The 144,179-nt window shown below is 42.5% G+C and overlaps 1 protein-coding gene across 4 annotated transcripts; it reads right to left on the bottom strand.

Moving 5' to 3' along the window:
• Positions 1-23,293: 23,293 nt before the first annotated feature.
• LOC117408557 (bifunctional UDP-N-acetylglucosamine 2-epimerase/N-acetylmannosamine kinase-like) lies at positions 23,294-82,890 on the bottom strand. Of its 4 annotated transcripts, none has more exons than XM_034013646.3 (13): positions 82,735-82,888; positions 69,925-70,009; positions 67,439-67,644; positions 55,064-55,518; positions 48,363-48,515; positions 46,108-46,320; positions 45,606-45,693; positions 45,129-45,339; positions 43,080-43,209; positions 28,668-28,889; positions 28,201-28,383; positions 25,137-25,253; positions 23,294-24,885 (listed from the first exon to the last, which is right to left on the bottom strand). In XM_034013646.3, the coding sequence occupies exons 3-13, from the start codon at positions 67,630-67,632 to the stop codon at positions 24,653-24,655; spliced, it is 2,199 nt and encodes a 732-aa protein (XP_033869537.3). In that variant the 5' UTR covers positions 67,633-67,644; positions 69,925-70,009; positions 82,735-82,888; the 3' UTR covers positions 23,294-24,652. The 4 variants fall into 4 exon arrangements, with proteins under 4 accessions (XP_033869537.3, XP_058852614.1, XP_033869535.3 ...); XM_058996631.1 differs by having other exon boundaries at positions 82,740-82,888; XM_034013644.3 differs by lacking the exon at positions 69,925-70,009 and having other exon boundaries at positions 82,735-82,890.
• Between the last annotated feature and the right edge of the window lie 61,289 nt (positions 82,891-144,179).

Genomic DNA, 144,179 nt, shown 5'->3' with positions numbered 1-144,179 from the left:
GGAGGCCGCACTGTGGTTGATCCCTGGAGCCAGCACTACAGCCGTTATGTGTGCTGATGCACCAGGGATGCAAAATAGGCGGATCCCTGGAGCCAGTATTACACTAAAGCCATCAACACCAGACAGAAGGATATCTACATCAGATGGAAGGAAATGCAGATGTTTTAACACCTACGCTCATGTAATGGAAATCATTATAAAAGTTTAAATTATGATACTGGCTCTTTAACAGTAATTATTTAACTTTCACAATGAAAAATAGAAGAAAAAAAATACTTTGGGGTAAAAATAGCTTAAAAAAACCAATATAATTGATTTAATATTTCTAGCTATATTTGATGCATCTCAGCATTCAGTTCATTCATGGTGAAAAAAAACAATGGCATACTTTCCATGAACAAATCTCCAAGTACATTTTTAAAAGCAGACATGCTGTTCTGAATGTAGGGAGTACAGTAGCTACAGTACAGCCTTCTTAGCCAGGGCTTAAGCATGCTTATATCCCCTCAAAGGAAAATCAAAACCATGAGCAAGCCACCCCATAGATTCAGTTCTGTATGTACAGTAAGGTCACATTTTAACATTAATCTGTTCGCTTGTTTTTTTTTACATATCTTGCATATTGGAACAATGTGTTTTTTTCAGGTCAACTGGATAAGAAAGTAAGCAGATAACTAGAGCCCAGTGTTTTTCGCAAATACAAAATAACACAAATTGTAACATAAAACAAAATGCAAATATAAAACTAAATGGAAATATAAAAATAAATAACACGAAAAATGATTATGGTGGGTTGTTTGTTTTGTGTTCCTGCCTGAGAACCTCTGGGGCTTATCTACAATAAGACCGGAATAGAATAACTGGAATCAGTGTCGGATAACGTGGTGGTCCTTTGCGTCTCCAATTCCCTGTTCTCTACAGGGGCTACGAGGAACGGCCTGCCCGCTGCTGGGATCCATAAAAGACTGGACTGCAGAGTAAGGGTAGAAGAAGCCAAGCAAGCTGGAAAAAACCCAAACCCCAGGTCGAATGACCTATTCACCAACTGGACGTGGTTATTGGTCCAGTTGGTTTACATCGGCATTTTTGTTTTGGTGGTTTTTGTTTTGTTTGAAATCGGGTTTGAACTGTTTACTTTCGTTATGGACATGGCTCGATAACGCAGCGGACATTGCAGTATAAGAGCAAGCCTTATAAAATACTGAAATAAAATGTGCTTTGTTTTGGAAACTCCTGTCTGTTTTCTTTGTGTGCACCCACCCGCTCACAATATATATATATATATATATATATATATATATATATATATATATATATATTATCTTATTGTAAGGCATGGGCAGAAATTTACTGTAAATAGGCAATTGATTAAAAAGAGTGGGTGACTGTATGTTACCGTTACTGCCGCTAATGAGAAATTATGTTAACTGTGGTAGGGTGAGGAGCCCTGCACATGAAAAGGGGGCGGGGCAAAACCCTGCTGTAAATGTATTGTTTATTTTAGAACGGGGTACCCCTCCGCTCCTGTGCAATTTATTATTTTGTGTTTGTTTTGTTGTATTATTATTATTGTTGTTGTTGTTTATTGTTATGATTTATTTATTTATAAATATGACGGCGTAGCCATGTTGTTTTGATATTGTTTTATTAAATGTGATGGTGAAGAGCCGTAGGTTTTGTTTGGCAGCGTGGATGGGAAGCCCCATCCACAATTTAAAAAACCTTGTGTAGAAGGTGGCCATCTCCCGAATTAATTAAGTGATTAATTTATTGCTAATCGGGAGATGGTCACCTGCATATAAGCCTGCAGTTCTCCCTGCTCTGGGTGTGGGATGTTCAGAGGAGAGAACGGAGAAAGAGAAAGAGGAGAAAGAAACAACAAAACAAAACAAGGTAAAGTAAAAATAATCTAGGAACAGTGAAGGCGATTTGCCCAGCCTGACCTGGATAATTTGTTTGGTGTTTTGTGTTTATGATTTTTGTTTTTGTTAAAACCTTTATTTTGCTCTGTGAGCAGTGTTTTTGTTTAAATATTTATTTTATTTTTGTTATTTTAATAAACGGTGCACGCTGCTTCTTTTGCCCTGCAGTACTACCTGTGTGTTTTCTTCTTGCATCTGGCTTGACATCACCACTTAGCCATCCTGTCACAGTAACTAATAGGGGTGAGACGATACACCAAGGTCACAATACGATACGTATCACGATACACAAGCCACAATACGATACATATCATGATACACAAGCCACGATACGATACGTATCATGATGCACAAGCCACGATACGATACGTATCACGATACACAAGCCACGATACGATATGTATCACGATACACAAGCCACGATACGATACATATCACGATACACAAGCCACGATACGATACGTATCACGATACACAAGCCACGATACGATACGTATCACGATACACAAGCCACGATACGATACGTATCACGATACACAAGCCACGATACGATACGTATCACGATGCACAAGCCACGATACGATACATATCACGATACTCAAGCCACGATACGATACGTATCACGATACACAAGCCACGATACGATACGTATCACGATACACAAGCCACTATACAATACGTATCACGATGCATAAGCCACGATACGATATGTATCACGATACACAAGCCACGATATGATACGTATCACGATACACAAGCCACGATACGATACGTATCACGATACACAAGCCAAGATACGATACGTATCACGATACACAAGCCACGATACGATACGTATCACGATACACAAGCCACGATACGATACGTATCACGATACACAAGCCACGATACAATACGTATCACGATACACAAGCCACGATACGATACGTATCACGATACACAAGCCACGATACGATACGTATCACGAAACACAAGCCACGATACGATATGTATCACGATACACAAGCCACGATACGATACGATACGTATCACAATACACAAGCCACGATACGATACGTATCACGATAAACAAGCCACGATACGATACGATATGTATCACGATACACAAGCCACGATACGATACGTATCACGATACACAAGCCACGATACAATACGTATCACGATACACAAGCCACGATACGATACGTATCACGATACACAAGCCACGATACGAAACACAAGCCACGATACGATATGTATCACGATACACAAGCCACGATACGATACGTATCACGATACACAAGCCACTATACGATACGTATCATGATGCACAAACCACGATACGATACATATCACGATACACAAGCCACGATACGATACGTATCACGATACACAAGCCACGATACGATACGTATCACGATACACAAGCCACGATACGATACGTATCACGATACACAAGCCACGATACGATACGTATCACGATACACAAGCCACGATACGATACGATACGTATCACAATACACAAGCCACGATACGATACGATACGTATCACGATACACAAGCCACGATACGATACGATATGTATCACGATACACAAGCCACGATACTATACGTATCACGATACACAAGCCACGATACAATACGTATCACGATACAGAAGCCACGATACGATATGTATCACGATACACAAGCCACGATACGAAACACAAGCCACGATACGATATGTATCACGATACACAAGCCACGATACGATACGTATCACGATACACAAGCCACTATACAATACGTATCATGATGCACAAGCCACGATACGATACGTATCACGATACACAAGCCACGATACGATACGTATCACGATACACAAGCCACGATACGTATCACGATACACAAGCCAAGATACGATACGTATCACGATACACAAGCCACGATACGATACGTATCACGATACACAAGCCACGATACGATACGTATCATGATGCACAAGCCACGATACGATACGTATCACGATACACAAGCCACGATACGATACGTATCACGATACACAAGCCTTGATACAATTTCAATTCTATAGACACAGATTCAGTTCAAAATAAATTATATTTATTTCCCACAAAGTAGTAAACCACTAGTTTGAAGATAAAGCAGTATGTCAACTAGAGTTCCTGGGATATCCATTTTAGCTGAATTAACCAAATCTCCTTCCCACATTTCTGAGAAAGGAAAAAAATACTTAGCAATGTGTGTGATAACTATTAAAGTACAAGCTTAGTCCATGTGTTTCTTTAGAAAAATCTAAATACCAGTATTAAGTTTTTCAGCATTAAGTTGTGATGTCTAATCAATAACAATTTACATATTTTTAAGAAGTACATCAGCATTTTTGCTTGCATCATACTCAACGTTAACTCAATAGATTATTATAAGACTTTTATTATTAATAATAATAATAATAATAATAATAATAATAATAATAATAATAATAATAATAATAATAATGGTATACCATACATTTTATCACTAAGTATTTGTATTTTAGTATTTTATTTTGTATACTATTCTACACTGTGCTGTTTTTAAATGTGGTTAGAAATAATTATTAGATTAAAATTTGTATTAAATAAGTAATTGTCATCAGGATTAACACATTTCTTTAAGAAAGTAACATATTCAACTAAATCAAAGTTTAAGGGTTATCAACCAAATAAAAACATGAGGGTGTACTGAAAGGTGAGCAAATATAAAACTCGTAAGAAATGTGATATGTTTTGTCATCTACAATAAATAGCTTTATAGGAAACAGGAAACGTTCTTTCTGCAAAAAAAAAAGTAACTTCTTGTAGCCTATCCTGCATCGCAAATGACAGACTTTCCTCATCCCTCTCTCTCTCTCTCTCTCTCTCTCTCTCTCTCTCTCTCTCTCTCTCTCTCTCTCTCTCTCTCTCTCTCTCTCGTGGAGGATTGTGGGAAGGGCTTGCAGAGAGGTGGAACGCCGGTGCGGTAGGACCAGGAAATTTAAAACTTTATTTATTTATTTATTTATTTATTTATTTATTTATTTATTTATTTTGTTTTGATAGTTACTTAGTTGTTCTTTTTGGGTGTTTGTTTGTTCGTAGGTTAGTGGTGTGTGTGTGTGTTTGTTTGTTTGTTTGTAGGGTGGTGGTGTGTGTTTGGAGATCCCATAATGGGGTCTCATTCAGGAGGGCTGGGGGCTCTCACCCGCCGACATGGGGTCCGTTGCCTGCCTGACCCCGGGGTTTTGGTGGAGGAGTGTCTGCTGGCAGTAGGAGAGGTGGTGGGGTTTGAGAATATTATGTCAGCGTCAAGGAGGTGTCTCTGGTAAACAAGCTGGTAGAGGAAGGCTTTACAGTAAAAGGAGAATTTGTTCAGGTTTCCCCTCTAGTAACCCCGGTAACGAAAGTTATTATTTCTAACGTGCCTCCGTTTTTAAAAAATGAGCCATTAGAAAAGAATTTAGCTCGTTTTGGTAAACTGGTGTCCCCGATTAAGGGAATCCCGCTGGGGTGCAAAAATAACAGTGTTAGGCACGTCATGTCGTTTAGAAGGCAGGCATTTGTCTTACTAAATTATCCTAATCAAGTTATTAATGTAGCCTGGAATTTTAATGTGGAAGGGATGAATTGTGTGGTGTTTGTCAGTTCTGAAATGATGAGGTGTTTTTACTGTGGAGAACAGGGACACCAGAGGAAAGCCTGCCCAAGAAAGGAGGCAAGAGCAGAAACAGGGCAGGATCAGGGTGATGCTGGCGGGGAGGAAGTCGGGGGTGTTGGGGGTGAGCGGGAGGAAAAGTTGGCTCCTGCACCGCAGCCGCAGAGCGATCCCGTGCTGACCGAGGAGGCAGCGATCCAGAAGGAAACCGGAGCAGAACCACCAACACCACAGCCTCGCACAAAGAGACCCAGCCGTAGTCTGTCACTGACGGGTTCGGAGGATAATACAGCTACTACTGAGAATGGTGAAGAACCATTCAAGGTAGTAGCTAAAAAGAAACAATTTCAACAGAAGGCTGCAGAGCTGCCGGATGGCAGAGCTCAGCCAGTGCAGAACTCCGAACCCGTGCAGACAGGGAGACTGCGGGCTCCAGACGGGGAGTCAGTCCCTCCCAATGAGGAGGAAGAGAACACAGCGGAGGTTGTGCCGGGCACGGTGCAAGATTCTCCGCTGGCTGAATCTCAGCCGCCTGAAACAGTGACGGCTGAGGCAGAGACCGGTGTCGAGGAGTCGGAAGGAGCTGCGGATGAGCGGATTCTCAGGGGCGAGCGAGAGGACAGCGCAGAAGAGATGGAGGGGGAGCACTCTGACTCCTCACTTATCTCAGACAGCCCTGACAGCCAACCCTTCAGTAAGAAAAAGTTATACACGCTTGAGCAGGTAAATGATTTTATGACAGAAACAAAAGGGAAAAGGGGAGTAGAAATAGAGAGTTTTTTCCCTGATTTAAGGTTATTTCTCCACTCCGCTCACGTTATTACAAGGAAAGCAACAATAGAAGAATTTGATCAGCCAAAACGTTATAGATTAAAAAAAATTGTTCAGAAAATTAACAGTGGTTCAAAATCTCTTGTTTAAAAATGGCTGTGTTTTATGAAACTTCTTTTATTACTTGTTTTAGTCTGTTAGTTTTTTTAGCTATGATGGAAAGGTGCGTTTTTGTTTCTTTTAATCTAAACGGCTGCAGACAGTCCAGTACTCCAGTCAGTACTCCAGAGATTTGGCTGCATTGTTAGAGTCCAGTGACCTGGTTGACATATGGAGATGCTTGCACCCCAGTTCAAGACAATACACCTGGTCTCAGTATCACACAAACTGTGTATATAGAGCGAGACTAGACCGGTTTTATACTTCTAAAAATTATTTAAATAAATTTATCAAAGCAAGAATCATCCCCAGTAGTCTCTCTGACCACCACTGTCTATTAATTACAGTAATAATTCAATCAGAACCCCACAGAACATCTTACTGGCATTTCAATGTAAAATTATTACAAGATGTAAAATTCAAGCAACAATTCAAACTTTTTTGGATAATTTGGAAAAAAGAAAAAGCACAGTATAAAGATTTAAGACAGTGTTGGGACATTGGCAAAATACAAATTAAATGTTTTTGTCAACAATATACTATAAATGCAACCTGGTCACTGAACACAGCCGTGAGAGAGCTGGAGTCAAAAATCCTCCTCCTAGAGGAAAGTTTAAATTCAGAATTTAAAGAACAAACCCTGGAGAACCTAAAAGAGCAGAAACTCGCGCTGGGGAGCTTGCTGAAGGAAAGAGTGAAGGGGGCGATTGTGCGTTCCAGATTCATGGAGTTGAGAGACATGGATATCCCCACCAGTTTCTTCTTCAACCTGGAAAGGAAGAGAGCTGACAGTAGACAGCTGTGCTGTATCAGGACTCCTGGTGGGAAAGAACTGCACACCCGGGAGGAAATCAGCAGAGAGGCGGTGCGTTTTTACAAGGAACTTTATAATAAAGAACTGTGCAACCTAGAGGACACTGAGCGGCTGCTCCAGGGGTTACCCAGCCTCAGTGAGGAGGAGCAGATTCAGCTGGACGCACCGCTGACCCACCAGGAGATGACCGCCGCTGTCAAGCAGCTCTCCAGTGGAAAGGTTCCCGGGATCGATGGACTGCCAGCAGAATTTTATAATATTTTCAGGGATATAATGGGGGAGGATTTGCTCCAGGTTCTGAGAGAGAGCCTCAGCCACAAGGAACTGCCTCTTAGCTCCCGTAGGGCAGTGGTTACACTGCTGCCCAAGAAGGGAGACCTTTGCCAGCTTAAGAATTGGAGACCTGTGTCACTTTTATGTTCTGATTTAAAGATTTTATCCAAAACAATCGCTAATAGATTAAAAACAGTTATTGGAACTGTGGTACATATGGATCAGAAATATTGCATACCGGGTCGCTCTATTTTTGATAACTTATTTTTTATTAGAGATTTTTTAACTGTAAGTGATATTTGTGATTTGAATGTAGGAATGGTCTCCCTGGATCAAGAGAAGGCTTTCGATAGAGTCGACCACACCTACCTACCTAAGACTGGAGGCCTTCGGGTTCGGCCCTGGTTTTATCTCTTATATTCGGCTTTTATATTCCAACATTTTTAGTATTTTAAAGATCAACAATGGGCTGAGTCAGCCCTTCCCAGTGTGCAGGGGTATAAGGCAGGGCTGCGCCCTGTCTGGTATGCTGTATTCGCTGGTTATAGAGCCCCTGTTGCACCTGCTCAGGGTCAGGTTAGCTGGATGGACAGTGCCCTCTTCGCCCTCCACACCCTCCTCTGCCACAGTGAAGATGTCTGCCTACGCAGACGATGTGACTGTGTTTGTGAATGGGGATGCAGATGTCAAAGCACTGCAGCAGACTCTAAATGAGTTCCAGAGAGCATCTTCTGCCAAAGTAAACTGGGCAAAATGTGACACCTTCCTGTCAGGCAGCTGGGATGAGGGCACTCCTCCTGTCCTGCCTGAGGGCTGGAATGGAACAGAACAGGCATTAAAATGCTGGGGGTGCACCTCGGAACGGAGAACTACATGAAAAAGAACTGGGAGGGTTTGTTGGACAGGGTGAGGGGGCGGCTGCAGAGGTGGAAGGGACTGCTGGCCCAACTGTCCTTCAAGGGCCGGGTGTTGTTATTAATAATCTGGTGGCCTCTAGCATGTGGCAGAAGCTGGTATGCCTGGACCCACCCCAGGGCCTGGTGAAGGAGATCCAGAGAGTGCTGCTGGAGTTCTTTTGGAGCGGGAGTGTCACAAAGACGGCCGGAGTGGGTGGCGTCAGACCAGAAGCAGGAAATAAACAGACAGAGACTTGTGGTTTGGTGGAGCTGAGCGAATGCTTTCGCTCGGCATTTAATAAACAGAACAGAAAATAAAAGGTTTGAAACAAAAAACAGGACACGGCACTTGAGGCCAAAATAAAAGGACAAACAAAATGTACTAACACACAAACGGTGGATGCACAGACAAACAAACAAACAAACGCGGTGAGTGAAAACACTATTTTTACGTTACGTTATTTTGCGTTATTTTACTTTATTTCTCCTCCTCCTCTCTCCCGTTCTCCACTCACCGAACACCCAACCCCGACTGAATGCTACGTGTCTCTATATATACTGTTGTGCTGGGATTCAATTACTAATTAATTATTCACTTGAATCCCAGCACGTGAATTAATTCTGTGCAACCCCGTGCTCACATATTACATTTAACCAGCACGTGAAGTGATTTGTGCCCTCCTCGTGCCTAAATACAAATCTACACTTTTTTAAATACACGTGAAACACAGACCCGTTTATATCCCGTGTACCAATGACTATACACCAACATTAACACACGCACGCAACATACAACACATAAGACACACACAGGGGCGGGGCACATTGCCACATATACCCCCCCCCCCCTGTGCAAAGCACACATGGCCTCAACGGCCACCTCCCCCCTTAAAAATCCAGCAGTCCAGGACAAAGTCTCGGGCTGGGAAGGGAGGCTTCAGTAGGCCCATGGCTGGCCATGCTGTCAGCACCCTTGCCGGTAGTGGCACGGCTGCCAGCATGCTGGTCCATTCCTGCAGCGAAACTGCTGCTGGGGAAAGTGGTCTCCTGACCTCTCCCCCGTCTTTGTAGCCGGTAGCTCCCTTTGGTGGGGCTCCGACCACAGTACTTCCAGCAGCAGAGAAGCTGCAGTGGGAGCAGGTCTCCTGACCTCCCCCACAATCTCTGGCAGCGAAACTGCTGCAGTGGGAGCAGGTCTCCGGACCTCCCCCACGATCTCCGGCAGCGAAACTGCTGCTGGGGTTGGTGGTCTCCAGACCTCCTCCCCCTTCTTTGTGGCCGACAGCTCCCCTTTCTGGGGCTCCGGCCACCGTACTCTCTGTGGTGGAGGTACGGGAACCAGAGACAGCTCCTGCTGTTCTGCTTCTGGCGGTGGTGGAGGCAGCTCCTGCTCCTCTGCTCCTGGCGGTGGTGGTGGCGGAGGCAGAGGCAGCTCCTGCTCCTCTGCTCCTGGAGGTGGTGGAAGCAGAGGCAGCTCCTGCTCCTCTGCTCCTGGCGGTGGTGGTGGCGGAGGCAGAGGCAACTCCTGCTCCTCTGCTCCTGGCGGTGGTGGAGGCAGAGGCAGCTCCTGCTCCTCTGCTCCTGACGGTGGTGGAGGCAGCTCCTGCTGCTCTGCTCCTTGCGGTGGAGGCAGAGGCCATGGGGCTGATGCTGGCCACTCAGAGGGAGGCAGTGGCGGTGCTGGCTCCCTCTGCTGTGGCGGCTGGGCTGGTGTGCGCTATGCTCCCTTCAGCAGCATAAATAGAGGCTGCTGGGGGACACCAGCATCCTGCCCTTCTCCCCCCCAGAAAAATTCAGGGGGTTGAGCCTGTACTTCCTCCCCTTCTGGCTCTTGGGACGGCAGCGATGGCTCCTCCCCCTTTAGCTCTCGGGATGGCAGCAGCAGGTGCACCAACAGGCATGCTTCCTCTGCTGGTGTAGATGGGGACAGCAGGCATTGTTCTTCTGCTGGTGGAGGTGGAACCAGCAGGTATTCTCCCTCTGCTGGCAGCTTGGGTCCTAGGGCTGTGGAAGCCCCGACTTCTCTCTCTTCGGGCTGTGGACGCACCGACTCCTCCCTTTTGGGCTGTGGACGCACCGACTCCTCCCTTTTGGGCTGTGGACGCACCGACTCCTCCCTTTTGGGCTGTGGACGCACCGACTCCCCCCTCTTGGGCTGTGGACGTTCGGGCTCCCCCCACTCAGGCGTAGGACGTTCGGGCTCCTCCCGCTTGGGCTGTGGACGCTCAGGCTCCTCCCGCTTGGGCTGTGGACGCTCAGGCTCCTCCCGCTTGGGCTGTGGACGCTCAGGATCCTCCCGCTTGGGCTGTGGACGCTCAGGCTCCTCCCGCTTGGGCTGTGGACACTCAGGCTCCTCCCGCTCGGGCTGTGGACGCTCTAGCTCCTCCCGCTCGGGCTGTGGACGCAAAACCAGCAAGCATTCTTCCTCTGCTGGTGGGGACGGGGACAGCAGGCATTCTTCCTCTGCTGGTGGACCTGCTACCTGGGCTGCTGTTCCACTTATAATTGCCTCCAGGTAGCTGAGGACCAACCCCACACCTTCCTCCCAGGTGCTTAGGGTCTGTTCCCTTGCATATGCCTCCCATCGCTCTCTGTCCATAAACCGCAGGAACCGGACGGCTACTGGGATAGACTGGGTCTCCAGCCCAGCATTCTCCAGGATCCAGTCCCGCAGTTTGATGGCGTCTTCTGCCATTTTTTTTTTTTTTTTTTTTTTATCCAAATATGCGTTTCCTGCTCTGGCCTGAGTCCTGGAGGCGCTGTAGATCCCACGCAGGACACCACGTCTCACAAAGACGGCCGGAGTGGGTGGCGTCAGACCAGAAGCAGGAAATGAACAGACAGAGACTTGTGGTTTGGTGGAGCTGAGCGAATGCTTTCGCTCAGCATTTAATAAACAGAACAGAAAATAAAAGGTTTGAAACAAAAAACAGGACACGGCACTTGAGGCCAAAATAAAAGGACAAACAAAACGTACTAACACACAAACGGTGGATGCACAGACAAACAAACAAACAAACACGGTGAGTGAAAACACTATTTTTACGTTACATTATTTTACGTTATTTTACTTTATTTCTCCTCCTCCTCTCTCCCGTTCTCCACTCACCGAACACCCAACCCCGACTGAATGCTACGTGTCTCTATATATACTGTTGTGCTGGGATTCAATTACTAATTAATTATTCACTTGAATCCCAGCACGTGAATTAATTCTGTGCAACCCCGTGCTCACATATTACATTTAACCAGCACGTGAAGTGATTTGTGCCCTCCTCGTGCCTAAATACAAATCTACACTTTTTTAAATACACGTGAAACACAGACCCGTTTATATCCCGTGTACCAATGACTATACACCAACATTAACACACGCACGCAACATACAACACATAACACACACACAGGGGCGGGGCACATTGCCACAGGGAGACACAGTTTGAGGCCGGCAGTCCTCTACCTCCCTAGTGATGAGGGGGGGCAGGGGCTAGTCAGCATTTTCAGCAGGGTGGCAGCCTTCAGACTGCAGACGGTTCAGAGACTCCTGTACACTGAGGAGGAGGCTCATTGGAAGAGGCTGGCCTGTTTCCTTCTCAATAGTTGTGGGGCTGGGGTTAGGAAAACACCTGTTTTTAATTGAGAACACCAATTTTAGTAAAGCAGGACTTCCTCCTTTGTATCAAAGTATTTTAAATGCTTGGCAGCTGGTGAGGGTGGAAAGGGATGTGGAGTCCTTGACAGGGCAGGGCCTGTTTGAGGAGCCCCTATTTTTTAATCCACTCTTTCCAGTTAAGTTCCTCCAGTCAATGATGCTCTGTGCCAGTTTTTTAAAAGCAGGTGTAACCAGGTTGGTCCACCTGTTAAATCTTGAGCTCTCCTGCTGGCTAACTGTCTTCCAGTTAACTGCACAGCTAGGCTGGCACTCAGAGAGGCTTGCAGAAAGTCTAATGGGTGAGTTGAGGGGCTGCCTCTCCTCGCGGCTCAGGGCAGTCCTGAGGGAGGAGCTGTCCAGAGGCACAGAGCAGAGACAGCTTTCCTTATTTCCATGGATGATTGTGTCACCAGCAGTAGGTGAGGAAGGAGAGGGGGGTGGAGAGAATGGAGGGACTTTGCTTAAATTGCAGAATGAGGAGGAAATTGTCTTTCACACAATGAATAGCAAACATATATACAAATTGTGTGTTAAAGCCACAGAGTATAGTAGGCTAAGGGGTCTCCAAGTGGAGAGCTTACTTGGCTGTAGAGTAGGGGCACAGGCCGGTGTGGAGGGTGCTGTACAAGCCGCCTCTCACCAAGAGAGTGGGGGACCTGCAGTGGAAGATTCTACACTGCATTGTGTCCACAGGCAGGTTTCTCCATAGAGTGGACCCCAGTATCAGTGAGCAGTGCGTTTTTTGCTCAGCAGAGGAAACTCTCTTTCATGCCTACAGTGAGTGTGAGAGGCTGCGGCCACTTTTTAATTTACTGCAAGGAATCCTGAATAATTTAGGGGTTGTTTTTAGGAGGGAGCTTTTTATTTTTGGGGTTCTGTACAGTTTTAAAATGAAAAACAGGTGTGTTCTTATTAATTTTTTAATTGGACAGGCAAAATTGGCTATTTTAAAGACAAGGAAAAATCAACTCTCTGGTTCTGGACTGACCAGTTTAGTGGTTCAGTTCGAGTGCTCGTGGTCAGCCAGAACAGAGTAGAGTTTGAGTATTTTAAACTGGTCAGTAACCTGGAGGACTTCCAGGAGAGGTGGTGTGTGGGAGACGCCTTGTGTGCTGTGAGTGAGGAGGGAGAGCTCCAGTTTTTGTTCTAATTTTATTTATTTTTTTGTTTTACAGTGTTTTTTATTTTGGCTTTAATCTGTTTTCAACAAGGAAAAAACACTGTTTTTATATTGATTTTTTATGATCCTTTTATTTTGTTTAAAATCTGTTTTTAAGGAGAACATGATGTATTTTAGGATTTTTTTAATTCTGCTGAGGCAGTAGGAATCTTAACTTTTGTTGTGTTTTACCTTTATTTGAATTTTAATGGATTTTATTTGGAATATTTAAATAAAGGATCTTAAAAGTCAAAATCTCTCTCTCTCCCTCTCCCTCTCTCTCTCTCTCTCTCTCTCTCTCTCTCTCTCTCTCTCTCTCTCTCTCTCTCTCTCTCTATATATATATATATATATATATATATTAGAAATAATCATTTACACCAGATTGTGAGTAGGATGCATTAAAAGGAGAGCAATACATTAAAACTGGTAAAACGAATAGCTATATATTTATATGAAATAAAATGCTATCTCATAAAATCAGTCAAATAAATATATAGCATTTGAATATAAAAAATAATGTGATATCTTGTAACAATTGTAAGTGTGCTAAGAAATAAAAAATAAATAATAAAAGCTAGTAACTTTCGTAAAATTACAGTCATAGCAGCGAGTTTCTACAGACACTGGCCAAGCAGCGTTTCTGCAGCCTGTTCTGAAGCCTTTAGTACAGTGTCAGTATTCACTGCTTGCTAGCAATGGAATACAGAAAAAACAATCTTGTTATTTGGGCCTATTATTATTATTATTATTATTATTATTATTATTATTATTATTATTATTATTATTGTTTTTATCATTTCGTTTTTTTCTTAAATTTCGTTTCAATTTTTGTTATTGTTAAGTAATTTATTTCACGTTTTTGTCCGTTTTGTAAGCTGCTTATTTCAAACTTGTATCGTGATACACAAAGGTGTATCATATCGTGTTGTAAAGTATCGCGATGCATCACTACACGATGAATCGATAACGTTCAATAAATATGTATGTAGTTAAAACATGATGTAAACTTACTATTATTGATATACATCTATTTGAGTTTTTTTAATGTGTAATTGTGACGGAAATATAATGAGTTCGGGTGGTAAATCTCCCTCTCGACCTGTGAGGATACAAAGTAGCGAAAGGGAAAGGCTTTGGACAGGTTGTCCTGACAGTTCATTCCCTGGGTCGGGAAGTCAATCAGTCTAGAAAAAGACGAGACTCCAGTGCGAGAATGTATTGACCTGGAAGGTAAACGAGGTAGCAGCTGCAGGCAATAGAATCAGCTGCAATCGTTTACCAAGGGGTCATGCATAATCGCATAAAAGGGGCTGGAGTATTGTAAATATTTTCCTTTGCTTGGGTTTTGCTACAATGAAACTGGAAGGACCGGGAGATTGCCCAAAATAATTAAAGAAAAGAGTTTGTGAGTGTTTTGTTTGGTTTCCCCCAGCTTTAGTGAATTAAATATTGAGCCTGACAGGTTTAACCTGTAGCTGCAAAGGGATACTGACCTATGGCAATGGAAACAGAAGATTAAAACACACTCATGCTAATTAAAAGGTTGTCCCTTGGATTTAACCACTTGTAATCCTATTTGGAATGTCAATTAAATAAAGGTTTACAAAATAAAAGTATATTTGACTGTCAGTGAGGTGTGTTAAATGTACGTAGTGATTTTGTTTCTCAGAAAACACCACCTAAATTGCAAACAAGTCATTCATCAACTGGCTATATTCTAAAAGAACAAAAGGAACTGAAAGGAGTACTGTACATACATCAAGACTTTGTCGGCTGAAAGAAAAAGCATTTTGGGCCTGTATAGTTTTACAGTGTGGTAACCTATTCTGCACACACAGTACAGTAGGTTTACATGGCTGATAATTAGCCACATGTATAAAATAAATCAAAACCTTGAAGTCTCAAATCAACTACTGTACTGTAGCCCAGTGGTCATCAGTCTTTCCCAGGGTGATAACCACCAGAATCATGGAACAAATAACTTGCATATTAATAACAAACTATGCTATAATAGAAGGCTTATAAAAATCCTACAACAAAGTTTTCTGGACAATATCATAGTGTATAATTAATTAATTCTAACAGAAGAAAGAGCATTTCATAAGAGTACAGTAAAAACTGGATTGTTTGGTGGTGCTTGCTGTTCAGCACACAACTGTTGTAGTAGTACTTCAGCTGCACCACATGCTAAAATCAGCTCGTCACAAATGCTGCTAACTGGGGGTGCTGCATTGTGGAGCAATACTAAAAACACACGAACACAGTGACATGCAGGACATGTTAGTTGTCCATTACCTCATGAAAAAAAATCATCATCATGACACCGCAAGACCACCTGTGGAGCCTTCACTGTCCTGGTCTACAATGACTTCTTGAATTAAATATAAGTGTTCTACCTGTTTTACAAATAAGCAAGACATTTCTAAATTGCAGTATTTAAGTGGATCATAACAGTATACTTTTGATTTGTTTGCGCTAAACATTTTATGGGATGCACGGTGTAAATATTGTAGCAAGGACTGATGTTATTATTAGTTTTTTTTGTATTATTTAAATAGATAAACTGGTGTTGATACTTGCATCCTGTTATTAACATAATAGCAACTGAATCAATGGCTTCCATCATATACATGGGTTGCAGTTTTGTTCAATGGCTTTCAGCACCCACACTATAAAAATTGAGTAAGATGTTACAGCCCAGCTGGCCCGGGTCCTCATCAGGAGTAGCATTTCCACTGTCCTTTTCTCCGAGCTGTACCGGAGCCAAGCCAGAGATCATTGTGAGCGAGCAGTCCACTGCCAGCTGGCATGATTCTTCAGCGAGCACTCTCTGCTTGACCTTCTCCAATCCGGGTTGCGTCCTGCACATTCCATACTATGAATTACATACTTTTAAATAAAATATATTCAGTTATTATGAAGCAAGCTAGTTAGTTAACACTAGAACCGATGCGGTTATACTCATACCTAAAACCGCCACCAGCAGTCATTATAGTTACGGTTACATTTTAAACAACATCAATATTAAAATAAACAAACTATCGGATACAACTCAAAAGTTTTATTCAAGCACATCTTATCAAAAATATGCACAGCTGAAATGCTGTATTTAAATGAACAATTAAAAATAAACATTTCAAAAGAAACTAGTGTGTAAACAGGTATATGTACATACAAAACTGTAGAAACGAAAGTTTTTAATTTAAAACGAAAGTAACATATGTTTTCTCTTGTGTGTGCGTGTGTGTTATTTGGTGCAGCACAGAATCCAGGTTGAGCTGCTGAGATAGTGGCAGCCCCATGTTCACCCAAGGTAAAAGTCTCCTTCACCTGGTTTCGGTTGCAGTTTACAGGGAAACCAGGATGCAGAGGGAATATGGAATGGTGGGGTTCTAGGAAGAAAGGTTTTGTGTCTCTTACCAAGAAAACTGCTGAAATAATTGTGCTGTTGGTCTGCCTTTATTTTGAAGTGACCCGCCAGCTGTGGGATTATGGTCACCCTCTCCTCTGTGAGAAATGTTTCCTGAGATTGTATTGAATTGGGCTCTGAGGAAGACTAGAGACTGTGCTGAGGAGAGAGATGATTTTTCACTGATGACCAATTGTCCCAGCTCTTGAAAGAGGTGAAGAATTTTGTCCCTGTGTTCCAAGGATTTTTACATGGAATGAGCATGCACTAACCGTTGTCTATGTGGTGGACTAACCGTTGTCTATGAGATGGAAGTCCTGGTTGGACTAACTTGATGATGGTGGAGAGGGATACCATCTTGAACCTTTCTGAAAGGATGTGTTCGTTCAGACCCGTGAGGTCTAGAATAGGTCTGAACTTCAAGTTTTTTTTTTCTGAACTGTAAAATACCTTGAGTAGTGGCCCTGCCTTTGCAAAGTTGAGGGAACCTGTTCTATGGCATAGATATGGAGCATGGACTTGATCTCTTCTAGTAAGATTACTCCCTGTGGTTGTGATCAGTTCATCAGTTTGCAGATTATGCCTGTTGTTGTTGTTGTTGTTGTTAGTTGAAGCAGGAATGGTATTCTGTAGCTGTGCTGTATTAGTTCCAGGACCAAGGGATCTGATTTTATATTCTGCCAGAAAACTGGAAACCCAGCCCCGTACTGGCACTGGTGAGAGGTGGGGGCACGGGTTGGTGACTGAAGTCTCTGCAGTAGCTGTGGCTGCAGTTGGTTTCTCAAGCGCATCTCTCTCCCTGCTACAGCAGGAATGTGTGGACTTGCAAGACCGCTTCCTTGGGGGAGACATGGCAGAGCACCACTATTCCTTAGGTCTGCTGGGTCTTTTTGTTGTCCTCGAAGAGGATGATGAGTGGGCATGTCTGGCCACTGAGCTGGGGTCGATGGAGCCCGTCCCCTTTGTGTCGTCATGTCCGACATTAAGCAAGATGGTAAAAGAAGGGAACCACACAAAGTACAAACAGACGACATGTGGAAGAAACAAATTGGAAAGGGAAACCCAGAAATTAGCTGAAAGCTAGATAGGAGGAGAGATAGAAAGATAAAGATATATATTCATATTGTTTGTGGGTTTTAGTATATAGAGGGAGTCTCAGAGAAAAAATGACACAAAAGTTTGGTGCTTCTTTCATTTGTTTGGTGTGCAAGGTAATCAAACATGCAATCAAACATGCAAAGTTTGGGACAGTAGTGAATCTTCCCAGGAGTGGCCGTCCTGCCAAAATCTCTCCAAGAGCAAGGCATAAAATTGTCCAGGAAGTCACAAAGAACCATAGAACAACATCCAGGGATCTGTAGGCATCTCTCGCCTCGACAAGGTCAGTGTTCATGACTCCACCAAGTGGGCAAAAATGGAATTCATGGTAAAGTAGCATGAATGCCCGTCTCAAGTTTGCCAAAAAGCACCTGGATGATCCTCAAGAGTTCTGGAACAACGTTCTATGGACAGATGAGTCAGAAGTGGAACTTTCTGGCTGACATAGGCCCCGTTATGTCTGGCGAAAACCAAACACTGCATTCCACAGTAAGAACCTCATAGCAACGGTCAAGCATGGTGGTAGTGTCATGGTTTGGGGATACTTTGCTGCATCAGGACCTGAACGCCTTGCCATCATTGAAGGAACCATGAATTCTGCTCTGTATCAGAGAATTCTACAGGAGAATGTCAGGCCATCCGTCCGTGAGCTGAAGCTGAAGCGCAAGCAAGTCTACATCAGAATGGTTGAATAACAAGAAATTTAATGTTTTGGAATGGTCTAGTAAAAGTCCAGACCTAAACTCCATGGAGATGTCCAGACCTAAACCCCATTGTGGCAGGACCTGAAACGAGCAGTTCATGCTTGAAAACCCCCAAATGTCACTGAGTTGAAGCAGTTCTGCATGGAGGAGTGGGCCAACATTCCTCCATGGCGCTGTGAGAGACTAATCAATAACTACAGGAAAGCATTTGGTTGCAGTTATTGCTGCTAACGGTGGCATAACCAGTTATTGAGTCTAAGGGGGCGATTACTTTTTCACACAGGGGCATTGGGTGTTGCATAACTTTCTTTAATAAATAAATTAAATATGTATCACATTTATGTGTTATTTGTTCACTCAGGGTCCCTTTTATCTAATACTAGGTTTTGGTTGAAGATCTAATAACATTCAGTGTCAAAAATATGCAAAAATGCAGAAAATCAGACAGGGGGCAAATACTTTTTCACGGCACTGTATATATATATATATATATATATATATATATATATATATATATGTATTACAAACCTAAGAGGTTAAAATTAACTTTTATTATTATTAAAACATTTTTTAATAAGAACAAACAAACAAAAAGTGCAGAAACGCCAACTATTATACTGAGTCCGTAATCAAGCAAACGCAATATGGACAACGAATCTGTTTTTTTGGGGGTTAGGGACACTGACTTTTGTGCTAAATAGGATTATATCACAATGATCTCTGGGTAAGAGATTGATTTGTTCTGCTGACCCAAGCAAGATGAAGACCGGGAGTTTACTTTGTGTGTAGAGTTCATCATATAAGCTAAGCTTTTTTTTTGTTATTTTCACTACACAAGATGTAAAAAGCTGCTTTTAACATTACCTTTATAATGCAGCAAAGTTGGAATGTGTGCATATTTTGGTACATTACTACTATGAGAAGGCATAGACATTTCCCCTGCTACATAGCAATAAAATGCATACTAATTGAATTACTAAATAGGCTCATTTACATTAAATCCAAAATTATAGAATTCAGTAGGCATTGATTTATCCATATCTGAGGCTGGTTTCACAGATGCACTTTAGCACTGATCAGACTGTAACCTAAATTAACAGGTAGTCCAAGACTAATGCTAATCAGGGACTCTGAAACCTGCAGTTAGTAGAACCTTTGTGTATTTCGGGGGGGCTGGAGCCGGGACTCCTCCCCTGAGTCATCCCGCTAAAATATCTGTCAGTCATCCTATTTAAACCGTAGTCAGCTTCCTAATTCTTGTCTTGCTTTTCAGTTTGCGGTTACCACACAGACTTGCAGACCCAATCTTAAAACAAACCTTTTTTTCAACTGGTTTAAAAAAGACTACTCACCCAGGCAGCTTTCGTTTTCATCTGACTCAGACTTTTTCTCTGCCTCTGGCTGTCTTCCTTCAACAAATAATCCACTGGAAAAACTTTCAAAGAAATCTGCCCATCCTGCTTCTCCTCCATTTGACAATGCTCCTGCTTCAACCTCTGCTTATACAGCTGTGCCCGCTGCCATTACTCTTCACGGCTCTAAATGCATTAGACCTCAGGGGGATTCTCCAGCCCAACTTTTTTTGGCCCATTGACAAACTTGTGAAAGTTCTTTTCAAAAAGGATTGTCCACTGAAACAGGGAGCGATCGGGCTGCTTTATTTGTTTCAGCCTGTCTTTCCTCCTCAAAAGTCTAAGCAGAGATCCAAACTAGTAAGTTCACGCTCCGCCCCTGCTACATTGCAAGCTTCTTTCACCTCTGATTCAGCGAATACAACCCCTCAGTTTTCAATTTCATCTGATCCTTCCTCTGATTTGCGTTATCAGATTTTTAATGATATCAAGGTTGGGGAGGGTGATGGGTGGGTGGTGGTTTGTGGGGGGGGAGACCCCTGGCCCTCTTTATGTGTTTATTTCTCCATGCGGCCTCGGAGTGTCAGCCGAGTCTGACCTGTCTAGACTAGATAACTCAGTAAGTCAGGGAGACCTTGGTTCGTCCTCCTATCCTTCCTTAGTTTCCCGCTGGGGGAAGTCCTTGCTTCCTGGCTTTGGAGGTCGATCGGTTTGGCCTCACCTCAGCGAAGGTGGTTCACTGAGTAGTCAAGGGGAAACTCCTATTCTGTTACTAAGTCACAAGCACTTTGTCTTTATTCAGTAGTCCCTTATGCAGGCCTGGCTCCTGCCTCGTGAAGTGACTTTAAAAGACAAGTGATCATCAGCTTATTTAAAAAACAAAAACAATGCTCAGGTACAGAATGTGATCCACTCACTCAAGTGAAATCCTCAGTGCTGGACTTCATTTACAGTGGCTGGTGCAGGAGCATGGTCAGTTCAACAGCAACAACACTCTATACATAGTCATCTCAAACCTTACACACAGAATGTAGATGAATTACTTAGGAATCATGTATGATAAGTCTCAGGAGAAAGAAGACAAACAAATGAAAATTGAGTTGAACTAGCTCCCACCTAAACACTGTGGAATACACAATGTGGTGTATTAATAAATTCTGTGGTAAAAATATAAGAAACTAAGTCAAGTAATCAAACGTTTCAGTTAGTGCCTTAATAGGTGTTTAAAAATGCTGTTGCAGACATTAGTCAAAACCATTGTCTTTTTTACTTGAATTTAGAGGTAAAAATATAAGAAATTATTATTTCAGAGTTTGAAGTTCTGGGTGAATTACCATATTCATAAAGCAGTCCAACTTATAAGGATTTACCAGCATTCTTATATTATGTTTAAGCTATAAAACTGCCAGCCCCCTAACCCATTTAATTTAGACAGTCACTTCACCTCCTTGTGCTCTGTCTTTCGGGTGAGACGTAATTGTAAGTGACTCTGCAGCTGATGCATAGTTCACACACCCTAGTCTCTGTAAGTCACCTTGGATAAAGGCGTCTGCTAAAATAATTAAAGGAAGTATTGCTTATTTGACATTATGGTAAGATATATTAAATATAAATTATTTAAATTAGTAAATATAAATTATGTCAAAACAGTTTGGGACTGACAAACTGCTTGTTTAGGACAGAATACCAAACAGTAATTCTTAAAAAAGTTTAAGTCTTTGTATGCACAGAATCAAAAGACAGTATTTGGAAATCTCTTCGGAAAAACACAAGTATTTGCTTACTATTCAGCAAAATCATTATAAATAATCCAAAATAGTCTGCACTGTAAATGTTTATGTTACCATTTACTTCCCATCTCAGCATAATTATGTGTGCCATTTAAAATGTTTACAACATCAAAAACATTAACCTCAAGATAAAATTAAAATAACTAACAATGATAAACATTTTTATTAAAGCCAATTTAAAAATTATTCAAAAGGGACTCGCTTTAACTTTGTTGCTTTGTACTTTCTGTAGACTCTGTTTTATTCTTTCACAAGTAAGAAATATATCCACTCAAGAAACTGTACACAGGATAATCTGGATGCACTCATCGAAAACAAATTCAACCAGCTTCTATTGCTGTTACTAAAATGCAGCCGCACCTAATGAATAAAAGTGATTATTATTTATGTTTACCAGAGTATTTATAGTTCAGAAATGCAGAAAGATTGAGCTTTACTGATTTAGTTTTCAATTATACCACAATTTTAAAACTTAGAGCCTGCTTCAGCACCCTAATATCAGTGGAGATCCACTCAACCCTAATATCAGTGGAGATCCACTCAACCCTAATATCAGTGGAGATCTACTCAACTCTAATATCAGTGGATATCCACTGAACCCTAATATCAGTGGAGATCTACTCAACTCTAATATCAGTGGATATCCACTGAACCCTAATATCAGTGGAGATCTAAACTCTAATATCAGTGGAGATATACTCAACCCTAATGTCAGTGGAGATCTACTCAACCCGACTATCAGTGGAGCTCTACTCAACTCTAATATCAGTGGAAATCTACTCAACTCAAATATCAGTGGAGATCTACTCAACTCTAATATCAGTGGATATCCACTCAATGCTAATATCAGTGGAGATCTACTCAACTCTAATATCAGTGGATCATAACTTTGAAACTATATTATACTAACTTTTTGAGCTGCTAAACAAAAATGCCATATTTGTGCACAGTGGTTTAAGATAATATATAATACTGTTTTAAAAAAATGAAGATTATTATTTTCTTTCACTTTCATTTTTGCAATTCTTAGTCGCCCTGCGTACACCCTATGACCCTTAGAGGTATCCCTGGTTGAAAACCCCTGCCCTAATCTATTCTGAATAAAGCAAGCAGGAATGTATGCCCCCAAGTGGACTGCTGCAGTATTACAGGTTCAAACACTCCATCAGAAAATCTGGAGTTCACCAGCCCCAGTTAAAAATGGGGGAATAAATAACCCTGTTGACCTATTTGAGGCAACAATCAAAACATGAGGTAGTTCTTTAAAATAATGGCAACACAGCTGGATTGTCTAGCAATGGCTAAAGAGCTTTAACACTAGAAGGACCGGAGATATACTCAATACCTAGATGCCCTGCAGCCATCTTTCTGACGGCTGTATTCAAAACACTGTAAATAGTATAACGAAAGGAGAAACAGTCGGATGTAATTAGTTTTTTTTGAGTACGTCACAAGTAGATAAGCACCAACTAAGACGAGGAATTACAGTAAACTCGTGTCTCCATCCATTTGCGTTTCCTTCCATATGATGATGTAGATATCCTTCTTCCTGGTGTTGATGGCTGAATTGAATTGCTGGCTCCAGGGATCAGCTTATTTTGCCTCCCTAGCGCATCAGTTCACACAATGGCTGCGATGCTGGCTCCATATATATGAACATTTATTTTACAAATCAAAACAAGGAAATGTAAATAAGTAAACATCTGAACAGACATCGGTTTACAACATACATATTTATAAAACTGAAACGATAGCAATACATTTTTTACTTTTCAGCAATCGGTTTATTATCAGATGACCAAAAGCAACTGAACAGATGAACAGAGAATAAACTTAGATAAAAAAAACATTTTACAGAAGCGCACAGCACAAGAAGTTATAAAAAAATGTCATTTATTTTTCTTTTTTTCGACAAAAGGGTATTCCTTTACCTTGAGTCTAAGGCTGCTCACAATCAACACAGATAATGCGCTTCTCCACGCTGCCTTTCTGCACAGGGTACAGCTGTCCAAAGTTTTATTTTTATTACACTTGCCAAGCTGGCATTGGCAGCTCTCAGTGGGGTTGCCAGCTTCAGCAGTCTCCCTCTGTTCCATGCTTCTTGTGAAGTTGCTGTGCTAACTGTAAAATATATTCTCTCCTTGGTAAATTCTTCTCCGTGCATTCTTTGTAAAGTACCCAGGAGTTGATGGCTGCTAGGTCCAATACATTGTAAAACACCTGAACAGACCACCGTTGGGAGCCAGCTTTCACAGAATACTTCTGTGCCATCTGATCCAAAACATCAACTCCATATTTTGTTGCGTTGTAAAACTCCACAGTCTCTGGTATTTATTTTCACTAGTCCCGATGCTAATTGACTGACCAAAGCAGCGGAGCTGGCAAGCAGGCGCCAACATTCAAAAGACAGATTGAAAACAATAGACTGTCAGTCATTCACTCAGGTAGATTACAGCTAAACACACTGCAGACTGGTAAATAAAAATAACAAAGTAAAATACTGTTCTGTATAATCAAAATACAATTGTTTTCTGTGTGGCCGTCAATGTGACTGCTCCCGGGGCTTTTAGGTATAATGTGATATATCTCCTTTATTTCTGCACTCCTGTGTTTCATGCTTTGTGAGAATATTTAATACATACGGACAGAAAGGTACACGACTGGAGAAAATTACATTTTAAAACCCAAAACCGCCAAAATGACTGCCGTGGGGATTCTAGCGTTAAAATGAATTTGCTCAAGAAATGTAGTATACTGTACCATAAATACCCTTACAGTAAGTGTATTTGACGAGTGAGATTGCATAATTATTATTATTATTATTATTATTATTATTATTATTATTATTTATTTCTTAGCAGACGCCCTAATCCAGGGCGATTTACAATCGTAAGCAAATACATTTCAAGTGTTAATCTGTTTAAAATTGAGAATATTTTTAGAACTGCAATGGAAAATGCAAAGTTTACTTCTGGGTTGAGTAGGTTTTAGCACTATGTCTATTATATCCTTCGTGTTGTGTAGTCGAGCACCATGCTCGCAGCCCCTAGGAGGGCGGGCTCCTCCAGTTCTGAAGTGACCACATTGACTCCCTGGGCGGACGTCAGAGCTCTTTGGCTGACCACATGCTTGACAATGTTCTCGTAGTGGGGGGCTAGCACGCCTGATAGGATCACCAAGGATGGGTTGACAGTGTGTAGGATGTTCACAATCCCTACAGCCAGAGCCGCACCAGCTGCATAAGTAAAACAGGGCAAGGGGTTAAGTGTCTGCAAATCAAAAGTGAATATTATACTGCAAGTCTTGGGTTATTTAAACCAGCCCCACATTTATTCTAACTCTGACCTGGTAGACTGCTGAATAAAAAAGGCTTTCAAAACAGAAATTAAGGTTTAAAATCCCATACACACCACAAACAAAGAAACATTTTCATTATAAAACAACCATAACTTAAGACATAAATTATGGGATAAAACTTTGACTCACCTGTTCTTAAGATGTTATCTGCTTTTGAATTGCCCAGCTTGGCTGCCTGAATGAGATGAACAGCACTAACAGGTTCTTCATTCTTCACCGACATTCCTTCAACCAGAAGCATATCCTCTGAGGACAAAAATAATGGAAAAAGAATTACTGACCCGACAAAGACCCCAGCTAGTGACCCGACCAAAGACACCCCAGCTACTGACCCGACCAAAGACATCCCAGCATTCACTTGTTTTTTATTATTTATTTTTAACCACGATTATATACTGTATATTGTTGAAAGCCTTTTCCCCTGATCAGTAATTAAGTAATATAATTATACTTGTTATCAGGGTTTACTTGGCAACAAGATCAATAGGGGATTATTATCAAAGCATCTTAATATGTAATTTACTCCTATATTTAAAAGCATAAAGTACCTGTTAATTTTATAAAACTACATTTAAATTATTAAGGGACAAATCATGGTATGAAGATTGAGAATTTACCCTTAATGTGCCTTCAAAAAACTACTGTTGCCTAGTGACAAATTTTACTCTGCCTGGCAGCCCTTCCTAGCTCACTTTGAAGAGCTCAAGTTTCCCCGTCTGGGTGTAAAGCGTGACATGTCTGCTTCTGTCTCCTTTCTGTTTTTCTTTCTCTTTTTTCTTTATCTTTAGGTTTTTTTTCCCTTCACATTTTATCCTTCAATGGGTTCTCTGTGATTACTGCATATTTCTTTATGTTGTTCATTTGATTCTGTGCATTTGATTCTGCATACAGTTGCTCTCAAAAGTATTCACCCCCCTTGGACTTTTCCACATTTTATTGTGTTACAACATGGAATCAAAATGGATTTAATTAGGAGTTTTTGCCACTGATCAACACAAAAAAAGTCCATAATGCCAAAGTGAAAAATAAAATCTACAAATTGTTCTAAATTAATTACAAATATAAAACAGAAAACAATTGATTGCATAAGTATTCACCCCCTTTGCTATGCCACACCTAAATTAGCTCTGGTGCAACCAACCAACATAATTAGTTGAATGGAGTCCACCTGTGTGCAATTAAGGTGTTTCACATGATTTCAGGTTAAATACACCTGTCTCTGGGAGGTCCCACAGTTGGTTAGTACACTTCCTAACAAAAACTACATCATGAAGACGAAGGAACATTCAAAGCAAATCTGGAATAAGGTTCTTCAAAAGCACCAATCAGGGGTAGGATATAAGAACATTTCCAAGGCATTGAATATCCCCCGGAGCACAGTAAAGTCCATTATTAAGAAATGGAGAGAATATGGCACAACTGTGAATCTGTCTAGAACAGGCCGTCCTCAAAAACTGAGTATCCGGGCGAGAAGGACACTAGTCAGGGAGGCCACCAAGAGGCCTATGGCAGCTCTAAAGGAGTTACAGTCTTCCACGGCTGAGCTATGAGACACTGTGCATACGGCAACAATAGCAAGGGTGCTTCACAAAACCGGCCTTTATGGGAGAGTGGCAAAAAGAAAGCCATTGTTGAAAAAAACTCACATCAAATCTTGGCTAGAGTTTGCCAGAAGGCATGTGGGAGACTCTGAGACCAAGTAGAAGAAGATTCTATGGTCTGATGAGACCAAAATAGAGCTTTTTGGCCTCAATGGTAAGCGCTATGTTTGGCGCAAGCCTAACACCGCACATCATCGTGAGAACACCATCCCTACCGTGAAGCATGGTGGTGGCAGCATCATGCTATGGGGATGCTTCTCTGCGTCAGGGCCTGGAAAGCTTGTGAAGATAGAGGGCAAAATGGATGCAGCAAAGTACAGAGAAATCCTGGAGGAAAACCTGCTGAAGTCTGCAAGAGACCTGGGACTTGGGAGAAGATTCATCTTCCAGCAGGACAATGACCCCAAACATACAGCCAAAGGCCACACTGGAGTGGCTTAAAAACAAAAAGGTCAATGTCCTGGAGTGGCCCAGTCAAAGCCCGGAGCTCAATCCAATTGAGAATATGTGGATAGAGTTGAAAATTGCTGTTTACCAAAGGTCCCCATCCAACTTGACGGAGCTTGAGAAATTTTGCAAAGAAGAATGGGCAAAAACTGCAGTGTCCAGATGTGCAAGAGACGAAATAGACTCATAGCTGTAATTGCTGCCAAAGGTGCCTCTAACAAATATTGACTCAAGGGGGTGAATACTTATGCAATCAATTATTTTCTGTTTTGATTTGTAATTAATTTAGAACAATTTGTAGATTTTATTTTTATTAGTATTATTATTATTTGTTTATTTAGCAGACGCCTTTATCCAGAGACTCGGGTGTGTGAACTATGCATCAGCTGCAGAGTCACTTACAATTACGTCTCACCCGAAAGAGCACAAGGAGGTTAAGTGACTTGCTCAGGGTCACACAATGAGTCAGTGGCTGAGCCGGGATTTGAACTAGGGACCTTCTGGTTACAAGCCCTTTTCTTTAACCACTGGACCACACAGCCTCGCTTTGACATTATGGACTTTTTTTGTGTTGATCAGCGGCAAAAACTCCTAATTAAATCCATTTTGATTCCAGGTTGTAACACAATAAAATGTGGAAAAATCCAAGGGGGGTGAATACTTTTGAGAGCAACTGTATCTGTAAAAACCTCAAAATGAATAAACAGAATTAAAAAAAAGTCTGAAAGCCGTAATAAAAGCAAAAGCAAGGGTGCCAATAATTTTCTGATGAATGAATACTTTAAATGAAATAAGTTTGTTTTTTGACAAAGATTATTTTTTTAATTACTCAAAATTGTGTATTTTGCTTTTTGTTTCATTAAAAAGTGGTGAAAGTTAAAAAACAAACAAAAAAAAAAACTACTGTTGCTAACTTGTCTGAGAACTATTCACCCCCTCTAAACATACATCTATTTCATAAAAGCACCAAGATGAAACAGTTTAGATTGAGGACAGTAGTATTTGCAAAGAAAACTGGCTTTAAGAACTGGAGATAAAATGATGATGCTGTCAACACCAAACATCCCCTTAGCTGTTCCTCCAGTAAACATTGACAGGCAGAACACACTTGCTGAAAGTACAGAACACATTTTTTGAGTACTGACCATCTTGCAGCTTCTTCGCCTCTCTCTGCAGCGCCATCCCTGACGCATATGCCTCAATGCAGCCTCTGCTCCCGCACAAACACTCGGGTCCATCCAGGGAAACCATGATGTGACCCAGCTCAGCTGCGCAGAAAGTGCTGCCATGAATCAGCTCATTGTGGTGGATGATTCCTCCTCCGATACCTAGGAAAGAATGGACCCAGTTTGTTGTGAGTTTATGCTGCGTGGATGTGGGATTTCTCTTTGTAGAAAGAATTGGATAAAAAAAGGTCAAAAACTGCATCACTTTATTGGGTAAAATAAAAGATATATTTTAAAAGCAGTCAGCTTGGGTGGTCTTATTGATTATAGACTTCTAATAATCAATTATCTGAATAATTGTTCAAGGAGCTTGACTAGATATATGTAAAACTGTAAAGTGTGACACACATACGTGTACATACACCAGGGATTTTCATCCACACTACCTGTGCCAGTAATAACAGTTACAAAGTTTTCCACTCCTTTCCCGTGTCCAAACTTCTTTTCTGCCAAGGCAGCGCAGTTGCCATCATTGTCCACCCACACAGGCAGGTGAAGGGCGTCTGAAATAGGGGTCCTCAGATCGACAGAGTTCCACTCCTGGATCAGCTTTGTAGAGTGGAGTACCACTCCCTCGTGTGGGTTCACACGGCCTCCAGTGGAGATACCTGAGCCAAAGAACAGGAATAATAAAAACTAGAGAAATACTGCTATTTCAGTACTAATATTCCAATCAATTCTGTAGCGTACCACAGTTTATATTTTACCTGGAGTGAGCCAAATGATGAGCCATCTTGTTTGTACTGTGAACTTTAAATTGTTTAATTCAACACACGGTTTAACGGTTTTAATGCAATCACATCTATATTTTGAAACTGGTGATCTCTGGAAATCAGACTAGTGCCCCAAAACATTTTCTTATAGTATTTTTGTCACAGTTACAATATTTGCAGGTTTCTGAATTCTGCTAGGTAGTTCATATATCAGTGTCTTACATAACAAAAAATTACAACAGTAGATCAAAGGGCAATGAATACAAGATTGCATAAGATTGAATCTAAATAAGCCCAGCTTTTGTTTTCTATTTTTTTGTTTTTGTTAGCAGATGATTTTTTGTTTTTGTTAGCAGTTGATTGATTCTCCACACCTATAAATTACTGTAAATCCTGAATGTCATACATATAGTGCTGGGACAAATATCAGAATATTCGAACAAATATTTTTTGACATGTATTCGAATGTTCTTATTCGCTACAAATGACAAAAATACCTTGCACTTATTTATCGCCTGCACCAGAAGTTGCGCAACAGTTTCAAAAATGGCAAAGGAAAAAGAGCTCTGTGATATTTGAGATTTATATATATATATATATATATATATATATATATATATATATATATATATATATAAACACAGGATCAACACAGCAGCTTTGAGCCTCTATTTGTGTAGTGATTTTTATATAGATTTTATATATTTTTTGTTGCGACTTTGTTATGTGGAATGTAATAAACAAGAACCAAAGCGGTGAGTTCTTTCCCCTTCAATTTACAACACCATTTCCATGTTTGTTTTGAAAGTTAAATTTCAGTTTTCGTTTGCTTCTTCAGCTACAAAAAGGCACCTCATGTTATTACTTTATGAAAATGTGTCTTTGGCCACTGTTTACTCCGAAGAAATGGCAAAGGCAAGGAATGAAAAAAAAAGTAAAAAATAAATAAAATGTGGTGTCAACTTTATGTAATATTTATTTTGGGAATAAATAAAACAACGTTGAGCTGCTATTTGGCATCCTTTGTTTTGGTAATTAATTCACAGTGTATGTAAGGCCTACACAACGTATTCTTTACTCCTGGGATATGTTTCTACTTTAACATGTTACATATTGTAAGGGCTTGCTGTAAAATAAAGGCACACACACAGGGGCCACGCACCCCCTGTCCCTGCTGCTATGCTGTCTCTGACTGTGCTCTGATCAATATAATGGCTTTTATTACATGTATTAATTGAAGTGTACATGTATATCCATTGCTACAGCACCAGTGAACCATGATGATGGATGTCTCTTGCGTCATCTGGAAAGAGTTGCATGTTCTATGTCTTACCTGATGAAGGCAGTCTGTGGTTGCTTGTGTTGTCTGGTTCCTTTGGCTGCTTGTGTGGGAGTGGGAATGGCGTGTTAGTGTTAAAAATACTAACACCACATTTCCTTGCTTTTGTGGCAATTAGTTCAACCCTAACTGCTGCATTAACATAGTTTTTTGCAATGGCTTTCCTTGCTTTTTGAGGAGACTGTTTTTATTTTATTATATAGGGCAGCAGTGTGGAGTAGTGGTTAGGGCTTTGGACTCTTGACTGGAGGGTTGTGGGTTCAATCCCAGGTGGAGGACACTGCTGCTGTACCCTTGAGCAAGGTACTTTAGTTAGATTGCTCCAGTAAAAACCGAACTGTATAAATGGGTAATTGTATGTAAAAATAATGTGTAAAAAAGAATGTAATTGTATGTAAAAATAATGTGATATCTTGTAACAATTGTAAGTCGCCCTGGATAAGGGCGTCTGCTAAGAAATAAATAATAATAAATAATAATAATAGTCCCTTCACCACAGACATAACATGGACATAAACAAACAAGATAGCTGCTTCCGCATCCAGCGCTCAAAGAATATCACAGTTTGGTGATAAAACGAGTGGTCAGGAGATGATTTATCAGTATGCACTACTGTGAAGAGATGTGATAAATACAGCGAACAAGGAGTGGGGCAGGGTTGGAGATGCAGTACTGAGTGTCCTGTTGATGCAGTGCCTTTTAAACCTGTTTTACTATGAATAAAATTACTTTTAAACAGTGTGTGTGAAAATAAATTGGACCTGACGCGCCTGACAGACGGTGAATAAATGGACCACATAGGGTTAAAGTTTGCAAAACGGCATTTGAATGATGGATATGAGTTCTGGTCAAAGGTTTTGTGGAGTGATGAAACAAAAATCAAGCTATTTGGTCACTCTGTTAGTCGTTACATTTGGAGAAAGTCTGGTGAGGCATACCAAGAAAATAACACCATACCTACTGTAAAGCATGGCGGTGGTAATATCCTTCTATGGGGCTGTTTTTCCTCTAATGGCACAGGAAACTTAGTTCCTATACATGGTAAAATTGATTCCATAGCATACCAAAAGATATTGGCCAATCATCTGAAACCCTCCGCTACAAAACTTGGTTAAAGCGCAATTAGACGTTCCAACACAACAACGATCCAAAGCACACGTCAAAATCTACTTCAGAAGGGTTAAAGAAGAATAAAAATCAAAGTTCTGGAATGGTCTAGTTAAAGTACCGATCTAAATCCGATTGAGAATCTTTGGTATGAGCTGAAGAAGAGCACACAAGAAGTACTCAGAATTTGAATGAACTGGAACAATTTTGTGTTAAAGAATGGTCAAAAAATCACTAACAAATCATGCCAAAAGCTCATTTACAAATATCCTAATTGTTTAAAAGAGGTTATTATTGCTAAAGGTGCCTCAACTAGCTAATACTTTCATTTTCCTTGTCAGGGTATGAATACTTTTGAATGAGCATTTTTGGAGTTTTGCAAAAAAAATTGCTGAAATAAATAATTGTAGATATCTATTTCTTGTAACTTTTTTTCCTCATCCACAAAAGCAAAACTTTTGCTACATAAGATTTGTCCTGTAGTTATTTGTTTTTGAGCAATTTCTAGAAATTATACATTTCCTTTGGGTTTGTAAACTTTTGACTACAACTGTATGACGAAGATTACCTGTAATATGTTTTTTTCGTAGTAGGATGAACTCCATACACAAGCTGAACTCCCAGTCTCCATATTGCTTGGTCTGGAGAAAACAAACCTGATGTGTTTCCCTGGGGGTCTTAGGTAGTAGCCCCATCACACACTCTAACTACCCTAGGGTGTGACCTACAGAGTGATCTTTCTGGTCAGGTATCCTGATGAAGATTGCAGCAATGTGAACATTGTTGGCCTGTTGTCAGGGACGAATATGCCTATCTGTGCCAGTCGACAAAGAAATGGATTGGAGTGTGTGCCATGGCTGCTTCTCGCTGAAACTGGAGCAAATAAAGTGGTAGCTGATATTCCTCTGTTGTGAGAAAAAAAGACTACTCTTGTAAACTAGTAGTTGAATACCCCTGTAGCACCTCTGTGGGATCTATACTCCTGGGGCCGGTTGTACTAAAGGGATCTGATCCCGGATCTCGGTTCAGGTGTTGATCTTGATCCTAGTTGTGTTGTACTAAACGGATCAGTGCTCAATCTGAGCTCAAACCTGATCTTGCTTTTGAGCAGGATCAGAACTTGATCCCACTTTTGAAAAATTGAGGAACTAAACATAATTGGTTTTATTCGAAACTGTCAGACACGTATAGGTCGGGTTTTTAAAGATAGGCAAAACCCTCTTGAAGTTTTCGGCGAGGAAGAAGTAAGAATACGGCCCAACTATCGGACCAAAAATTTTTTAAATGGACCATTCATCATCAACATACATTACTGAAACCTTTTTAAAATTGCTAAAATAATATTTAAATAAGCACTATAATGAATTTGGATAATTGTAACAATAACTTAATAAACATTAAAACCTGCTTGCAGGGATATCCAAAAATATTATTATTATTATTTGTTTATTTAGCAGACGCCTTTATCCAAGGCGGCTTACAGAGACTAGGGTGTGTGAACTATGCATCAGCTGCAGAGTCACTTACAATTACATCTCACCCGAAAGACGGAGCCCAAGGAGGTTAAGTGACTTGCTCAGGGTCACACATTGAGTCAGTGGCTGAGTTGGGATTTGAACCGGGGACCTCCTGGTTACAAGCCCTTTTCTTTAACCACTGGACCACACAGCCTCCAAAAATATTTCCTTCAGATTGAAATGGAGATCATTTAACGTTTTAGAAAACATTAAGCAACAATGCATTTAAAAGTAGCTGTAACAGTACTGTATTAAGATAATATCAATTAGAAAAAAAAAATAATAACTTTGTACAATATTAGTTTGTGTTTAGCTATATCTGACATTTCTGTTTTCGCCGTATAGCTACAGAAAAAAATATACCTGACTGCGTAATGAGGTTTCATAAATTATATTTCTACGTTTTCTGTGTTGACAAAGTCATACTGGCGTTGTCATGTTATCGATTATAATTAAATCATTGATTTAATTAGATTTAACGTTTTGGTTTTTTTAATGCATATCATTTTTTTCCCCAATTCCTTTTTTCTCAATATCTTAATAACAGCCTCAATCTCCCTCTGTCCGCGACATTTTCCAGTTGCAACTGTCTGTCAGCACTTGATTACATTTGCTCAAAATGTGTTGATAATTTGCCCTGAACCGACGCTTCAGCTAGATGTTTGTGTGTATGGTGGCTAAAATATCATTGGCTGCGTTCACAATACTTTTTTGATGGCTAGATTGCAGACGGGAGTCTGCTTCTGTGTAGCCGGAGCTTGGACACGATTTGGAGGTTAGCTGCAAAGCACAGAGAACAAGCATGGAAGCCGATTTAGTTGTGATTTGTATTGCAGAAGAGGTGGATGCGATAGAAGTTCCGTAACCTTAAGTTAACTAATAATTTATACAATTGTATACTTAACTTGAAACCCCAACTGTTTAAAATGATTTTAAGGCTCTGATTAGGCAAATTATTAGTTAAAGGTTGAATGAAGTAATTGAGAGCAGCTCGGTTGGAAGAAAAAACCAGCAGAGGCACAGAGTACATTGGGTACTCCAAGACCAGTGTTCAAAACCACTGAGTTATATAATAGTGGTAACTTATACAAGCTCCTTTTCTGTGTTATTCACACCTCCTGCCTAGGTGGCAGTAGCACGTAGAGTGAGGATCGGGTTTGCTTGCAGACACACTTCTTTGTCATCTACCGCTCCTCTGTTGTTTGAAGCCTTGGCTGCTCCAGCGCAGTACCTGTCAGGAGATGCGCGATCTGCGCAGAATCTGCGCTCGGGAGATGCATGACCTGGTGACGTCTTTTCCGGATGAGTTCATGCAGATGGCGAACTTGGAAAGGTTTTGCACAAAATCTGCACAGCATTAGGAAAATATGCGTATGTGAACGCAGCCTGTGTGTCCATCAGAAAATATACACGGCCGTGATTACGGTAACATTTATTAAAAAAATTTTAGAAGTTAAAAAAACAAAACAAAACCAGATACCGGTATTAATATACTCAATCTGTTTTTATAGAATCGCTGGAGTTTTAAATTATACATGTACAGTAATTGCTTCTGATTTATGTTGTTTACATTAAATGCACTTCATTTTCTTACATTCAGAATCTTCAATCTCTGCGCCACGCATACTCGCTTCTCATTGGTCAGTTTCCTTAGTTACGGCTGCGCAGCTCCAGGATCGGATCAAGATTTCGGATCAGTGGAGCTTGATCCTGATCCGCTTAGTACAATGCCTTTTCATGATCCGGCTCCAGTGAGCCCGGATCCGATCCTGTTTTTTGATCTCGTTAGTACAACTGGCCCCTGGGGTACCCTCTCTGCCGAGTATATAGATATATACAATGCTCTTGTTAAGTCCAGCGCGTATGTTGTCTGGATTGTGATGTCCTTTGACTATTGATTGAATTATGCCCTTGTTTTAACTGGGCAAATGGTTTTCAGTGCTGAAAGTTAGGATGATATTTAGAGAAGATGTTAGTTGTATTAACCATTCCTCTGATAAGTCTGCTACCTGAACGTTTCCACCTTGTGGTTCTTATTGTAGCTCCCAAAGAAGGCTTGATGCAGAGGGAAACTGGGAAGATATAGTTACAAATAAAACAAGGACACCCCCTGTAGTTTTTCTTCTTACCAAGGGTATTACTGCTGCCAATGCCCATAAACTGGTGTTGGCTTGGCACCCATCTAGAAGAGACTTTACAGTTGATGGTTTTTAACCATCTTCTCCTATACAAAATACATTCCACGATACACTCTACTTAAGTGTATAGGATTGGCTTCCCAGAATGCCGTGGAGAGAGGTGATCCAAAAAACCTCACTGTACCTTGTCTATGAATACTTCATATATAGAGATCCCCAAGAAAAGCATCTCGACCTGGTATTGGCAGCTCCTGATGGAGAACAGACCCCAACTGATAAATCGATTGAAATTATGCCTTTTGTTTTTTGTGCGTAACCAGTTATCAGTGTGCGGCTAGATCCGTCACAGGTCTAAACTGTTCTCAATGTTGTTGGCTATTTTTCTCGTGTGATAGCCGGTCAATTTAAGTTCCAGGACTGTAGGGAGCGAATGCATAATTTGCCCGCTTTTCCAGAAAGTGGGGTAGAGGCAGGAATATGAGTAAGTAACTTAGCTATTTCCTTATTACGGCCACAGAAGGATCCCTGGCCATGCAGGGGGTCCAAGCGGCTTGCCAAACGACACCAGGCACCTTCCTGGCGCATGCACGGACCCCAGCGATCCCGCGCCGCGTCCCAGGCACTTTTTTACACAGAGAATTGTGAGGGTCTGGAACCAACTCCCCAGTAATGTTGTTGAAGCTGACACCCTGGGATCATTCAAGAAGCTGCTTGATGAGATTCTGGGATCAATAAGCTACTAACAACCAAACGAGTAAGATGGGCTGAATGGCCTCCTCTCGTTTTTAAACTTTCTTATGTTCTTATGTTCTTATAATTTGTCTTGATTACATAACTAATTTCTTGCTAGGTATCTAGCTGGTACATAACCCCAACACATTTTTAAAGCAATCAGATCCATATAAGAGATTTTGATACAGTCAGTTGACATTAGAATGTTACTGAAAAGGCTACAAGTTGGGTTTAGAATTCAGTGAAGTTAGTAAATACATGTTTTGCAATGACATTGAGAAAGATTGCATTAGGAATTGAATTATAGCAATTATGTTAAGAAAAAAAAACATTCCTGTGACGCTAATCAGCAATGAATGGTCCTCCTTGTCTGTCCGGTTGGAAAACCTGTACAGCCACTTTATTCTGCTCTGGGCTGATGTATCTTAACAGCAATGTTTGGGTCCTGGCTCTCTAAAGAACAATATTCTTGCCTCATATGATGAACCATCAAAGCCAATGCTCCACAACCTATTCAAAAGAATTGAATGATCTACAGTATCAGAAGTCTTAGCCAGACCAATAAAAATAGCCGCACAACTCTGATTTTTGTCTAGGCCCATAGTAATATAATTCAAAACTTTTAAGGCTGCTGTAACACACCCATGTCGAGCACGAAAGCCTGACTGTGTATCAGATCAAATATTGTTACTTTCTAAAAAGAAGCTTAACTGTCCTATTGTAAGTGACTCTGCATATAACGCACAGTTCACAGCCTACCTCTGTAAAGCGCTTTGTGATGGTGGTCCACTATGAAAGGCGCTATGTAACAGGGCGAGCAGCCCCCCTCCGCCCCTGTGTTATTTTGTATTGTTTATTTGTTTTATTGTATTTAAATGTATGACGGCGAAAGTCGTGCTTGTATGTTTATGTATTTATTATTTATGACGGCGAGGCGCCGTGTGGATTTGTATTTATTTAAAAATGTATTTACGCCGTAGCCGTGTTTTGGTTTAAAAAACCTTGTGGGAATGCGTGACTGTCAGCTGGTGATTATTGAATTAGCTGGCAGTCACGCATAGTAATGCTACCTGTGCAGACTGTGGCCGAGGGGTAATGAGAGAACTGATAGCCAGTTAACCCCTCGGCCAGGATATAAAAGACCTGCTGTTTTAGCTGCGTGGTGGATGTACGAGAGGAGCATAGAGAGTGAGGAGAGAGAAAAACGAAACTTAAAAAGAAAACATACAGGAACAGTGAAGGCTATTGCCTAGCCTGACCTGTGTGGATTTTGTGTTCGTGACTTGTTTTTGTTTAACTGTTTTATTTCGCTCTGTGAGCAAGTTTCTTTTTTTTAAAACCTTTTATTTATTTTTGTATTATTTAAAATAAAATGGCGCGCTGCGTCTTAATATTATTTTGAAACTGCAGTGTCAGTATTTTCAGTTCCTGCTTCTGTCTGACATCACCGCCCAGCCACCCTGTCACACACTATATAAAAATAAAGACATTATATTATTATTGTAATGAATTCCATGATTTTAGAAAGACAAGGCAAAATAGATATAGGCCTATAAGATCTGTCTCTTCACCCCCTTTAAAGAGAGGTGTGACCAGGGAAGACTTCCATGGGATTTCTGCTGTTTTAAAGGAAAGGTTAAATAAATAAGTCAAAGGTGAAGATAATAAATGAGCAGCTAATTTAAAGAAAAATGGGTCAATACCATCAGATCCCGCAGACTTTTTGGGGTCAATTTTGCATAACTCATCTAGAACTTTCAATTCAGTAATCGGCTGTAGTGAGTAGCTGAAAGGATTCAAGACTTGAATCCAGGGCCGAATTAACGCATAGGCAAACTAGGTATGTGCCGAACTCAAGGGGGGCCAAAACGGTTATGTGTTTTTTTTTTGTTTTTTTTTTACATATACAGATTGGCACCTAAACTGGAAAAAAAAAACCACTGACATTCGAACCGAGGCATGTATCTCAAAATCAAATTGTTCTGACAGGTGTTACATATATTTCTGTACCCCATAGAATTCTGTATCCCCGCATGATTCCATGCCTGTGCAGATGCAGTTTTTCAAAGCTGGATGTGGATGCGTGATATTCCTGTGCCCGAGTCATGTAAATGTACAAAGATGCCTACACACAAAAATCCTAGAAGAATGTGCCCATGACCATAAGGATTTCATTGAGGAAGACAGCAAAGAAGGTACAACCTAAGTGTGCAAGTACTGTCGAGTTACTACTATACAGTATATCAAAACCAAAACCACCGAAAAAAAAAACAATTTACATAAAACAAGAAAATAGCTAAAAATAAGCACCGAAAAATACAATTAATAAAACCCGAAAAACAGAAGCCCTATCTATATATTACCTTTATGAACTTCATATGGTGTTCCTTGTTTGTTTGAACTGCTCCCTTTTTATTCAGTAAATCAGGAAAGTTCGCTACATGATTTAACACAAGCTTCAGTTTTTTCCCATTTTATTCTGAAATGTATTTAGCACATCCCCTACAGTTTAATTTTCTGTCAGATTCATTCAGTTGTTCATAATAACTTCAAACTGGGAATGCTACCTGTTGTAAAAGGGTGGACCGCTAGTTATAAAGGCTATAATGTATATAGAGGTGTGTGTGTGTGTGTATATGTATGTTTGTATGTATATGTATGTGATGGGGTAGGGGGCCCGCGCGTGTATGTTTGCCTTGGGTTAATCCGACCCTGCTTGAATCCCATCCTCATCTGAATCAGAACTAGCAAGAAGACCTGTCAAAGACATGTCCAGTTTTAATAAAATTATCATTAAATTAATCTACCATGTGCTGTTTTTCTGTTACAGTATCATAAATGATTGAAACAGGTAAATGAGAGTAAAGGGAATTATTCTCCAACATACTAACTGACTTCCAAAATTTCTTAGGGTTGTTATTAAGATTAGAAAATTGAAAGTTATAATAATCCACTTTAGTGCTTCTAATAGCTTGTGTACATTTGTTGTTTCTAATTTGTCTGAAGGAAAGACAGTCAGTGAGCTCCTTAGAAGCTCTAGCATTCAGCCAAGCGAGATTCTTTTGCTCAGGACTAAACCAAGGGATGTTACGATGTTTAATCCTGAATCTCTTCAGCGGTGCATGCTTATTAATAACAGTGAACAAACTGTCTTTAAAAAAGGCCCATGAATCTTCAACAGTCGGCATCAGAGTTATTCTGTTCCAGTTAATTAATGTTCGTTAAAATTCCTTAAGCTTCTTTTAGACAGAATAAGAGGAGGAAGCTTCTCTTTCAAACCACTACAAATGCATGATACAAAGCAATGATCACTAAGGTCCTCACAAAAAACAGCTGCCTCATATTTATTGGACCTATTTGTAAGAATAATATCAAACAGAGTTGACTTCTCATGAGACTTGAGGTCAATTGTAGTAGATTCAGTTATAATTTGCAAAAGATTTAAGCAATCAAATTGGCATTTAACCGTATCATTAGGTTTTAACATATCCCAATTTAAATCGCCTAATAAAATAAACTCAGAACTTAAATAAGGAGCAAGAAGTTCACTCAGTATAGTTGAGGTCAAATTTAGGAAGGAGGCTACGTATGTTTATATGCAGAAATCTTAACTTTTACAAGTACAGAAGTCAGTAAAAGACAAAGATGCTTTAGGAATATCGTTACCAATCAGAGGACCCAGACTGGGATGAATATTACCAGAGGAGATAATCAAAATAATCAAACTTCTCAACAAGCATGCACCTGAAGTAGAGCATTTTTTGGTATTAGGGTTTTTTTCTATCAGATGGTAAACTAATAATGGCTTGAATATGTTTCAATATAAAACACAAGTACAAAGCTGTAAAGTTGTTCCTCCTGTGACGGGGGACTGCCCCGTCTTTATGAACATGGTTGGGACTGGCAGGGAGGGGGTTAAAATTCCTCCCTGCCAGGAAAACATGTGAGAATGTGGCTGGAGCCCTAATTGAATACTTAGCAATTATTGATTAATTGGGCTCCAGCCACAGGGGATAAAAGCCAGGGGAGAGGTCCTGGCTAGGAGGAGAGTTCTGGAAGGAGAAGAAGAGTGTTTTGTTTGTGCTGTGTTTTCTGTTTTGAATCCAGTGAAGGCAACGCCCAGCCTGGAAAGCTTATTTTGTAAGTTTGGCTTTGTGTTTATTTTATGTTTAAAAACTTTTTGTTTGGCCCTCGTGCCGGTTTATTTTGTATTTTTTTGTTTATTAAAACTTTATTTTTGAACTTTAAAACTGTCTCCGAGTCTCAAACCTCGGTCAATCCTGTCACAGCTGGTGTCAGAAGTTGGATAGCGCCACCTGGAGGCTCAGAGCAGTAATTTCTTTTTTTTTTCTTTTTTGGGAGTTTTTTTTTTTGGAAACTTTATTTAAATGGGGAAGAAGAGCAGACAGTGGCAAAGGCAGGAGATGCAGCCGAAGAAATGTAGGCTGCTGCAACAACAGCCACCCCAGCTGGAGGACCCAGCCAGCCTTTTCCCCTGGTGCTCATGGTGCGGGATGCTGGACCATCAATGGAGATCCTGCCCAGAAGTGCCACCAGCGGACTGGTGTGGGCGCTGTGAAGTCTACGGCCACAACTGGGCAGGATGCCCCTACGCCCTGGCCCAGGAGGAGGCAGATGACGACGGAGAATTGTTTTTAAAAAGTCTCGCGGCAGAGTTGTGCACTGGCTGTGGGGCATATGGGCACACAGTGGCCATCTGCCCCACGCAAACAGAGGGGAGAAGAAGGAGGCAGAGAGGAAGGAAGACATGGGAGGAAGAGGAGTGGTGCACCCAGTGCATGCAGTACGGGCATGAGGAGCACCACTGCCCGGAGGTGTTACCAGACACAGACCTAGAGTGGGAGGAGCCCGAACGTCCTGCGCCTGAGTGGGAGGAGCCCGAATGTCCTGCGCCTGAGTGGGAGGAGCCCGAACGTCCAGCGCCCAAGAGGGGGGAGTCGGTGCGTCCAGAGCCCAAGAGGGGGAAGGCCCAACGTCCACAGTCCAGGTGTCCACCAGCAGAGGGAGAATTCCTGCTGGTTTTGCCTCCATCACCGTCACCAGCAGAAGGAGCATGCCTGCTGGTTCCCCTGCTGCTGCCGTCCCGAGAGCCAGAGGGGGTGGAGCTGCCGTCCCGAGAGCCAGAGGGGGTGGAGCTGCCGTCCCGAGAGCCAGAGGGGGTGGAGCTGCCGTCCCGAGAGCCAGAGGGGGTGGAGCTGCTGTCCCGAGAGCCAGAGGGGGTAGAGCCACAGACCCGAGAGCCAGAAGGGGAGGAGCCACGGACCCGAGAGCCAGAAGGGGAGAAGGCTGAAGCCCCTCATCTGCCTTTACACATGCTGCTGAGTGGAGTTCAGGGGAGGCGCACCCGACTGCGACGGCAGGAGGTGCCGGCCCGACTTCAGAGGCTGCTAGAATGGCCACAGCCACCACCGCCAATGCCAGAGTGTCTGGAACCGTTGCCGCTGGAGGAGCTGGAACTGCCTTGCCGGAGTGGCTGTTGTCTCCGCCTGTTGTTCCTGAGGATCCATCGTCTCCACCTGTTGTCCCAGAGGGAGACGAGCTGCTGTTCCCGCCTCCGCCAGCAGAGGGAGACGAGCTGCTGTTCCCGCCTCCGCCAGCAGAGGGAGACGAGCTGCCGTTCCCGCCTCCGCCAGCAGAGGGAGACGAGCTGCCGTTCCCGCCTCCGCCAGCAGAGGGAGACGAGTTGCCGTTCCCGTCTCTGCCACCAGAGGGAGCCGGGCCGCCGTTCCCGTCTCTGCCACCAGAGGGAGCCGGGCCGCCGTTCCCGTCTCCGCCTCCCGAGGGTCCGCTGCTGCTGCTGCCGTCACCTCCCGAGGGTCCGCTGCTGCTGCTGCCGTCGCCTCCCGAGGGTCCGCTGCCGGGCCGCCGTTCCCGTCTCCGCCACCAGAGGGAGCCGGGCCGCCGTTCCCGTCTCCGCCACCAGAGGGAGCCGGGCCGCCGTTCCCGTCTCCGCCACCAGAGGGAGCCGGGCCGCCGTTCCCGTCTCCGCCTCCCGAGGGTCCGCTGCTGCTGCTGCCGTCGCCTCCCGAGGGTCCGCTGCTGCTGCTGCCGTCGCCTCCCGAGGGTCCGCTGCTGCTGCCGTCGCCTCCTGAGGGTCCGCTGCTGCTGCCGTCGCCTCCCGAGGGTCCGCTGCTGCTGCCGTCGCTTGGGGTCTTCGGGAATCCTGCTTCGCCTGTGGTTGCAAGGGATCCTGCTTCGCCTGGGGTCGCTACACTATGGCCGGAGCCCCACGGAGGGGAGGTGCCGGCCATGAAGAGGGGGAGGGAGGTCAGGAGACCAGCTCCCCCAGCGGCACTTTCGTGGCAAGATAGTGTGTGGCCGGAGCCCCGGAAGAGGGAGCTGCCGGCCATGAAGAATTGGGTGGTGCCGGACGTCCCACCATGGCCACCCCCATGGACACTGTGCTTCCCCCTCTTCCGGGACTGAGACTGAGGGGGGAGGTGGCCATTTAGGCCATGTTGTGCTTGGCACAAGGGGGGGGATATGTGACGGGGGACTGCCCCGTCTTTATGAACATGGTTGGGACTGGCAGGGAGGGGGTTAAAATTCCTCCCTGCCAGGAAAACATGTGAGAATGTGGCTGGAGCCCTAATTGAATACTTAGCAATTATTGATTAATTGGGCTCCAGCCACAGGGGATAAAAGCCAGGGGAGAGGTCCTGGCTAGGAGGAGAGTTCTGGAAGGAGAAGAAGAGTGTTTTGTTTGTGCTGTGTTTTCTGTTTTGAATCCAGTGAAGGCAACGCCCAGCCTGGAAAGCTTATTTTGTAAGTTTGGCTTTGTGTTTATTTTATGTTTAAAACCTTTTTGTTTGGCCCTCGTGCCAGTTTATTTTGTATTTTTTGTTTATTAAAACTTTATTTTTGAACTTTAAAACTGTCTCTGAGTCTCAAACCTCGGTCAATCCTGTCACACTCCTTAATAAGAGATTCCTTGTATGTTTAAAAATGAAATACGAATCAGCGTCCTGTGAAAATTGGAATGAGACAGCAGTAGAACTAGTGGGAATGATAACAGGTGTAGAGGAGCAAACACAGTCTTTACAGTCAGGACAAGCCAAAAAACAAAACGTATATTGACAACAAGAGAGGAAGCCCCCGAAGTTCTATAAAGTTCATTGCATGTGATAATTAAAAATTCAGTACGGTGCTACGGTAAAACTTGGGTAATAAATGATGTTTGCATGTTCTGTTGCTTGAGGGTAAAGGAAAAAGCAGACATGCTCCAGCTCACCAACTCCAAGAATCCTGCAGTTAAAGCGCACTGCTTCAGTAGCAGCCTCTACACACATCTTCAGAATCAGATCAATCCTTTCTTCATAAGTTTTCGGGTTGGACTGGCTGTATTTCTTCACTATCTCCCCCTGTAATGATAAAAGGAAGTACAGCAGGCTACACTCCGGTCACTGGCAGCAATAAAAAAATGTGTTTAACACTACCACAGAGTTTGCGAGAGATGTATTTTAGGTGCACTAGTTCCTGAGTATTAAAACACCCTCACACAGAGATCAGAAACACATCAATAAAATCGGGAAGAACAATCCTTAACATCAATTCCCCTTCGCCCTTTTGTCTGCTCCAGGAAATCTTTAATACTCTGAACACTATACACTCCCCGGGGTTTGTGCAAGCCCAGCAATTGTGATGTTGGAGAGGAATTGGTAAGACTGCCTTCATCGTCAATGTCAACAGCAGGATTGTCTGTCACTGCACTGACAGTGTGCGCGCTGCACGGCTCCGCAGAGCTCCCAGCCTCCCCACTGCCACTCCTGCCGTCTGCTGTGTTTTTTAGCGACAGCATTGTCCACTGATTTATTAGCCCTTTTCATACCCAGCAATCTAAAAACTTCACTGTCCTCTGCGGACTTCTTCTACCTTATATCTGCACCTCACCCCATACACTAGCCATTGTCTGTTTCTATTTGCTCCCTCTCTCCCTTCGCTCTCTCATTGTCAATAAGTTCATTGTTTGTCACAGTCTGTGCTTCCCACACGCCCACACCACTCTCAGAAATAATTTGTTTTACTGTCTCCGTAGCTTAGCTATTTCCGTTTGGCTGTCCGCCCCCCGACATGGAGTCACTACCTGCTGGAGCTTGGCTGCCCCACCGTCGATAGCCTGCTCCCCCGCTCCACTGCACGCAGGTACTGGTCTGCCAGCGAGACCAGCACTGGCCAGTCCTGGCTGCTGTTTATCACTATCGGTACTCTCATCCCCTCATACTCCCTACTTTCTTATTCGGGACAGTTTTTTACAATGTGACCTTCAGTCCAACATCTGAAACACTTCATCGAGTTGCATAAATGACATAATCACTCGCATCCACCTTGAACTTGAATGTAATGTTAAAATCCTCATCAATGCTTTTTAAAATCATAAACAACTGCCTTCTGAATGAAATTACATGTTTCAGATGTGGTGACTTGCAGTCTAAAGGGATTCTCTTCAGCCCTGACACGAGCTGCACCGTATCTGGCTAGCTCCCTCTCTATCACCTCATTTTTCAGGAAAGGGGGAACATTAGTGAGAGTGATTTTCCTAGCAGGTACAGCCAAAGGAATTATTGGGAGAAAATTGTTCTTTACAACAATCCCTTTTTCCACAATCATAGAGATTAGCTTGACTGAACACATTAAAGTTTAACATTCGTTTAAGGGTATTGGGAAGTGTTAACTTGCATTCATATTAGCACTGTATTTTAATGCTGTTTTGGGACTACTGATCCTATTATGAATTTTGAGTTGCCATAGTGCTCATGCATCAATGTCATTGTCATGAAGCAAAGAAATCAGTGACCAGCACAAAAAACGTGCATTATCCTTGCAAACAAAGGTGGAGGTGTTGAAAGCGGTGGATAACATACCACCGTACAAGAAAAAGAAAGATGCTTCTGCAGATTTCAATATTTGCACTTTCTATAATAATACAGGCCTATGAACAGCAAAACTGCAGATGCAAGTCGTCAGTATTTCTGATTTGCTCAATACCCTGATGTTGAGTATGCCTTAGCTTTTGTGGTTTAAAAATGCCTGTGATCAGAATGGGACATGCCGATTTCAAGCTGCAATGCACACTTTTTAAAAATTGACTTAGAACCATATTTTCAATAAAATTCATAGTACTTTTAAATGTATAATACTTTTCATTGTACTGTAACTGACATTTGATTCCAGTGTTACTGTAACTTCAACAAAAACTGACAGCATGGATTTGGCTTAGATTCCTGATGACACATTTGTTTGCTGGTCCTTTGAAATTCATATTAATGAGTATTCTCTCTACCTTCATGCTGATGAGTGCCACTCGGAGGTTGGTCCCTCCCAGGTCCACAGCCAGTGCGCTCTGTGTCTCCAAGATGCAGTCGATGTCCTGAGAAAAGCATTCCTTCACAGGCGGGAAACGGAACTTCTTCTGCATTGGCTCGTCCAGATCAATAGATTTGAGGAACTTCAAGATTCGGGGGACAGCATTCCCATCTCCGTATATCTTTGAACTGTGGGACAAAGGGAGAAAGCATCAGCTATTCATTTGATGCCTTACTGATCAATTTGGGGAAATGTGAGAACAATTCTTTGAATTACACCAAAACGGACAAGATTATAATTTTTTTTGGAAGCTAACATATTGAACTTTATTCTATTAAAACATCCTGTTTCAGGGGTAGAAATTACAGGCTATATTCTCAAAGAGGCCATCAACAGTTAAGACCAGTTTCATGAAAACAAACCTGACATTATTTACCATTGAGAGGACACTCACCAGGGGTACCTTTTACCAAACTGAAGCTCCAGTGCATGAAATATTTTATTCTGGGTATCTGCATCCCGTACATGGAGAACATTTTCACCTAAACAGCAACACAAAAATGTGAGATGGCTCGATAATGTAGAAAACAAAGACTGATTACACATCTACTACATGCTGGGTGTGCATAATAAAATAAATAGGTTTTAATGGAGTACGTGTTAAGAACTAACTGAAAAGTTGTCAAATACAGCACAGGCACCAGCAGCAGTTAATTTTATGTACCTACTGTATATATTTTATTATCTAAAGTGTTGAAATGTTTCCTAATATCCTAAATTTAAGTAACAAAAAACAAACAAGAAAAAACAAGAACCAGAAAAAGCTTTTCATCACAACGAAAGGGAGATACACTAAAGTAATTATGCTAATGAGTCACAATAATGGATTTCAGAGGCACTGTACCTGTCTCTCTACCACAGGCACTGTACCCGTCTCTCTATCAGAGGCACTGTACCTGTCTCTCTACCAGTCTGCCGAGTTCCGAGGTTGATGACAGGGGTCCCGAAGGCCCCGGCTTCCCGAACTCCGCAGCTGCTGTTACCGATCATGCAGCCTGCGTGTGCCATTATCTGAACGAACTGTTCGAAGGGCACGTGTTTTACTGCCCGGAAATTGGGGTGATGCTCAATGCCTTTCTTCCTCATCACTCTTACCATCTCCTTACTGCCTGTAAATCAGTTGTTAGGATGATAATACAATAGTATTGTTTATATATATATATATATATATATATATATATATATATATATATATATATATATATATATATATATATACACACACACACACACAGTGAAAAAGTATTTGCCCCTGTCTGATTTTCTGCATTTCTGCACATTTTTCACATTGTACTTGGTCAGATTTTTTTGTGGGTGTGCAAGGTAATCAAACATGCAATCTTCAGGTGTGAAAAAGTTATTGCCCCCCCTAGTTAACTCAACCCAATTAAACGGATAATTAGGGTCAGCTGTTTGAGTACTTTGGTTAACAACCAGGCCTGATTTGGGCCAGCCCTGCCCAATATAAATCTGACTAACTTTGGCCCTTACCATCAGAGTGAAGTTGTCAGCACACAGGTTCTAGAGGCACATCATGCCACGAACAAAAGAAATTCCTGAAGACCTCCGGAAAAAAGTTGTTGATGCCTATCAGTCTGGAAAGGGTTACAAAGCCATTTCTAAGGTTCTGGGGCTCCACCGAACCACAGTCAGAGCCATATTGTCCAAATGGAGAAAGTTTGGGACAGTAGTGAATCTTCCCAGGAGTGGCCGTCCTGCCAAAATCTCTCCAAGAGCAAGGCGTAAAATCGTCCAGGAAGTCACAAAGAACCCTAGAACAACATCCAGGGATCTGCAGGCCTCTCTCACCTCGACTAAGGTCAGTGTTCATGACTCCACCATCAGAAAGACACTGGGCAAAAATGGGATTCATGGCAGAGTAGCAAGGCGAAAACCATTGCTCACTAAGAAGAACATGAATGCTCGTCTCAAGTTTGCCAAAAAGCACCTGGATGATCCTCAAGAGTTCTGGAACAATGTCCTATGGACAGATGAGTCAAAAGTGGAACTTTTTGGCTGACATGGGCCCCGTTATGTCTGGCGAAAACCAAACACTGCATTCCACAGTAAGAACCTCATACCAACGGTCAAGCATGGTGGTGGTAGTGTCATGGTTTGGGGATGCTTTGCTGCATCAGGACCTGGACGCCTTGCATCATTGAAAGAACCATGAATTCTGCTCTGTATCAGAGAATTCTACAGGAGAATGTCAGGCCATCCATCCATGAGCTGAAGCTGAAGCACAGCTGGGTCATGCAGCAAGACAATGTTCCAAAACACACAAGCAAGTCTACATCAGAATGGTTGAAGAACAAGAAATTTAAAGTTTTGGAATGGCCTAGTCAAAGTCCAGACCTAAACCCCATTGAGATGTTGTGGCAGGACCTGAAACGAGCAGTTCATGCTCGAAAACCCACAAATGTCACTGAGTTGAAGCAGTTCTGCATGGAGGAGTTGGCCAAAATTCCTCCAAGGTGCTGTGAGAGACTAATCAATAACTACAGCAAGCGTTTGGTTGCAGTTATTGCTGCTAAAGGTGGCGTAACCAGTTATTGAGTCTAAGGGGGTGATTACTTTTTCACACAGGGGCATTGGGTGTTGCATAACTTTCTTTAATAAATAAATGAACTATGTATCAAATTGTTGTGTTATTTGTTCACTCAGGGTCCCTTTTATCTAATATTAGGTTTTGGTTGAAGATCTGATAACATTTAGTGTCAAACATATGCAAATATGCAGAAAATCAGACAGGGGGCAAATACTTTTTAACGGCACTGTATATATATATATATATGCATCATAAAGAAAACAATGGATATACACATTTAAAAAATAAATATTCATAAAGTTGAAACAAACTAAAATAAATAGACTCAGTGACCTCAGCAGAGTCAAACCCAAGGCTCCAGAGGTTAAAGGTTGGTGAATTACCCACCTAACTTGATAGAAAGAGACTGCAGTAGGGCCTATGGCTGATAATGTTAAGAATGTATTAGGCATCCTGTGCTTATCTTTACCAATTTTAATGATAACTATGTGTAATACTGCTTAACTACTTCATATATCTGCTGCTACATTTACAGTAGACAGTTTCACTATTAAAGATTCCAAACTATCATTTATATACCTTGAACCAGTCCCTGTCCCTTACCTGCATCAATATTGGGGAAGAGAATCAGTGTTTTTTTATTGAAGGAGATGAGGGCATCCAGTGTCAGCTCAAACATCTTAATGGAATGTTTAATGTTGGTTGTGACTGGGTGCTGTAGAGCCACTATGTAGTCTCCTGCATTCACCCCTTCTCCTATTTTGGGATAATGAAAGTATTAAAACAAAGAGGTTAACATGTTGACAAACATTGCTTTTTTATAATATAATTTTATATTTTGTAATTTTTTTGGATGGAGAAAAGCTACTTGTTTATTTAACTAGACCCGCTCTTTGCACCAAACTCAAAAAGACTGATAACACATATGATTGCATCTGAAAATGGCTTTCGAGGCTGGAGTGTGTGGTGGAATTTTCTGCATACAACCGAGCAGGCACCGGTCCCGTACCGAGAGAACGATTGAGACAGAGACAAGTCGGAGCAAGCCACACTTTATTAGTCTGCAGACTGGAGCATTCAACAGAGTGTCACAGACTCTGCAAGCAACCGCAAAGAAGCTCAAAAATACACTTAGTCAAACAGTTCCTTATATAATCAGTTTTTGCACAGAGTTCATGACTTGTGGTAATTCCTATCCTCCTCAGTCAGCTCAAACCAACCTTGTGGTATTCTTGATACTGTTGTCTACCGACTTTTCTGATTGGTTGATTTTTCTAGTTGCTAGGGAGAGAGTGTTTGTGAGGTCCCACAAGGTTGATTCCCCGAACATGAGAATACTAAGTGACTGATGAGAAAAGAGGAATTATCGCTGTCCCAAAATATTATCTTTTGAGACAGTGTCCTTTCTCTCATGTCGCTGACTCATGCACTTCTCGGAAAACAGGGCTGCTGACCCTTGGCAATATTCCAGAATGTTAGTTCAACACTTGTAATTTTAATATTTTGTTAACACCAAACTTCATATAATATCATTATTCAGGTTATACAAGTCACAGAAATCATCAAAACACATTGAATTAAAACTCTTAATAATCAAAACACAGTGAATTAAACTCTTAGTATGATTAGTCTATCATTCTGCTATCACATTCCCTCCTTTTGTAAATATTATTACAACTATTGTTAGATAGAATAATTATACAACATCATCATCCATGTCCCTGAAAGGGTCATTATCTTCATTACGCAAGTTCTCAGTAGTAAGCAATGGCATAGTTAGAGCATTATCCAATGCTTTGGTGCACAGTTTCTTGATGCATATTACAAACAACATTGGCTAGCCCTGTAAGTGATCTCTTGTTTCTTTAAACACATATTTCAAATAACAGACAATAACATAGCAATAAGCAGTACCAATAATGAAATAAGCAAGGACGCATGTCCCACCACATTCCACTAGTCAGCCCAGTCCACTCCAGCACTTTCTCCAGCTAATCCACATAGGATACCCCACCCGCATAATCGGGCATCTGCTAATATTAGTTGACCAGTGTTGCCCGCCAGCGACGCCTGCACTCTAGCTATCACTACTCTTGAGTGAACGTCCATAAGCTGTGTTACTGTGTGCCAATGCCATCAGCATACCTGTATGATTAATTGTCTTCATCCATTCTTCAGCATCTTCAATAATGCCTGTGATATTAATAGGTGGAGTGGGGTATATGCTCAGGTGTCCCACAGTCACAACACCCTGTGGGTGGAAACACACAGCCGGCGACATGAGGCATACCTGGCCGTTACTTCCCACCCCCATGCTTGAGGTGATTACACACCATGTTCCATTCCTCATCTGAGTGCATCTTTCATACCCTAGCTTTGGGTGTACCATTGCTTCCATCATTTACATTAACAGGTCAAGGCTGCCAGCATGGTCACACAGAACAGCATCACCAAATTCAATACACTCATTGGCCTTGAAGTGCAGGGTGGCATTTTGGGCACACTGACCAACCCATGTCTATTTGTGGGACGATAACCCATGTTCCAATTACTACCCCTAGGTTACTGACATTTATCCCGGTACTGTGGTGGACCCGACTGGTGGCATGTGGCACTATTAAAATAAAACAAATATCTCCGTCACAGCGTTCAGTACATATCACCATATTATCCTGAAACTCTGGATATGCTGGGTATCCGGTCTTAGCTATTCCACGTAACATCTGTTCTCTCCAAGCTGTCAAATTTACATCTTCAATTATTGCGTCAACCGTCTTTCACCAGTCATTTGTTCAGCCATGGCCAATCTCTGAATGGCATCGCCTGTTTCAGAAACTGGCCATGGTTTTCATTGTCCTGCTGTATATTATATATGGAATTGAGGCCTGAATTCACAGCCCCGAACCACCCAGCAATGTCGTCAATCAGACCCCTCCTTTGACGGCCACCTGTGTTACGTTGGCAAGTATCCAATTCACGATTAAAGGTTTTATTCAATATTTTAGTTAATAGTCTAAACTCACCACACCTTTTGGTGTATTGTCGTTTGATATCTTCAATGTTTATTCTTACCAACGTTTACAACCAGGTTACTCCCATCACAAATGGTTTTACCCTCCCCACAGCTAGCAACCTGTCTGGGGGAGAGGGCGTTAGTGGGGGACATTGAGTGGAGTGGAACTGTAGCTTCATACCTCCCATACACCATGTATTTCACACTCTGTGTGCTATACTTTGCCCTTTCACATTAACACATGACCAATTGCTTATTGCATTAGTTTGCTCCTGTTGTCACTGTTTGGTATAGTTTTTTTTTTTTTTTTTTTTTTTTTTTTTTTTTTTTTTTTTTTTTTTTTTTTTCTTTTTCCCGTCCAGAGACAGTCCACCTCCAATGACGCGTTACTGCTTACAGTTCAGTTGCATATTGACTCATACTGGACCCCTCCCACTGTTATATCACAAGTAGGACAAGTAGGACATTGTTCAAACTGTGCTGGAGTCATTGCATTATTCTGGCTTATCAAACGCACAGGTTGCCACGTTCCCTCTATGTCACTCTCGAAGGGAAGTGGTCTTTGTTTCCATCCATTACCCTGTCGTTGTCTAAAGATTCACGTGCAGTTCTTCCAGGGGGCCCCCAAAGCTTGTCTCTCTGTACAGCCTCGTTCCACGCCCAGAGGTGTGGAATCCTCTCCGACTCTGGAATGACATAATACCTGGAACACAAATCATGTTACTGTCCGTTGCTGCTCCCGCTGTCTGTGGAAAGAGATATACCATTAGTTTCAGGACATTCAGTGTCAGCAAATTCAAACTGAGATGTATCCACGCGATGGTACCGTTTGGTCTGTGTCCAATGTACTCACTTAACCCCATGTAGGAGCTTCACTGCTACACTAGTTTGTGTCACCATCAGCACTATGTATTAACCAAACTATTGACATCTCTTTTCCCTCCTTGTGTCTATTTTGTGTGTCTATAATAGACTGCTGTTTCTTGCCCGGATCCTTATAGACCCGTCGGCACTCAACCTGTTTTTTCGTCCGTCCTCTTTTTTTTTTATCAATGCATTCCGTTTCTATCTGTGCAAGTATAACAAAATATATCTACTGACACAGCTGCTGTTTTGTGGTTAACAGGAAACCGCATTGCTTCCTTAGCTGGCTTGTTCACTTTTTCGTTGCCTAAAGACAAAAAAATCTGTTCCTTGACTGTGTGCTTTCACTTTAGCTGACTGTGTGGTTTGTCCAGTTCTTTTACTTGGTCCTATAACGAAACAATCACCGCGCCTATGCCCGAGATTACCATAATTGTCACATTTAGGCTTCTGCCCCTGTTTGCAATCTGACCTTTTATGTCCCACTTTACCACAGCTCTGACATGCTCCATCAAATCGTACAGCACTTATTTTCATTTTTATATTCCTTTTGTCTGTTTACAACTGCTACTGCCCAATTCATTACTATTTCGTATGTGTTCCCTGGGTTTAGTTTACCCCCAGCTCAATTGCCTTCTGCAAATGTGGACCCAGTCCACGAATTAATACCTGTACAAACACTTGATCTGACTCATTTGGTCAACACTTCCTTCCTGTTGCTCTACCTTAGTCAGATAATCTTTAGTTGCATTTTTGCATTTAATCTTTGGCAGGCATGCTCCTAATGACTGCTTTTCTAACACCGTTAATGCACAAACCGTCATTTCCTTTTCCTCATTGTGCTTCTCACGGCGTCTTACTAATGTTGCAACTTTATTTTATTTTTTCTACAGGATAATTTCAATCGGTTCCTGCTGCAATAAACCACTGTCTTGTTTATGTGACGCCCATGCATCTGGGTAAACTGCACAGACTGTTCCCCATTTATTCTTCTCTAACAGTTTCCAAATTATTTATACTTAATATGTCGCTCAGAGGAAAACTCGGCTTCTCACACTACAGGTCGTTTTAGCTAAGGGACCCTAGTCTCTACAATCGCACTTTTTCCCTCTGAGCCATACCCCTTCTTTTTACATCCACACACACACACTCAACCAGAGCCGGGTCACTCAATCACATCTCACAAGGAATTCCAGTTACACAACAATGCCGCAATCGGCAAAACACTAGACCTTACATGCCCGTCTACTGGGACTTAATTTACCCTCTGTCAGGTCTCAAGTCTTGGTCCAGCAAACACCCACTAGTGCTTTAAATGCTTAGTCGAAGTACAAACTCAACTGTTAGCGACTGGATCCACTAAATATTGGGGATGGTAATTAAAACATACTCATCCTCCTTGGACAGTCAATAACAGACAAGTCAGCGTGACAATTAATTGCAAATTGGTTATTATGTTAAATCTGTAGTGGGGTCTTTTGGAAGGACTCGACGTGACAGCCCGTAGCACCAATCTTATAAACTTTTAATACGCAGCGCGAAGGAAGTCAGCAAGTGCATTCAAAATACAATTCTGACATTCGCACTCAATATAAACCACATGTGCACATAAACAGATAAACAAACAGAAAGGAACAAACACAAAAGATGGACTATTAGTTCAGTAGCTTTTTCTAGGAACAAGTTATTACTTCAATTCACTTCATGAACGATAATCATTCCTGGGATTTCAACAACCATTTACCTTACACAGAACTCCCAGTCCGTTTCTATAATGAGCTACGTTACTTGCACTTAATGTTCCTCTCAAGGAGAAACTTGTCCTGGCATTTTACGTAGCACCAAATCCTCCAAACTCAATATAAATCGCCCATTTATTGTAATATTTTCCTTTTAAAACAAGAATCTACCATTCATTCTAGTCCATTTAATACTAACACTTTTCAGACAAACACGCGAAACACTCAAGATCTCATCATCATCCCGAGCACTCCACAATAAGACGTCTATTTAATTTTGGTTCCCTACCCTGTACTAGTACAAGCCACTGTGGCTTTCTTCGTTAGATCACAACCTGCGCATCCCGTGCAGTGCTACGACAGTTCTCTCATAATCTGCCTCACCGTCGTGGGGGTTAGTGATCACAGCCTCACAGTGCTCTGACTACTTGGTCTCCTGTGTAGCGCCAGCAACAGCTTCCTTAAACTGCTCTGCTCACAGGGTCAGCCTTGTAGTTCTCTGGGGTCTGCCCTGACCACTCGGTCTCCTGTGTATCACACAGGGTCAGCCTTGTAGTTCTCTGGGGGCCTGCCCTGACTACTCGGTCTCCCGTGTATCACACGGGGTCAGCCTTGTAGTTCTCTGGGGTATTTCCTAATCAAATCGCTGGTCCAGATTGTCTCTACTCACCGCCTCAGCAGGGCTGTTTTGTTCGGGATCCTTTATCCGCCTCACTGACGCCCCCAGCCAGATTCGGAGCGGACTCCGCCAACCCTCTTAGTTGCGGGCGTCCTGACCCAAGTTTAAGGATTAGGTCTCACCGGTGATTTACTCCGTTTCCCGGGACGATCAGCGGACGGAGTTTAGGATCCCATCCTCGTCGCCATATATGTGGTGGAATTTTCTGCATACAACCGAGCAGGCACCGGTCCCGTACCGAGAGAACGATTGAGACAGAGACAAGTCGGAGCAAGCCACACTTTATTAGTCTGCAGACTGGAGCATTCAACAGAGTGTCACAGACTCTGCAAGCAACCGCAAAGAAGCTCAAAAATACACTTAGTCAAACAGTTCCTTATATAATCAGTTTTTGCACAGAGTTCATGACTTGTGGTAATTCCTATCCTCCTCAGTCAGCTCAAACCAACCTTGTGGTATTCTTGATACTGTTGTCTACCGACTTTTCTGATTGGTTGATTTTTCTAGTTGCTAGGGAGAGAGTGTTTGTGAGGTCCCACAAGGTTGATTCCCCGAACATGAGAATACTAAGTGACTGATGAGAAAAGAGGAATTATCGCTGTCCCAAAATATTATCTTTTGAGACAGTGTCCTTTCTCTCATGTCGCTGACTCATGCACTTCTCGGAAAACAGGGCTGCTGACCCTTGGCAATATTCCAGAATGTTAGTTCAACACTTGTAATTTTAATATTTTGTTAACACCAAACTTCATATAATATCATTATTCAGGTTATACAAGTCACAGAAATCATCAAAACACATTGAATTAAAACTCTTAATAATCAAAACACAGTGAATTAAACTCTTAGTATGATTAGTCTATCATTCTGCTATCACAAGTGTAAACCAAATATTGTGTAGTAGTGTTTTGTATTGATACACCAATGGACATTATAGGATTACAAATGTAATTGTTAGTTCCAGTCCCAGATAGCTGGCTATCATTTCCCACTATATTTTTAGACCCACCTAACCAATTTTTCAGAACGCTCATATAATCCTCCCTGTTCATGGCTGAAAGCAGCTTGTCATATGAGGGGCAGCCAGCCAGCAGGATGTGCTCGTTGTCCTCACACATGGCTATGAGGTGCTGCTCCGCGCTGCGGGTGCAGCACACATGGTAGTGTGCAAGCTTGGTGATGGCGTGGCGGATGGAGTCATCGATGGTGCCGCTCACCTCCCCACCCTCCACATGCAGAATGCGGATATTCATGAGCGCAGCGGAGGTGGCCAGGGCTAGGGCGTCGAAGCGATCTCCATGCACAATCATCACGTCGGGCCGGAGCTGGTTAAGCACGTCAGGCAGCTTGATCAGCGCCAGCCCCACAGACTCCACCATGGCTGACTCGTCCTCCCCCCTCACGATGGTGTGGAGCTTGGTGTGGATGTCAAAGTTGTCCTGCTCGACCATGCGGTACGTGTTGCTGAGAGACAATAGAGAGGAAGAGAAATTAAACAAGTGATTCAAGAATTGTCTACTGTGTCTTTAGGACTGCAGGGAATTTCGATTCATTTGACCCTTTTTGTACATAAAGAATACAAAAAAATGTATATCGCTGAGTGTGTGAATTTATTACTTTAGAACTGTGAAGGAAGTGGCTTTGGCTAGTTGGGAACCACGAGAACACTCCCTCACAGTTCTGTGAGTACACCTCAGTCTGATTTGAACACCTGTGGTTATTCAGACCTGGGCCTATTTATAACCCTGCTGTAATCCGGGTGAAGGATAGGGCAAAGCATGTGGCGATTTGGTGGATCATCCAAAGAAAAACATAAAGGTAAGATTGATATGGTTAAAGTGATGTGCCACATGATCTTGTGAAGTTGAGGTCTGATCACACTGCATGTTACTAGAAGAAACAGAGACCTATTCTCGACTTTTAACCACTGTAGCAAATCAAGTATTGAACACCTACTGGGAGCAGACGTGTTAATTAGAAACCTGTGCTGAGAACTGGAAATTACCAGCAATACTGATGGAACAAATACACAACAGGGTGTGTGTTTCATGAGATATCATCACACCAAGAAGTGGTGACATCTTATGATAACACACAGACCCTGGAGTGTATTATTGTTATTCTTAAATGGGTCTATGAGTGTGGTGTTGTTGTTAAATAAAGAAGACTTTAAACTTTTTTTTAGAATTTTTATTTGTGTAATCTTCCACCGAGAGAAAAAGTAGTTTCACAATAACTAAAATTGTTAGCTTATGTGGCAGAAATATAATGAATCTTGGTGGTAAATCTCCCTCCCGACCTGTGAGGGCGCTAAGCAGCGAGGACAGAGTTCTTTTGACAGGCTGACAGTTCTTTCCTGGGTCTGGGAGTCAGCCCGTCTGGAAGAAGGCGAGACTCTGTTGCAAGAACGTATTCACCCAGAAGGTAAACAATGTAGCAGCTGTTGATTGTAAAGGCAGCTGCATTAGTTTACCAAGGGGTCATGCGTGACAGCATAAAAAGGGGACGGAGACTCATAATCAGTTCCTTCGCTTGGCTTTTATTGAGAGACTGGAAGGACCGTGTGAGACGCAGAGAAAGCGTACAGGAAAATATTTGTGAGTGTTTTGTTTGTTTGTTCGTGTCTGTTTAGTAACTGTCTGTGTTTTTGTTATATAGCACTAGACAGCTAAACACATTCCGGAGCTGTCGCCAGAGGCCAGCATAAACCCGGAACAGCGCTGCACTCGTATCACTATAAACTGTATTTTACACCACTAGCACTAATTCACGCACTAACAGACTTGTGTATGTGTTTTGTGTTTTGTGTGGGTGTATAATAAAAATAGGACTATTATTTGCGGGGCAAACCCGGGGATTATGAATTAATAATAAACGCTGCTGTATTACTTACCTTCATTATTGTTTACTGTTTGTTTCGCCATCAGGCACTGGACAAAAACAAATAAAACAAACCTTTGCACCTGGATTACAATTGTCTGTCTGTTCTTTAATCACCTGCACCTGCACACTATTAACCACTTTGCCACCCTTAGCAATAAAACATTTGATTTTAAACTGTTTTGTGTAATATTTTTTGGGGGGCTTCGATAATAGTTTCTTGTTTAGGCTTTGTAGATACAGTAGTCTCCGGCTAAGAGAACACCCCTCAGGACACAAGCGAAGTGTTCTATAGCCAAAATGTTCTCCAAGACGGAGTTAGCCACCAGACATAATATGAATTAACAATAAATAAATAAACATGTATTACTTGTCATGACGCATGTGCATTGACATATGAAATGAACAGAATAAGTAAAAGAAAAGGAACAGGCAAGTGTATGATAATAAACTATAATAATAAAGTAACTAACACAGCACCCCTAAACACGTTAAATGCAGCAGCAATACACAAGACATGAACATTATTTAACAGATTGGTGAAGCAACTTACCAGAACGGGAACACCAAATTGCTTGGCGAATTATGAATCTCAAACTATATTTTACTTATGAAAACAGACTCTGGAAAAAAACATTATTAACAATAACTTATAAGCAGGGATCCTAGGAATCCATTTGCTGTGGAAAAACACTATGTTTAGTTTTATACTTGAGGCTTTTTTTGTTTGTTTGATAACCAAATCAATACACTTATCATACAAGTTCATCAACAAGGGCAATTTTGCTTTAAATTTACATAAAGATACTTGTTCAATAAAACTGCTTGTGGTGTACAGAGGTCAAGGTTGAACGAGGCACACTCTTATTACAGAACAAGCTGTTTAAAGATACCGCAAATGATAAAAATCACCCTAAAGATCAGGTCAATGAGTTAGGCAATAGCCATCCAGATGACAAAGACTAACTCGAAGATACACTAATATAAATACTATTTTTTGGTTTTTATTATTACTACACAGAAGTATTTGTAATGTTGGTAGTAAAATGGTAAGTATGTTTATATTATTGATTGATGGCACTGGTGAGCGTGTAACTTCCTTAGAATTTAAAAGTGTACCAATAAATACTTTTTAGCTTTTTATTTTAATTGCAGAATAATGCAGATTTATTTATTTATTTATTTATTTATTTATATATATCAGAGAATTTCTTTTATTGCGGAAAACTAGGATCCCTGCTTATAAGGTATATTATCTAAGAATTGGTGGGGGGAGGGAGGGAATGACTCACATTCACACAACTTACATTATTTTGCTTTATATTTTGAGTCAGGTTTCATCCTGTACAATTCCTCAAAATGAGACCCTGATAACTGCTGCATGTGAAGTTTATTTATACTGTGGTGGCAGGATCAACAGGCTTCACCAGAGTGAAAATAAAGAATGGAAAACTAAATAAGCAAAATGACACGGGACATGCAACAAATGTGTTATACTAAAGAGGTAGGCTATGACATACTGGAATGAGATAACCCACTGAATAAAACCAACCAAGTTTTTACTATGTGGTCATAATATTGAAAGTTAAGACTAATGAAGTAGCAATTTATCTGCTTGCAACAACACACAAGTTGGCTGACTTTTGGACTGACATTAACAGTCATAAACATTAATTTGGGAAATTCTCACATTAAACTTTGCCCTTCACCCTTCATGCTATCATGAAATATGAATTATGAATGTTATGTCCTGTTACTTTAAACATTGTTATGTCCTGTTATTTTTTATCTTTAGCATGAATCAAAAGATTACAGCTGTACAATGGTTCCGGTGGAGTATTGTCATTCTGACATTTTCAGAATAGAAACACTTGGTTATTTCTTGGCAGTCAGTTTGTAATAGTGTTAACTGTACATCATGAGGTAATACAGTGGCTCTCAAAAGTATTCACCCCCCTTGGACTTTTCCACATTTTATTGTGTTACAACATGCAATCAAAATGGATTTAATTAGGAGTTTTTGCCATTGATCAACACAAACAAAGTCCATAATGTCAAAGTGAAAAATAAAATCTACAAATTGTTCTAAATTAATTACAAATATAAAACAAAAAATAATTGATTGAATAAGTATTCACCCCCTTTGCTATGACACACCTAAATAACCTCTGGTGCAATCAATTGTCTTTAGAAGTCACATAATTAGTTGAATGGAGTCCACCTGTGTGCAATTAAGGTGTTTCACATGATTTCAGGTTAAATACACCTGTCTCTGGGAGGTCCCACAGTTGGTTAGTACACTTCCTAACAAAAACTACATCATGAAGATGAAGGAACATTCAAAGCAAATCCGGAATAAGGTTCTTCAAAAGCACCAATCAGGGGTAGGATATAAGAACATTTCCAAGGCATTGAATATCCCCAGGAGCACAGTAAAGTCCATTATTAAGAAATGGAGAGAATATGGCACAACTGTGAATCTGTCTAGAACAGGCCGTCCTCAAAAACTGAGTATCTGGGCGAGAAGGGCACTAATCAGGGAGGCCACCAAGAGGCCTATGGCAACTCTAAAGGAGTTACAGTGTTCCACGGCTGAGCTGGGAGACACTGTGCATACGGCAACAATAGCCCGGGTGCTTCACAAAACTGGCCTTTATGGGAGAGTGCCAAAAAGAAAGCCATTGTTGAAAAAAACTCACATCAAATCTCGGCTAGAGTTTGCCAGAAGGCATGTGGGAGACTCTGAGACCAAGTGGAAGAAGATTCTATGGTCTGATGAGACCAAACTAGAGCTTTTTGGCCTCAATGGTAAGCGCTATGTTTGGCGCAAGCCTGAGAACACCATCCCTACCGTGAAGCATGGTGGTGGCAGCATCATGCTATGGGGATGCTTCTTTGCATCAGGGTCTGGAAAGCTCATGAAGATAGAGGGCAAAATGGATGCAGCAAAGTACAGAGAAATCCTGGAGGAAAACCTGCTGAAGTCTGCAAGAGACCTGGGTCTTGGGAGAAGATTCATCTTCCAGCAGGACAATGACCCCAAACATACAGCCAAAGCCACACTGGAGTGGCTTAAAAACAAAAAGGTCAATGTCCTGGAATGGCCCAGTCAAAGCCCGGACATCAATCCAATTGAGAATATGTGGAAAGAGTTGAAAATTGCTGTTTACCAAAGGTCCCCATCCAACTTGACGGAGCTTGAGCAATTTTGCAAAGAAGAATGGGCAAGAATTGCAGTGTCCAGATGTGCAAAGCTGGCATTATTATTATTATTGTTATTTTTTTCTTAGCAGACGCCCTTATCCAGGGCGACTTACAATTGTTACAAGATATCACATTATTTTTACATACAATTACCCATTTATACAGTTGGGTTTTTACTGGAGCAATCTAGGTAAAGTACCTTGCTCAAGGGTACAGCAGCAGTGTCCTCACCGGGGATTGAACCCACAACCCTCCGGTCAAGGGTCCAAAGCCCTAACCACTACTCCACACTGCTGCCTGGTAGAGACTTATCCAAATAGACTCATGGCTGTAATTGACTCAAGGGGGTGAATACTTATGCAATCAAATATTTTCTGTTTTGTATTTGTAATTAATTTAGAACAATTTGTAGATTTTATTTTTCACTTTGATATTATGGACTTTTTTTGTGTTGATCAGTGGCAAAAACTCCTAATTAAATCCATTTTGATTCCATGTTGTAACACAATAAAATGTGGAAAAGTCCAAGGGGGGGGGGGGTGAATACTTTTGAGAGCGCTGCTACATTCTATATGACCCGCTCCCAGTGTTTTATTTATTTTATTAGTTTATGGACAGTATGGACACTGTGAGTGATTCAGAGGATCTTTTCTCTTGCTATCAGAGCCCTTGCACTTTAGCCTATAATAATAATAATAATAATAAACTTTATTTTGTATAGCGCCCTTAAAAGCAATCATCTCGGAGCGCTTCACAATTAATAGTACAGCAATAAATAAAAAGATTATATATAAAAAAGCACAAGGAAATAAAACAATCATATAAATCATAAAAACGCCTTAGCTTTAAAAACACTCAATGAAGCGGAGTCCCTGATCTCTAGTGGAATAGAGTTCCATAATTTGGGGGCATAACAACAGAAGGGCCTGTCACCCATAGAGCGCAGGCGAACAGGCGGGACACAGAGCAGTCTGAGATCAGCAGAGCGGTGGTTGCGAGTAGGAGTGTAAAAAGATAAAAGATCTGACAGATAAGTCGGAGCTAGCCCATGAAGAGCCTTATATGTCAGCATTAAAATTTTAAAATCAATTCTAAACCTGATAGGCAGCCAGTGCAAAGCCTCCAAGACAGGAGTAATGTGATCTCTTGAGCAGGACCGAGACAAAATTCTGGCTGTAGAGTTTTGGACAAATTGAATTCTAGTGAGGATGCTATTAGACACCCCAGCAAGCAGGGCGTTACAGTAATCGATCCTGGAGAAAACAAAAGCATGAACCAGTTTTTCAGCTGCAGGTAGAGAAAGCATGGGATGTCATGAGGCCTTAAAATGTGGCCGAGGGGAAACATATAAATACTAAATAACAGGGGGCCGAGGACAGAGCCTTGCGGGACAACAGAAGTTACTGGCCCAACCTCAGAACTAAACCCACCCAGGGAGATAAATTGTTGACGTCCTGTTAGATATGATCTAAACCAGTTGAGGGCAGTGCCAGAGATGCCAAATAAACACTCTAATCTATCAAGTAGGATCTCATGATTTACAGTGTCAAATGCCGCACTAAGATCCAAGAGGATTAAAATTGATGATGCACCCGAGTCAGCAGCCATTAACAGATCATTAGTTACTTTGACCAGGGCAGTCTCAGTGCTATGAAGATGCGAAAGACAGATTGAAAGGGTTCAAAAAGACTGTTAGCAGTGAGATGCCAGTTTAATTGCCTAGTGACAGCTCGTTCTAGTAGTTTGGCTAGAAAGGGCAAATTTGAAATGGGGCAAAAATTATTAAGATTATCCAAGGCCATATGAGGTTTTTTTAGGCACAGGCGTGACTGCAGCAGTTTTAAAAGCAACCGGGACCACACCAGAACTCAGGGACTCATTTATAATAATTAACACCAAGGGGCAGAGCAGCTCAAAACAGGACTGGAAAAGAACTGAGGGGATACGATCCAACAGACAACAGGTGGCTTTCATACGAAGGGCCAGATCTGTAAGAGAATTAAGAGTGAGAGGTGTAAAACAGGATAGAGAGGACTCCACAAAGCCAGACAGACCGAGAGACTGTGCCAGAGGAGTCTGAGAAGAAATACTAATATGTAGACGAATATTGTCAATCTTAGACTTAAAAAACGCTAAGAAACTATTGCATAGCTGAAGCCGGTAATGTGGAGGGGCAGTTAGGCTTTAACAATCTATCAATAGTAGAGAACAAGTGTCTAGGATTGTCTTGATTATTAGAAATAATATTTGAAAAATAGCTCGATCTGGCAGTTGCCAAAGCAGCCCTATATTCAACCAGAGATTCCTTCCAGGAGTGCAGATGGACAGTAAGACCAGAATCCTGCCATCTACGCTCGATTTTACAACAGCCAGCTTTGAGAAAGCGCAGCTCCGTGGTATACCATGGAGCACGGAGGGTGTAGGAGACGTACCTAGACTTGACTGGGGCCAGGGAGTCTAGGGTATTGGCTAAGGAGCTATTGAAAGACTGCACCTTCTCATCCAATGTGTTAAGAATAGGAAAAACAGAGAGTGAAGAAAGGACAGATTCAGAGAACTTAACATGATCAACAGAGCCTAATTAAGCAGTATATTGTTTCTAAGATAGGGAACCATTCGAGTACGACGGTTATTTACAGATACAATTGTAATTTTGACAGTAATACCTTAAACAATGTAGTGCATTTGAATGTAATTAAACATGTTATTGAAACCAGAAAGCTATCTGAGTCTATGATTTTCATTATATTTGTAACTTAACTGGAAACCATATGCATCAAAGCATTTGAAATGTTTATAGAGCAGGATATAAATGACCTCTTAAGCAAATTTAGAAATACTAAAATACATTTTATAAATTCAATGACAAAGTTTTGACTAAAACGATTGTTCCACACAGTTTAGTTGGTTCTTTTGCCACGCAGTTGTAATATTAATCAAGCAGCCTATTTCCGCGCCAGCAAGAAGCGCCAGCAAACTGAAGAGCCTCAACAAAAGAGCCGGGAGTCTAGCTGTGGGAGTCCAGCGAGGGTAGGCCTGCGCCGAGACGCTGTTCGAATAGACCCAAACCTAACAGCGCTTTGGAAAAAGCCATCTACTAGTCAGGTCTGTACCCTCCACCCCACTGCTCCTACTGTGCCTATTTGTCTTGCCTGTCCTGATATGACTGTCTCTCACATCCCTGTTCTGTCCTCTCGTCCTCGTCCTCGTCCTCTGCCCTCTCTCCGCTGCTGCTCCTCCAACCCCTCTAACCTCATCCCTCTGCCTCTCCCCCCCTCCCGCACACTCTCTGGTGCGCTCTGGAACTGTCACTCTTCTGCTAACAAAGCTGATTTCATCTCTGCCTTTGCCTCACACCTCTCTCTCTCGATTTCCTTGCTCTCACTGAAACCTGGCTGTCCCCTGATAACACTGTAACTCCTGCTGCCCTGTCCTCTCTCTACGTCCTGTCCCATACCCTGCGTCTCACTGGGCGGGGAGGTAGGACTGGTCTTCTCCTCTCTCCCTCCTTACTCTTTACTGTCCCCTCCGATCTCTCCTCACTCTCTGTTAATACCTTTGAATTTCATGCAGTCCAACTAACTTCTCCCTGTCAACTCCTGCTAATTGTACTGTATCATCCCCCTGGGCCTCTCGCTCACTTTCTAGATGAACTCGACTATCTACTCTCCTCCCTCCCCTCTCTGTCTACCCCCTGTCCTGTCAGGTGACTTCAACATCCATCTCTCCAACCCCAGCCACTCTGCTGGATTCCTCCCTCTCCTTCACTCCTTCGACTTCTGTCTCTCTCCATCCCCTCCTACCCACAAAGCTGGCCGTCAACTGGACCTCACCTTCTCCAGGGCCTGCTGCCCCTCCACCCTCTCTGTCACCCTCCTGGACCTCTCTGATCACTATTTCATCTCTTTTTTTCTGTCTCTCCCCTCTCTCCCTGCTCCTCCTACCCCCACTGTCACCTCTCGCCGTAACCTCCGCTCTCTCTCCCCCTGTCCTTGTCTCCACTGCTCTCTCTCGCCTCCCTCCTATCGACTCCTTTTCACAACTCTCCGTAGACTCTGCTACCTCCACCCTCTTCTCCTCCCTCACCTCCCTCTGTCCCCTCACCTCCCGACCAGCTCGCCCCTCCCCTCCCCAACCCTGGATGTCCTCTGCGCTCCGCTCAGCAAGAATCGCACTGCGATCTGCTGAAAAGAAATGGAAGAGAACCAAACTCCCTGCTGCCCTAGACCATTACCGCACTCTCCTCTCCTCCTAATCCAAGCCTCCACTAACAACCCACGTAAACTATTCTCTACCTTCTCCTCCCTCCTAAACCCTCCCCCCTCCTTCTCCTCCCTCCTCTATCTCCCCTGAAGACTTTGCCTGCTTCTTCTCTTCTAAAATCTCAGATATCCGCAAACGCTTTAACACCCCTCCCTCCCCCGCACCCCCTCCTGCTCCAACCCCTACACCCACTGCATCCCCTACTAACTCACCCTCCTTCTCCACCTTCTCGCCCCTCTCAGACTCTGACCTCTCCTCCCTGCTCCAGGGTCACAAACCCACCACGTGTGCCCTGGACCCCCTCCCCACTCACCTCTTTCAAGCTGCTGCTCCTGCTCTACTTCCCTTCATCTCCTCCCTTCTCAACACCTCTCTCCTTTCTGGTCTCTTTCCCTCTGCCTTCAAAAAAGCCTCTATCACTCCCCTCCTCAAAAAACCTACCCTCGACCCCACCTCCCTCCTACCCTTCCTCTCCAAAACCCTCGAGCGGACTGTACACCGCCAGCTCTCTGCTTTCCTGTCCAACCACTCTCTGCTTGACCCTCTCCAATCTGGCTTCCACTCTGCTCACTCCACTGAAACCGCCCTCCTGTCTGTCACTTAACTCACTTAAGTCTGCCCGAGCTGCCTCTCTCTCCTCTGTCCTAATTCTCCTCGACCTCTCTGCTGCCTTTGACACTGTTGATCACTCTATTCTAATATCATCTCTCGCTGCTCTGGCCTGGTTCTCCTACCTCTCCAACCGCACTTACCAGGTAACCTGGTGTGGAGCAACCTCCACACCTCACCCTCTCTTAACAGGAGTCCCCCAAGGGTCAATCTTGGTTCCTCTCCTGTTCTATCTCTACACCCGCTCCCTGGGCATCGCATCCCATGGTTTCTCATACCATTTCTATGCTGATGATGCTCAGATTTTCCTCTCCTTCCCCACCTCTGACTCCACCATCTCCTCCCGTATCTCTACCTGTCTGTCTGCTATTTCCTCCTGGATGCACTCCCATCACCTCAAATTCAACCTCTCTAAATCTGACCTCCTTTTCTTTCCCTCCTCCGCCTTGGTACTCTCCCGCCTAGACTACTGCAACTCCCTCCTGGCTGGCCTCCCTGCATCCGCCACCCGTCCGCTCCAACTCATCCAGAACTCCGGTGCTTGCCTGGTGTTCTCTCTGCCTCGCTTCTCCCATGCAACTCCACTACTCCGCTCACTCCACTGGCTCCCGATCACCGCTCGCATCCAGTTCAAGACTCTTGTACTAGCCTACAGATGCCTTGACCAGACTGCACCCAGCTACATCCAGACCCTCATCTCTCCCTACACCCCCACTCGACCTCTCCACTCCGCCTGCACTAGAAGACTGGCTCTACCTCCTCTACGCTCCCCTGCCTCCAGAGCCCACTCCTTCTCCACCCTCGCTCCGCAGTGGTGAAATGACCTTCCTACAGATGTCAGGACTGCCCAGTCCCTGACCACATTCCGGCGCCTCCTTAAGACTCACCTCTTCCGACAACACCTGTAGAACTCCTCTGTTTTTCCCCTGGGACACTTATCACCCTTCCTTAAATGCGCTTTATTTGCTATTATCTGCCCCCTATTTTACTGCATTTAATCCTGTACTTCAGAGTACTGTAATCTGCCAAGTGTTTAATCTGTAGTATTTTGTATTTAATCATATCCTGATGTAACTACCACTGTTATCTGCTGTATTATTGAATTGTATTTTGTCACACTTGTACTTGCTTGAACCAAAGTCATTGTATTTATCTTGCTCTTAATTGTATTATTACTTGTACTGTAACACTTGAAATGTATTTGCTTACAATTGTAAGTGCCCTGGATAAGGTCGTCTGCTGAGAAATAAATAATAGTAATAATCATCATCAATCAAAAACAAAAAGATAGCACATTGTTAATAAAGTCATGAGGTTCGTTTCATAGCTCCTGCATGCACCTTAGTTGTTATTTGCCAATTCTATGACACTAGCTGTTTGTTTTTCGTTTTACAAAAAAATTATGCAAATTTAACACTGGGGTCAATGTTTGTGAATATTGTTTATTTGTTTATTTTAGCAGATGCCTTTATCTAAGGCGACTTACAGAGACTAGGGTGTGTGAACTATGCATCAGCTGCAGAGTCACTTACAACTACGTCTCACCCGAAAGACGGAGCACAAGGAGGTTAAGTGACTTGCTCAGGGTCACACAATGAGTCAGTGGCTGAGGTGGGATTTGAACTGGGGACCTCCTGGTTACAAGCCTTTTTCTTTAACCACTGCACCACAAAGCCTCCAATATGGCCCAAATGTCTTCCAGAGTGTCATACACATCTTGGCAGAAACACATTTGTGGGGCGAAATGAGGAACAAATAAGTCACAGTTTTTCTCCATTAGTAGTAAATAAAAATATTTGTGATACTAGTAAAATCTTTTGTCTGCCTGAGTCTTTTTGCATTTGTTCACCTGTCCAAATACTTTATCCAGGGTACTGTGCATACTAGTTTATCACCACAGCCATTTTAGTATTTCTAAAGGTATCCCCGCCCCTATGTGTATTTGTATTGTTTTCGTATTATTATTATTATTATTTAAATGTATTATATTTACGCTGTTGTTCTGGGTTGGCAGGGAAGGGTCAATTGCCTCCCCTTTCAAAGAAATCCATGTGTAGAATATGCCTGAGCATAATGAATTATTGACAAGCAATCGAGCTCAGGCACAGCTGCATAAAAGAGACAGAAACTTCTCAGTCAAGAAGGGTTGAAGGGAGTATGAACGAGAGAGAGCGAAGGAGAAGAAAACTAAAACAACAACTGCTAATCGTACTGGATTTGGACCAGCACGATATTTGTTGAGTATTGTGTTTGTTTATTTTTGGCCACTGTGCTGTTTTTTTCTGATTTATTTTGCTTTGTTTTGCTTCATATATTTAATAAAAATGAGCGCATTTCCGGTATTTCTGGTCTGACGTCACCCACCAAGCCATCCGTGACACTATTGAGTGTTTAATAATTATGGGTAATTAACAAAAAAATAGCCTACCCATAATCATCAATCAGATGGGAACCCAAAACTACAACCTCCAGGTCGAAGTTCTTTGGATCGGCCTTGATCCCAAACATGATCGGAGCGAGCTTGGAGTAATCGGCACGGTTGCATGTGGCAACACAGATACGGAGTTTCTTTTTCCTGTAGTCTTTTTCCATGATGACTTCCTTCTGTTTCTGGATGTTCATGTAAAAAAGTTCCTACAACACAAGAGAAAGGGGGCAAATTTAGCTCTACAATTAAAACCTAACCTCAGTACTTATCTTAATGAATCTCCCCTACAGAAGTGGGTACAGGCATTTGCAGTAGGCTTGGTGAAAGTTAAGGGCCAAATGTTTTGTGAATATCAAACTATACTTTAATTATGGAAAACATTCATCCATCAAAATTTCTCAATTATATCGTGATTCACAGAAGTTTCTCAAAAGTCACAAATTATGTTGCTACTTTATATTAACTGAGCTGGTTTTATCTTTTAAATCCCTACTAAACAAAGTTAATTTATAGTGTGGTGGAGGATCACCGGGCTTCACCAGAGTGAAAATAAAGACTGCAAAACTAAACAATTTAAATCAAAATGACACAGGACTTGCAATAAATGTGTTATACTAATAAAATGTATGGCATACTGGAATTAGATATTCCCACTGAATAACACTACCAACTTCTTACCATGTGGTCATAATATTGAAATAGTAAAGTACATTTCCCTGCTTACAAGACACAAGTTGGCTTACTTTTGGGCTAAATACATTACCTTTCAGTAACATACATTCAAGCCCCTTCGTTTTCAGTTTAATCCGATTTTTACTGAAAAATTCACAGGTTTTATAAGTATGATCTGGTTTTACCGATTTTCGCCCTATTTTGTATCACTCAAGTACATAAAAATAGAAATACAATACATTGCATTACATGTGTTATGTTAATAATAAATTAGTCTATGCATATATGCACAGCTGCTTGTTGAAGTAAGGCAGTGCAGATGAAGATACAAACACATAATACATGCAAGCACGCTCAGAGGTGCGTGTGCATCTGTACGTACTGACGAATCTCACACACACCACGTACACAATTCAGTTCATCATACCAGCAGTAGCAGTTAACGGTTTTAAAATTAAAATGGAACAACAAAAAAAAAACTGTATCAGAGTACGTGGCAGAACATAAGGAGGTTTTTGAGAGTTATAAAAAAAAGAAGTACAGGACAGGGTGACGTTGAGTGTTTGCGCTGCAAATGGTGTTGCATCGAAATTGACACTCGTGCAGACCAGATTAAAGAACATTTGGAGAGCAAACGACACTTACCACTAAAAGAAGGACAAATTAGAAATCAGCATGCATTGGAATCAGCATTCATACGGGCAAGGCCGAAAGACTGATGCATTAAGTGGGGCAGCAGTGTGGAGTAGTGGTTAGGGCTCTGGACTCTTGACCGGAGGGTTGTGGGTTCAATCCCCAGTGGGGGACACTGCTGTTGTACCCTTGAGCAAGGTACTTTACCTAGATTGCTCCAGTAAAAAAAAAAACCAACTGTATAAATGGGTAATTGTATGTATAAATACTGTGATATCTGTATAATGTGAAATCTTGTAACAATTGTAAGTCGCCCTGGATAAGGGTGTCTGCTAAGAAACAAATAATAATAATAATAAGTGAATTTGTCCGTGCCCTGTTTTTCAGGGCAGCCACTAGGCCTTGCTGACGGTCCTTTGGGGGAGTTTTTTACGAAACTTCTGTCCAGCTGCAAAATCCTTGCCAAATTCAATCAACCTGACCAAGAAATATTTGGAGGAAAATGATGTTGCCCTTACCAACAAAATTAAAGAGAGGTTTACTGGAAATGTGGTTAGTTCTTTGATTTTTGACGAATCGCAAGGTGTTCTCGACTGCCCTACCCTGGTGATTTTGTTTTTATTTTTTGATTTTGTTGTGGAGAAGCCTGCGCTTATTGTGGCCGATTTGGAGTTTGTAACATCAACAAATAGTAAAACAGTTGAAGCGTGTGTCAGTAAGACTTCAAATGAATATTCATTTACCTGGAAGGATGTGGCAGCAGTGAATTCCGACTCGGCTTCTTACTGTGCGAAGTTCACACAGGATATAAAGCTAAATGAAGAACCTGAAATGATTTGTTTGTCTTGCCCAGCTCACCTACAGCACGTTGCTGTCTCTCATGCAACAGGTGTTCCAAAAATGGATGATTTAAGAAGTTCGTAATTGATGTTGGTGCAGTTTTCAAGCATTCCAGTAAAACAAAAACCCTCTTCTATGATGTCTGCGAAGAGATTGTACTTGAATGCAGCCTTCCAATTGCCATTGTACCGACTAGATGGTTTAGTCTGTTTTTGAGTGTTCAGATGGCATGGGGTGTTTTAATGCGTCTTTTAGATAACAAAGAGTTCAATAGTGGAAAAGACAAAAAGCTCAAAACTCAAGCAGCTGCGCAAGAAACTAGGCAAAGCCTTCGTACAAACCTCAAATTCCTGATTGAAACACTTCAGCCAGTGCACGAAGCACAGAAGAAACTGGAATCCTGTTCTTCAAGAGACGCAACATTCTCTGAAACAAAGGTGTATGGCATTCTGGTTAACAATATCTCTGCAGAACTTTCTCGCAAAAGCACATCTGGGGAGATTCCAGAAAAAAAACAATCTCTTCATGTCCATGTTGCCAGTCAGTGAGCAGGACTCTTGAAGTTTTCACGAAGAGCTGTCAAAGAAGTGGGAAGCTACTGTCACTCACAATATGTCCCCTGAAGCTTTTCACAACGAATCATCATTCTGGAAAATAATTATGCTGTTTGACCCTCATCGCAAAAGTGTGACCTCAACTGATAAATTTATAGAGTATGCTTGTATAATCTCCCCCTTTCTGGCACCTAACGAAGAAAGTGCTAATCTAGAAAGCGAATTTCAGGCGTACATGGCAATGCCTTCCCCAGACAACCGCGCATTGACTCCTGATGAATTCTGGAAAATCCACCGCACCGACTTTCCAATGTTGAGCCGTGCTGCTTCTCGCATCCTCAGTGTTCCATCTGGCTTAGCTGATGTGGAGAGAGTATTTTCGAAATTTGGCTATATCCAAGACTGCAGGAAAACAAGTCTTTAAAAAAACTGCTGCGAGCCTACGCTATGCAAGAGTTCTGGAAATTTTACTAAATCAGCAAAATCAAGCGCCTGGCAGGTAAATGTGTCTAAAATGCAAAAAGTTTTTTATTGGGTGATTAGAGATGTATTGTTTTTCTTAAACTCAGAGGTGGCATAAAGTGTTTTGAGTTCTTTTTCAGTTCTAGCAAACCACATAAGTTTCCTGTGGCAGGGCGATTGCCCTGCACAATGGGGAATTAGTGTTGGTATAATTTGTATGGGGAAATGTTTTTTTTTGTGTCTTTTTGGAGTTGATTTGTATGATTGAATTATTGTTTACAGACGGGCGCTCGATTGAGACTTGCTGCCTGCCAGGCTTGATTGAGGGGAAGGGCAGTAAGTGATTGGCTGTGCTGGTCCTCAATCAGCAGGTGGGCGGGTCTTGACCGAGTGTCCGGGGGGGCGACTGCAACGCCATGCCAGAGGGGAGCGGTGTATACTTGGGAGGAGAGGGTCCGTTCTGCAGGAACGACAGCTACGCAACCCTGAGACTGCAAGCAGTACTTGTGAAGGCAATGCCCAGCCAAGGCTGTATGAAGCAGCAGGAGTCGTTGTATGAATACCGGCTCATCAGTAGGTTAGTTTAGGGGATAGTGATCCCATGTGATGTATAGAGAGGGTTACGTAGTGTAGCCAGTTCCTGGAGCGGGAAGCCTCGTTTTATAAGGCTAGCGCTCGCCCTCTGTGGCACCTTTTATTTGTAGTTTTTGTACTGTGTTTTATTTTCGTATTTTTGTTCAGCTTGCTGTATGTGTTCTCTGTGCGTTACCATGGTGGTAACATCACACGACCACCTTTATTTACTTTCGTTTCTGTTTTGTGAGTAAATCCTGCACGCCTGTGCTGACGTTTCAACTCCACCCCCAGTTGTCTCTCTGTATTGCTTAAGCAGCGGTTACCCACACACGTGACACAAGCAAGACCCTGTCACATTTCTGTTTGTCAAAGCATCTACTTAGAAAAATCATGAGCCATTTTATTGCACCGACTTTCACCCTTTATTTTGTTGTTGTAATAAACACTGATAAATTCCCGGGAAAAAGAAACGATAATAAAAACCGAAAACGAAGGGGCTTACATACATTTGAGCAATTTTCCCAAGTAGGAAACACTTCCTGTAAACCTTGGCTATTGTGCAAAGTTGTGTACCAAAATGTAAGGGTACTGTTTCTGTATTGGAAGAACTGTTGCATGAAACAAAACAAAAAACATTTGAAATGCTTTAAACATTACTATCACATACAATCACATACAGTGCCGTGAAAAAGTATTTGCCCCGTCTGATTTTCAGCATTTTTGCACATTTTTCACATTGTATTTGGTCAGATTTTTTTGTGGGTTGTAGTAGTATATAGAGGGAGTCTGAGAGAAAAAATTACACCAAAGTATCTTTCATTTGTTTGGTGTACAAGGTAATCAAACATGCAATCTTCAGGTGTGAAAAAGTTATTGCCCCCCCCCCCCCCCTTAGTTAACTCAACCCAATTAAAGGGATAATTAGGGTCAGCTGTTTGAGTACTTTGGTTAACAACCAGGCCTGATTTGGGCCAGCCCTGCCCAATATAAATCTGACTAACTTTGGCCCTTACCATCAGAGTGAAGTTGTCAGCACACAGGTTCTAGAGGCACATCATCCCCCGAACAAAAGAAATTCCTGAAGACCTCCGGAAAAAAGATGTTGATGCCTATCAGTCTGGAAAGGGTTACAAAGCCATTTCTAAGGCTCTGGGGCTCCACCGAACCACAGTCAGAGCCATATTGTCCAAATGGAGAAAGTTTGGGACAGTAGTGAATCTTCCCAGGAGTGGCTGTCTCTCCAAGAGCAAGGCATAAAATCGTCCAGGAAGTCACAAAGAACCCTAGAACATCCAGGGATCTGCAGGCCTCTCTCGCCTCGGCTAAGGTCAGTGTTCATGACTCCACCATCAGAAAGACACTGGGCAAAAATGGGATTCATGACAGAGTAGCAAGGCGGAAACCATTGCTCACTAAGAAGAACATGAATTGCCAAAAAGCACCTGGATGATCCTCAAGAGTTCTGGAACAATGTTCTATGGACAGATGAGTCAAAAGTGGAACTTTTTGGCCGACATGGGCCCCGTTATGTCTGGCGAAAACCAAACACTGCATTCCACAGTAAGGACCTCATACCAATGGTCAAGCATGGTGGTGGTAGTGTCATGGTTTGGGGATGCTTTGCTGCATCAGGACCTGGACGCCTTGCCATCATTGAAAGAACCATGAATTCTGCTCTGTATCAGAGAATTCTACAGGAGAATGTCAGGCCATCCGTCCGTGAGCTGAAGCTGAAGCACAGCTGGGTCATGCAGCAAGACAATGATCCGAAACAAACAAGCAAGTCTACATCAGAATGGTTGAAGAACAAGAAATTTAAAGTTTTGGAATGGCCTAGTCAAAGTCCAGACCTAAACCCCATTGAGATGTTGTGGCAGGACCTGAAACGAGCAGTTCATGCTCGAAAACCCACAAATGTCACTGAGTTGAAGCAGTTCTGCATGGAGGAGTTGGCCAAAATTCCTCCACGGTGCTGTGAGAGACTAATCAATAACTACAGCAAGCGTTTGGTTGCAGTTATTGCTGCTAAAGGTGGCGTAACCAGTTACTGAGTCTAAGGGGGTGATTACTTTTTCACACAGCGGCATTGGGTGTTGCATAACTTTCTTTAATAAATAAATGAACTATGTATCAAATTTTTGTGTTATTTGTTCACTCAGGGTCCCTTTTATCTAATATTAGGTTTTGGTTGAAGATCTGATAACATTCAGTGTCAAAAATATGCAAAAATGCAGAAAATCAGACAGGGAGCAAATACTTTTTCACGGCACTGTATACTGTAGAAAGGTAATCCAGAACTGTGCCACACACTTTATTAACCACCCAGCTGCCCATTTATTTTGGCAATTTCCATGTTAAAAATGCTCTTTTATTGTGTAGATGTTTCATTCTTAGTCATCAAATAAGCAATTTGGACAGTTTTCAAAACAATTTTTGCTGTATTTTTTAAATACACACTTATTTATTGTGATTATGATAAGCGGAAAGTGTTTCAATCAAACTTAAATAACAAAATAACAACAATGTGTTTACAATTGTAGCATTATAATATAAATCACAACATAGCATCATTTTCTTTTTCCAATGGCAGCATTATATAAGTATAAATAACATATTTTTTTCCCAAAGGCAGCATAATAATAACATTATAATACTTGTGCAGGCATTTTTGTGTGATGGATTTCAAAGCAGACGCACTTCAAACCCTCATCAATGCTAACGTCTTTATCTAGGACATATACATCAGAAAACTTGCGCCACATATTTTCAATCCCGTCATATATCTTCCCGTTTCAGGCACAGGTTTATAGCGCTGTTATATGAATTATTAGCTGTGAAGTGTAGGTACAATAAATAAAAGGTCATTTTGACCAGTACCAAACCTGACAAGGCTTCCTTACAACCTGTAACACCAACAAATAAATAAAGAAATCTCCTCGTTTCAGTCTCTGTAGATACACAGGCATCCATTTTTCACTCTCAGCTGTGTACATGACCTGGCCTGTCAAGCACATTTCTTAGGGACTGCTGCCATCTGCCAGTAAAAAAATAAAACTGCATACACTTTTACAATACAGTTTTCTTATTTTTTTATTGAAGTACGTTAAAGACGTGTTAAACTTTGCAGATGCACATAAGTGCCTGCATGCTATTCTCACAGGAGTGACACATTTAGACTTGCATGCGCTCCACGTGGAAATCGCAGGATAAGCAGCTGGGTGGTTAAATTGATAAAATCAGCAAATATAGAAACAATTTTGTTAATGCCATTGTAACACAGAAATACTGAACATGGGTAAATAGTGAAAGTAATTTTTAACTCATTACATTTAATCTGAGAGACAGTGGTGCAATAACAATTACAACTGGGATAGTTTTGCCATTATCTTTATGTTTATTGGTGTATTCATAAAAATGGAAAAAGCACAAAACCACTGTGTGAGGAGACAGGACATCCATTTTGTAGTCTTTTTTTTTACAAATGTTTCACAAGGTAGGAGCCAGGCCTGCTTAAAGGGACTACTAGAATAAAGAGACTAAGTGCTTGTGACTTTAGCAACAGAATAGGGGTTTCCTCTTGACTACTTGGAGAACCGCCCTTGCTGATGTGAGGACAAACCGATCGAACTCCCAAGGCCAGGAAGAGAGGTAACTAAGGAAGGATAGAGGATGAACTAAGGAAGGATAGAGGACGAACTAAGGTCTCCCTGGCTTACTGAGACGTCTAAATTGAAAGACGTCAGACTCGGCCGACGCTCCGAGGCTGCATGGAGAGCCTCGCAAACTTTGCCGGGAGAACAAAAGTGCTGGAAACGAGAATAAAGAAATAAACACATGTATTTATTTATCTATTGTATTTGTATAGCGTCTTTCATACCATGGTATCTCAAAGCACTACATACAATTATATTAATAGCAATAAATAACACAGCAAATATCTAGATAAGACAATTATAAAAACACAGGAAATAAGTAAAAAGATACAAGGAAATAAGAATGATAGATAAAAAATACAAAATTTAGCAGGTAAAAAAAGGTACCAGCATCTATCTATCTATTTATCTATCTATCCACACACAATAGATGCCGGTTATTAGCAACCCTGATAAAGATAACTTTCGGTTATTAACAACATTTTCCCAGGAACCAATCCCGTCCCATAGACTTTAATGTTAATGGAATTCTGATTTTAGCAACTGCACGCCGCTTTTTCTAATTGCCAGACTACGGAGCGCACTTGCATGATTTATGCACATACTTTATGCAGCTTTTTAACACACTGACTTCGCAATTGTGTATTTCTGGCTCGTGCAGTGAATGTCAAGACCGTTGCTAAGGAAACACTTTTCTAGCCTATAGCACCGTTCTATGATCATAATGTCATAAGCAGCAAGCCGGAATCAAGCATAATGTGAGGCGGGAAGAAGACATCTGTGTAAGTTAACTGTATATTTGACAATATGGAAAGCAGCACATTGAAAGTACCTGCGGTGGTGGAGTTCTCTTTCAAAGATTACACTATTGACCGGAAGAAGAACAAGCAGGCTGCATCTTGACTACACTGTAAAGCAAAAATATGCAAAAAACTTGGAACATCATCTAACTTAGTTAACTCTAAGTTAATATTAACATTGAACAGTATGAAAAATGTGTCTGCATAATGCATACCTGGCAAGTCTCCCGTTTTGACCATTTTTTTTTTTTTACCAGTCAGGGAGAGAATATTTAGACCAAGGTACAGTAATTATTAATACTAGTACGTAGATTCAGAGCACAACATACAGTACAGTACCGCACTGCTATAATGCCCTTCATGATATACTACAACAAACCTGTATCCCAACTACAGCACGTAAAGCACAAAATTGGTGTTGATGTTAGCTTGTACAACTCTGTGCAAAGGTCGCGGCAAATCAACATTTATATATCTAGTCACACTGTTGGCGAGGTTCCATACAAAAAGTTTATAAAACGTTACAAATAGTACTGTCTTACCTTAAGATGTCTCGACAGCAACCAGATTAGAGGAAAAAAAACCCAACGGGGAACACAAGAATAACTATTTACAAGTCCAACATAACAAAGTCTGTGCTCTCTCCAGAGCTTATTTTCTGTTTTTATTCAGAAATATTATGGCATCTCACATTCTGCTTTGCTGAACACACGCTCGCTTGGGACCGATGTTGCAGGGATAATTAACATGCTCTTTGCCAAGGCTGCTAGGTTGGGAAAGCGTGTCTGTTTTTGTTTTTGTTTCCACCAAATCAGGGCATCTTCGCTGATGTTTAATGGAGTTTCAGAAGCATAAATCGTCATCTCTGTTGGACTAAGGTTTCCTTGGAAGTAGTGTGTGTTTGTTACCGTCCACGAAGTGAGTCCTTTGTGCTGCACTCACTTATACAAGCATGATTTCCATCATTTTCGAGGTTGTCCTTCACCAGCCTCACTAGTTTGGAAGACAGTGCTTCAGACACGCAGACTTTGGCCTGTTCGGATAGGAAATCCAGATGGCAAAATCGTGGGGTCAAGAAATGACACAAAAAGCAATGGCATAACCTCATTACTTGGGTCATTCAGCTGATGTAAACAAAATCGCTGAGACAAATTACTTATCTTATCTCTCATACTCTGTGTAACTGGAATTAGCAAATCAGTTGAATTTGAAGAAGATGGTGTAGCCTCTTCATCAGGATCTTCAGTCAGTCTGTGTTTTATCCCTGTTGCAAGTGGGTACAAAGAACTAGCCGTAATGTTTTTCTCTCAAATCTGGGTTTGACTAAACATCAATAACAGGCCATTTTAATTCAAAAAGACGTTCAAACATTTATTTTCATTTAACTGGTTTATTTATTTTTTTAAACGTTCTGACGGCTCATTGGACAGAAAAACGCTTTCTTGTCTACTGTTAAAGTGAGTTCCTGTATCACACTTGCAGCATGATTTACAAAAGGGGCGAAATAAGAACTAGGTCGCAATGTGATTTCTAAAAGCTGATTTGGGTCACTAAGTATATGGCTTTCAAGGGGTTTAGATTAAATGAGTCGTGTATTCACTTGTTGACGCTTTTAAAATATAAATCAAGTGACGTGGTTAATCAGGCTTTAAAAATCATTTTGCGACCTAGTTTTTATTTTGCCCCTTTTGAAAATCATGCTGACAGTACATCTCGTCTGCTGCGTGCTGAACATGCCTTCACTTCTCAAAATTGACCAGCAGCTCTTCTGCTGTACAGACAACAACAATACAACAACAAATTAAACCCACCAGTTTGGACAGAGAATCAGGATCGCTGCAAGCCCACAAATCAAAAGAGGCTGCGTTGCTGCTTTTTTTTTTTTTTGCGTGTAGTATGTAAAGCCTATCAGCAATACCCCCAACTGAAAGCACGCTCCACTGGTGCACTGGATACTGGGACTGCTAAAACCTTCTTTGTAAGAGGATACATGATGTTGTAAAGCCTTTACAGTTTTTGGATATGATGACAGGGTTTTCTTTTTATGTTCTCTTTACAATGAACAGTTCATTTCCTAGAAGTGCTTACTGTAGCTACATATTTATCATTATTTAAAAAAAAATTAAAAAATCAGTCCACAATCACATTTCAAAATAGATATCCTATTTATTCTGTTTTCTGATCTCTATGCTGCTGATCAAGCTTGAACTGCATGTTTTATTGTGTTGGTTGTATTTGTAATTTCTAAATTACTGCCCCAAATACATTTTGGTCACGGTCTCAATGGGTAAATTTACTGGTTAAATAAATAAATACATTTTAAACAATTTTATTTACAGTCAAGGATAATAATAATAATATCAGTAATAAAACTAATTTAAATTAGATGGATGTAGTAATTGTATCAATTTAATATGCAATTAAAACCGAGATTAACTAAGATTAATTTTTTCAATTGCGAGATTAATTGTGATTAATTTATTTAATCGCTTGACAGCCCTACTTCATATTAATTATTTATATAGATATTCACTACCTGCTTCTTCAGTGGCAAATACATTAATCCAATGTTGTATAATAACATTCTTTACAAATTACTAATATGAAAAAATGTTGTTATTATGCCTTTTTGACCCCTAAGAAATTCTACAAAAAATATTGCATAATGGGTATAATTATAATTTTGTATGACAAATAAATGTCCTTTAAAACATGCTTAACATGTTACATTTCTGTACTATGCATTTAAAAATGACGTCTATGTATTTTTTGCAGTACAGTGTATTGGTGCCACGCCCTCCTGATAGTCTTGGCAGAGTGACAGATGTGTTAGGGGTAGGCTCTAGTGCAGGGGTGGGCAATTCCAGTCCTGGACAGTATTTGTTCAAACTGTAACCTAAATTATTTAATTGCACCAATGAAGTGCTTATTAAAAGCTTAATTGGTCAGTTGGAATGAACATCAGGAGGGACACCGGCCCTCCAGGACCGGAATTGCCCTCCCCTGCTCTAACGTAACAAAAAACAAAAACAAAAAAGATCTTTCAATTTAAAATCACAATCTAGTTTGGAATGAATTCTTCAATTTAGTGTTTTAGTATTTTACTGACAACTCTTTTTTTTTTTTTAAATTCTAAAAGCTAAAGTCAGAAGCGTGCAAAACTTAAATCCAAGATGGCCACCGGGCAGAAACTGTAGTCAAATTTGAAGTGTAAAGAAGCCTTTTTACATGTTTTTTACACTTGCAAAAACCACGCAAGGCTTTTTTTGGTTGTTTGGTAAACAAATCAATAAACTTATCATATATAATCATCGACACAGGCAATTTTGCTTTTCTGGTGAACGAGGTACACTGTCAGTGTCACATTCATGCTGAAACGTAGCTGCAGTTTACTTCAGTATCCAGTGCGTTTTTACTACTCAATAAGCTGTTTAAAGATGCCAAATACAATAAAAATCACACCTAAATATCGGGTCAATGAGTTTGGCAATATCCATCCAAGTGACAAAGACTAACTCGAAATAAACTAATATAAATACAATTTTTTGTTTTTTATTATTAGTACACAGCCGCATTTGTAATGTGTAAAGTAAAATGGTAGGCCTACATTTGTTTATTATTGATTGATGGCACTCTGGTGAGTTTGTGGAACTTCCTTCGAATTTGAAAGTGTACCAATTAATGCTTCCTGTAAAAACTAACTGTTAGGCCTATTCAATAGTAGTACTGTTTGTGTAGCTTATAATGTGACACTCAATTTTAGCCTTTTAATTTAATTGCGGAATAACGCTGATACGAATCAATCATTCCTTTTCTTTAACCAAGTAAAACCCTTGAGAACAAATTCTCATTTGCAATAACGCCTGTTACCAGACTGTGCCTTTTAGAAAGTGCTACGTTTGTAGCCCAAAGTAATGTACGTCATATGACAGACATACTTGCCAACATTTGGAAACTGTTCAGCGGGATGCTGATCATAGACGTATCGCCCAACTCAACACCACACGACCATCATGGCAGTAAAAATAGACATAATGAAGCGTTCTTACCTTTGTATAAGTTAGTGATCAGCACATGTGTCAGCCGCACGAAGAGCACAGCGTGTGGTTTTCACTAACTCTACTGTGCAGAACAAATGCATTTTTTTTTCTATGGGTAAATATTGGGACTTTTTTCATATGCATCAGGACGCGGGACATTTGCTAGGAAATCAGGACTGTCCTGACCATATAGGGACTGTTGGCATGTACGGACAGATATTGATGCGTGTTATCAATGTTTAGCAACAGTGATGTAAACACTAAGGGTTGTGTATCATATAGCTTAGTATTTTGCTTTAAAATATCGTAAATATTTTAAAACTATTCAAAATATATCAAAATGTAATACCCGCACTAATGCCCAAAACTAGCCCAAAAAATAGTCACCTGCTCAAAGCCATTTTTTCACGCACAATATAAAAAATACAAGCCCAATTGGGCGTGAACCCGCCCAATCTGGCAACACTGCACATGACATAAGTCGACTTACCAGCCCAACAACTCATGAAATTATTGAGAAATGACTCTGGAAACTACCGATCATTCTGAAATTTCCAGAGCCCACAAATAAATAACACTTTCGTTAATAATAAGTAATAATCATTTTTATACAGCGCCTTTCATAGTGGACCACCATCACAAAGCGCTTTACAAGATACGAGACTAGGGTGTGTGAGCATTAGCTGCAGAGTCACTTACAACAACGTCTCACCTGAAAGACAGAGCACAAGGAGGTTAAGTGACTTGCTCAGGGTCACACAATGAGTCAGTGACTGAGCTGGGATTTGAACCGGGGACCTCCTGGTTACAAGTCTGTTTCTTTAACGACTGGACCACACAGTGGTCACATTATTATATGTATTATTATTTATTTCTTAGCATTATAGCAGCTGGGGACAGGAGCTGCATTAATTCATAAGTGACATCTTGCTAACGGAAGCCCCCAAGTTGTAATTATTTAAATGTACATGTCTACTAGTATTTGTCAGATGTTTCTGTATTATTCTGAAGTGTGCATGGTGTGTGCTGAGCGCTGCTAGTTTCATAGTCAGGGTTGCCTTGCTTTTTGCTGTTCTTGTCTCTGATTTGAAAGAAAATGCGTTTTCTTCAGTTTTTAAAGTATTTACAAACGAGGACAGACATCACGATTGACAGAACAGGCAGAATAAACGCTCCCTGGAAGACAAAGACCAACACAAGCCTACAGTTCCCTGGCCGCAACAAGCACCAAACTCAACTGAATCAAACGAATGGAGTCATTGAAAAGAATCGAACTGCACATCATTGTAACACACCATAACTGCTAACACGGGTGCCACGAGAGAGAGCGCTCTGCTATTGAACGCAGGGCTGCATTAAACATAACATTCAAATCTCCCAAATGCCAGACACACTTATTATCTAAAACAGCAAATATATTATCAATAATTCAACTCTAACCCTAACCTAGTACCTGGCCCTTAGTTTAGCTCAGGTTGCCCACCCCTTATGCTTAGACTAAGGGAAGGGGAACAATCACAAGAAAAGCTGGACAGTCTCGTGCTTATATATTGTATAGGCATCGATTTGGGAACGCAGGGTCAATTGCAGCGTACCAGTGACTTTAGTCTGCATCAAGTGGACTAAAAAGCAGTCTAGCAAATCCTGCATCTGTACTAAGTTAGTCCTGAATGCAGTGAACCAAACAGCAAGTGGTTTAGCTAGTCTGAACAAGTTAGCCAGACAATGAGGACTACAGTAACCCATAATAAGCCTCTACAAATGCAGATACAAATTCACAATTTAAGGTGTAAAGACAAACTCAGACATCTTGTACATCGTCACTACCAATATTTGATTAAAAACATTGAGGATATTGAAAGCACAAAAAAAAGTCAGAAATATGAAAAAAGCAAATACAGTAACACATATGGGCATATTAATGATAAAAGCGTTTTTATTAGGCGTGATTCGGGCAAACACATTTCAAATACATATTCATAATCTATATCGATAGGCCTAATTGTGCTTGTCTTTTTGTGCACATTCCACACTAGCGGATCATACTTGCATTTTAACTCGCCGGTACCCAATTGCTGCATGGCCACGTTAAATTCTAAATTTGTTGTTTATATAATACTAATTATACAATGTGACGTTGCAGTCGGTTAAATTGAATACATCAAACGTGCATGTATTATTATTATTATTATTATTATTATTATTATTATTATTATTATTATTATTATTATTTAAATATAGGAGTATCTTATTGTGTGGCACTTTATTACAGTTTTTGCAACATTATGAATAAAACAAAACAGTCTCTTCAGAATATTTTGTTCCTCAACCATAAATAAGAAAAAGGGAAAAAGGTGCCGCATACTTAAATTAAAGGCTACATTCTCAGTCTACCTAGAAATTGTATAATTGCTTAATATGGTATATCAACGATACAAGGTAATGACATAACGTACACAGTGCAATTGTCAATTTTATATACCAATTTAAAATATTGTATATAGTTCTATACTCTGTTACATGTTAGTGATGACTTTCACTATTTTCAGACGTCATTTCAGAGAATAATGGAGCTGTCTTTGTGTTAAAATGTGCTGTATAAACGTAGGACGCGCAACCGTACTAAGTTAGTCTTATATAGTATACTTCATAGTACTAAATTAGTCCATCTGAACAGGATCATCATTTGGTACGCTGCAATCAGGATCTTGTTTAGTCCGATTTAGCGGATGTTCCACGTGTGGTGATTATCGTAGTACACTGCAATCGGGATTAAAACGTGCACTAACTTTAGTCTAAACAAGTGGATAAAACCTGTTTAATCCGCACTAGTTAAACGCATCAAGTGGACTACTTGGTACGCTGCAATCGACCGACATTTACGTGTTTTATTATTGCCTTTTTGACAACAACACTACTGATGCAAAAGCAGTAGATAATTGCAGGCAAAGTAAAAATATACGCAGCATACTACAACAATGTAATCTAGATTTAGCCAGCAAAACTCGTATTCAGCACACGTACAATTATGTAATGGCAAAAAACACACCAAAAAAGAATACTGACTTTACCAGCTGGTGGATATGAAAGAAAATGCACTTCTGTTGATATAATTCTTCAGTTTTCTAAAGTATTTACAAACAAGAATAGACAACACTATTGACGGAACAGGCAGAAGAAACGCCCCCGGAAGACAAGGTACTTCTTGCACATGGGGTCTGTGCCTGACGTCACCGGTCTATGCAGACGGCGCTTGGACAGGCTGCGTTCACGTCGCGCACTTTTGAGTCTGCGCAGGCCACCTGGATGGGGGTGTGAATAACACAGAAAAGGAACATGTATAAGTTATAACTACTGTATTGTGAATGACAGACATATCTTAAACAGTCTTGAAGTTACTGAAATAACTCTTTGCATAATTTATTTTTCATTTTAATGATTATGGAACTGTATGGGATCAGAGAAAAAACTATATATTAATTTCCAAAACAACTGGCAGATGTAAGCAGGGTACATTGCTATACTTACGTTTAATATATCAAGATGTATATGTTGACACGTATAGTGTTTGTGAGTCTGTTGATTTATAAAATGCATATTTGAAAATATACTTCATATGTTTATTTTCTTTTGTTGGGCTGTGTCTTATTTGATCTGTCATTATAATACTCGGGGATCATGAAGGGTACAATTTCTGAATAACTCTTCTGCTATCAGAATTCAGAAAATTCAACAGCTGACGTCACATGTTTGCTCATTCTGCTCTGCTGCTGCCTCGGAAATCTCCCAAAACTGTGGGTGAGTCCACGATACTTTGCCGGCTAGATTGCAGACGGGGTCTGCGCCTGACGTCACCGGTCTATGCAGACTGCGCTCGGACAGTGTTGGGAGATTTCCCACCAGGCAGCAGCAGCAGAGCAGACGGAGCAAACATGTGACTCCAGCTGACGTCTTAAATTTTCAAGACTGTTTAAGATATGTCTTTGTCATTCACAATACAGTAGTTGTAACTTATACAAGCTCCTTTTCTGTGTTATTTACACCCCCTTCCAGGTGGCAGTACACGTTCCCTATAGCTGCATGTCTATGGATGGCCATCTGGGTCAAAAACGTGTGCTGTTAGTACACGTTTCAAATAAATTACTACGTGTAGTACTACACTACGCGTTCTATTTTGTGAATTACACATACTATTTTTACTACACGTACACATTTGGCCAATCAGTTCTTTAGAAATTAAATTAGAGCCAATTAAATGTAAGAAAATAGTATGTGTACTAAATGATCCAATGAAAGGTCACCTCACATTTTCCATGCTCTTCCAAAAGGTGATCAGGGAATCTGAGTCTTAGAATATTTTTAAAAGCCGTCTCAAAACATACTTTTTAAAACGTGCCTTTCCAATTGTTTAACATCTTTTTGTACAATGTTTTTTATACCTTTACTTTTCCTGTAGTATGTTATTTATTTATTTTATTTCTGTCACTGTAAAACTTCCAATAATCGCTGGGTCTTTTGTAAACGGCGAGTTATGAATAATAATACAATGTGCGTTACACTGGATGTGATCTTCTTAGTGGATTTTATTGTTTTTATTATTATTAACAGTGGTAAATGTAATTCAGTTTTTCAATGCAGATTCGTTCTTCTGCTTGTTCATTTTCTAACAGTTTGCATATCTTTGTTTACTTTTGCTTCCCAGATAGCACAGCAACATTGGGCCAATGTCGGGCCAACACAGCACGAATGGTTGGACCAACGTTGGGAGCTGAAGTCGGCCCGACGGCGATTTGCTCATCATGTCAATGTTGGCCCATCGTCGCTATACCAACCATATATATAATTTTTTTTTAAATAAATGTAGTCGTTGCCAGTTATTTTTTATTATTTTCTCCCAATTTGGAATGGTCAATTTGAAGCTCAGCTCACCGCTACCACCCCTGCGCTGACTCGGGAGGGCGAAGACCACACACTGTCCTCCAAAGCGTGTGCCGTCAGCCGACCGCTTTTTTTCACACTGCGGACTCACCATGCAGCCACCCAAGAGCTACAGCGTTGAAGGACAACGCAACTCGGGAGCCCCATACCAACCATATTTTGACTACAGGCAGGAAACATAGGAAATATAGGAAGAGAAACAGGAAGAAAACAGCATCCCTTCATGACCGGCAATAAGGCATTACATAATTATGAGTCATATTAATATTTCTACACAAATTACCCACGCATCCATAATTAAAGCTGTGCTTTATAAAATGTAGTTTTCCCCTATTTGAGGTAAAAGAATCGACATAATTTTACTGGATCCCACGTATTGTATGATAAAAGAATAAACGGAGACCAATTATATATATATATATGTATATATGAACTTTATCAATGAAAAACAACAGCAGTCAACTTGTCTGTGGTCTGCAGCTTAATTTACTGAAAACCCGGAACTGGAGCCAGAACCATAACTAAAGCAAACCACATATAAAACACGGACTGGATCTATGAAGCCATAGATAAGTGCATACAATTAAACAAATAGTTAATTATTTTTTTATTATTAGTTTATTTAGGAGACGCCTTTATCCAAGGCGACTTACAGAGACTAGGGTGTGTGAACTATGCATCAGCTGCAGAGTCACTTACAATTACGGTCCAGTGGTGCACTCTGGAACTGTCACTCTTCTGCTAACAAAGCTGATTTCATCTCTGCCTTTGCCTCACACCTCTCTCGATTTCCTTGCTCTCACTGAAACCTGGCTGTCCCCTGATAACACTGTAACTCCTGCTGCCCTGTCCTCTCTCTACGTCCTGTCCCATACCCCGCGTCTCACTAGACGGGGAGGTGGGACTGGTCTTCTCCTCTCTCCCTCCTTACTCTTTTCTCTCCTCACTCTCTGTTAATACCTTTGAATTTCATGCAGTCCAACTAACCTCTCCCTGTCAACTCCTGCTATTTGTACTGTACTGCCCCCCTGGGCCTCTCGCTCACTTTCTGGATGAAATCGACTATCTACTCTCCTCCCTCCCCTCTTTGTCTACCCCAACTGTCCTGTTAAGTGACTTCAACATCCATCTCTCCAACCCCAGCCACTCTGCTGGATTCCTCCCTCTCCTTCACTCCTTCGACTTCTGTCTCTCTCCATCCCCTACTACCACCCACAAAGCTGGCCATCAACTGGACCTCACCTTCTCCAGGGCCTGCTGCCCCTCCACCCTCTCTGTCACCCCCTGGACCTCTCTGATCACTATTTCATCTCTTTTTCTCTGTCTCTCCCCTCTCTCCCTGTTCATCCTACCCCCACTGTCACCTCTAGCCGTAACCTCCGCTCTCTCTCCCCCTCTGTCCTTGCCTCCACTGCTCTCTCTCACCTCCCTCCTATCGACTCCTTTTCACAACTCTCCGTAGACTCTGCTACCTCCACCCTCTTCTCCTCCCTCACCTCTTCCCTCGACTCCCTCTGTCCCCTCACCTCCCGACCTGCTCGCCCCTCCCCTCCCCAACCCTGGCTCTCCTCTGCGCTCCGCTCAGCAAGAATCACACTGCGATCTGCTGAAAAGAAATGGAAGAGAACCAAACTCCCTGCTGCCCTAGACCTTTACCGCACTCTCCTCTCCTCCTTCTCCTCTACTCTCTCCTCTGCTAAATGTACTTATTTCCAATCTATAATCCAAGCCTCCGCTACAACCCACGTAAACTATTCTCTACCTTCTCCTCCCTCCTAAACCCTCCCCCCTCCTCCTCCTCCCTCCTCTATCTCCCCTGATGACTTTGCCTCCTTCTTCTCTCCTAAAATCTCAGATATCCGCAAACTCTTTAACACCTCTCCCTCCCCCGCACCCCCTCCTGCTCCAACCCCTACACCCACTGCATCCCCTACTAACTCACCCTCCTTCTCCACCTTCTCTCCCCTCTCAGACTCTGACCTCTTCTCCCTGCTCCAGGGTCACAAACCCACCACGTGTGCCCTGGACCCCCTCCCCACTCACCTTTTTCAAGCTGCTGCTCCTGCTCTACTTCCCTTCATCTCCTCCCTTCTCAACACCTCTCTACTTTCTGGTCTCTTTCCCTCTGCCTTCAAAAAAGCCTCTATCACTCCCCTCCTCAAAAAACCTACCCTCGACCCCACCTCCCTCCAGAGCTACCGTCCTGTCTCCCTCCTACCCTTCCTCTCCAAAACCCTCGAGTGGACTGTACACCGCCAGCTCTCTGCTTTCCTGTCCAACCACTCTCTGCTCGACCCTCTCCAATCTGGTTTCCGCTCTGCTCACTCCACTGAAACCGCCCTCCTGTCTGTCACCAACTCACTTAAGTCTGTCCGAGCTGCCTCTCTCTCCTCTGTCCTAATTCTCCTCGACCTCTCTGCTGCATTTGACACTGTTGATCACTCTATTCTACTATCATCTCTCGCTGACCTGGGTATCTCTGGCACTGCTCTGGCCTGGTTCTCCTCCTACCTCTCCAACCGAACTTACCAGGTAACCTGGCGTGGAGCAACCTCCACACCTCGCCCTCTCTTAACAGGAGTCCCCCAAGGGTCAGTCTTGGGTCCTCTCCTGTTCTCTCTCTACACCCGCTCCCTGGGCCCCCTCATCACATCCTATGGTTTCTCATACCATTTCTATGCTGATGATGCTCAGATTTTCCTCTCCTTCCCCACCTCTGACTCCACCATCTCCTCCCGTATCTCTACCTGTCTGTCTGCTATTTCCTCCTGGATGCACTCGCATCACCTCAAAACTCAACCTCTCTAAATCTGACCTCCTTTTCTTTCCCTCCTCCTCCCCCTCCTCTGATCTCTCTATCTCTGTTCCTCTGGAATCTACCACACTCTCTCCCTCTTCCTCCGCTAAGAACCTTGGAGTCACCCTGGACCCCTGCCTCTCTTATTCCCAGCACATCTCCATTCTGGCACGCACTTGCCGATTCTTCCTGAGCAACATCCGAAGAATCCGACACTTCCTCACCAACTACGCCACCCAGCTCCTGGTCCAGGCCTTGGTACTCTCCCGCCTAGACTACTGCAACTCCCTCCTGGCTGGCCTCCCTGCGTCCGCCACCTGTCCGCTCCAGCTCATCCAGAACTCCGCTGCCCGCCTGGTGTTCTCTCTGCCTCGCTTCTCCCACACAACTCCACTACTCCGCTCAATCCACTGGCTACCGATCACCGCTCGCATCCAGTTCAAGACTCTTGTACTAGCCTACAGATGCCTTGACCAGACTGCACCCAGCTACCTCCAGACCCTCATCTCTCCCTACACCCCCACTCGACCTCTCCGCTCCGAATGCACTAGAAGACTGGCTCTACCTCCTCTACGCTCCCCTGCCTCCAGAGCCCGCTCCTTCTCCACCCTCGCTCTGCAGTGGTGGAATGACCTTCGTACAGATGTCAGGACCGCCCAGTCCCTGACCACATTCCGGCGCCTCCTTAAGACTCACCTCTTCAGACAGCACCTGTAGAACTCCTCTGTTTTTTCCCTGGGACACTATCACCTTTCCTTAAATGTGCTTTATTTGCTCTTATCTGCCCCTATTTTACTGCATTTAATCCTGTACTTCAGAGTACTGTAATCTGCCAAGTGTTTAATCTGTAGTATTTTGTATTTAATCATATCCTGATGTAAATATCACTGTCACTGTTATCTGCTGTATTATTGAATTGTATTTTGTCACACTTGTACTTGCTTGAACCAAAGTCATTGTATTTATCTTGCTCTTATTGTATTACTTGTACTGTAACACTTGAAATGTATTTGCTTACGATTGTAAGTCGCCCTGGATAAGGGCGTCTGCTAAGAAATAAATAATAATAATACAAGTCCTTTTCTTTAACCACTGGACCACACAGCCTCCTATTACACGTAATCTTAATTCAGTACTTACGGAACACCACTTTTTAAACTAGAGAATGCTCGGCTCTGCCCCTTTCCTATCAAGTTAATTTTTGTGGCTAATTTATTGTCCTCTTTTAAAAAAAGCTCCTTGTTGTGTCTATATATGGTATTATTTGTGTATTTGTTTATAAAGATTGGATAGATGATAGACAGCTTTGCATTTTTTTAACGTTTTGCATATTTTCATTGATCCCTGTCAGTGTTCTAGTTTTTAAAAAGTTTTTTAAAGTAATAGAAGAAAACATCATTCAGACCGTTATTGTGCTAACGACTGTTCTTATCAAGGTATATGATCATTTTTACAAAAATTAAATAATTACCTGATTTGGACCTTTGTTCCACGTTGCAGGACAACTGTTTTGTTAATAATCATACAAATATGTTTGCTTTTTTAATATTTACATATTTGAGATTTTATTATAAATTATACTGACAAATATTATTGGTCATTTTTAAAAAAATAAACACAACAACAATGATTAAAAAAAGTAGAACAAAGTTAACAAAAGGATCAGAACAAGTTAGGGGCAACACTGTAAATCTGATGTATTTGTAAACTGATGAAGAGTGTATGTTTTGGAGCTGTGGGAGAACCTGCTGTTTATTTATTTTTTTAATTACTGAGTCAGACACGCAGAGATTGTTAGCTTTGTGTGTGTTATCTGACTGTTTATTAAACCCTTTTATGTATCCTGTGTTTGTTATTGTTTATTGCATTTCAGTGGCTTGTGACTTTTTTGACAGATGAGGCACAAATAAAAAAAAATAGTTAATACCACCACCACTCAATGGCTAACGTACTACAAGTACATTTACTTTGTTCAGCTGATTGCATATATGCTTCCGCTGAGAGCATTTTAATGCATTCAAATAATAGACTGCAGTCGCTATGGTAAATATACCCCCATCAATTAAAAAAAAAAAACATTAGCACTGTAAACAACACACAATTTATAGAATTGCGGACACAAATTAATCAATTGGCAAAGCAGAACCTTAAAACCATGTAGTATTTAGTTCTACACTAGCGTGGAACATAAAGACACAAATACAGTACCACAAAATCATTCATTCAAAACGAACAAGGCAGCTTGTCACGCAGTGGCAAGAAATTGACAGTTTTTCTCACTGGCGCCAGCTCCGTGGGTGCTGTGTGTTGATTGAGCGCCCCCAAAAATTAGTTATACAAGTGTTACTAAACACCCCACGAAAACACACAAAAATTTAATAAACCTAAAATAGCAACTATGTACAACTGGACGAAAAATCACGTGAATACAAGAACTTTTCTGTGTACTCCCGATGATTTTGCAGGACCTGTCATTTGACTAAATTATGGTTCAGCGATTGGTCGTTTTTTTTATTCCTCTCTTAATATAGTGTCAATGATGACCTACAGTAGAACCCGGACTCTGCGATTTCCCGAGAGGGGTGTTCAGTTTCACTGTATGAATAGTAATCGGTTGTTCATTAATTCAGTCACAAAACAGAATACAAACCATTTGACTGGTATTACTTTAAAAAAATTATAAGTATTTATATAGCAGTCAATCCATTTTCCACAACTTAAAATTGAGGTCCTTAGTTATAAACACCCCTTTGTTGTTTATAATTGATTTGTCTGCTAAAAACGTGTCTGCTCAAAATGCATCGTCAACGAACAAATTTAACTTTGGAGTGTAGCTAATGTTTTTGAAATGGATAAATTTGTAATTCGGAAAACAAACTCAACAGCAATAAAGAAACCCCTTCAGTATCTGAGGAGCAGTTTCGATACATTCTGGTCAAACATAAAAGAACTGGCAAATAATCTGAGCATTGAAGGACCAGTCCTGCCCCGGAAGAGCAGAGTACCAAAGCGGTTAGAATCAGGTCATGGAGAGCATGACAATGCATTGGCTGGCTTGCATGAGAGATTTGACCAAGAAAGCCTACATTTATTACTGCAAGTCGAGAAATTTGTGATTGGGGAAGATTCGGGAGAAATAGTTTGTCAGTTCTATGAAAGCGATGTTGACAGTGCTGTATTAACTTCCCAATGCGATATGATGCTGGACACTGTGCAAGCCCGCCAGACCTTCAGCGGCATGAGAAATTTACATTGTGTCATTCTTTAAAGCGGATCCTACACTTTGCATTATGTTTCCCGAGCTGTTTAAACTAATTCGACTAGTTCTAACAATACCAGTCACAACCTGCACCAACGAGAGGTCTTTCTCTGCACTGCGTCGCCTAAAAACCTTTCTTAGGTCAACAATGACCCAAGCAAGACTGAATAGCATTGCGGTGGTGCTCCATATTCACAGAGAGTCAGTTCCAGTGGACCTTGTAGATGTTGTGAACGACTTCATCAGCAGAAGCGCTGTGCGAAGGAACACATTCTCCTTGACATAAATATAAAGGTGAGAAATGTTCTTTTTCTGTTACGGGCGGGTGGGGGGGTAGGTGGTGGTGGTGGGGGGGGGGGGGAGTTATGTGTTAGGTTGTGTTTGTATGTTTTGAGATTAGCACCCCCAATCATTTTGAAAAGTTGGCGCTGTTGGTTTTACTCCATTAAAAGAGATGTAACCTTTTGTCTTATTTAGTTGAAAGAAGGAAAGACGAACAACAACAGTTTGTTCACAGCGCTGCCTTCCATTTTATGAACTCCTTGCTGCATTTGTTTACCGTCATTCTTCAAAATCTCCAGTGCTGGTGTTATTCTGCTGTCCTTAACAATTGAACGTCTCTCTTCTTGGGATCTTACTGTAAAACTTATTTTCCTCAGGTCGCATATAATATCAGATTCAACTAAAGCCATTATTGAACACATTAAAATCGCACAAATTCTAAATCCAGTATGTTCCTCATCACATTGTGGTTACCATAGCAACGCCTTCAGCAAGGGACTCCCCATTTGGTGAGTTGCCATGGTAACGAGCAGCTTTGTGAGGCATTCAAGGTTTGTGCGTCACATGGCAGTGCATCAGCACTACATTGGCTGCGGTCCTCAATTCAACGCTGAGAAGCAACAACACTCAAAATCGTTCCTAAACTCACCGTTGAGAGCTAGTGACGCAGAGTGTTGGCTCAACGCTGACTCAATGAACTCACCGACTCTCAGAGCTGGTGAGCCTATCTCCAGAAAGATGGCGTCACCCACAAAAATTATAAATGGGATTTAAATGTAGATACTGATACCGCAATCCGCCGTCAAAATGGTAACACACACACACACACACACACACGCATATATATATATATATATATATAATGATTTATTTTATTTATGTATTATTGTATAACAAATACAACACAGTAAATATGACAACTTAACTACAACCTATATATATATATATATATATATATATATATATATATATATATATATATATATATATATACATATATACTATATATAATCATTTAATACTTGTACTGTGATTCTTGAAATGTATTTGTTTACGACTGTAAGTCGCCCTGGGTAAGGGTGTCTGCTAGGAAATAAATAATAATAATAAATAATAATAATATATTACGAAGTAATGCAACATATTTAATACAAGCTTGTATTTAAGATTTTGTAGTATTCTTTTTAGATTCTGAAGCTGCAGGCCGATATGCAGAATTGTTCATTTTAAATGTTACCGTTTAGTTTAGGAATGCAACGAAGCATTAGTGACGTTTTTGTTGAGTCAGCGCTCAACAGTACCGTTGAATAGGTACACACACATTGTTCCAGCTTTCTGGTGCTGTGCTTTCGCTACTGGTGCAAGCGAGTTGAGACTTTTAAATAATGTCACTAGTGCTTCTCTGGACTTAAATTTATTTAATATGACTAAATGTGTTTATGTTTCTCAATTAAATAATACAAATATGCAAAATGTTTTTTTAGCCTTTGGGAATTATTGGTGAGGCCGTGCCCCACTTGCAGTGCATCTGAGACCAGAATACCTGCCTGGATTGCTTCCTTTACCTCCACGTTACAATATCAGTTTAAAATCGTGTTGCAACATAATGAATACCAGTTTTAATTTCAATTCAGCATCAAGCATTGCAAACATACCGACAACAGTAAGTTGTGCAGTTTTTTGTTTTTTGCAATATACATTGTAACCAGGTAGGATACATTCATCTCCTTCTCTGGGACAGAGACTGATGTTTCAAGAACGTCTTGCTGTTCTGCTAATTGATCAGCTTTCTTCTGGATGCCATGTCTCAAGATGCCGACGGGTTAAGGCATCTTGAGACATGTAATCCAGTACTTCACAACAAATGACACATGAGGACGCGGATCACCGTCGTCACCAGTGTAAGAAAAACTGAAGCTAATATAAGATGTTAATTGCGAGTTTTTTGTTTGTTTGTTTGTTTCTTTGTTTGGTTGTTTCTTTCTTTGAGCTGCAATAATTTTAGACATTTTTTCGTTTTGCATCCATTTTAACAACTGTTTTCAAAATCCCAAGTAACCACACATAAAATGTCATTAAAGTATGCATTGTTTACATAATTACTGCTAATGATTTGTATGCAAATTATATTTATTTTTATTATAAGCATAAGAAGTTGTATAGTGAAACTAAATCTTAACAGTGTGCACTAAACGTCATATCTTTTTGATTGTTTTTTAGACCCATCAGAAACCTTGGGCGAGGAGCCCTGTACAGTATTTTGTATATATTTATTTTTAGAACGGGGCCCCCCCCCTCCGCCCCTGTGTTTTTAAATTTGTTTTATATTATTATGATTATTGTTATGATTTATTATTGTATTTATATGACGGCGAAGCGTCGTCGATATTGTTTTTGTATTTATTTATTGTATTTAAATATGACGGCGTAGCAGAGTGTTTGTTTTATTATTGTATTGTTTAGTAGCATGGATGGGAAGCCCCATCCACAGTAATTTAAAAACCTTGTGCAGAAGGTGACCATCTCCCGAGTTTAATTAGTTGTGTAATTGTTGCTAATCGGAAGATGGTCACTTGTATAAAAACCTGCAGCTCTCTGCACTCCGGGTGGGTGTTCAAGAGGAGGAACGAGAGCGAGCGAGCGAGAAAACTAAACTTAAAACACGTATAGTATCAGTGAAGGCTACTGCCCAGCCTGACCTGTATTGTTTAGTATTTTGTGTTCGTGATTATTTTGTTTAAATATTTATTTTTGCTCTGTGAGCAAGTCTTTTTGTTAAAACCTTTTATTTATTTTTTGTATTGAAATAAACGGTGCACAGCGTCTCTTTTTGTACTGCTTGTGTTTTGCTTCCTGACTCTGGCCTGATGTCACCACTCGTCCACCCTGTCACAAGTGGTGTCCAGCGTGGGATCACCAGCGCCTCCTGGACTCAGGCCAGAAAAGGTACTGCAGGAAAGGGTACTGCAGTTTTTTTTTATTAACCCTTAACGGTCCATTTATTCAGCGCGTCTCAGGCGCATCAGGTCCAATTTATTTTAGACGCGTTGTTTAAAAGTATTTTTTTCACAGTAAAACAGGTTTAAAAGGCACTGCATATCAACAGGACACCAGTACTGCATCTCCAGCCCCGCCCCACCCCTTGTTCGCTGTATTTTTCACATACCTCTTCATAGTCGTGCATACCGATAAATCATCTCCTGATCACTCGTTTTATCACCAAACTCCTCAATAATGCGATCCAAGTCATTATTTTATTATTATAACAGCTAAAAAAAAAGCTCTGCAAATGTCTGTGATATTCTTTCAGCACTGGATGCAGAAGCTATCTTGTTTGTTTATGTCCGTGTTATCTATGTGGTGTCGGGGCTATCTGTATCCATGTATTTCCGGAGAAAAAATGACTAGAGACCTGTTTTTTACGTCTTTTTGATGATGTTGGACCGGAAAGGGAAAATTGCAATGTCGGACCAGGTCCGACATAGGACTGCAAAGGGTTAATACTTGTGGAGTGAGAAAAGGTGGATGGGAAGGAAGAGCTGCAGAAAGCTGCTGGTCCCACCTCCAGCGGCAGGAGCAGAGCAGCAGGAGCTGCCTCTGTCTCCACCACCGCCACCAGCAGAGGGAGAGTGCCTGCTGGTCCCGCCTCCACCTCCCACAGCAGAGAGTGTAGACCTGCTGTGTCCACCGCCACCGGCAGAGGGAGAGTGCCTGCTGGTCCCGTCTCCACCAGCAGAGAAAGCATGCCTGCTGGTTCCCCTGCTGCAGCCAGAAGGGAAGGAGCCCCTGCCGCCTTCGCACCCAGAAGGGGAGGAGCCCCTGTCGCCTTCGCAGCCAAAGGAGGAGGAGCCGCTGACGCCTTCGCAGCCAGAAAGGGAGGAGCCCCTGCCGCCTTCGCAGCCAGAAAGGGAGGAGCCCCGGCCACCTTTGCAGCCAGAAGGGGAGGAGCCCCTGTCGCCTTTGCCATCAAGAGGAGAGGAGCAGGAGCTACCTCTGCCTCCATCACCACCATTGGGAGAAGTGGGGCTCCTGTTGCCACCTTCCTGGTCAGGGGCTCCCCTCCCGCCGTCGCCTCCCGAGGGTCCGCTGCCGCCATTGCCTCCCGAGCGTCCGCTGCCGTCGTCGCCTCCTGAGGGTCCGCTGCCGCCATCTCCTCCCGAGGGTCCGCTGCTGTCGTTGCCTCCCGAGGGACCGCTGCTGCACTGTCATGCATCACCTGGGGATGCCAGTTCACCATCGCCCGGGGAAGCCAGTTCGCCATCGCCCGGGGAAGCCAGTTCGCCATTGCCCGGGGAAGCCAGTTCGCCATCGCCCGGGGAAGCCAGTTCGCCATTGCCCGGGGATGCCAGTTCACCATCGCCCGGGGAAGCCAGTTCTCCATCGCCCGGGGATGCCAGTTCGCCATCGCCCGGGGATGCCTGCCTTGCACTGCCCAAGAATGCCTGCCTTGCAACGCCCAAGGATGCCTGCCTTGCACCGCCCAGGGATTCCACGCCCACTCCGCTCAGGGATGCCACGCCCGCTCTGCTTAGGGATGTATTGGGAAGATTGGAATGTATTTGCTTACGATTGTAAGTCGCCCTGGATAAGGGCGTCTGCTATGAAATAAATAATAATAATAATAATAATAATAATAATAATAATAATAATAATAATAATAATAATAATAATAATAATAATGCCATGTTTGGATCGTCTGGGTTTGCCTGCTGCTCCACATCACCTGGGGTTGCCTGCTGCTCCGCGTCGCCTGGGGCTGCCTGCTGCTCCACGTCGCCTGGGGCTGCTTGCTGCTCCGCATCGCCTGGGGTCGCTGCAGGTCCTGTGTGGCAGCAGGAAGTGTTTATTATTGTATTTATATGACGACGAAGCGCCGCCAGTATTGTTTTTGTATTTATTTATTGTATTTAAATATGACGGCGTAGCCGAGGGTTTGTTTTATTATTGTATAGACAACAGCGCTTTACCAGGCAAACTAAAACTCTGGTGCTTTCAGTTTAGTCTACTGCCGAGGTTGCTGTGGCCACTGACTGTGTACAAGGTTTCTTTGACAACAGTAGAGAAGCTGGAAGCTTTAATCAATTCACACATCAGGAAATGGTTGGGAGTTCCACGCTGCCTTAGCAGAGTGGGACTTTATGGTAAAGGAATACTGCAGCTACTAGTCTCCGCTCTAACCGAGGAGTTTAAGTGCGCCAAGGTCAGACTGGAAATTACATTAGTAGAGTCACACGATAAATGCGTAAGGGAGGCAGCACCTGTGTTGAAAACTGGAAGAAAGTGGGCGGCAAAGAAAGCTGTGGAGGATGCAAAGGCTGCCCTTCGAATTGGTGATATCATGGGGCAAGTTCAGCATGGAAGAGGGGGTCTTGGTCTCAGTTCAGCTTCTCCTACATGGCACAAGGCAGCCCCAGCTCAACGGAGGAAGCTGGTAGTCAACGAGGTGCAAAAGCAGGAGGAGAGGATGAGGTGCATAAAGGCCATTTCCCAGGCCAAGCAGGGAGAATGGATGAGATGGGAGAGTGTGGAACAACGCAAGATTGGCTGGCAAGACCTACGGTCAATGGAACAGAGCAGGATCAGTTTCCTCATCAGGTCAACATATGATGTTCTCCCATCACCACAGAACCTAAACCTCTGTGTAGGAGAGGATCCCTCATGTCCTTTGTGTTCATCACCTGCAACATTAAGGCACATTTTGACAGGATGTAAGGTGGCTCTTAGCCAAGGACGGTTTACTTGGCGCCATGACCAGGTGCTGCGATGTTTGGCCTTAGCATTGGAAGACAAGTGTAACATGACCAATAAGTTGCCACCTGTTCCATCAAAACATTACACACAAAAGACAACATTCCTCCGCCCAGGAGAGCAACCACCAAGAAAAGGTGTTGAAACCAATCCTCACCCAGGACAACTGGAAGCTGCTAGAGACTGGAAAATGCAGGCAGATGTTGGTCAACGGCTTATTTTTCCACCTGAGATTGCTACCACTAACCTTTGACTAGATATTGTCTTGTGGTCTGGATCAGCACGCCTTGTTCACCTGGTAGAGTTAACAGTGCCATGGGAGGATGCTGTAGATGAGGCGTATGAGAGGAAGAAACTGCGGTATGCTCAACGGGCAGCAGTGTGGAGTAGTGGTTAGGACACTGGACTCTTGACCGGAGGGTTGTGGGTTCAATCCCCAGTGGGGGACACTGCTGTTGTACCCTTGAGCAAGGTACTTTACCTAGATTGCTCCAGTAAAAACCCAACTGTATAAATGGGCAATTGTATGTAAAAAAAAAAAATGTGATAACTGTATAATGTGAAATAATGTGATATCTTGTAACAATTGTAAGTCGCCCTGGATAAGGGCGTCTGCTAAGAAATGAATAATAATAATAATAACTAGCCACTGAAGCGGAACAGCGAGGATGGAGAGTCCAGGTTTACCCAGTGGAAGTGGGTTGTCGAGGATTTGTGGCACACTCTACAACCCAGTTTCTCAGAGACGTCGGATTCAGTGGCCAAGAGTTGCGTCGCACAGTGAAGAACTTATCTGAAGCAGCAGAGAGGAGCAGCAACTGGCTGTGGTTGAGACGGAAAGATTCTGGCTGGGGATCTCAAGCACAATAGAAAGAAAGAAACGCTGTTGTACGGGTAAGTAAGCTGGGCTGAGTTGAGTGGGGGATGGAGGGGGGTGATGCCGTCGAGCCCTCTTGAGGTGTCGTGGGCTAGTCGACAAAACACCGAGGATGGAAGGTGCCCACTTGAAGACCCCAGAGGTGTACCCTACTTAGCTCAATCCAGACGGTTGTCATGGTGATGCGCTGGGGAGGCCGCACTGTGGTTAATCCCCGAAGCCAGCATCACAGCCATTGTGTGTGCTGATGCGCTAGGGAGGCAACAAGCTGATCCCTGGAGCCAGCATTACACTTCAGCCATCAACACCAGACAGAAGGATATCTACATCATCATATGGAACGAAGCGCAAATGGATGGAGACACAGATGGATCACATTAGTTTACTGTAAAGCTACGTCTTAGTTGGTGCTTATCTTGGCGAGAGCCGAGTTCAAATCAGCATGAAGTTTTAACATCTACTCTCGTGTAATGGAAATCATTTTTAGTAGCATGGATGGGAAGCGCCATCCACAGTAATTTAAAAACCTTGTGCAGAAGGTGACCATCTCCCGAGTTTAATTAGTTGTGTAATTATTGCTAATCGGGAGATGGTCACCTGTATAAAAACCTGCAGCTCTCTGCACTCCGGGTGGGTGTTCAAGAGGAGGAACGAGAGCGAGCGAGCGAGAAAACTAAACTTAAAACACGTATAGTATCAGTGAAGGCTACTGCCCAGCCTGACCTGTATTGTTTAGTATTTTGTGTTCGTGATTATTTTGTTTAAATATTTATTTTTGCTCTGTGAGCAAGTCTTTTTGTTAAAACCTTTTATTTATTTTTTGTATTGAAATAAACGGTGCACAGCGTCTCTTTTTGAACTGCAGTACTGCTTGTGTTTTGCTTCCTGACTCTGGCCTGACGTCACCACTCGTCCACCCTGTCACACCCCCACTTTGGGAAACGTTGTCTTATGCTAGTTGGGGACTAACAAAGAGCAAGAGAAATTACTCAGTACACAAATTAGAATTTCTTGCACAAAAATGGGCCATCAGTGAAAAATGTCATGATTACTTGTATGGGGCAACTTTTAAGGTTCTGACAGATAATAATCCGTTAACTTATGTTTTAACAGCTGCAAAATTAGATGTCACTGGACACTGTGGTCTGGCAGCTCTTGCAATGTACAATTTTGATATTCACTACAGGTCAGGCAAGAAGAATATGGATGCTGATGGGCTGTCAAGGAGGCCACAAGAATCACTACTGGAAGATGGTGATGATGCTGCTGAAGTAGATAAAAATAATAGCTATGCTTAAGGATAGAGTTCAGCATAAATCCCATGAGGATGACATCTTTAGGCAAGAATTCTTCAAAGTGGTATGTCAAAGAAATCAGATGCTGAATTTAATGCAAACTGAGTATTTGGAAGAAGCAAATCTGCTTGCAGAAAACATACCTGATACAGTAGCAGCAGTGGACCTTTCTGTGTGGGGAAAATGCCATGCTCAGCAACTATGAAGATCCAGAGCCTTGGCCAGGGCAGCCCACTCTACCCAGTATGACAGTAGATGTTGGATAACATGGAAGGAAGTTTGAATGCAATATAAGATACACGTGTTTACAGGTTTGTACACTCTGTTAGTTTTAAAGGAGATCATCAGAGGAAGTATAGTAACTAGTAAATACGAGATTGCAAGATTTCATTTAATTGCACTGACAACAACTGTCTGACTGTTGGAATAAACACAATCGCACATTGCTGGAGGAACCAATGTGCTCAAGAGATAACATAGGAAGCACAAAAGATCAGAGCTCAGGATTTTTGGAAGAGTTAACCCTTTGCGGTCCATTTATTCAGCGCGTCTCATGTGCGTCTGGTCCAATTTATTTTCACACACGCAGTTTATTTTAGACGCACTGTTTAAAAGTATTTTTTTCACAGTAAAACAGGTTTAAAAGGCACTGCATATCAACAGGACACTCAGTACTGCATCTCCAGCCCCGCCCCACCCCTCGTTCGCTGTTTTTTTCACATACCTCTTGATAGTAGTGCATACCGATAAATCATCTCCTGATTACTCGTTTTATCACCAAATTCCTCAATAATGCGATCCAAGTCATTATTTTATTACTATAACATCTAAAAAAAGCTCTGCAAATGTCCGTGATATTCTTTGATCGCTGGATGCAGAAGCAGCTATCTTGTTTGTTTATGTCCATGTTATCTATGTGGTGTCGGGTCTATCTGTATTCATGAAATACGCCCCTTTTTTCAGCTTCTCTCGGCTCCTATTGATCTCACTCTGCCATTGAATGGTTTTCTCGGTTTTTTCCAGAGAAAAAACGACTAGAGACCTGTTTTTTGCGTCTTTTTGATGATGTCGGACAGGGTCCAACATTGGACCAGAAAGGGAAAATTGCAATGTGGGACCAGATCCGACATAGGACCGCACAGGGTTAAAGTGAGAAGTCGTATAAAACAGGCCCCAACCTGCTTTGCCAGTGTGTTGGTGGAGTCCACTGTAGATTTTACTGCTGTGTCTGTACCAGCTGAGATTAAGAACGCTGAAAAGGGAATTGATTGGAGGCTGCACTGTTTAAAAAATACAGCCCCTCCGCCAGAACCAGCCCCGGCAAGCGATTTAGCCAGTAAATTCCAAATTTTTATGGCTAAACAATGAGTCCCTGGTAAAGACATACAGAACCTCATTGAACCCCCTGCTGATGCTCCTGCTTCTAGTCCAGAGACCATTATAGAAGCCATGGGGAAAGTGTTAAAAGAAGCAATGAAGCCCCACTATGAAACTGGTCCATATAGATGACTGCGGTCTTTCAGTAGGATAGTGCCAACGCCCAGGGGGAAGATGATTTTGATTCCTGGATGGAACAGGTCTATCAGATGTTACCTGAATGGCAATGCTCCGAACAGGAAAAAAGGAAGAGACTCATTGAGAGCCTGAAAGCACCTGTCCTAGGTGTAGCTACTGCACTGAGAGCTAATCACAAAGAAGCCACAGTGGCAGATTATTTGAAGATTCTTGAAGACACTTATGGTACAGTGGTCACTGGAGAGGACCCGTATTATAAATTCAAAGGATTAAGACAGAAGCCAGGTGAGAAGATTTCTGAATTTCTTCTCTGCCTTGAAAAACTCCTGCAGAGAGTGCTATTGAACAAGAGATACAAGAAGAAGAGGAGAGGGAAGCTGAAAACACAGTTCCTGTGTCCAAAGTGCAGCCTCAGGAAGAGCCTGCCTCCACTGCTGACACTGACATTGCAGTGTGGAGTAGTGGTTAGGGCTCTGGACTCTTGATCGGAGGTTCGTGGGTTCAATCCCAGGTGGGGGACACTGCTGCTGTATCCTTGAGCAAGGTACTTTACCTAGATTGCTCCAATAAAAACCCAACTGTAAAAATGGGTAATTGCATGTAAAAATAATGTGTAAAAAAAAAAATTATGTAATTGTATGTAAAAATAATGTGATATCTTGTAACAATTGTTAGTCACCCTGGATAAGGGTGTCTGCTAAGAAATCAAAATAATAATAATAATAATAATAATAATAATAATAATAATAATAATAAAAGATCTTCGGAAGCAGGTGCAAGATTTACAGTCACTCATAGCTTCTTTAGAGGAGATGCATGCAGAGCCTGAGAGTCCCTTTAAGAAGGCCATACCTCCCAAGAGGCAGACGACTGATGACAATTTATTCTGCTACAACTGTGGAGAGAGGCACACGGCCAGAAAGTGTCAGAACCCCAAGAATTTAGAGGAAGTGACCCAGCTTTTTATCTGTGCCAGAGGGAAGTTGGGAAACACCAAAGGGGGGCAGTTGAGGAGCATGCTGTGCCTCCGGAGTCCAGAAGCCCCAACACTCTTGGTTTCACTCAATCTGCATAGGGTCGGGCTCCTGAGAGAGATTTTCCCCAGGGCATAATAGGCCCTGAGACGAGTCTCATAGTCAAAGTGAATGGACAGCCCTACCAAGCCATTTTAGACAGTGGTTCACAAGTGACTATTGTGCATAAGTCATTTTACCAGCGACATCTACGTATCCTGCCTCTTTTCCCTTTAGCATGGATAACATTGTGGGGAATGAATGAAAGCAACTACCCCTATGACGGTTATATTAAAGTGACTATTGAGTTCCCACGTGAAGTAGTGGGTATTCAGAAACCGATTGAAACACTTGCACTGGTGTGCCCAGACCCTCCCCAGCAACATGATTCATCTGTGCTCATTGGGACGAACTCCAACGTTTGCTGTGCTTGGAAAACTGTGTGAGAAGTTTGTAAAAGCATGTGATGGAAGTGAGTTGCCATTAAGACCTCTCTGCCTTGCTGCCTATCAAAGAAAGGAAAGGAAGGGAAGACAGTTGGAGGAAGGACCAATTGGTTTTGTAAAGAGAGTGTCAAGACGACTGCTCACCCTACCACCCATGGCAGAAGGGGAGATAGAAGTTTGTATGGAGTTCACAAAAGACTGCACACAGTCTTGGTGGAGCCTCAGAGAGGAGTGAACTGCCTGACCAAATATTGGTGACCAGCAGGGTCCACACTGTCCCTTCCGGGGATAACGGCTGGTTAACTCTTAAAGTGAAGAATGAGTGCACCAAGTCTGTCACGTTACAGCCTGGATTAAAGATGGCTGTCTTGCATTCAGTGGATTATGTGGCTCGCCCGTACAAGGTTATGGATGAACAGGATACTATTGACGCCAACCTTTTCAATTTTGGGTCATCCACCATACCCCCCCACTGGAAAGATCGCCTACGCCAGCGGTTGACCGAAAGAGCAAAAGTGTTTTCATTCAGCGAGTGGGATGTCGGATGTGCACGCGGAGTGGAGCACTGTCTCCGGTTTACTGATGACCACCCATTTAGAGAGAGATCTTGCAGGATTGCACCTGCAGACATGACTGGTGTGAGAAAATACCTTCAAGAACTGCTGGCGGCCTGAATTATATCAAAATCCCAGAACCCCTATGCTTCTCCCATTGTTGAGAAAGGCCAAGAGAGAGATATAAATCAATATTGCTAAGGGGGCTAAAACCAATTCCAAAATGTTTTTTCAATATTATAACAGCAAGAGAACATTCAAAAAGGGGGTTAAATGTCTAAGAGACACAAACGGCAAAATCATAGATGAAGAAAAAAATAGCAAATATATTAAATGATTACTTTTCACAGGTTTTTACAAAGCCCTGTTCCTACCCAGTTTTAAATAACTTTAACTTAACAGAGGCAGGGACTAGGATCTCATCCGGCCCCTGGGCCGGATGAGATCCTCCCAATAGTACTCAAAGAAATGAAAGAAGTTATTTACAAACCGCTAACCAAAATCATGCAACAGTCTCTTGACACAGGGGTTGTACCGACAGACTGGAAAATAGCAAACGTAATACCGATCCACAAAAAGGGAGACAAAACCGAACCAGGTAACTACAGACCAATAAGCCTGACTTCTATTATATGTAAACTTATGGAAACTATAATAAGATCCAAAATGGAAAATTACCTATATGGTAACAATATCCTGGGAGACAGTCAGCATGGTTTTAGGAAAGGGAGATCGTGTCTAACTAACTTGCTTGACTTTTTTGAGGATGCAACATTGAAAATGGATAATTGCAAAGCATACAACATGGTTTATTTAGATTTCCAGAAAGCTTTTGACAAAGTCCTGCATAAAAGATTAATTCTCAAACTGAACGCAGTAGGGATTCAAAGAAATGCATGCACATGGATTAGGGAGTAGTTAACAGGTAGAAAACAGAAAGTACTGATTAGAGGAGAAACCTCAAAATGGAGCGAGGTAACCAGTGGTTTACCACAGGGATCAGTATTAGGTCCTCTGCTATTCCTAATCTACGTTAATGATTTAGATTCTGGTATAGTAAGCAAACTCGTTAAATTTGCAGATGACACGAAAATAGGAGGAGTGGCAAACACTGTTGCAGCAGCAAAGGTCATTCAAAATGATCTAGACAGCATTCAGAACTGGGCAGACACATGGCAAATGACATTTAATAGAGAAAAGTGTAAATTATTGCACGCAGGCAATAAAAATGTGCATTATAAATATCATATGGGAGATAGTGAAATTGAAGAAGGGAACTATGAAAAAGACCTAGGAGTTTATGGTGACTCATAAATGTCTTCATCTAGACAATGTGGGGAAGCTATAAAAAAGGCCAACAAGATGCTCGGATATATTGTGAGAAGTGTTGAATTTAAATCAAGGGAAGTAATGTTAAACCTTTACAATGCATTAGTAAGACCTCACCTAGAATATTGTGTTCAGTTGTGGTCACCTCGTTACAAAAAGGATATTGCTGCTCTAGAAAGAGTGCAAAGAACAGCAACCAGAATTAACCCGGGTTTAAAAGGCATGTCGTATGCAGACAGGCTAAAATAATTGAATCTATTCAGTCTTGAACAAAGAAGACTACGCGGTGATCTGATTCAAACATTCAAAATCCTAAAAGGTAAAGACAATGTCAACCCAGGGGACTTCTTTGACCTGAAAAAAGAAACAAGGGCCAGGGGTCACACATGGAGATTAGATAAAGGGGCATTCAGAACAGAAAATAGGTGGCACTTTTTTACACAGAGAATTGTGAGGGTCTGGAACCAACTTCCCAGTAATGTTGTTGAAACTGACACCCTGGGATCCTTCAAGAAGCTGCTTGATGAGATTCTGGGATCAATAAGCTACTAACAACCAAACGAGCAAGATGGGCTGAATGGCCTCCTCGTTTGTATACTTTCTGATGTTCTTATGTTCTTATGTTGTGGTGCGGAAGAAGAGCGGTTAGGTCAGATTATGTATAGACTACAGCACCCTAAACAAGAGGACTGTTCTTGACCAATACGTTGTGCCATGTGTGGATGACGCTTTTGATTGCCTCTCTGGCAGCAAGTGGTTTTCTTTACATGACCTCAGAAGTGGTTATTACCAGATTCCCATGAGTCAGGCAGACAAGAAGAAAACAGCTTTCATCTGCCCCTTGGGTTTTACCAGTTTGAACGGATGCCACAGGATGTGGCTGGGGCTCCCACCAAATTCCAGCACCTTATAGAGAAGGCAGTGGGGGACATGAATCTTCTGGAGGTGCTTGTTTATTTAGATGACTTGATCATGTTCGGGAGAACCTTGGAAGAGAGACTGATGAAAGTCTTGGATCGCTTGGAGGAGTGCGGACTAAAGCTTTCTCTCGATAAATGTCAGTTTTGCCAAACATCAGTCAAATACCTGGGCCATATTGTGTCGGACAAGGGAATTGCAACCGACCCTTCCAAGATTGAAGTGCTTACCACTTGGCCTCGACCAGAGAACCTCAAGGCCCTACAGTCTTTTTGTGGGTTTTGTGGATATTATCGGAAGTTTATGAAGGGATATTCTTCCATAGTATGTCCCCTGCACGAACTGACTAGGGGTTATGCTCCCAAGAGGAAACGAGGAGAACCATCTTGCCCGCCTCCAGGAGTGACTTATTTCAAAGAAAATGAGCCATTCGGAAACCGCTGGACCTCAGGCTTTTCATGCAGTAATTAATTGTCTAAGCAATTCTCCAGTGCTCGCTGCAGATCCAAACAAGCCCTACACACTCCATATTGATGCCAGTCTAGTCGGCCTTGGTGGAGTGTTGTATCAGGAACACCCAGAGGGATGCAGACTAGTTGCTTTTGCAAGCAGAAGCCTGTCCCGCACAGAGAAAAACTATCTTGCGCACAAACTGGAGTTTCTGGCGCTGAAGTGGTCTGACCAATTATGATTTCAAGTTGCAGTATCGTCCAGGACGTGTCAACATTGATGCAGATGCATTGTCAAGACGACCACACCCCTGTGACGAGGAGGATGTTGACTGGATTGAAATACCTGCTCCCGGCATTAAAGTTACCTGTCAGACCATCATGATCGATCAGACTGGAACTGATGTTCAAGAATGTGCTGCTGTTAATTTAGGAGTCCTTCCTGATGCTTTGCCCGCTGCTTTTGTGAATTTTACTGGACTGGACCTGTCTGGATTGCCCCAGTTGAGCACCAAAGACCTCAAGAGAGCCCAGCAGAATGACCAAGTGATATCCAACGTTGTCACCGCTAAGAAGTCTGGGAGAAAACCTTCCCCAGGAAAAAACCTTGAAGCCCTTCTGCTGAGATCTTGGGATTTACTCACCTTGGAAAATGGAGTACTGTACAGGATCCCCAAGAGCTCAAGTCTCTTTAACAGGAAACAGCTAGTCCTTCCAAAAGAATATCACAAACTCGTCATGAAGTCTCTTCACAATGAGATGGGACATCTAGGAGTAGAAAGGACACAAGACCTTGCCCATGCACGGTTCTACTGGCCTCGGATGGCTAATGATATTGAGCACCATTCCAAATCCTGCGCCAGATGTGTACAATGCAAAACTTTACCTTAGTTAACATCACCACAGAAGCGCAGTTAGAGTTGGTGTGTATGGACTTCCTCACAGTTGAGAGTGACAGCACGAATTTCAGTAATATTTTCATCGTCACTGACCATTTTACCTATTACGCGCAGGCATACCAAGGACCAACATGCTAACACCGTTGCCAAAGTCCTCTGGGACAAGTTCTTTGTGCATTATGGTCTGCCGAAAAGAATCCATTCTGACCAGGGAAGAGACTTTGAGAGTCGAATGATCAGTGAGCTAATGCACCTTGTAGGATCACAGTCGCCGCTAGAACTATCTCTAGGAAGGTTACCAAACTCCAATCTTTATTGTTGATTCATTCTTTGTATTTGGTTCACATTCATTTTCTCTTCTTCCACAGGTTTGTCCAGGTAAGTGAGGCAGACCCCTCCAGGTATGTAGGTATGTATCAGGATTACAGGTGTTTGTGCTTGTACAGCTTTGTTCAGGGTTCAAGTCTTCCCAGCGTCCTCAGCTGGTATTACTAAAATTAAAAATCAAATGTCCTTGACAACAATAAAATAAATATCTGTAAACTAATGATTTGCTGTATTTTTATTAAACACAGTCCATTCCTTATATTTGTATCAAAGCTGTAGCAGAGGTGCCACCTGGCTATTAGTGTGTGTCTGGAACAGTCCATAAAACACTCCAGGTGTGAAATTGTAACACAGTCTTTTCAGACACTATTTTCCCAAGTGCAATGGTTATAATCCATTCTTTCACTTGTTTTGTATTTCCACACTTACAGTACAACACTGGTATTTTGCTTCTTATAAAACAGCACGTTCTCCACACACAGTAAACTTGTGCAGGAGTAAAAAAAAAAAAACAAAGACCAGGGCTTGGGCACAGAAGAAAATACGTTCTTAATCTTAACCACACTCTTTGTAAGATTAACGAAAATGCACACTACCTTATTTTCGTTTTAGAAGTATTCTTTTCAGTCTGTATCTTGCACCGCTGGTATTCCAAAACTGCTCCGTTTTATTCCTTTCCAGATTCTTTGGTAGGGGTGCCACACACACAGACACGTTGCCTTTTCAGAAGCTGGTAGTTTTATAATTCCACCACAGGACAAGTAAGACTCAACACACAGTCTTCAGTTTTAAAGCTGGTAACACACACCTCCATTACCATGCGCTACAGACTCCACACTCTCCCCACTGCTTCACTTCCCTTTCTTATCCTCCCATAATTCCCGCTACATCTGATTACCTGACGATATATTTTTTTGGGAAGTGTAGTTAATTTTTCTAACAATAACCACTAGGCCATTTTAAAAAACGCACAATTTACTCATGACAAATAGTATTCTTTTACGATGGTCAAAAAACCCACCTTTTCTATATTCAAACCATTGCGAAACCCTACTTGTCACAATAGACTCAACACAGTTTACTTTTATAGGATTAAAAATACAGTGTTGTGGGCTACCCAGTGGCGCATCCAGTAAAGGCGCTCCGCGCGGAGTGCAAGATGTGCCATATAACCTGGAAATCGCAGGTTCGAATCATGGCTATGTCACAGCCGACCGTGACCGGGAGTTCCTAGGGGGCGGCGCACAATTGGCTGAGCGCTGCCCGGGTTGGGAGGGCTTAGGTCGGCAGGGGAATCCATGGCTTACCGTGCATCAGCGACCCCTGTGGCCGATACGGCGCTTGTGGTTCTGCAGTGGAGCCGTCAGATCTGTGTTGTCCTCCGGCACTATAGGTCTGGTGGCATTGCTGTGGATCTGCAGTGAGAAAAATGACGGCTTGGCAGGAGCACATTTCGGAGGACGCATGTTCCAGCCGCCGTTTCCTGAGTCGGCGGGGGGGTTGCGAACGGTGAGCCCAAGATACAGATAATAATTGGGCATACTAAATTGGGGAGAAAACTTGGGTAAAAAAAATTGGCGACGGCTAAATTAAAAAAAAAAAAAATACAGTGTTGTGTGAGGAAATGTTAAACAATATTTAGATGCTTTTCAGAAACACTTTTCAAAAATAAAAGTACATGTTTTAAATAAAATAATCCTTACAAAAAGTTTCCTATAATATAAGGATAGCAAGATTTGATAAAGCATAGGAAAAGCATAAGTAAGCACTGTAAAGCCCATGGCAAATGCAGAGTAGGTGGGAGAAGCATGGGAAAACTGCAAAATTATCATGCAAAAATATCATGGTACACTGTGGCGGAGTGTCCTGCCCCTATTTATTATTATTTGTATTTGTTTGCGGCGCGGATAAAAGCGCCTCGTCTTTTGGTATTATTTTTTATATTTATAATTTAAAAACCCTGTGAGGATGTGTGGCTGATCAGCTACTGATTATTTAACTAGCTGACAGTCGTGCATCCTTACCAAACGCGTGGCCGAGGGGTAATAAGATAATTAACAGCTAGTTAACCAGAGTATAAGAATCTGCAGCTGTCCGGGCTGCGGGGCTGGGTGTACAGAGAGGAGGTACGGGGAGATAGAGAGGAGACAGAAAATAACAATTGCTAAAACGTGCTGGATTAGCCAGCACGACACTTACTTGTTTGTCTGTTTATTCGTTTGGCCCTCGTGCCCTTTTGTTTTTGTTGTTTGGTTCAAATCGTTTGTTTTGTTTATTTATTTATTAAAATCAGCTGAACGCCGTTGCATTCAGCTTCACCCGCCAATCCATTGTTTTGATTCAGTTACTTCCTGGTCCGTGACGTCACCACACCTCACCACTGCGAGCCAGCCTGTCACATACACTTATAAAGGTAAATGGAATACAATTATACAACATAGTGTATGGTAACGCACAGGTGTGTCTGAGTTTGATAATTACAGGTAGGTTAATGCAAAATATATAGAAATGCACTGGCTAACAGTGGCAAAGTGGTTTGCAGTGCACAGGTGTAGTGGTGAAGTGATTGCGAAACAGAAGACAAACAACAAAGTTCATGGTCCAAACAATATGTTTATTTATAATCCTGGTCTGGTGACCACAAAGAATAATCCCAGGCAATACACAGCAGTCTCTAAATAACGGGTTGCAGTCCCGAAATAATAATTCACAGTTCCAAAGAATAAACACAGTAGAACACTGTGACAGAGAGTGAATGAATCCCAGTCAACAATCTCCCTCCCGATCTGTGAGGGCACTGTATAACCGGAGCAGAGTGCCCTGTAATGGATGGTTTGGCAGTTCATTCCAGGGTCAGTCGGAAGCCTGACATCCAGAAAGTCACGGATTGGAGGAGACGTGATTTGCCGCACCACTGAAAGAGGGCGTGGAACTAGTGCAGATTACGGATCCCCAAAGAAATACTGACTGATCATGGAACTAACTTTTTGTCTCAAACGTTACAGCAGGTGTATAAAATACTAAAAATACGTCCCATCTGGACATCTGTTTATCATCCACAGACGGATGGTTTGGTGGAACGTTTTTGGTGGAACATAAAACAGATGTTGAGACGATTTGTGAACCAAGAGCAGAAACATTGGGTAACGCTGCTTCCTTACCTCCTGTTTGCAGTAAGAGAGGTGCCGCAGAGTTCGACTGGGTTCTCCCTCTTTGAGCTCTTGTACGGCCAACAGCCTCGCGGCATCCTCAATCTGTTGAGAGAGGGGTGGGAAGAGCACAAAGGCTCGTCCAAAAATGTTATTATTATTATTATTTATTTCTTAGCAGACGCCCTTATCCAGGGCGACTTACAATTGTTACAAGATATCACATTATTTTTACATACAATTAAATTTTTTTTTTTTACACATTATTTTTACATACAATTACCCATTTATACAGTTGGGTTTTTACTGGAGCAATCTAGGTAAAGCACCTTGCTCAAGGGTACAGCAGCAGTGTCCCCTACCAGGGATTGAACCCACAACCCTCCGGTCAAGAGTCCAGAGCCCTAACCACTACTTCACACTGTAGTGCATCATGTGCTCCTACTCCGTGATCACCTGGATTTGGTCGGTCGTTTGGCCCAGGACAATCTCAAATCGGCTCAGCACCGGTAACAGCAGCATTAGAACCAAAATGCACGTATTTGGACCTCTCGGCCAGAAGACATGGTAATGCTGCTTCTTCCCACATCAGAATCCAAGCTGTATGCTAAATGACAGTGGCCATTTGAAGTGATTCGGGCTATACGGAAAGTGAATTATGAAATTCGGCAGCCCAATCGGTATTGTCAATTTCAATGCCTACCTCATGCCCGGGGTCGACGAGTTTCTCTACAGACTGGGAAAGGCTAGGTTCATGTCCACTCTGTACCTGATGAAGGGATACTGGCAGATCCCCTTAACCTGCAGATCACATGAGAAAACTGTATTTTCTACCCCTAATGGTTTGTTTCATTTCACAACCATGCCTTTTGGGCTACCTGGTGCGCCCGCTGCCCTTTAGAGACTAATGGACCAGGTCTTACGCCCACATCATGAATATGCAACAGTGTATATTGATGACATGGTTATTTACAGCTCCATCTGGCAAGAGCATTTGGCTAGCGTCACGGCTGTACTGCAGTCTCTAAGGGTAGCCTGGCTGACAGCCAACCTGGGTAAATGTGCATTTGCCAAAGTAGAAACACAATATTTGGGATTTGTTATGGGACATGGGCAGGTGAAACTCCAAAATTCTAGGCTTTGATGGACACGATAATCCCGAAAACCAAGTCCCGGGTGAGGTCGCTCTTGGGGTTGGCCTGTTATTACTGCCGATTCAACCCTCTAGTGAACCGCACGAAAAAGAGCGCACCAAATTCAATTAAATGGGCAGGAGAATGTCAGGGGGCGTTTGATACCATTAAGCAAAGGCTTTGCCAAGCCCCCACCCTTATCACACCAGATTTTGATAAGGAATTCATCCTCCACACCGACACTTCGGATGTTGGTCTGGGGTCAGTCTTATCCCAGCAAGTTGATGGAGTAGAACACTCCATCCTCTATATAGGGGTCAGTCTTATCCCAGCAAGTCGATGGAGTAGAACACTCCATCCTCTATATTAGAAAAAAAATGCTCCCCCAGTGGGTATACTCCGTCATTGAAAAGGAATGTCTGGCCATTAAACGGGCCACTCAAACCTTACGCTATTGCCTACTGGGAAATTCATTCAATCTCGTCACTGACCACGCCCCACACATGGTTAAGCACGATGAAGGATAGCAACGCCCGGATAACTCGGTGGTATCTGGCGCTGCAACCCTTCATGTATTTCATGACTCACCGTGCAGGGAAAGATCATCAAAATGCGGATTACTTTTCCTGAGAGGGGGGTGTAATGGGAAAAGTAGATTCAGCTGAGAGTTCCTTTGGCTTTTTTCTGAGTGGTGGGATATGTGACAGAGCAAATTAATTCTAGTCAACAATCTCCATCCTGATCTGTGAGGGCACTGTATAACTGGAGCAGAGTGCCCCATAATGGATGGTTTGGCAGTTCATTCCAGGGTCAGTCGGAAGCCAGCCATGCAGGAATGGGGCGGGCCATGATAACAGAAGTTGTCACCTTAATACGGTAGGCGATGTGTCAGTCACGGATTGGAGGAGACGTTATTGGCCACGCCACCGAAAGAGGGTGTGACAGAGGGGAAGTGGCCCCAGTAGTCTGTTCCTTGGTTCATGGTTAAACTACAAGGAGCGAAAAGAGCGAGAGTAAAAAGTACAATTTGGTGAAATACAATTTATTCGTGCATAGTTGTGAAGTGTTATCTGGGTTTAGTGCTGGCTTTTAGCGACAGCTCTGGATCGTGTTAGCCATCTAATAAGAACAAACAAGTAGATTTTAGACATGACAATAACAAACAATACACTCACGGTAACTCATAGTACTCCCATCTCAGTTCAGCTTAACCATAACAAAAAGGAACAGATTACCCAGCCATGTCCCCTTTTGTACCGTCAGTCATGCCCCCTGGTAAGCGAGTGCAACCGTTTCTCCTGCAATCTGCAGTTGCCACATCGCTTTCCCTCTGGAGCGATGGCTAGGTATACCGTAGCTCCGCCCCCTTTCTAGATGGCCAACTTCCACTTAACCCTTGGAATGAATTGTCTGAATATCCAGTCTGGGGCACTTTGTTCCCTTTACACCTCAACCTCATAGGTCGGGAGGGAGATTTATAACCAAGATTTATTCTTTCTCTGTCACACTAACACATTCATCAGGTGTAAGGTTGCGGTTTTCAGTGGGATGCTCCCCCAGGACCAGGGTTTTTTTTGGTTGTAATTTACTTCCTATAAAAATTGACTTAAAATATATTTTTACAGTAGCATCTTGGAATTGGTGTTCTTTTTTCAGAACACTCGGGAAAATTATAAAGTACCATAACAATTTCTCTTTATTTTTTCAACACCATATTTAGTATTTTTTACCATTATGTATTCTGTTTAGTGTTTTCAAAGAGATACATGTATAAAAACGCCTACTACACTATGGCAATCCTCTCTATACTTGGGGCACATCCTGTACTCCACGCAGAGCGCCTTTGGCACAGACTTTTTTTTTAGCTCTGCACAGCATCACCGGGCATGCCCTAGCCAATCAAGACCTCCCGATCAGCTCAGCGTTGGGCGAGCCTAACTGCTCCATTGGTTGCTTAGCAATGTGTCTCCTGTTCCGCATCCTAGCTGCACACATTTGTGCAGGAACCAGCGACAGGGCTCTCCCTGTCACAGGGTCTTAACATCAGCTTGCTGCAAGACATAACACAGTTCCAGAAAGTCCAGGGTGGATTAGCATCTACTGGATCCCAAATAACAACATATAGGAGGCTGTGTGGTCCAGTGGTTAAAGAAAAGGGCTTGCAACCAGGAGGTCCCCAGTTCAAATCCCACCTCAGCCACTGACTCATTGTGTGACCCTGAGCAAGTCACTTAACCTCCTTGTGCTCCGTCTTTCGGGTGAGACGTAATTGTAAGTGACTCTGCAGCTGATGCATAGTTCACACACCCTAGTCTCTGTAAGTCGCCTTGGATAAAGGCGTCTGCTAAATAAACAAATAATAATATATCTAATCACATTCTACTGGCAAGAGCCTTGCACTGTCCCGCTGGAATTGAGATTCAGGTATTTATTATTATTATTATTATTATTATTATTATTATTATTATTATTATTATTAGTCCTATTTAAGGCACATTTGACACACTACACCAGCTGTCCAAAGACAGCTGGAAAAAATTCTAATTAACACCCATGAGAGTGCTAAAAAAGAGCTGTAAATCAAATATTAAGAACAAATGGGGGGGGGGGTGGTACAGAGCACGGCCCCTAGAGTCCACTGGTCGACAAAAGAGGTCATGTCGCCAGCGGACTCCGCGTGGGCGCGCTTCAACTTAATCCGTGAATGGACAAGGGCCCTGAACATGGCCCCACAGTCAAAGAGACCCTCCCCGATCATCTTACGCTTCCTGGTCTTGTAAATTGCCAGTTTAGCAAGAGCCAGGAGCAGATTCACGAGGAGGTCCTTCTTCCTGGTGGAGCCATGAACAGGGTGCCCAAAAATGGGTGGGTGAAAAATGCAGCCAGAACTGCAGCAGCAGATTCCTGAGCAGCAGGAAAAACGGCTGCAGCCTGGCGCACGAAAAATAAATGTGACTTACCGACTCGGACCGACCGCAGAAAGGGCATGCGGCGTCCGAGTCGGTAAAGTGACGCAGGATCTCTCCTGACGCGAGCGCTCCGTGCAGGACCCTCCATCCCAAGTCCCCAGCTCCTCTGGGGACCAGCGGGAAGTACAGGGCCTCCCACTGGGGACTCTCACCCTCCTGGGGTCGGAGGGGCTCCCGCCAAGCGGTGTCTCTGCGGGAGACAAGGGCGAGGAAGTGTAGGGTATGGAGCGTCATCGCGTACAGTGTCCTCCTCGACACGGCTCGGAGGGGGGTCGAGGAGAACTGCGAGATCCTGCTCAGGTTGATCACCAGAGCCCTGCCCCTGAAGGAAAGCAGTTTCAACAGACCCGACCACGACCTCAGCCTAGCAGCAACTTTATCCTCCAACTTCACCCAGTCTCCGCGGGGCTCAGGTGACTGTCTGCGCTCCACTTGAACTGCTGGAGCGCGACAGGGAGGGAGTCCACCCGCCAGGGACCTACCAATAACCTGGAGCACTTGTTCCAGTTGATCCTGGCAGAGGAAACGGCAGAGTAGACGCTCTGGCAGCTCCTCATCCTCTCGAGGTCAACCGGATCGGAGGCCACCAGGAGCACGTCGTCGGCGTAAGCCGACAGGACCGCCCTCGTATCTGATGCGCCGAGCGCCAACCCTGTGAGCCTTCTGCGAAGGAGGCAGAGGAAGGGCTCGATGCACAGCACGTACAGTTCACCGGACAGAGGGCATCCTTTGACTTACTCCTCTCCTGAACGTGAGGGGTGCTGTCAGGGACCAGTTAACCTTTAAAAGGCACTCGGCAGACATGTACAGCATCCGGAACAGGCCGACGAACCGTGGCCCAAATCCGAATGCTCGCAGGGTTCCGAAGAGATACTTGTGATCCACCCAGTTGAACGCCTTCTCCTGATCTAGAGACAGGAAGGCGACCGTGCAGGAGGTCCTGAACCAGGAAGATGTTGCCAAATATCATCCGGTTCGGGACCGTGTAGGACTGGTCGGGGTGGATCACGTCTGCCAGCACGGACTTGAGCCTCAGGGAGGCAGCCTTGGCCACGATTTTGTCGCGAGACCAGGCACCAGTTTTAAGGCAGACGAAGATCCCCTTTCTTGGGCAGCAGCTCGGCCAGGGTCAGTTGGCCCTCGAACTTGTCCCTGACGCCCTCGCCGACCGTGGGAATCCCATACCACAGAACCCGTTGCACGTGTCGGAGTCGACTGGATCCGGAGGGAAGAGAGCAGAGTAGAAAGCCCTGGCCCTCTCGTTCACGCTCTCCGGATCCGTCAGAAGGGAGCCGTCCTCTGCCAAAAGGCAAGAGATGTTCTTTCGATCTCCCTTCTTTTTCTCCAACGTGTAGAAGGAACTGGACCCGCAAGCACAAATAACGCCCCCTGGGACCGCTGGAGCTGCAGGTCCCGCAAGGTGCTCTTCTTCTCTTCGTACAAGCTCTGCTCGAGTTGGCCTTATGTCAGAGGAGCAAACGCAATCTGCGTGATTCCGCAAAATATAGAACCTGTCGATCCGGGACTGAGACACCCACCCCTCCCTCACCCTGGTGAAGGTGAAGGCCGAGGCATCCATGTGTTGCCATCACCAGATGTCAACCAGAGAGAGCTGAGTGATCAGCTCCGTCAGAGCTGCTGACGAGAGAGGGTAGGGTTCTTGCCCCACCCTGTCCGTGGCCTTGAGGACCACGTCGACGCAGATGTTACTCATGTATGTCCACATCCGACAAAAGAATTGGACTCTCACCAGACCCGAGGACGGAGCGTACATGTTCAAGAGGTGAACGATACTGTCTCCGTCCTGGATCCAATAGTGTAACAGACAGCCCGGCACAACATTGAGCACATCGAGTACCATCGGAAGAAATGACCCAGAGAAGAGCGTCACCACCCCAGGAGATGATTCAATGAGGTGGCTGAATGACACCCCCCCCCCCCTCCGCCTTTTCTACGGAGCCTGTGCCATTTCCCCTTCTGGCAGCACAAGGGCCAGGACTCTTGTCGCTGGTAGAGGGGGGAAGCCGAGATGGTTGGTTTTGTTTTGTTTTTGTTTTGAGGGGTCCTCCTTTGCCCCCCAAAGATTGTCACCGCGGTTACGTTTTTTGTGCACTTGCATGCACATGTGGGAATATGGGCTTGCTCCTTCCTCTTCCCCCTAATTCTACTGGAGACGGTCCTATGCCGTGTCATGGCAGTAGGGATTTCACCTCCGGCATCGCATTGCCCCTCTCCCCTGGGGGTCAGACATTTTGTTTTGCCTCACAGGGGGTTCCGGCAAGGGAGTCTCCCTTTCAGGGACTCCCCATGACCTACCACCAGATGGTGCGGCGGTGGGCTTTGTCGCCCCCTGCTTGGCCCTCCCGGTAGATTTGGCCGCCTTCTTTTTCTTACTAAGGGGAGTGGCCCACTCGGCAGCCTTCTCCCCCTACACACTGTCGGGTGGCGCAGAGGTTCCAGCTGCCTCGGGGGCCTTTTTCCCCCCTTAGATGTTGGGAGGGGGGCAGGTATAATTTTGCCCCCTCTGTAGGCCTCTTTGAGAAGGGGTGCGGTGCTGGCACAAATGTTTTGGCACCTTGCTTGAGCTTGGGGCACATCTTTTTCTGGTGCCCCAGTGGGAGTGGGAGCACCACACCTCCTCAAGGAGAAAAAAATGACATAGTTGGTCCCCTTGAAGGTTACCACGAAGCTGCCCACCACTTCCTGCCCCGCAGGAACAAATGGGGGGGGTGGAAGGACAGCATGTGGCGGAGGGGCTGGTACTTGCAGCCCAAGGGGATGGGGTGGATAGCCATCTTGATCTCCCCCAGGGCCTGCAAGTGGGGCCTGAGCAGGCCATCCTTCAAGAAAGGCGGCACATTTGAAAGGATGACCCTTGTGCCCAGGCCCGCGAGCAGTTCGATGGGGACAAACATCCCCGCCACCCGACCCCTCTTGATCTCGGTATTCGCGGCACCCTCTGACTTTAGGAAAAACATGGCTTTCCTATACATCTTGGAGGCTGCCACGATGGCCAATGGTCCGACCACGTTGGCCATGGCCTTGACAAAGCCCTCGATCGAGAGGGTATCCCCGAAGATGCACCTGACCCCATGCCTCCTCGTTATATTTATTTATTTATTTATTTTATACAGTGCAGTGAAAAAGTATTTCCCTCCTGTCTGATTTTCTGCATTTCTGCACATTTTTCACATTGTATTTGGTCAGATTTTTTTGTGGGTTGTAGTAGTATATAGAGGGAGTCTGAGAGAAAAAATGACACCAAAGTTTGGTGCTTCTTTCATTTGTTTTGTGTGCAAGGGGTAATCAAACATGCAATCTTCAGGTGTGAAAAAGTTATTGCCATCAGAGTGAAGTTGTCAGCACACAGGTTCTAGAGGCACATCATGCCACGAACAAAAGAAATTCCTGAAGACCTCCAGAAAAAAAGCTGTTGATGCCTATCAGTCTGGAACAGGTTACAAAGCCATTTCTAAGGCTCTGGGGCTCCACCGAACCACAGTCAGAGCCATATTGTCCAAATGGAGAAAGTTTGGGACAGTAGTGAATCTTCCCAGGAGTGGCCGTCCTGCCAAAATCTCTCCAAGAGCAAGGGGTAAAATCGTCCAGGAAGTCACAAAGAGCCCTAGAACAACATCCAGGGATCTGCAGGCCTCGGCTAAGGTCAGTGTTCATGACTCCACCATCAGAAAGACACTGGGCAAAAATGGAATTCATGGCAGAGTAGTAAGGCGGAAACCATTGCTCACTAAGAAGAACATGAATGCTCATCTCAAGTTTGCCAAAAAGCACCTGGATGAGCCTCAAGAGTTCTGGAACAATGTTCTATGGACAGATGAGTCAAAAGTGGAACTTTTTGACCGACATGGGCCCCGTTATGTCTGGTGAAAACCAAACACTGCATTCCACATCATTGAAAGAACCATGAATTCTGCTCTGTATCAGAGAATTCTACAGGAGAATGTCAGACCATCCGTCCGTGAGCTGAAGCTGAAGCGCAGCTTGGTCACGCAGCAAGACAATGATCCGAAACACACAAGCAAGTCTACATCAGAATGGTTGAAGAATAAGAAATTTAGTTTTGCAATGGCCTAGTCAAAGTCCAGATCTAAACCCCATCAAGATGTTGTGGCAGGACCTGAAGCGAGCAGTTCATGCTTGAAAACCCACAAATGTCACTGAGTTGAAGCAGTTCTGCATGGAGGAGTGGGCCAAAATTCCTCCACGGCGCTGTGAGAGACTAATCAATAACTACAGCAAGCGTTTGGTTGCAGTTATTGCTGCTAAAGGTGGCGTAACCAGTTATTGAGTCTAAGGGGGCGATTACTTTTTCACACGGGGGCATTGGGTGTTGCATAACTTTGTTTAATAAATACATGAAATATGTATCACATTTTTGTGTTATTTGTTCACTCAGGGTCCCTTTTATCTAATATTAGGTTTTGGTTGAAGTGCCTTTGAACGGGGTATGGTAGTAAGTGCCAGGCGCGTCGGTTTGAGTGTGTCAAGAACTGCAACGTTGCTGGGTTTTTCACGCTCAACAGTTTCCCGTGTGTATCAAGGATGGTCCACCACCCAAAGGACATCCAGGCAACGGCAGGCCAGTGGTCGAAAATGGCTCATTGATGAAAGAGGCCAAAGGAGGCTGACACGAATTGTGCAGAGCAACAGACGGGCTACAGTTAGTCAACTGACAGTCCAATACAACATTAGTGCCGAAAGACCCATAAAAGAATGCACAACTCGTCGTACCTTGACACGAACGGGGTATGGCAGCCGACGACCTAACAGAGTTCCACTTCTTTCAGCAAAACACAAGAAACACAAGAGACTGCGGTTGCAGTGGGCTAAGGAGAAACATTGCCTGGTCTGATGAATCCCGGTTCCTGCTGTTTCACGCTGATGGGAGGACTAGGGTATGGAGAAAACCACATGAGTACATGCATCCATCATGCCGCATGTCAGCATTGCAGGCTGGTGGTGGTGGTGTGATGGTGTGGGGTGTGTTTTCATGGCACACATTGGGCCCCTTGATAAAAGTGGAGCAACGTTTGAAAACCACAGGATATCTGAACATCATTGCCAATCAGGTGCATCCCTTCATGGCAGCAGTGTATCCATCTGCTAATGGATTTTTTCAGCAGGATAATGCCCCATGCCACAAGGCTAGGATTGTCAAGGAATGGTTCCATGAACATGACAGTGAATTCAGCTTACTGCAGTGGCCTGCCCAGTCGCCAGATCTCAATCCAATTGAGCATCTGTGGGATGAGATGGAACGAGCTATTCAGAGTAGAGATCCACTACCAGCCAACTTGACACAACTGTGGGAAGCATTGGCGTCAACATGGGCCAGCATCCCTGTGGAACGCTTTCGACACCTTGTAGAGTCCATGCCCCGACGAATTGAGGCTGTTCTGGGGGCAAATGGGGTGCAACTCAATATTAGGAAGGTGTTCCTAATGTGTGTGTGTATATATATATATATATATATATATATATATATATATATATATATATATTGTAAGATAGCGGGTTGGGTGAGACAGCAGGGAGAGGGTTAAAACCTCCCTGCGAGAGAATGTACCTTTGTTTGTTTGTTTGCTGTATTGTTTCATTTAATTTGCTAATTGTGGTTATTGTTTAATTTAATTGTTTGGTAATTGTTTTATTGTGTGTTATCCCCTGCACCCGGTGGTGATTAAAAATTAGAACCGGGTGCAGGGTATTTAAGACGTGCAGCCAGGCTGCATGGGGCTGCTGAGTAGAAGGAGGCAGAAGTGAGGTGCTCTGCTTCCGAGCAGTCCAGAGAAGTAAGTGCGGCGTTGAACCCGTGTGGTTTTTGTGTTCGGTGTCAGGTAAACGGCTTAGCGGTCCTGCAAGTTAGCCAGGGAAATACCTGTTTAGTAAGTACTCCAAAACGTTTTTGTTTTGTATTTTGTTTATTTTTGTGTTTATTAAAATATAGCGCAACCGCACTTAAAATCAAGTTCCTGTGTCCTGGGTCGTGTTTTTAAAGGGGCAACGAACCCGTGTGAGTACGATCGTTTACAATATATATATATATATATATATATATATATATATATATATATATATATATATATATATATATATATATACAGTGCCTTGCGAAAGTATTCGGCCCCCTTGAACTTTGCGACCTTTTGCCACATTTCAGGCTTCAAACATAAAGATATGAAACTGTAATTTTTTGTGAAGAATCAACAACAAGTGGGACACAATCATGAAGTGGAACGAAATTTATTGGATATTTCAAACTTTTTTAACAAATAAAAAACTGAAAAATTGGGCGTGCAAAATTATTCAGTGAGGTGCTCTGCTTCCGAGCAGTCCAGAGAAGTAAGTGCGGTGTTGAACCCGTGTGGTTTTTGTGTTCGGTGTCAGGTAAACGGCTTAGCGGTCCTGCAAGTTAGCCAGGGAAATACCTGTTTAGTAAGTACTCCAAAACGTTTTTGTTTTGTATTTTGTTTATTTTTGTGTTTATTAAAATATAGCGCAACCGCACTTAAAATCAAGTTCCTGTGTCCTGGGTCGTGTTTTTAAAGGGGCAACGAACCCGTGTGAGTACGATCGTTTACAATATATATATATATATATATATATATATATATATATATATATATATATATATATATACAGTGCCTTGCGAAAGTATTCGGCCCCCTTGAACTTTGCGACCTTTTGCCACATTTCAGGCTTCAAACATAAAGATATGAAACTGTAATTTTTTGTGAAGAATCAACAACAAGTGGGACACAATCATGAAGTGGAACGAAATTTATTGGATATTTCAAACTTTTTTAACAAATAAAAAACTGAAAAATTGGGCGTGCAAAATTATTCAGCCCCCTTAAGTTAATACTTTGTAGCGCCACCTTTTGCTGCGATTACAGCTGTAAGTCGCTTGGGGTATGTCTCTATCAGTTTTGCACATCGAGAGACTGAAATTTTTGCCCATTCCTCCTTGCAAAACAGCTCGAGCTCAGTGAGGTTGGATGGAGAGCATTTGTGAACAGCAGTTTTCAGTTCTTTCCACAGATTCTCGATTGGATTCAGGTCTGGACTTTGACTTGGCCATTCTAACACTTGGATATGTTTATTTGTGAACCATTCCATTGTAGATTTTGCTTTATGTTTTGGATCATTGTCTTGTTGGAAGACAAATCTCAGTCCCAGTCTCAGGTCTTTTGCAGACTCCATCAGGTTTTCTTCCAGAATGGTCCTGTATTTGGCTCCATCCATCTTCCCATCAATTTTAACCATCTTCCCTGTCCCTGCTGAAGAAAAGCAGGCCCAAACCATGATGCTGCCACCACCATGTTTGACAGTGGGGATGGTGTGTTCAGGGTGATGAGCTGTGTTGCTTTTACGCCAAACATAACGTTTTGCATTGTTGCCAAAAAGTTCGATTTTGGTTTCATCTGACCAGAGCACCTTCTTCCACATGTTTGGTGTGTCTCCCAGGTGGCTTGTGGCAAACTGTAAACGACACTTTTTATGGATATCTTTAAGAAATGGCTTTCTTCTTGCCACTCTTCCATAAAGGCCAGATTTGTGCAGTATACGACTGATTGTTGTCCTATGGACAGAGTCTCCCACCTCAGCTGTAGATCTCTGCAGTTCATCCAGAGTGATCATGGGCCTCTTGGCTGCATCTCTGATCAGTCTTCTCCTTGTATGAGCTGAAAGTTTAGAGGGACGGCCAGGTCTTGGTAGATTTGCAGTGGTCTGATACTCCTTCCATTTCAATATTATCACTTGCACAGTGCTCCTTGGGATGTTTAAAGCTTGGGAAATCTTTTTGTATCCAAATCCGGCTTTAAACTTCTCCACAACAGTATCTCGGACCTGCCTGGTGTGTTCCTTGTTCTTCATGATGCTCTCTGCGCTTTAAACGGACCTCTGAGACTATCACAGTGCAGGTGCATTTATACGGAGACTTGATTACACACAGGTGTTATCATCATTAGTCATTTAGGTCAACATTGGATCATTCAGAGATCCTCACTGAACTTCTGGAGAGAGTTTGCTGCACTGAAAGTAAAGGGGCTGAATAATTTTGCACGCCCAATTTTTCAGTTTTTTATTTGTTAAAAAAGTTTGAAATATCCAATAAATTTCGTTCCACTTCTTGATTGTGTCCCACTTGTTGTTGATTCTTCACAAAAAATTACAGTTTCATATCTTTATGTTTGAAGCCTGAAATGTGGCAAAAGGTCGCAAAGTTCAAGGGGGCCGAATACTTTCGCAAGGCACTGTATATATATATATATATATATATATATATATATATATATATATATATATATATATTCTGTGCAGGGAGAGGGGCAATTTCCTCCCTGCTGGAATAAACAGGGGAAAATGCACATTTGTTTAATTTGTTAATTGTTTTATTAGTTAATTATGACCTGCACCTGGCTGTTATTGTAAATTAGAGCCAGCAGTCAATCTGCTGGAGGCTACTGTGTGTGAAGAGCCCACTGAGAGTGTGCACAAGCATAGTGAAAAAAAAGGTATTGTGTAAAAGCTTTTTTGTGTGTTTTGTTTGAGTTTGTGTAGCAGGTAAATGGCTTAGCCGTCCTGCAATATAGTTTAGGTTCCTGTGTGTTTAGTTAGTGCTCGTATAGAGCTAGGTGTTTATTTTGTTTTTGTGTTTGTGTTTGTAAATTAAAAATAGCGCAGCCGCGCTTTGGAAATTTCATTTCTGTGTCCTGGGTCCGTTTGTAAAGGGGCAACGAACCAGCATTCAGAACTGGGCAGACACATGGCAAATGAAATTTAATAGAGAAAAGTGTAAAGTATTGCACGCAGGCAATAAAAATGTGCATTATAAATATCATATGGGAGATAGTGAAATTGAAGAAGGGAACTATGAAAAAGACCTAGGAGTTTATGTTGACTCAGAAATGTCTTCATCTAGAGCAATGTGGGGAAGCTATAAAAAAGGCCAACAAGATGCTCGGATATATTGTGAGAAGTGTTGAATTTAAATCAAGGGAGATATTTCCGATCTCCACTCAGTACGCACATCTTACGCAAGACAGATGCGTTGTTCCGTTATGCATAATGCAAGGTACTGTACTTTGTGGGGGAAAGCGATCTAAACATGTCTCTCTCTACTCTAGCTGGTAAGAAAAGAAAAATTGACGATGAAAATCATCAATTCAACAATGAATGGACCAAAAAGTACTATAGTTTATTTTACCAGCTGCACCTAATGCAAAGCCAATGTGTTTACTGTGCAATGAATGTGTGTCAGTAGTTAAAGAATACAATGTGAAAAGGCATTTTGAAACCAGACACACAGCTATTGGAAAAACGTATCCAGAGGGCTCTGCAGTTAGAAATTCAAAAGTAGAGGGGCTGATCTCTTCATACCAACATGCTCGTGCAACTCTAGTGCGATCTTGCACTCAACAAGAGAAAGCTACAGCGGCTTCCTTACGTGTTTTGTGTGGCAAACTTTGCAATGAGCTGAAAGATACCATGAATACAGTGATGGCAATAATAAACTTCATCCGATCAACATCAAGCCTTCAACATCGGCTGTTCCGGCTGATGCTAGCTGACATGTCCGCAGACCATCATGATCTGCTAGTGCACAACGACGTACGCTGGCTCAGTAAAGGTAAAGCACTGAATCGCTTTTGTGACCTCAAGGATGAAATAATTGAATTTCTCAATAATTCTTCTCATAAGAATGCAGAGAAGTATTCAAATATGGTTCGGGATGATGAGTTCATGGCAAAAGTATGTTTTTTGAGTGATATATTTGGACACTTAAACACACTCAATTTGGAACTACAGGGAAGGGATAAAACAATAACACTATGTAACACAATTTTTGTTCCTGGGTAGTAAGTGTTATTTCCTAATTGCTTATGCCTCAAAAGTATAGAAAATGGCTATTATTCCCCACAAACTTTGCTTTTGTGACCAGGACAGTGATATTTTGAAATGTACCTATTTCCAATGAGAAAACGGGCGAATTTGTGTCTTTTCGTTCACATAAAGTCAGAAAAAAATAACATATGAATCCAAATTAACATGTATTTATACTAAAGTAATACAAAAATGACTACAAAAGATTTAGGAGTGAGTAGTTTTTCGAGATTTACGATTATACTGTAAATCACTTTCACGAATCAGCCCCCAAATGTAGTCTCCCATCATGTTCTCGTTATACTGTCCTTGGTAACGGCGTTCAAAGTCCAGTATATCCTGGTGGAAGCGCTCGCCTTGCTACTCCGAGTACACTCCCATGTTCTCCTTGAATTTATCAAGATGAGCCTCAAGGAATTGGACTTTGAGGGACATCCTACAGCCCATTGTGCCGTAGTTCTTCACCAGAGTCTCAACCAGCTCCACATAGTTTTCGGCCTTGTGATTGCCCAGGAAGCCCCGAACCACTGCGACAAAGCTGTTCCAAGCCGCTTTCTCCTTACTAGTGAGCTTCTTGGGGAATTCATTGCACTCCAGGATCTTCTTTATCTTTATGTCCGACGAAGACACCGGCTTTGACCTTTGCCTCAGACAGCTTAGGGAAGGAGTCTTGAAGGTACTTGAAGGCTGCCGACTCCTTATCTAGAGCTCTGACAAATTGTTTCATAAGGCCCAATTTGATGTGCAGTGGTGGCATCAGCACCTTCCGGGGGTCCACCAGTGGCTCCCACTTGACGTTGTTCCTCCCCACAGAGAACTCGGTCCGCTGTGGCCAGCCCCGCCTGTGGTAGTGCGCCTTGGTGTCCCTGCTGTCCCAAAGGCAAAGATAGCAGGGAAACTTTGTAAAACCGCCTTGGAGACCCATCAGGAATGCCACCATTTTGAAATCTCCTATGACCTTGATGCCATCTCAGAAAAATGCAGATATGTATCCACTGGAACTAAACTAAACTGAACTGGTGGGCTTAAGGCCCCTGTATTTATACTACTATTTATATTACTGGAAAGTTCTAGAAGTTACTCCAAGTTTACTCAGCACTGAATCTATCTGGAGTGTTCTGGAAAATAGGTAAATTTCAAAATATCACTGTCCTGGTCACAAAAGCAAAGTTTGTGGGGAATAATAGCCATTTTCTATACTTTTGAGGCATAAGCAATTAGGAAATAACACTTACTACCCAGGAACCAAAAAAAAAAAATAATAATTGTTACACGGTGTAATCGATCTTGTGGAGAAGCTGAATGCATTTCAAAGTAAGTTGTCTCTCTTCTCATCAGATTTGTATTTGCAAAAACATCTCCACTTCCCACAGCTGCGCAATTTCACCACCTCATCATCAGTGAAAGCCACCAATGTGATGTCTGATTTCTTGATCAAGCTGAAGGATAACTTTAATGACAGATTTCAAAATTTCCATGTAACAAAATAAGTCATGATGTTTGCTCGGAATCCATTCACTGTTTCACCGGAAAGTGATTTTGCATCGACTGCAAAGCAGTTACCCTCGTCAGTCGAAGAAGGGACATTGCAGTTGGAACTTGTGGACATTCAGGCATCTTCTTCTTTGAAACAGGATTTACAAAAGGATGGCGCTGTCAAGTTTTGGACTGAACACATTCAGCAGGTTGAGTTTCCAAATGCTAGGAAATTAGCTGTACTTCTGCTCACTATGTTTGGCTCTACCTATACATGTGAGTCCAGCTTTTCTCACATGAATGTGATAAAGAGCAACACACGCAGTTCACTGACTAGTGAAAGACTGCAACACTGCCTTCGAATCGCTGTAACGTCGTATGAGCCTAACTTCATGCATGTGGCCCAGGGAAATAAATGCAATTTTTCCCATTAAACCAAGTTGGAATAAGAAAGAAAGGCAGTCACAACTCAACAGCTGTGAGTATATGATGTTTAGGCTATGCAGTACTGTCCTTCCTTTTATTAATTTACTCTGAAATATAAAACACTAGCCATTTTTCGTATTGTATACTCGCACTGACATCCGGTATTCTAATGACAATGGACAGTGTATTTTTTATTTTTGTTTGTGCTTTATTTTTTTATTTTACAGTCATTTAAAACTATTAGCTTTAAAATCTATGAAGGTAATTATGCCGTCAGAGCAATACAAGTGCTTAACACTATTAAAATAGTAATTAATAACAATGTGTAACAAATATTTTTTTTTTTTTTGGTTCCTGGGTAGTAAGTGTTATTTCCTAATTGCTTATGCCTCAAAAGTATAGAAAATGGCTATTATTCCCCACAAACTTTGCTTTTGTGACCAGGACAGTGATATTTTGAAATTTACCTATTTCCAATGAGAAAATGGGCGAATTTGTGTCTTTTCGTTCACATAAAGTCAGAAAAAACAACATATGAATCCAAATTAACATGTATTTATACTAAAGTAATACAAAAATGACTACAAAAGATTTAGAAGTGAGTAGTTTTTCGAGATTTACGATTATACTGTAAATCACTTTCACGAATCAGCCCCCAAATGTAGTCTCCCATCATGTTCTCGTTATACTGTCCTTGGTAGCGGCGTTCAAAGTCCAGTATATCCTGGTGGAAGCGCTCGCCTTGCTCCTCCGAGTACGCTCCCATGTTCTCCTTGAATTTATCAAGATGAGCATCAAGGATATGGACTTTGAGGGACATCCTACAGCCCATTGTGCCGTAGTTCTTCACCAGAGTCTCAACCAGCTCCACATAGTTTTCGGCCTTGTGATTGCCCAGGAAGCCCCGAACCACTGCGACAAAGCTGTTCCAAGCCGCTTTCTCCTTACTAGTGAACTTCTTGGGGAATTCATTGCACTCCAGGATCTTCTTTATCTGTGGTCCAACAAAGACACCGGCTTTGACCTTTGCCTCAGACAGCTTAGGGAAGAAGTCTTGAAGGTACTTGAAGGCTGCCGACTCCTTACCTAGAGCTCTGACAAATAGTTTCATAAGGCCCAATTTGATGTGCAGTGGTGGCATCAGCACCTTCCGGGGGTCCCAGCCGTACTCATCATACTTCAAGGCGTCCAGCAAGGTCTTGATGCTGTTGTAATCCTCTTTGAGGTGTACCGAGTGAGCCAGGGGAAGAGATAGGTACTTTTTACCATTATGGAGCAGCACGGCTTTGAGGCTCCTGGATGAGCTGTCAATGAAGGACAGTATAACGAGAACATGATGGGAGACTACATTTGGGGGCTGATTCGTGAAAGTGATTTACAGTATAATCGTAAATCTCGAAAAACTACTCACTTCTAAATCTTTTGTAGTCATTTTTGTATTACTTTATTATAAATACATGTTAATTTGGATTCATATGTTGTTTTTTTCTGACTTTATGTGAACGAAAAGACACAAATCCGCCCGTTTTCTCATTGAAAATAGGTCAATTTCAAAATATCACTGTCCTGGTCACAAAAGCAAAGTTTGTGGGGAATAATAGCCATTTTCTATACTTTTGAGGCATAAGCAATTAGGAAATAACACTTACTACCCAGGAACAAAAATTGTGTTACATAGTGTAATACTCATGTGCGCTGTCTTTTGATGATACAACGGTAATGTTAAAGTGTTCTGTTAAAGCACTATTCATATAGTGAAATTATGTAAATATACATTAGTTCATATAATACGTATTATGTTGCTTAAAAATGTGCCGAATAAAATGTTTCTGGCCCGCCTACTCTTAACTTTTTTACAATCTGGCCCCGTAAAAAATCTAGTTGAAGAGCCCTGCAATACACAGTAAATATGCCTTTTAACACGTGGTGACAAATTATATATATCAATATAAAAACAGTGTTTTTCCTTGTTGAAAACAGATTAAAGCCAAAATAAAAACACTGTAAAACAAAAAATTAAATAAAATTAGAACAAAAACTGGAGCTCCCCCTCCTCACTCATTTCACAGCACACAAGGCGTCTCCCACACACCACCTCTCCTGGAAGTCCTCCAGGTTACTGACCAGTTTAAAATACTCAAACTCTACTCTGATCTGGCTGACCACGAGCACTCTGAACTGAACCACTAAACTGGTCAGTCCAGAACCAGAGAGTTGATTTTTCCTTGTCTTTAAAATAGCCAATTTTGCCTGTCCAATTAAAAAATTAATAAGAACACACCTGTTTTTCATTTTAAAACTGTACAGAACCCCAAAAATAAAAAGCTCCCTACTAGAAACAACCCCTAAATTATTCAGGATTCCTTGTAGTAAATTAAAAAGTGGCCGCAGCCTCTCACACTCACTGTAGGCATGAAAGAGAGTTTCCTCTGCTGAGCAAAAAACGCACTGCTCACTGATACTGGGGTCCACTCTATGGAGAAACCTGCCTGTGGACACAATGCAGTGTAGAATCTTCCACTGCAGGTCCCCGACTCTCTTGGCGAGAGGCGTCGGCCTGTGCCCCTCCTCTACAGCCAAGTAAGCTCTCCACTTGGAGTCTACCAGACCCCTTAGTCTACTATACTCTGTGGCTTTAACACACAATTTGTATATATGTTTGCTATTCATTGTGTGAAAGACAATTTCCTCCACATTCTGCAATTTAAGCAGTCCCTCCATTCTCTCCACCCCCCTCTCCTTCCTCACCTACTGCTGGTGACACAATCATCCCTGGAAATAAGGAATGCTGTCTCTGCTCTGTGCCTCTGGACAGCTCCTCCCTCAGGACTGCCTTGAGCCGCGAGGAGAGGCAGCCCCTCAACTCACCCATTAGACTTTCTGCAAGCCTCTCTGAGTGCCTAGCTGTGCAGTTAACTGGGAGGCAGTTAGCCAGCAGGAGAGCTCAAGATTTAACAGGTGGACCAACCTGGTTACACCTGCTTTTAAAAAACTGGCACAGAGCGTCATTGACTGGAGGAACTTAACTGGAAAGAGAGGATTAAAAAATAGGGGCTCCTCAAACAGGTCCTGCCCTGTCAAGGACTCCACATCCCTTTCCACCCTCACCAGCTGCCAAGCATTTAAAATACTTTGATACAAAGGAGGAAGTCCTGCTTTACTAAAATTGGTGTTCTCAATTAAAAACAGGTGTTTTCCTAACCCCAGCCCCCCAACTCTATTGAGAAGGAAACAGGCCAGCCTCTTCCAATGAGCCTCCTCCTCAGTGTACAGGAGTCTCTGAACCGCCTGCAGTCTGAAGGCTGCCACCCTGCTGAAAATGCTGACTAGCCCCTGCCCCCCCTCAGGGAGGTAGAGGACTGCCGGCCTCAAACTGTGTCTCCCGCTCCAAAAGAACTCCAGCAGCACTCTCTGGACCTGGGGTGGGTCCAGGCATACCAGCTTCTGCCACATGCTAGAGGTCACCAGATTATTAATAACAAGCACCCGGCCCTTGAAGGACAGTTGGGCCAGCAGTCCCTTCCACCTCTGCAGCCGCCCCCTCACCCTGTCCAACAAACCCTCCCAGTTCTTTTTCATGTAGTTCTCCGTTCCGAGGTGCACCCCCAGCATTTCAATGCCTGTTCTGTTCCATTCCAGCCCCTCAGGCAGGACAGGAGAACTGCCCTCATCCCAGCTGCCTGACAGGCAGGTGTCACATTTTGCCCAGTTTACTTTGGCAGAAGATGCTCTCTGGAACTCATTTAGAGTCTGCTGCAGTGCTTTGAAATCTGCATCCCCACTCACAAACACAGTCACATCGTCTGCGTAGGCAGACACCTTCACTGTGGCAGAGGAGGGTGTGGAGGGCGAAGAGGGCACTGTCCATCCAGCTAACCTGACCCTCAGCAGGTGCAACAGGGGCTCTATAACCAGCGAATACAGCATACCAGACAGGGTGCAGCCCTGCCTTATACCCCTGCACACTGGGAAGGGCTGACTCAGCCCATTGTTGATCTTTAACCCTTTGCGGTCCATTGTCGGACTGGGTCCGACATTGCAATTATTCCTCACAGGTCCTTTGTCGGACTGGGTCCGACATCATTATAGCAACGCAATAAACGTGTGTCTAGTCGTTTTTCTCCGGAAAAAGCTGAGAAAACCATTCAATTGCGTATCTCATGAATAGTCATACATGGTATCAGGTATCAGATAACGGGGGCGGTCTGAAGTAAACAAGTTGGCTGACTGAATCAGCGCACAGAAAACACGGACATTTGCAGAGCTTTTTTGAGATGTTATAGTAATAAAATAATGACTTGGATCGCATTATTGAGGAGTTTGGTGATAAAACGAGTGATCCGGAGATGATCGATCGGTATGTACGACTATTATTATTATTATTATTTATTTCTGACATAGGTGAACGCTATAACAAATGAAAGGGTGGGGCAGGGCTGGAGATGCCTAGTGAGTGCTTTGTTGATATGCAGGGCCATTTAAACCTGTTTGACTGTGAAAAAAAATACTTTTAAACAGCGCGTCTAAAATTAACTGCGCGTGTGAAAATTAATTAGACCTGGTGTGCCTGACACGCAATTAATAAATGGACCGCAAAGGGTTAAAATACTAAAAATGTTGGAATATAAAAGCCGAATATAAGAGATAAAACCAGGGCCGAACCCGAAGGCCTCCAGTGTTTTAAAGAGGTAGGTGTGGTCGACTCTATCGAAAGCCTTCTCTTGAGCCAGGGAGACCATTCCTACATTCAAATCACAAATATCACTTTACAGTTAAAAAATCTCTAATAAAAAATAAGTTATCAAAAATAGAGCAACTCGGTATACAATATTTTTGATCCATATGTACCACAGTTCCAATAACTGTTTTTAATCTATCAGCGATTGTTTTGGATAAAATCTTTAAATCAGAACATAAAAGTGACACAGGTCTCCAATTCTTAAGCTGGCAAAGGTCTTCCTTCTTGGGCAGCAGTGTAACCACTGCCCTACGGCAGCTAAGAGGCAGTTCCTTGTGGCTGAGGCTCTCTCTCAGAACCTGGAGCAAATCCTCCCCCATTATATCCCAGAAAATATTATAAAATCCTGCTGGCAGTCCATCGATCCTGGGAACCTTTCCGCTGGAGAGCTGCTTGACAGCAGCGGTCATCTCCTGGTGGGTCAGCGGTGTGTCCAGCTGAATCTGCTCCTCCTCACTGAGGCTGGGTAACCCCTGGAGCAGCCGCTCAGTGTCCTCTAGGTTGCACAGTTCTTTATTATAAAGTTCCTTGTAAAAACGCACCGCCTCTCTGCTGATTTCCTCCCGGGTGTGCAGTTCTTTCCCACCAGGAGTCCTTATACAGCACAGCTGTCTACTGTCAGCTCTCTTCCTTTCCAGGTTGAAGAAGAAACTGGTGGGGACATCCATGTCTCTCAACTCCATGAATCTGGAACGCACAATCGCCCCCTTCACTCTTTCCTTCAGCAAGCTCCCCAGCGCGAGTTTCTGCTCTTTTAGGTTCTCCAGGGTCTGTTCTTTAAATTCTGAATTTAAACTTTCCTCTAGGAGGAGGATTTTTGACTCCAGCTCTCTCACGGCTGTGTTCAGTGACCTGGTTGCATTTATAGTATATTGTTAACAAAAACATTTAATTTGTATTTTGCCAATGTCCCACCACTGTCTTAAATCTTTATACTGTGCTTTTTCTTTTTTCCAAATTATCCAAAAATGTTTGAATTGTTGCTTGAATTTTACATCTTGTAATAATTTTACATTGAAATGCCAGTAAGATGTTCTGTGGGGTTCTGATTGAATTATTACTGTAATTAATAGACAGTGGTGGTCAGAGATACTACTGGGGATGATTCTTGCTTTGATAAATTTATTTAAATAATTTTTAGTATAAAACCGGTCTAGTCTCGCTCTATATACACAGTTTGTGTGATACTGAGACCAGGTGTATTGTCTTGAACTGGGGTGCAAGCATCTCCATATATCAACCAGGTCACTGGACTCTAACAATGCAGCCAAATCTCTGGAGTACTGACTGGAGTACTGGACTGTCTGCAGCCGTTTAGATTAAAAGAAACAAAAATGCACTTTTCTATCATAGCTAAAAAAACTAACAGACTAAAACAAGTAATAAAAGAAGTTTCATAAAACACAGCCATTTTTAAACAAGAGATTTTGAACCACTGTTAAGATCTTTCTTAATTTTCTGAACAATTTTTTTTAATCTATAACGTTTTGGCTGATCAAATTCTTCTATTGTTGCTTTCCTTGTAATAACGTGAGCGGAGTGGAGAAATAACCTTAAATCAGGGAAAAAACTCTCTATTTCTACTCCCCTTTTCCCTTTTGTTTCTGTCATAAAATCATTTACCTGCTCAAGCGTGTATAACTTTTTCTTACTGAAGGGTTGGCTGTCAGGGGTGTCTGAGATAAGCGAGGAGTCAGAGTGCACCCCCTCCATCTCTTCTGCGCTGTCCTCTCGCTCACCCCGAGAATCCGCTCCTCCGCAGCTCCTTCCGACTCCTCAACACCGGTCTCTGCCTCAGCCGTCACTGTTTCAGGTGGCTGAGATTCAGCCAGCAGAGAATCTTGCACCGCGCCCGGCTCACCCTCCGCTGTGTTCTCTTCCTCCGCATTGGGAGGGACTGACTCCCCGTCTGGAGCCCGCAGTCTCCCTGTCTGCACGGGTTCGGAGTTCTGCACTGGCTGAGCTCTGCCATCCGGCAGCTCTGCAGCCTTCTGTTGAAATTGTTTCTTTTTAGCTACTACCTTGAATGGTTCTTCACCATTCTCAGTAGTAGCTGTATTATCCTCCGAACCCGTCAGTGACAGACTACGGCTGGGTCTCTTTGTGCGAGGCTGTGGTGTTGGTGGTTCTGCTCCGGTTTCCTTCTGGATCGCTGCCTCCTCGGTCAGCACGGGCTCGCTCTGCGGCTGCGGTGCAGGAGCCAACTCTTCCTCCCACTCACCCCCAACACCCCCGACTTCCTCCCCGCCAGCATCACCCTGATCCTGCCCTGTTTCTGCTCTAGCCTCCTTTCTCGGGCAGGATTTCCTCTGGTGTCCCTGTTCTCCACAGTAAAAACACCTAATCATTTCAGAACTGACAACACCACACAATTCATCCCTTCCACATTAAAATTCCAGGCTACATTAATAACTTGATTAGGATCATTTAGTAAGACAAACGCCTGCCTTCTAAACGACATGACGTGCCTAACACTGTTATTTTTGCACCCCAGCGGGATTCCCTTAATCGGGGACACCAGTTTACCAAAACGAGCTAAATTCTTTTCTGATGGCTCATTTTTTAAAAACGGAGGCACATTAGAAATAATATCTTTCGTTACCGGGGTTACTAGAGGGGAAACCTGAACAAATTCTCCTTTTACTGTAAAGCCTTCCTCTACCAGCTTGTTTACCAGAGACACCTCCACTAAAAAAATTACCAGCGCTTTATTCATCCTTGACGCTGACATAATATTCTCAAACCCCACCACCTCTCCTACTGCCAGCAGACACTCCTCCACCGAAACCCCGGGGTCAGGCAGGCAACGGACCCCGTGTCGGCGGGTGAGAGCCCCCAGCCCTCCTGAATGAGACCCCATTACGGGATCTCCAAACACACACCACCACTCTACAAACAAACAAACAAACACACACCACTAACCCACGAACAAACAAACACCCAAAAAGAACAACTAGTAACTATCAAAACAAAATAAATAAATAAATAAATAAATAAAGTTTTAAATTTCCCGGTCCTACTGCACCGGCGTTCCACCTCTCTGCAAGCCCTTCCCACAATCCTCCATGAGAGAGAGAGAGAGAGAGAGAGAGAGAGAGAGAGAGAGAGAGAGAGAGAGAGAGAGAGAGAGAGAGAGAGAGAGAGAGAGAGAGAGAGAGACTCAGCAGGAGAAAATGAGCTCTTAAACATTGTTTAAATGTGTTTTAATAGTAGTTAAAGTCATAAGTTGTGATTTCTGTTTGCATAAAATACTAGATTAAGGTTTACTGAAGACAAGGAGAACATTTTGAAAGAAAAATAATGGAAAAAAAGAAAATAAAAACTAAAGAAAGAAACCAAGCAGAAAACAGCAGAAATACTGAGAACATAGAGACAGGCAGCCAGAATAGAGCACTGAGACAGGAGGTAAGAATCTATATAACTAGCAAGATAAATACAACAACAAATACCAATAGAAAATAATAATCATCATCATCCATAATCCTTAATCTGTAAGAAAAACCTGTATACTTTCATACAAACTGCTGTGAGAAATTTAAAAAATGCATACTGTTGAAGAAGGCCCTCAACAGCCATTGAAAATAATACATTTGGGCGGCTCCCGAGTGGCGCATCCAGTAAAGGCGCTCCTCGCAGGATGTGCCCTATAGCCTGGAGATCGCTGGTTCGAATCCAGGCTATGTCACAGCTGACCGTGACCGAGAGTTCCTAGGGGGCGGCGCACAATTGGCTGAGCGCTGCCCGGGTAGGGAGGGCTTAGGTCGGCAGGGGAATCCACGGCTCACCGCGCATCAGCGACCCCTGTGGCCGATAGGGCGCCTGTGGCTCTGCAGCGGAGCCGCCAGATCTGTGTTGTCCTCCGGCACTATAGGTCTGGTAGCATTGCTGTGGATCTGCAGTGCGAAAAATGACGGCTTGGAAGAAGCACGTTTCGGAGGACAGCCTCCGTTTCCTGAGTCGGCGGGGGGGGTTGCGAGCGGTGAGCTGGGGATACAGATAATAATTGGGCATGCTAAATTGGGGTGAAAACCGGGGTAAAAATAATTGGCGACGACTAAATTTATAAAAAAAAAAAAAAAAAAAAAAAAAAAAAGAAAATAATACATTTGAAAATGTAACAACTTTTGACACACTGAGCAGCAACAGCTGCTGCAGCAGTGAGATTAAATACAGAGAGGAGCTGTGCTCTGCTCTGCAAAACTACAAAGACAGAGTGCTGAGAGAGTCCCCAGGGACTCTAATAGCAAACTACTCCACAGTGGACAACTGCATGGTCAAGAGCAACCTGCTGCTCTACACCGAGCACCCCAGCGCCTGGCACTCTGCACTGTGCAGCACCTACTGCAACATCCGCAAGGGAGGCAGAGGCAGAGGCAGGCAGTTGACCGTGTTTGAGGACAGTGATGCTGACACCACCATGCTCACTGTCAATATCTACCACAATGGTACTGTCATGGTGCAGGGCAGAGAGAGCAGCCTGGACCTGTTTGAACACAGCTTCCCAGCATTGAGAGAGCGTGTGGAGAGAGAGAAGACAATACCAGAGCTTGCAAACCCCCAGCCTCTCCCGCCACCCCCAGCACAACCCAGCAGCCAGCCTCCCCACCCCCAGCACAGCCCTGTCACTGACTCCCCCAGACAGGTCAACAACATCAAAGCCCTGAAGGAGTGCCTGTCAGTGCTGGAGCTGCAGTTCACGGAGTTCAGGGAACACACTGAGCACAAGCTGGCCAGCCCATCAGAGCAGTTCAGGGACTAGGTGCACAGGATGAAGACCGAACACAGGGCCGAGGTGCAGGAGCTGAGAGCAGCGATGAGAGTACTGGAGGAGAACAACCAGGCCATTAAGACAGAGCTGCGGAGACTGAGAGAGGAGGCGAGCAAGACAACGCAGCAGCAGAGCCTGCTGAGGAGCCTGCAGAGAGAGCTGGTGTCACGGGGCTGCGCCCTGCTACCCAGTGTGCACCTGGCACACCACCACCACATTCGGCCCCACCACATGTACGACCAGGTGCACCTCAACATGGAGGGCATGAAGCTTTTTGCTAAATCCCTCAAGGACATCGCCCTGGGCCGAGAGCTCACCAGCCCATCCTACACCAAGACCAGGAGCACGCCCAGCCGCCCCAGAGCTCCTAGGAACCCCCAGCCCCCCAGGCCACGCCCCCACCACAGAGCTGCCAGTCAGCAGGAGCGGCGCCAGGGACCCCCATGCCCCCCCGCATTGTGTAGTACAAAGATGAACTTAAAAACACTGTCTCTCCCATTAAAAGAGGAGAGACACATTTATGGCTCAAATTTAAAAAAAAAAATCATCCAATCCCAATCTGACACATTCCTGTGCGCAGTTTACATGCCACCAATTGACTCCCTCTACAACCGAGAGGTGTGCTTCCAAAATTTACAATCAGAAATTAGCCATTTTCAATCCCTGGGCTCTGTGCTGCTGTGTGGAGATCTCAATGCCAGGACCGGCAGAGAGGTTGACTACATCAGCACAGAGGGGAACAGCCATGTGATTGGACAGCAGACCTCTTTGTACCACACACCCATCACCACACAAAGGAATAGTTCTGACAGTGTGGTGAACAAGAGTGGGAAGCAGGTCCTGCATATCTGTAAAGGCCTGGGTCTGTACATCATTAACGGCAGGATCAGAGGGGATTCTCAGGGCAGATATACATTCAGCTCTGCTTTAGGAAATAGTGTAGAAGACTATGCTATCACAGACATGGACCCAGAATCTATTAATGCATTTATAGTCCGGCAACAAACCCCCCTATCAGACCACTGCCAAACAGTCCTGTATCTGAAAACGAACCCAAAACTAAATAATTCAAACCCGACCCCACCCGCCAAATTATACGGTCTTAAATCAGCCTATAAGTGGACACAAAGCAGTGCTGAGGAATATGAACAAACAATTTATAGTGCAGAAATAGAAAGTATGCTAAATGGCTTTCTAACTAAATTTTTTAAATTAGACAAAAATTGAATCAATTCGGCCATCAAAGAAATCAATTTTATATTCAAAACAACAGCAACAAAATCAAAACTCAAGAAAACAAACAAGAAAAAAACTAATTGAAAAATGGTTTGACATGGAGTGTAAAACAACCAGAAAAGAATTAAGAAAATTGTCAAACCAGAAACAATATCGAACTGAGACTCAGCTACTGCAAGGCTCTGAAACAATACAAACACCTTCTCAATAGGAGGCCCTGCTCAAAGTATTCAACCTCATCCTGGCGTGTGGTGTGAAGATTGGAAACCAAAGAACAGGGTTTTTCACCCAAGGGCATGGAGTGAGACAGGGTTGCAGTCTGAGTCCAGCACTGTTCAACATCTACATTAACGAGTTGGCTATGGTGTTGGAGCACTCTACACGACAAAGAAATCAAATTCCTGCTCTATGCAGATGACCTGGTCCTGCTGTCACCCACTGAACAGGGGCTGCAGCAGAGCCTGGCACTGCTAGAGCAGTACTGACAGTAAACCTGGACAAGACCAGAGTTATGGTATCGGCTATACAAAATTAAACCACCAATAAAAATTTGGCTAAAAATTTTCGACAGCATAATAAAGCCAATCCTTCTGTATGGTAGTGAAGTATGGGGTCCCCTTATGAACCACATCTAAACAAATGGGATCAAAGCCCATAGAAATTTTCCATCTGGAATTTTGTAAACACCTCCTGCAGGTTCACAGGAGTGCAGCCAACAGCGCTTGCAGGGCTGAACTAGGCCGCTTCCCCTTACTCCACTCCATACACAAATGAGCGTTGAACTACTGGGTCCATCTACAGCAGGCTGATCCGCAGTCCTACCACCACACAACACTGCGGAGCTGCACACAGCCCCCACAAGAGAATCCCCTCAGTAGAATGGTACTGACGCTCAGCCAAATGAGTCAAATTAACAACAGCGAGCTTCAGAACACCACCAACAAAAAACTCCTGGCCCAAAAAATGACTAAAATTAATCTAAATCTGGAAAACAATTATAAAGTACATTGGAATAACGAAATTGAATCACATAATAAATTACAATGCTATCTAGCCCTAAAAAAATAATTTACCCTGGCAGAATATCAGGGTCAAAAACACAAAACACAGCCTGATCCTGACCAAGTACAGACTCAGTGACCACAGCCTGATCATTGAAACTGGTTGGCACAAAAAAACGTGGATTGCCAAAGAAAAAAGGCTGTGCTGTCACTGTGATCTGGGAGAGGTAGAGACAGAAACGTACTTCCTGTTACACTGTCCCCAATATAAGCTAATTAGAGACACGTACTTCCCCAAACCGGCCAATCAGGCCACAACATTCCAGCTGCTCTCTGACTTAGAAAAACTGGCAGTTTTGTTAGGAGAGGAGAAGCAGGCAGCAGAGCTAGCTGCCCAGTATGTAGCTGCCTGCCACACCCATAGAGACAGAGACAGACCCTGGTGTAGACACCCTGGAGCACGGGGACCAGGCACTCATGTCCACTGTAAATATAGAGAGGGAAGGAGGGAGGGAAAGGGGAGGGTTGTTGCATTGTACTGTCTGGACTGTGTTGTAATAATGTTCATTGTTGAATTGTTTTGGCAAAACTCAATTTCATTTTGTCATGCCAACAAAGCATTTTTTGAATTTTGAATTTGAATTTGAATTTGAGAGAGAGAGAGAGAGAGCGAGAGAAAGAGAGAGAGAGAGAGAGAGCGAGAGAAAGAGAGAGAGAGAGAGAGAGAGAGAGAGATTAAGTCATCATCAGTTTAAGAATGTAAATGCGAGATGCCTATTATGTGCAAAGCATAGAGAAATTTTTGTCAAAACTTGCATTTCAATGTAACTCTATTGAATGTAGTTTTTCTGAATTTGGTCAAATGCCAATATGAAACTGTGAAATAAGGAGGTTTATATATACACCACAGCATAGATATACATATTAATTTACCCATATTTAAAATAAGTTTATCGAGGCTCCCGAGTGGCGCATCCAGTAAAAGCACTCGCTAGAGTGCAGGATGCGCTCTATAGCCTGGACGTCGCCGGTTCGAGTCCAGACTATTCCACAGTCGACCGTGGACGGGAGCTCCCAGGGGGCAGCGCTCAATTGGCTGAGCGTCGTCCGGGGGGAGGGAGGGCTAGGTCGGCCAGGGTGTCCTCGGCTCACCGCGCACCAGCGACCCCTGTAGTCTGGCCAGGCGCCTGCGGGCTTGCCTGTAAGCTGCCCAGAGCTGCGTTGTCCTCCGACGCTGTTGCTCTGAGGCGGCTGCAAGGTGAGTCTGCAGAGTGTAAAGAAGCGGACGGCTGACGGCACACGCTTCGGAGGACAGCTTGTGTTTATCTTCGCCCATCCCGAGAGCGCAGGGGTGGTAGCGGTGAGCTGAGCCTAACAATAATTGGGCTTTTCAAATTGGGGAGAAAATAATAAACTAATTAGCAATGACTAAATTAAAAAAAAAAAATAATAATAATAAGTTTATCGATAGGCCTATGTGCAATCGTGGGAGGGAGGGAGCGAGAGAGAGAGAGAGAGAGAGAGATGCAGGTAGAAAATACAGAACTGGGTAACCAGATCCTTTTCGGGTAATGATTAAAAAATAATTACATATATTAATGTTTTAAGTCCATGATACATATTTAAATACTATATAGTACACATACATTTAGTCCCTTCAGATCTGTAGAGTTGTGTAACCTTTTTCAGTACTGGAAACATCAAAATAATAATAATAATAATAATAATAATAATAATAATAAGGACATTTACCTTTTTGTTTTTAAGCCACTCCAGTGTGGCTTTGGCTGTATGTTTGGGGTCATTGTCCTGCTGGAAGATGAATCTTCTCCCAAGTTCCAGGTCTCTTGCAGACTTCAGCAGGTTTTCCTCCAGGATTTCTCTGTACTTTGCTGCATACATTTTGCCCTCTATCTTCACGAGCTTTCCAGGCCCTGACGCAGAGAAGCATCCCCATAGCATGATGCTGCCACCACCATGCTTCACGGTAGGGATGGTGTTCTCAGGATGATGTGCGGTGTTAGGCTTGCGCCAAACATAGTGCTTAGTGTTGAGGCCAAAAGGCTCTATTTTGGTCTCATCAGACCATAGAATCTTCTTCCACTTGGTCTCAGAGCCTCCCACATGCCTTCTGGCAAACTTTAGCTGAGATTTGATGAGAGTTTTTTTCAACAATGGCTTTCTTTTTGGCACTCTCCCATAAAGGCCAGTTTTGTGAAGCACCCGGGCTATTGTTGCCGTATGCACAGTGTCTCCCAGCTCAGCCGTGGAACACTGTAACTCCTTTAGAGTTGCCATAGGCCTCTTGGTGGCCTCCCTGATTAGTGCCTTTCTTGCCCAGATACTCAGTTTTTGAGGACGGCCTGTTCTAGACAGATTCACAGTTGTGCCATATTCTCTCCATTTCTTAATAATGGACTTTACTGTGCTCCGGGGGATATTCAATGCTTTGGAAATGTTCTTATATCCTACCCCTGATTGGTGCTTTTGAAGAACCTTATTCCGGATTTGCTTTGAATGTTCCTTCGTCTTCATGATGTAGTTTTTGTTAGGAAATGTACTAACCAACTGTGGGACCTCCCAGAGACAGGTGTATTTAACCTGAAATCATGTGAAACACCTTAATTGCACACAGGTGGACTCCATTCAACTAATTATGTGACTTCTAAAGACAATTGGTTCCTGTTCCTGGCCTGTCATTGACAGAGTGTGTCTGGTTATACCGTCTCGCCAGGTTTGAAATTGCTGGCAGTGAGCACCCAAGACGACGAGCCGCAGCACGCTGCCCTAGTCCAGCCTCCAGCAATTCAGCAGCTGAAATCACTCCATATCCAGTGTCCAATCAACTGTCTCACTAATTAGGTGATTAAGTGCATATGCTTCAGTCATAGTCACTCAAGCGTGTCATGGTCAAACATTTAAAAATAATACATCTGTTAAATCAAGCACATCAATTGCTGAAGAAAGGCATTTGCAATTTTCACTCAATATCTGAATACACTGTTTCATTTAGATTTTTTATGAAAAGTAGTCGGTTACATACCAGTTTTGTTAATATTAATTGACTTTAAACTTTTGTTAATTTTTCATGCAGGAATTACAAAGAAGGAGCACATCTACAGATCTGAAGGGACTAAATGTATGTGTACTATATAGTATTTAAATATGTATCATGAACATTAATATATGTGATTTTTTAAAAATCATTAATCCGAAAAAAATCTGGGTACCCAGTTATGTATTTTCTACCTGCCTCTCTCCCTCCCTCCCTCCCACGATTGCACATAGGCCTATCGATAAACTTAGCACCAGTTACATATTTGAAATATGGGTAAATTAATTTGTATATCTATGCTGTGGTGTATATATAAATATTACTTATTTTACAGTTTCATATTGACATTTGACCAAATTCAGAAAAACTACATTCAATAGAGTTACATTGAAATGCAAGTTTTGACTAAAATTTCTCTATGCTTTGCACATAATAGGCATCTCGCATTTACATTCTTAAACTGATGATGACTTAATCTCTCTCTCTCTCTCTCTCTCTGGCTCACTGACACTACTAAATAAAACAAACGTACCCTATACAGCCTAGGACGTATTGTTTTCATCTCAATAACGTGACAACAATTTCCACAGCACCCCCTTATTTTATTTATTTATTTATTTATTGATTTATGTATGTATGTATGTATGTATGTATGTGTTGAAGGGTGAGGAATTCACTGACACAGGAGACAGAAAGTTTTAGTGCTAAACACCACTCAGGTGCACTGTTTATTGTTCACCAGCAGGTGGCACTAAAGGTCCGCCGGTCCCAAATACCAGCAGTGGTAAATGAGACACGGCCAGATAGACACTCGCAGGTGCCTAAACAAATAATGATCAAAAACAGAAGGTACAAAGAAAAAGAGAAAATAAAACACTTTTAACAAACTACAGAATAAAGGTGCTGCTGCAGCTTTACCCCGACTGTAATGTTGTTGAAGCTGACACCCTGGGATCCTTCAAGAAGCTGCTTGATGAGATTCTGGGATCAATAAGCTACTAACAACCAAACGAGCAAGATGGGCTGAATGGCCTCCTCTCGTTTGTAAACTTTCTTATGTTCTTATGTTCTTATGTTCTTCTTATGACTGTCGCTATCCGCACAGCCTGGATCTCCGTCCTACGCTCACCTATTCCCTCAGCCTGCTATGCAGATACTTTACAGGGTTCTGCTCAAATTTTTCCCCGCTACTAAAAAAAAAATCCTTTTTCTTTTGATTATGACATCTGTACCGTGCGATTATGACATGCAACATGGCCGCCATACCACACAATCTATCAGATTCTTACAAACATCAGTTAATCTTGGACAATCCCTCAACAAGTATACCAGCTTTCAGCACTCTGCAATAAGTGGTTTTTTGAAAGACACATTTTTACATTTAGGCAAAATGTTCCTTTTCAATCCAATATGGCGGCCAAACCATGTGACCTACGACATATGTTCAATTAAAATTTACCAACTTCCCATAAGCATCTACCATCCTACCGAATTTCATCAGTTTTCAAGCAACTTTTGGCAGAAAGAATAATAAGAAGAATAACCCCAGCAATAACAATAGGCTTCCCAGCCTATGGCCTAGAAGCCTAATAATCTTAACAATAACAATAGGGTTCCATAGCAACTTCGCTGCGTGACCCCCTAATAAACATCTGTTTGAATACAGTTATGTTAAATGCGCTTCAAACACGGGATTCTTTGAGACATCTATTGGCCATACTCCGCTGTTGTTGTTAATGTTGTACTTGTATTGATTCAGGGCGATGCAAGGGTTCCAATAATGGAGGTGTTATTTATTGTCTCAATCAGAACACAGCGTAGTTTACACAAAACAAAAGTATATGCAAGGAGTATATCTTCCTGCTCTTTCTCGTTCTCTCGCTTTTCCTGGGAATCCCTTTTTTCTAACTTTATTGTTCACCGGTCTCTCTATGGCAAACACAATAGTCCAAATCGAAACTTAAAGGTGCAGTCCTCCAAATCTGAACTGATAAATAAACGTAAATATTTCAGTCTTACATTAACATGGCATACAGGCACAGCCTTGTGAGTAATGTTTTTCTCATACTGATTTAATGTTGTACTTTGCACCTACGCATTTTGGAGTGTGTATGCTTTTTCTTAGTAAATCTACTTCATTAACACTAGAAGGCCCGGAGATATACTCATACATGACGGCTGTATTCAAAACACAGTCTGATGTAATTTGTTTTTTTTTATTATTGAGTACGTCACAAACATCTGAACAACCGAAGTGCATATGTAAGCAAGCAATAAGGCACGACAGGGTGTGGGATATACTCTAATATCGACATGCCCCGGGTGTGTTATAAGTCACGAGTGCTTTATTGCACTTATAAAATGGGTCAACTAACTAAATAGAAAAAACAACTATATAAAAACATGTTTTAACTAACAAAAAAGTCATTTTTATTAAATATACTTCTGCCTCTGCCCGACCTTAGAAAAAATAGTCCCTTAAAACATAAAAAAATAATACCAAAAATGCATTAATTAAAAAATAATTTCAGACGTTGAATTGAACATTGCCATTGAAAGTGCAGTTTTGATTAGTTAAACTTCTTGGTTTATTCATTACATTTTAAAGTAAAATATTACTGTCCATTTTCATCACGACACAGCACAAATGAGTCTGCCTTTAAATCACACAGACCCTTCCTCACAAGACCTACAATAGTATCAGGTGAGAGTGCATTTTTTTTTTTAATCATCATTTGTTATCTGGGGTTAACAGGAGGCATCCATACCAGATTTGTGCTATAGCTTCACAGTGGTGAGAAAGACGTTATTTGCATGGAATACCCGGTTACTTATCAAACTGACTTTGCAATTTACAGCTTGGCAACGTGGAGAACTACTGGGCCAGTGTTAAGAAACAATTTAAAACAATGCAGGGCACAGCAGAAGACATGATACCATTGTACCTGGACACATTTAAAAGATATGGCAGGAATTGTCGAGATGAATTTATAAATGTTCAGCATCAGATCACACAGCTGCGCAGGGGGTGGGTCCAGTGGCAGCAGGCAGGCAGATTTCATATATATATATATATATATATATATATATATATATATATATATATATATAGACGTGCTCAAATTAGTTGGTACCCTTACAGCTCATTGAAATAATGCTTCATTCCTCCTGAAAAGTGATGAAATTAAAAGCTATTTTATCATGTATACTTGCATGCCTTTGGTATGTCATAGAATAAAGCAAAGAAGCTGTGAAAAGAGCTGAATTATAATTCAAAGAGATGAATTATTGCTTATTCTACAAAGATATTCTAAAATGGCCTGGACACATTTGTTGGTACCCCTTAGAAAAGATAATAAATAATTGGATTATAGTGATATTTCAAACTAATTAGTTTCTTTAATTAGTATCACACATGTCTCCAATCTTGTAATCAGTCATTCAGCCTATTTAAAAGGAGAAAAGTAGTCACTGTGCTGTTTGGTATCATTGTGTGCACCACACTGAACATTGACCAGAGAAAGCAAAGGAGAGAGTTGTCTGAGGAGATCAGAAAGAAAATAATAGACAAGCATGGTAAAGGTAAAGGCTACAAGACCATCTCCAAGCAGCTTGATGTTTCTGTGACAACAGTTGCAAATATTAAGAAGTTTAAGTTCCATGGAACTGTAGCCAACCTCCCTGGGCGCGGCCACAAGAGGAAAATCGACCCCAGATTGAACAGAAGGATAGTGCGAATAGTAGAAAAAGAACCAAGGATAACTGCCAAAGAGATACAAGCTGAACACCAAGGTGAAGGTACGTCAGTTTCTGATTGCACCATCCGTCGCTTTTTGAGCGAAAGTGGGCTCCATGGAAGAAGACCCAGGAGGACTCCACTTTTGAAAGAAAAACATAAAAAAGCAGACTGGAATTTGCTAAAATGCATATTGACAAGGCACAATCTTTCTGGGAGAATGTCCTTTGGACAGATGAGTCAAAACTGGTGCTTTTTGGCAAGTCACA

The sequence above is a fragment of the Acipenser ruthenus genome, chromosome 2 (genome assembly GCF_902713425.1).
Source record: "Acipenser ruthenus chromosome 2, fAciRut3.2 maternal haplotype, whole genome shotgun sequence".
In the NCBI taxonomy this organism is placed as follows: Eukaryota; Metazoa; Chordata; class Actinopteri; order Acipenseriformes; family Acipenseridae; genus Acipenser; species Acipenser ruthenus.
The sequence above is the reverse complement of the archived record's forward strand: the minus strand, read 5'-3'. Positions and strand labels throughout refer to the sequence as shown.

Coding starts and splice junctions, on each gene's coding strand:
- LOC117408557 (XM_034013644.3), bottom strand. CDS start 67,632: ATGAACATCCAGAAACAGAAGGAAGTCATCATGGAAAAAGACTACAGG. Junction 46,321..48,362: donor CTTCCCCAATATTGATGCAG/GTAAGGGACAGG, acceptor ACTGATTTACAG/GCAGTAAGGAGATGGTAAGA. Junction 28,890..43,079: donor CTGCAGGATTCTTGGAGTTG/GTGAGCTGGAGC, acceptor TCTTTGGCTCAG/GTATCTCCACTGGAGGCCGT.